Genomic DNA, 144,179 nt, shown 5'->3' with positions numbered 1-144,179 from the left:
CATATTTGTAGATTTCATATAAATTGAGATGAAATTTATAGAATATAAAGAAATTTTAGAATTCTAGGCAGTTCAAATGCCTAAGTTTTTTTGTTTGTAAATATCTTGATAAAGCTATATTTTTTCTTTATAATGTTATATTTGAATGAAAGGATCATTAATAATCTCAATTAATTAAAAAGATTTATGGATAAATGCAATAGAGGTCCCAATCTTTTTATTCCTTAAACATTTACATTGGGGTTATGTTATATGAATTTAGCAAATATGGTTCATTTCAGTTAGATTGAGGGGGGTTATAAATTTTCTTAATATTTAGTGCACATGCAAAAATAATCCAACCAGCCAGTATTTTAAATCAGGGACTGGGAAATGTTATCATAAACTAGGTAGCTTTTATTTTAACTTAAAATAAATGTTTTGCAAAATTTAAAATATTTTATTTTTATGGCAAAATTAAAATGAATATGCATTTTTTATATTATAAAAATCTATCTTATTTTGTAGATATCATACATATATATTTAATAACACAATAATTATTTCTACGGGGTTTGATTTTGTTTGGTCATTTATTATTTACATTTCCGTACATTCCCATCAAATATTTATATATGTTAGCGGCAATGTGTTTTTTTCTGATAATATATTATTTTTACAACTTAACTTTAAATCATATTTTGAGGGCATTTACTTAAATTTAAAGATATGATATATTCCATCATGTTTGGAATACCTACCCTATGTATTTCAGAAAATTTTATCATGAACTTTTGGACTTAATATAATTTATATTAGTTTTTCCATCGATTTTCTATATAAATTCTAAATGATTCGAAGGTTAACGGCAAATTGTATAAAGATTCATAATATAGGTATTCTAAACATGTCGGAAATTATTTCCTTTCCTATAAAATCAGATTAAATTTTAAAAAACGCGCTCAAAAAATTATTCTAAATTGAAAAAATAACACATTGCCGGAAAGAACACATTGCCCATATACATATAATAAATTTTCTATATATAAACTATAAATATTGCATGCATATGTTACCGGCAATGTTTTTTTTCCTGTAATATGTTATTTTTACATTTTAAATCCTTGTTTTTACCAGAATACTCAAGCAGGTTTAGAATACCCATCTTATGAGTTGCAGATGATTTTATCGTTAACTTTAGAGTCATTTAAAATTTTTATGAAAAATCTATGTAAAAACTAATATAAATTATATTAAGTCAAAACTTCATGGGATAGGTATTCCAAACTTGATAGAATTTATTTCCGGTATAATCAAATTATTAAATTTAACAAGTACGGGCTCAAAAGCTGATAAAGTTGAAAAAATAACTCATTGCCGTGCCGCTATCATATATATATATTTATATAAATTAATTAAATATTTACTTGAGACTATATTTTGAAACAATAATAATGAATAAAACTCTTCCCTACTTAAATTCTATTTGATCCACATTTAAGAACTAATGAAAATAGGGAAATAGTTTGATTTTCGACTGCTGTGGAGTAAACATTTAAAACTAATTTCTTTATAGCGCATATAATTTCACCAAAAAATTAAATTAATATTTAATAAATTTTTAAATTTATAATATTAAAAATTATTCTGTCTTAATACATATTTAGATTTTATACCAATTTTTTTAAAAAAATTATCTTTTTTCTTTCTAAGGCCCCTCAATTTTTGAAATCTCGAGACCCCGTGAGACATTTTTCCACTAGGCTTACTGGCCAGTCCGCCCCTGAATTAAATACTTGGAATATTTATTTTTCAAATTTAAGATATTAAAATGTATAACAATAAATATATTCTATATATTTATAATAGGAAATGCTTGAATAATATTTTTAAAAATATCTTCTTTAAATAAATATATGTTGCTATGTAATCTTCCATAAACTGGGACATCCCAGATTTAACATGTCTATGAACTCGGGTCCACAAAATATATTATTATAAATAATTTAAACATTTATTCTCACTATTAAAACAATTATTAAAATTTAAAATATTTACTTAAAAAAAATATTAAAATTTGAAAAAAATATGTGTAAAAATTAACAATTAATGGTTTTCGTTAATAAAAATATCACTCAACAAAAAAATATTTTTTAAAAAAAATAAAAAAAATTCAACCAATCATATGACAGATAAATAAATAACAGATAACCAGGTAGTTATGGCTCACAAACCATAATCTTACCAAATAAATATAGATATAAAGAAAATATTTGTTTCAGTTTAAAAAGAATAATTTAAAACATTAAGATTTGATTTTAAATTTTATTCAATATTTTATTAATTTTTATATAAAAAATTTTGGATGCCATAAATATAAGTGTTAAATTTTAATCAGCTACAAATATGATTAAAAATATAATTATATATGCATCTCAATTTTAAGATAAGCCAACAGGAAATGATTGAAACACAATTAGATTGATATTAATAGAGATCCTCTGTGATTAAGCTTTTGTCCTATAAAAATTTTAAGGCCTGAGATCCGAATAATACGATGGTAAATTTTAATTTAAAATTTTCTGCCCTCATGATGGAAAACAGCATAATTTTAACCACAAGGAGAAAATTATCATAATTATGAGTTTTCATTATATAGGATTGTAAATCGCAGGGGTGGCTTAATGGGTTATGATGTATGCTTGGAAACAGAAGGACGCAGAGGACGCAGGTATAATCCTGGTAAGGAGCATAAAAACTTTTAGGTTTTTCTTCGATGACTGATGTGTAAAGACATATGGTAAGATGAATTTCGGAGCTTAGAGATGACACCCCGGTCACCAAATGGCCTGGACAGCCGGGTGCTAAGGATACTTGTCCAATAAACATAATGAAGGAAACAAACGAAAATATGAATATTAAAGCTTTGGCGTTCCCTCCAAGCGACGCGCAGGGTGTAGACCTCTATCCTGTGAAAAGTAAAATAAAGGTCAAAGCAAGGAATACAAGGTTAGCAAGTTTGAATATTGGGACACTCAAAGGTAAAAGGAGAGAATTGGCATCAATGTTGAACAAGAGAAAAGTTGACTAGCGTGCATACAAGAGACGAAATGGAAAGGTCAGAAAACTTTGATGATTGGAGATGGGTATAAATTGTACTATAATGGAATTCTTAGTAATAGGAAAGGTGTCAGTATCATCCTCAGTCAAGATCTAACCTCTTCAATAGTAGAAATCAACAGGATCTCTGATAGACTAATGAAAATAAAACTCTGCATTGGTCAATCAATACTACACATCCTTTCAGTATATGCTTCTCAAACGGGTTGCAAGGAAGAAGAGAAAGATGACTTTAGAGCTATCCTTGATGAAGCTGTAATGGAAATCCCTAAGGATGACCTAGTCATAATAGATGGTGACTTAAATGCGCATGTGGGAAAAGCAAGAGATAGCTACAAAAGGCATCATGGTGGTTTTGGATATGGAGAAATAAATGATGAAGGAGAGAATATACAAAAATTTGCGCAAGTCTTCGACCTTGCCTTAACCAACACCTACTATAGGAAAAAAGAGAGTCATCTAATAACATATGAAAGTGGTACAAGGAAAACAGAGATAGATAACATGCTAATCTCTCGTAGAAGATTAAAAGATGTAATAAACTGCAAAGTCATCCCAGGAGAAGATATAACCGCTCAATACAAGCTACTAGTCATGGATTTGCACATCAAATCCACTCAAAACAAGATAAAACTGGAACCATGTATCAAATGGGGTAAATTAAAAATAATGACAGATGCCTTTGCAATCAATGCAAACATTGAAACAATAGATTCCTCCCAAGTCAGTAAAAAAATGTGGACAGACCATTCATCCAGATTTATAGACACTGCCAAATTAACACTAGGCTTGGCAAGGGGAGATAACAAATCATACAAAGAACTATGGTGGTGGAATGAAGAGGTATAAACCACTATACAGGAGAAAAAAACCCTTTATAAAATATGGTAGAAATCCAAAAACCCAGATGACAAGACAAGATACAAATCCAAGCAAAGGCGGTGGCTAGGGCCAAATCTATGGCATATGATGACATGTATGAAGAACTACATACAAAAGAAGGGCAATGTAAAATATACAGATTAGTCAAACAGCGAGAAAGGAATTCTAGGAATATAAACGGAGCTCCAAAAGTAATCAAAAATAAAGATGGGAAATTGATAATAAAGGAAAAAGAAATAATGAATAGATGGGAAATATTTTCAAGAGCTTCTCAACTTAATCCCCACATACTATATTTAGATGAACACTCCCCATGTCAAAACCTTATACCATCAATAACAGAACAAGAGTTAATCATATGCCTCAAGCATATGAAAAATAACAAAGATAGGAGTCCAGATGATATTCCAATAGAAAGCCTTAAAGCACTAGGAGATGATGGAATACATCTCCTCACGAATCTGTACAATAAAATACTTGGAAATGAAGAGGTTCCCCAAAAATGGAGGCAGAGCTATCTAGTTCCTATCTTCAAAAATAAAGGGGATCCACAGAATTATCAAAATTAGAGGGGCATAAAACTAATGTCGCACTCTCTAAAACTATACGAAAAAATAATAGAAAAAAAATTAAGAGACATAATCGAAATAGGAGAGACTCAGTTTAGCTTTATTCCTGGAAGATCAACAACTGATGCTATCTACGCAATTTGGAAAGTAAGTGAAAAATACAGGGAAAAGAACAAAAAGCTACACATGGTCTTTCTCGATCTAGAAAATGCCTTTGATAGAATTACAAGAAAACTTATCTGGTGGGCGCTATGCCACAAAAGGGTTCCCGAAAAATATATAAGAATAATACAGGATATGTATATGGGCCATACAACAATGGTCCGTAGCACAACAGGTACTTCAGCAGACTTCACAGTAGCCAAAGGAGTTCATCAAGGGTCGGCTCTCAGCCAACTTATCTTCATTACAGTAATAGATGTATTAGCACAGTCTATACCTCAAACAGTCCCGTGGAATATGGTATTTGCAGATGATATTTTGATACTTGCCGAATCCAAGGATGAAATGAAAGAAAGATTAGTGAGTTGGATAAATATCCTAGAAAAGCACGGACTAAAGGTAAATAGAGAAAAGAAGGAGTATATGGTGATAGGAGGAGATGAAACAGAGAGTATTGATATAAATGAATGGCAGATATCGGCAATTGAAAGCTGCAAATATTTGGGCTCCACTATACAAACATACAGCACAATAGAAAAAGAAATAAAGAGTAAAATTAATCAAGGGTGGTTAAAGTGGAGATCTTTATCTGGAGTGCTATTTGAAAATAGAATCCCACACAAATGAAAGGGGAAAATTTACAGTTCCATAGTACAACCAACTATTTTATATAGTTCGGAAACATGGCTAACCAAGGAATCAGACGAGAGAAGTCTACAAACTATGGAGATGAGAATGCTGAGGATGATTGCTGGGGTAACAAAAAAGGATAAAGTGCGCAGTACAAGAATACTACTAAATTTAAAGGTAGTGCTCATTAAAATAAGTTAATGATAAACAGACTTAGGTGGTATGGGCACACAATGAGAAGGTCTATGAACTACATAGGAAATAAGGTTGAGAGTTTGGAAGTTATGGGCAAACGTAAAAGAGGAAGACCAAAACTTTAATGAGGCCATAAAGTTAAAGCCAATATAAAGTAGTATAAATTAGATAAAGGATATAGTTGAATAACATAAAGTGGAGAGAAATATTGAAAGAGCTTACCACCAGAAAAGGTGAAAGCTAAATAGAAAAAAAAAATTATATAGGATTGTAAAATAAATAAATTCCCTATATATAGGATTGTAAAATAAATAAATTCCTTAAAAAAATTTTATAAAATCATTTTTATAATCATTCAAATATAATTAAAGATATTAAATCTAGTGATCTGCATCTGGCCTAATTTTTCAAGTCCGGCCCGAAATTTTTTAAAAAATATTTGCCGTCCTGGCCCAAACCCTAAGAAATTTATTTAAATATAGAAATTAATTCTTTTAAAATATTATAATTACTCAAAATAAAATATATATGTCATATGGTGTCTAGTTTCTATAAATAAAATCACGGGTCAATCAAAAGTTATCTTTTATAACTTTAAAAAAAAAATACCTCAAAAAATAACTTTAAAAAATTTCTAAAAAATACATATTTAAATTTCCTTATTATAAAATATAAACATAAATAAAATAACATAAAATAAATAAAAACAAAAAATATATAGCGAATAAATATTTTACAACTTTCTTTCTTTCTTTCTTTCTTTCTTTCTTTCTTTCTTTCTTTCTTTCTTTCTTTCTTTCTTTCTTTCTTTCTTTCTTTCTTTCTTTCTTTCTTTCTTTCTTTCTTTCTTTCTTTCTTTCTTTCTTTCTTTCTTTCTTTCTTTCTTTCTTTATTTCTTTCTTTCTTTCATTCTATGTCGCCAATATATTTGAAGCGATGAGAAAATAAATATTTTATAATTTTAATGACCTCCAAATATTTGAATGAAAACATCTCTTAAAAATCACTATTGTATTGATTCTAGAATAGCAAAATATCACTACGGTATTGAAGCACAATGTGTATTGATTTTACAATCCTACATCGGGTCTATTTATTAATAAAATTTCACGGAGCCTTTGTTTTGGCCTGTAGATAGATGTCGTGTAGAGTATGTTAAGTATATTAAAATCAGTATTACCAGTGTTATTATAATGATGTATTATAAAGAACATTTATAATTTTTAAAAATAAGAGAACTTAAAATACGTGTTAAAATGATAAAATTTACAGATTAAAATGATTACACTTCAATTTTAGAATGATACTTTACAAAATATATTTTATAAATTATAATCATCATTTTTGACTTGGATTCACCCATTGTTTCAAAAAGTATTTCTAGGAGTTGTTATTTGTAGCAGCCACCCATATTTTTTTAATGGTTGAAGAATTGGAGGAGATAACTCTAAGATGTAGCTTGAGAATAAATTTTACCCCCTGAGCATAAAGATGTATTCTTATATATAATTCTTACCTATGTTCATCTTGTAGATGTTCACGGTTTGAGATTTTTATCAGGGCATTGGCAGTCCACAAAAAATAAGCAACAGTATTTATTATTTTGAAAAAAATTGATTTAAATCAGTAGCTGATTTCTATCATTAAGTATTAACCAAAAAAGATTACACTAAAACTTGTTTAATTTGGCTTGATAATTAGGACAAATCACTAATTTGAGCAAAATTTTGAGTCCAAACAAATTCCACCTATTATTAATCTTAATAAATTAGACAACTGTCTAAGTTGGGCAAAGATCTTAATTCCAATTTTACTAAATCAGACATGTTTTACTGCATTTTTAAATTATGAAATGTATTAAAATGATATTAAATTAAAGCTCAATATATCACTCTGGATATTGGATGTTATGACAAAATTAAATAACCAAATTACAAATAAAAAATTTTAATTTAATTGTTAAAAATCGTGTCCCAGTATTTTTAACAAATTAAAAAATTTTTTAGTCTATTAAATTTCCTTTATTCAGGAGGTTTTTTTATCCGACCAATAAAGATCTTAGCCAAAATAATATTATGTAAGTCTAGTGCTCATGGCATAAAGGTTTGGACATCTATTTGCCAAATTTCGAGGCTAACATAAAATTATTTTGCTTGAAATCTTAACTGGGCAGTTTTTAAAACGACCCAAATCTAGCTTTACACTATTTGCAACAGTATGCATATTTCCTGGTTGATAATAAGAATATTAATATTTTATTGGATATATTTTTTTCACAATTATTTAAATAAATTTTAAAATACAATTAATGATATATATTTTTTAATTATATTAATTATGAAATAAGAAAAAATTATTTTATAAAATAATTATATCAAGTATATAAAAAAAATATATAAAATATTTAATAAAATAAATTACAAAATGTAGAAATTTTATATAGATTATATTAAAAATTTATTGTAAATAACTATATTTGATGAACTAGGAGGGAAATGGGAGTGTTTCGAAGAAACATTTGTATTCCCCTTTAAGATTTCAAATTGGATTTTTTGTTTAAGAGATAGGGACTCGTTTTTGACCCCTGTCCTTAATGAAATTCTTCTACCCAATTGATTTAAGAACTTTAGGGATTGGGGACCGGGGTTTCCAATGACGCTAAAAATTAGGGAAATAAATATAAAAGAATTAGAGAGGAATCTTTATTTATTAAACTTATTGGTTTCTTGTAATTCCAAAAGGTCGGTATTTCCGTTAGCCGGAAAAGAGGTAACACAAGAGACGTCCCAGACAAGTCTTTTGCCCCGTGCCAAGACGTTAAAGACATGCCGTCGGGACGCTTACCGTCCGAATTTAGGAGACCTAATGGCTCCAAACTATTGAAGAAACCGATCGAAATTAAGGCTTTGCCGATTAATCTATTAAGGTTGTTGTGCCTCAGGAAACGGCCACTGACTTTGAGACACGAAAAACAATGTCTAGAGAAAGGATCAACCTGTTTGTGACAGGCAGCACAGGTGTCCACAGAAGGGATAAGGCAATCAAGCCTATGGCCAATGGCAGTTTGAAACTCATCGTCTGTGAATAACGTTTCCTTTTTACCACTCGGAATCGCGTCTAGCCATTCATGGCCGTTAGAGTTTTTTTTTGCGATTCTGAGCAGTTGAAGGTTAGTTAGATCGGGACACATACAAAGTTTTTCAAACGCGCATTGAAGCATAGGGACCAGGAAGCTCTTTAGATGACTGGAAACTGTCCACCCCGGTATGCGGGCATAGAGGCGAGGGACCAATTGAAATCGGAAAAATTTAAGCAAAAGGGATTCGATAAAATGTTTAAATTTTAATTCGAAGGCCTTAAGGAGGGTATTGTACTGGAAAGCGGGGGAAGATTTAAATAAATGTAAGAATTTCGGTAGAAAAAGACATTTTTTGGTGAGAAAGAAGAATTGATGCTTGGGGAGATGAGGAAGATTCTTGAGTGAATTGGAAAGGGACTGGATCAAATTGTCAAAAGTTTTTTGACAAAAGGAAGTTGAAAAACCGATAGGGGAACCTAAAAGATAGAGTTCCTCTTGCGGAATGATTGTAAAATCTAAGGGATGGATAAAATCCTTATTGTTGAGAGAGGAAATTTCACACTTTTTCCTATTTAAGGAAAGACCAATTTTAGAAGCTTCCATTTCAACATACTCTATGGCCGATATAACATTGAAAGAACCGCCAAAAGAGCCATCGTCGAGATACCATAAATTAAGGTCTAATTTGAAATCAGACTTTAAATTTTTGATCAAATCCTGAATCACTATAGTAAAGAGCAAGGGACCTAGTGGATCATATTGCTGAATTCACTTTCCAGATGGTATGGGAAATTCCCCGAATTTGAGTAACGAAGGTACCCATAACAGGAATTAAGGAAATTCCAGTATTTTGGGAAATGAGGTAAAAGATGGTAAAAATGCCTTCCTTTGAATGGTGTTGAAGGTATTTCTAAAGTCTAACTTGCAGAAAACCTTATAGACCTCAGTATTTATAAAAATACGCGCAACATGTGAGGCCACTTCACACCCACCTCTCAGTCCAAATCCTAACTGTGAGGGAAATAAGAGGGAACTGGCCTTAGGCCGGATCCTATTTACAATAGTCTTGGCGACTAAATGGCGAAAGAACGACCCTATGGCTATGGGTCTAATGCCACCATCCGGTTTGGTTAAAGAAAAGGACGAATACAAAGAGGAAAATCGCATAAGAGGATATTATTGCAAACTTCAGTTAATGATTTCAGCAAAGGGTCAATAAAATCACTATCAGAGCATTGAATTAAATCCACAAAAAACCAGGTCTGAAACCGTCCAACTCACCTGTCGTCCCTTTTTTAAAGGACTTTAAGCACTTAAGTACTTCATCACAGGTAAAAGGAATAGGGGAAGAGGCATGCGGGTGAATGTTAAAAGGGGAAGCTAGTGGATGTTTCTAAAGGAGTTGTTGAAAGATAGTAATGATGATAGGTGAAATAGTATCATTGGAATTTAATATTCGGGCAGCACCGCTAATATCTCCAAGATCTAATTTTTCAGAGATCAATTTACAACGGAAAGAGTTGGGATTTAAAGAGTTAGATGGAGAAAATTCATCGATAATCGTATTTCCAAAATTGGACACTTTCTCTTTGATTGAGGCAGATAAGTTATTTATTCTATTCTTGGGCTTAACTAAAACTCGAAACCAGAAACTAATTAATTCCAACCGCAAGGGAATTGAGGAGAAATCTGAGTTTAAATTATTCATAAGAGACATAAGGAACCTTGAGATAGACTCTCAAGCGGCTATAGGGATCCTAGAAAGAACTGGGAGCTAACACGAATTAAGGAATAAATCAACAGAGCTTGAAGAACAACAAGCCGGACTGGGGTCATACGAGTGAGGAGCGTTAATAAAAGGATCTGGGCCGGAGGAGAGGGGAAATTTTCCAGAATTGGGGCAAGCGGGTGAACAATGTTTCCTAAACACACCATTTAAATTAAGCGAAATTATTTTTAAGCATACTTGACAACAAGAGTTTACCATGGGATGGCTTTGAAAGGGGGAAAACAAAAAAATAATTAACGGATATAACTTTGAAAAAAGTAACCAAAAAGATATTAACAAGGGAAATGGGGAATCAAAATTGAAAAAAAAAGAAAGATACATGAGCTATCCTATCAGAAGTTAATCGAAATTAGAGGGGTTGGTAAATTTAAAAAAAAAAAATTTATAAAATAAGGCTAGATACATAAAGTATAAAAAGTATTATTATTAACAAAAAAAAGGAAGGTATAAACAAGAAAAATGGGGGAAAGAAAAAATCAAAAATTGAAAAAAAAGAAAGATTCAAGAAATAATAAAAGGAACCTATATTTATTAGACTTTTTGAGTTTTTGGAGTTTCAAGAGGTCAGAATAATTGAGGAAAAGAGATAGCCCATAAAACATTCCAGACTAGCCTTTTAACACCAAGCCTAGTCTTTAAAGATAATCTCTCAGGACGCTTGCCATTCCTATTTAAAAGGTTGAGGAGCTCCAAACTATTTGGAAAACTGGCGGAAATAGAAGATTTGCCAATTAACCTACTGATTTTGGTACGGCAAAAAGGAATCTTTGACTTTAAGGCATGGGAAACATTAACTACCAACTGCTTCTACCTGCTGCTTGTTACAGACCGCACCAGTGTCAGCTGAAGGAATGGGCAACGTAAAAAAAACGAAAAAAGCAATGACACCATCACGATGTAACAATGAAACATTTTTAGAAAATTTTTGAATCACAAGGGATAATTCCCCAATGAACAATCGAAATAAGGGGGTTGGTAAATTTTAAATATTAAAAATTAGATGCATAAAGTATAAGGGGTATTATTAAGAACAAGAAAACAAGATTAAAGAGGGGGGGGTTTAAAAATTTAAGAAAAATAATAATAAAATAAAGATTTAGTTGATGGAGTATAACAAATGATATTATTGCACTACATGAGAACAAAAGAATTAAGTGGGCGGGTCGGCATAAAATAAAGATTAAGTTAATGGAGTATAACTATAAATGATATTATTGCATAACATGGGAACAAAAGAATTAAGTGGACGGGTAGGCGAAAAAATGCAACAATAAAAAATGGAAGTAAACAAAGAAAAATATTTCGGGAAATATTAGGGTGTAGTGGGAAGATTTGGCAAATAAAATGGGACATTTATAAATGACCGTAATAAAAAATAAGAGGTTTAATGTTTAACTTCATAGGGAAATTTTTCAGGGTGTGGTGTTATAGGGGGGGGGGGGAGTTAGGAATAAAAGGAATAATCGTAAAGAAAAAATTAACTTCGCCGGGAGAATTTTTAGTGTGGAGTGAGAAGGTTTGGTTAATAAAATGGATCATAAGATCATCAATAGAATTTAACTTCGTTGGGGTTTTCAGGGTGTGGGGATAATAAGAGGTTTGGCAAATAAAATGTAAAATTAAGTAATAATCGGATTGAACTTTGTCGGGAAAATTATTAGGGTGTGGAGACGTGGGAAGGTTTGGCAAATAAAAGAATAATCGAAAATAAAGGGAAAACAAGAAATACAAAAAAAAATTAAACTTTGTCGGGAGAATCTTTAGGGTGTGGTGATGTAAAAAGAATTCAAACTTAAGGAAATTTTTCTACGGCTGCCAAATAGGGAAATCTTAAGGTTGTCTTAGCACTATTCGTGTCACGACTGAAGTTAAGCGCTTCTTCGATTTGATAATGAAAGTTTTGATAGGACGAGCCTCCCTCTAAAGGTGGAGAATTTACGAATTGAATTCAAAAAAAATCGATGGTGCTTTCCGCGAATGTTGATATGTAGTAAATTTCTAAATCTTGTGTAGAATAATATCTAATTCCAAAATTTGATTGTATAAATAAACCACCATTTACCGAGCAGTTTGGAAATTTTACAATAAATTTTAATGAAAAAAAAATTAATTTTATAGAAAAAAAAACAATTCAGTATAAATTAATAATTAAGAATTCATTAACATTTTTTTCATTGAAATATAAATTGGTTGTTTTGAAATTTGTGAATAAGATGGTATGGGGTCGTTGCGAATGATGTATATGTAAGATGTAAATCATCAATTTTTTAAAATCCTTACACAGTTTAAATTATGACCATTTAGTCTACTACTACTTGAAGAAGAAATGGATTTTGAGCAAAAATTTATATTCATAAATTCCATTTGTATCGCGGCCAATTTAAATCTAAAGAGTAAAATAAATTAATAAAATCTTAGTTATAAAAGTAATTGCTAATCAGAAAATAATTTCCATTGTTTATTGGTAAGCGAAAGATAATTCCCAGGGGAAAAATTCCCCCAAATTTTATTTTCTATAAAGTGAGAAGGTTATTTTTGAAAATTAAAAAAAAATTATTAGGAGAATTTTTTTCTGGGGAATTATCCCCTGTGATTCAAAAATTTTCTAAAAATGTTCCATTGTTACATCGTGATGGTGTCATTGCTTTTTTCGTTTTTTTTACGTTGCCCATTCCTTCAGCTGACACTGGTGCGGTCCAAGCAGCAGGTAGAACCAGTTGGTAGTTAATGTTTCCCATGCCTTAAAGTCAAAGATTCCTTTTTGCCGTACCAAAATCAGTAGGTTAATTGGCAAATCTTCTATTTCCGCCAGTTTTCCAAATAGTTTGGAGCTCCTCAACCTTTTAAATAGGAATGGCAAGCGTCCTGAGAGATTATATTTAAAGACTAGGCTTGGTGTTAAAAGGCTAGTCTGGAATGTTTTTAGGTTATCTCTTTTCTCAATTTTTCTGACCTCTTGAAACTCCAAAAACTCAAAAAGTCTAATAAATATAGGTTCCTTTTATTATTTTATCTTTATTATCCTAATATTTAGTGTTTTGGGATCTCGCCAATCCCTAATTTTTTTAAAATCTATTGGGCAAGGAAATATCAAATAGTAATTTATGCTCTTAAATGTTGGATATTGAACCGAAAATCATTAATTTAGAATAGGGCGAAAAATGAATTTTGATTCGAGTAGCATAGGTGACAGATTAATATTATACCCATGTTTTTAACAAACAATTAAATATTGATACTAAATATAATAAACTAACTCATAAAACATTTTATTAGATAATTAATGATACATATTATAGACTTTTAAAGTGGCTAACGTTAAGATTACTAAAAAACGAGTCTTTCTAAGAAGGATTCAAATACTCCATTAATATTCTTAATATTAAAGACTGTAAGTTGTAAATCATAACATGTATATTCTTTTACAATACTTAATTTGCAATATTTCTGAAATCTATTACATAAATGTAAAATAGGTTTTATAAATGTTATGTGAGTTTTGCTTGAATCATGATGAGTTGTTATTAAAAATATAAAAAAAAATATTTTTTATCAGGAGTTGATAAGTTAAATCTAGAAACTAGCAAAGTTTATTTAACCTTTATTAACTTATATAAGAATTATATAATTACGAATCGAATCGAAAACGGTATTTTCAAATCGAATATATCGCACGATTGCGATAATTGTATTATTCTTTACGATTGTAATATTTCTTATTCGTATTTGTACAAATTAAATTTCAAAAAGTGATATGGAAGAAAATAAAAATGAACATGTTAAACATAAGAATAATTTGAAATATTTATGGATAATTTCGAATATTTTTAAATAATTTTGTATATTTACAAATTATTTCAATTAATATATAATTTTAAATTACGAATAATTCGATCGAATAATAGATAAAAAATCATTCGACAAAGATATTTACCTTATCGATTCGAAAATTCAAATCGAATAATTTATTATTCCTAGTGAAACGAGTGTTAAAAATCAACTAACAATAAAAGGAGGTAAAAATAATAAGATTTTATTTTAATTTAATACATATTGAAATTAAATATGGACAAGAATTAATTAAGATTAATCGTTTTTAACAGAGTTGTTAAAAGATACTTTTTAAATAGATCTAGATACAGATACAGATCATAGTCTAAAAATTTATCTAGATACAGATACAGCTTCTAAAAAGTTATCCTGATACAGATACAATTAAGAATGTATCATGATACGGATACAATTTAAATGTATCTAGGTACGGATACATTTTTATTATACTCTTAGATAAGGTTTGAATAAACCTAAATTAGGATTCTTTTGTGAAAATTCATGAAATGATCTAAAAAATTTATTGACTCGATATCACATTTATCAAAATATAAATAAAATAATGATTTTTAGATATTAATATAATATATGATTATTATAAATATTTATTATATATCATTAATAAAATAATATAATATCTGATTAAATGATTATAAATAATTATTAGATTTCAGTAATAAAATATTTTCAAAATTTTGGTCATTAAGACATCCTCGTTTATCTGTAAAGACATTTTTAGCTATACTAAAAAGTCTTTCAACAGGAGCGCTGGAAGGGATTGTGGTGTTATATTTAATGAAAAACATTTTTATATCAGGATATTGTTTAAAATACTAAAATCTCGGCATTCATTTTTGAAAAAACTATTTAAAATTTGTTGATTATCAGAATTTAAATCATTAACAATCATATCTCCTGCTGTGGGATACTGAAAAAAAATCGGATATTAAATTATTGGTTTTTTTTTCACAGGTTAATTTGCACTCATTTGAAGACTTTGATAATTCCTAAACTAATTTTTGTATTAATTGTTTTTTTTATTAAAATTTTCATCTATTTGCAACCATGTCCAATCTAGTTTAAAAAAAGGATGAAGCATAGTTGCCAAAATATTTTAATCTTCAAAAATTGTCCCAATAAAGCTTGAATTATTAAATATTGTTTAATTTATTATTAATTTACCTATCTACAATCCCTTTAAGTAAGGCATTTAAGAGTGGTAAACAAAATTTCAGGTTCATTTGTTTAAAATTTTTCAATTTAATAATGAGCTGGGAGTTGCACAGTAATAAGCTGTGAACTGACTCCTATGTATGAACTAAAAATTAACATTTCTTAAGATAGCTCAAATAATTTGTTAGTAATTAAATTATTATTCAAATTTAAATGTTAGCTATACCGGCGATAGGCACTCCAACAATCTGCTGTTGTGCATATTAACGATGGTTCTATTAGATTTTTAATGATTTCTTTCTTTTCATTCTCCCATCTTTGGGAAATTCTAGCAACCACTGTCTGTCTGCAAATTATATTTTTTTGTGGAGCTAATGTTTTGATCATTTTTATAAATGATGGATTTTTAACAACTGAAAATGACTGAATGCTATCTATAATAAAATCAGTTATTAAATCATCTAAAGTGGTTTGGGTTAAAGTCTGAGGTCTCTTGAAAAAAAAATCAATGGACGGAGCCTAGTCCAATATTTTCTTTAATAGATTTTTTCTCCTTCCCCTTTTTAAGAGTGTTTGATGTTTTCTCTTAAAATTTAAAATTGTAAACATTTATTTAGTATCTATACCCTTAAATGTTTTACAATGTTGCAAGTTGAGGTAATGCTAACTGAAATTTGTATATTTTTTGGTAGACATGTCAAACATTTTACTAACAGAGATTTGTTTTCTTTATTTTGAGATATTATTTTAAAATATTGTCTATAAATTGTCTATGGAATGTCGTCATTTTCGTCATCAATATTAATCTTAAAAATTAATATAATAATTAATATAATAGAATAAAATAAAATACCAATTCCAATGCAATTAAAAATGGCAAATTTAATATTTTACATATATATATTAATATTAAGTTATATGCTCATATGAAATAAAATAAATTTTACATTCAAGTATTTTTATTTATAATATAAAAAAGCGTTAAATAAAAGTATATCAAAATGTATCTTAAAAAGTATCTTAAAACAGATACATATACCTCTAAAATAATATCTAAATACAGATACTTTAATAAAAATCTATCTAGATACAGATACCATATTTTTATATCTAGATATTTGAACAACTCTGGTTTTTAAATAATAAAAAGAAATTATGTTGTAAATATATAATTTGTGTTAAAAAATGAAATTTTTTTTTTGATCTTCTTTGAGAATTTTCAAGTAAGATTTTTGATTAAATTTTATCTAAAGTTCTAATTCATTTTTTGTAAAAAGTCCTTTTGATATTTAAAAATATTTTAGAATTTCTTAAATGTAATTTATTTTGAAATTTTGTATCCATTTATTTCGATAAAAATTTGATAATACTATAAATTTTTATAATAACTTCGATAAAATAATTAATACATAAAAAACATAATTATAATTTATCAAAATATTCCATTGTTCTACGAATTTGATGATGATACCTTTTTAGAAATTAAAAGAGTTAATATTATAATTATTAATACAAACCAATTAAAAGGATTACCTAATTAATCAGTTGCCCACGATAACCCAACTTCAAATAGCTTTGCATGTGATAGTAAGAGTTAGTAAAAAGAATAAATCTGTGTAATAGCATAATATTCCCAATGTTACATCTCTTGAATTGCGGGGATTGATTGCTCGATATTTATTTCAAAACTCCAAAAAATTTTCGATGGTATTTAGCTGAGGTGAATATGGTGGTAGGTATTTAATCCTATCTTTATAAGCATCGATAAGATGGCTTCTATGGATAGATTTATTATCCATTATAATTTGCATCTGGTGGTAAGACACTGATAAGCTCTGTCATAAAATCACCGAATAATAACCCATTATAAGCTCCTTTGATTATTTTATATTAGATTACCCCTCCAATTCTTGTACAAAGGATGCTTACATTTTTACCCTTAGAGGATGGGATTTTTATTATTGGACGGACATTGTATGGCGACCAGGCGTAAATTGGTACAACATGCAAGTTTATTCCAGTTTCATCTAAGAAATATAATTTTTCTCTTGGGATATTTAAGATCTTAACACATAGATTCGACCAATATTAATTGCCTCAGGAGTATTTCTTTTATCAGGCTCCTTGCCACTTTTTTTCGACCAACCTATATTCTTGATATATTTGCTAATTGTAGTTTTCGTTTTTGGACTACCAGGGGATAAATTCTCTATTATCTCCTGGATAGTAAGATTATTATTTTCCATCAATAAGCTTATGATGTATCATTCAATTGAAGAATCTTTTTTATTACTTCCTTTTTTTAAATACTGTATTCTTTTAAAGAATCTCCATTTATATCTGGGAATATGTCTCGTCCTATGCTGTAGACATTTAGACGTATTTTGCGATGTCTTTAATTTTCATCGGTTGTTTTTCAGGCATTGATTAACTATATCTATTTTTTCTTTATTCCAATATTAGTGTATTCTTTTTGGTTTTTGAATTCTCGATGAAGATTGGGAGTTTTCATTTAAATTGGAAAAAATTAATAATACTTGGATAATAAAGATTCTATATTAAACATTTTTTTTATATTAATTTAAGAAAAATTAAAAAAAAATATATAAATATTTTACTATAACACATTTTTTTTATTTTAAATTAAATTTCCAACACATTTCTTTGGCAGCGATTAATCTTGTTAATTAATTGCTTGTCCATATTTAATTTCAATATGTAAATTAAAATAAAATCTTATTATGTTTACCCCCTTTTATTGTTAGTTTATTTTAACACTTGTTTTACTGTAGTAAAAAAAATAAATAAAATTATTGAATAACTTATAATTTGCTTTAGGTATAAGCTAAACTCATGTGTCAATCTTTCTTGATGCCATCTAGCCTAAATATGAATAAAAAAATATTACTTTAATTAATATGCAAAAAACTATATTAAAAATCATATTGATATTTTTAATTAGAATATTTGTTTCTTAGATCTTCAAATAAATTATATTTATTTTATGATTGTATTAAGGTATATGAGTTCAGAATCTAATCAAATTATATATGACGATTTATTAGAAGAAATTGATATCTCCATAACAACTCCTTCATGTTGTATTATAAAACGAGTGTTAAATAAAAATGTGGTATATCGCTTCAACATGGAAAAAACTTTTTATTTCTTTTCACCCACTAACACAATCAGACATTCATGCATGAAAATTTACACTTCTGTTTATTTCGACGTGGTTCGTCTATTCATCCTGTGTCTACATTTGTGCATATTCAATTTTAAATATCCTTTGTATTTGGAGCTTATATTTAACACTACATATTTTATAGAAATACTTATCATCATAATTTCTAGAGGGTTAGTCATTGGTTCCTACACCTATTTAAGAAATTTCCTCAACATCATCGATACTTTGTATACTTTAATCGCTTTTTTTATTTATTACAAAGGAATAAACAAATCTTTCGTTTACATACGAATGTTTAGGATGTTAAAAATATCTTGTTATCTATCATCCAGATTTCGTATCGTCCTTCTAACCCTTGTTAGAGCAGTTCAAAATATTATTATCGTTGTGGGGTGTATAGCTTTTTTAATTTTCATATGTGCAAACATTGGTTTAAAATCTTTCAAAGGCGTCCTTTCCAAGTATTGTCGCTTAAATGCAGAAATAGACATTTTACCCTCTCATTTGGTTCCAACGAGACGCGACTACTTTATATATCACAACAAGCCAGTCTCATGCCAACAAACAAACCAATGTCCTCCCAATTATATGTGCCTAAGAGAAATAGAACGCGATATGTTGTATTTTACGTTTGATAACATATTCTATTCCAGTCTCAACGTATTGCGAGTCATTATTTTGGACGATTTTGAAGATGTGTATGAGAAATTACTGGATAAAAATTCTTCAGTCGTTATTATATCATTCTTCTTGCCGATAATATTTTTTGGGAGCTTAATCCTTTACAGCACCTTATTAAACGTTGTAATTACGACAAGTTATGATCTGGAATTGAAAATAGAAACCGATATCATTAACAAGACAGGTCTTTACGCCAAAGCCATCAAATTGAACTTAAATAGATGCAGTCAAAAATTTGTATTTGTGTTCCTAATCGGTGGCAAGGTAACATTTGCCAGATTTGCCCAGGAGACCGATGAGCATATGATAGATATGTGGAAGAAAATTTACTGGAAAACTCAAGGTGATGTAAATGCAAATAAAAGGCGAACTAGTAATAGGCTAGTTGAGCGAATCAGAAAATCTATAGGAATATCCCTACTTACAGAGGACAAGGAAAGTAATATATCTCTAAAATTACCTGAAGATGTATACAAAAATGAGAAATCAACAAAATCTAAAATATCGGAAGAAATAAGGAATTTGATTGGGATTGAACAAGGTGGGAGACTATTTGATTGCGATCGAAGGGGTAGTTTTTTTACTCATTACTGGGTACCCCCTTTAAGCATGCTTAATATTAATAAAGAAGATGAAATTGTAAGTGTTGACCATTTTTGGGATAAATACAGGAATAGAAAATCGTCATTGACTTATCGTGATAGTTTTAAACGACTAGTTAACCATGAATTATTTAATATTTTCATAAATATAAGCATTTTATTAAACGTGGTCATAATATGCACCAATCACTACCCGGAATCATCGTGGGTCGAAAATATTCAGATGTATTCGGATTGGGTATTCAATCTCATATTTACTGCTGAATATGTTTTTAAAAAATTAGCTGGTCAAAGAGCTGTCGGACTATTGGATGTTACTGAATTGTTGTTAAATATACTAGGGTGGATCAAATTTTTTACATATTTTCAGTTCAAAGATCAACATTTTGGATTAGAAATTACAAGCATTTTAAATGTTATTATGTCTTTGAAAATGTTACGTGTCGTTAGATTACCCATCATCAAAAAGCTTACAATGAAATTAGGAGATTTTATGATCACAATATTAGTATATTTCGTGATTTTGTTTTTGCTTCTCTACATTTGGTCAATAATCGGTTATCAAATATTCGCAGAATATTATAAAATTTTGGATCATCTACAAAATCCGTTTTTAGACAATACTCGGGCTATCATGATTAATATCATGATCTTGTGTGGGCAGATTTATAGGCCTATACAACAATGTTTAGCTGAAACTGAAGCACCAGCTTCCTTATGCATGGCCTATTTTCTCGGTGGTGTACCTATATTCTCCGTCATGATATTTCTCTTTGAAGGAGTTTTATTTCATTCTATGGCTACAACTATAAAGATAAATCAACCTCTAATTCCGTACAAGAAGTTATTGGTCTATTTTAATAAATACAAATTATTAATAACGCGATGGATAAAAAACAAGTCTTTTGGTACTATGCAAATTAATATTTTTGTTGAGAATTTGCCTTATGAATTCTTAATCATATGTATTACACTATCTTCTTCAGCCATATTGTTATATGACGACATGTATCTTATAAATTCTAGATACAGATATATTATATTACAGATATCTGAAATTCTCGTTTTTATTCAAATATTTTGTGAAATATATATGCTAATCAATATGAATGGATGGAATAATTTATCACTAAATTTTACCTTAAAAATGTTTTTAATCTTAACTATGATCATTACGAATATAAATATAACAAAATCCTTTCACCGGCAGAAATTTATGCGATTCGTAATGTTCTTGAGAATTCTGACACTGTTAAAATATTACAATCAAACTAACATCATTGTCATTACATTTGTTAAAACAATGAACGCCTTGTTCAATAGTTTCATTTTATGTTTCATAATTTGGCTTATATTTGCATCGGTTGGAGTTTCCTTGTTAAAAGGAATGAGTTATGAGTGCTTAAAAAATGGAAGGGAAGTAAATCTCAATAGAACCATATGCATCTCCAAAGGTTTTGTTTGGAAAAGACGTTATACTAATTTTGATAACATTTTTCTATCTCTCGACTCCTTGAAATACTTGACCTTATATCAAGATATAGAAGGGATCGTGCTGGCAGGAATAAGATCTAAAGGAGTGGAAATGGGTATTAAAGGGGAACCACGATTAACAGTTACCATTTATTTTATGCTATTCATCATTGGGGGATCATATTTTTTGTTTTCTTTGTTTATTGGTGTCATATTCGACACGTTGAAGGAAATGGAAAACGAAAAGCAACAAAACATCAGTCAGATTCTTAATCCGCATTTCAATATTAATTGGTTGGTAAAACTATATACCGTATTTAATAAATCTCTGGTACAGTTAATTACTAAACCAGCAGACGATATATTAAAAGTCTTTTATCAAATTAATCTTTCACAAGAATACACTAATTACTGCTATATCGTTGTCATTTTAAATGCCGTGGTTATGTCCTTTGATTCCTTTGAACTAACAGAACAAGGCGAGGATATATTGAAAGGAGCCGATTTGATATTTTTCACACTATTTTTTATGGAATTTATAGTCAAAATATTAGGACAAAGACTTAGTTATTTTTATCAAATGTCAAACATATTAAATTTTTTGGCCATTTTATTAATGTTTATTGAGTTGATAACTTCCAATAAATTGACTAGCCCATATATATATCATTTGTTATTGATAGGTAGGTTGATACAGGCCATTCGAGTTTTCGAAATGTTTCCTAAAGTTTATAGAATTTTGAACGTAATTCTCTTAGCTCTTCCTTCAATGTTTACCATTATAATAATACACTTCCTTTTAATAATGCTCTACGCTTGTATAGGCATGTTTTACTTTCATGATGATCTCTCTCAAACTATTATCTACAACCATCATTTAAACTTTAAGACTATCACTCATAGTATATCTGTCTTGATCATATTAACCACGCGAACTAGAGTTCACGATATAGAAAATTCTTTAATTGACAAAGGCAACGAGGATAAGGAACTAAACTTAATTGCTCCTTTAATAACAGAAAAACCTGTGAAACACGGATATTCTTTTTACTTAAACAGACATCACAATCTATCCCCCAAGGCTATTTCTTTGTTTATCAACACCTTTATGCTTTTCAATCTGATAGCTAGCATGCTGTATCAAGCCATAATGGCAGAACATTTTGGCTATGCTAACGAGGAAAACGAAGAAACATTTGAGATCAAAGACGATATATTAGACCAGTTTTTAATTATCTGGGGTAACCTAAGCGACGGAAGTCCTTATCTGAGCATTAGTTACCTTTCAGAATTTTTATCGATCCTACCAAACCCAGTAAAAATTGTCAAACCCAACGAAAGGATTATATCCGCCTTAAATATAGACATTTATGAAGGAAATGTAGTTGCCTGCGATGATATATTTTTAGCTGTGCTTCAGTACTACTTAATAGGATTAGACGATATGGACGACCAATCATGCATTTATCTAAGGAAGATGAATACTAAGTTTTTAGGTAAATTTGAAGAATTTTATATGATAAAAATACCTAAATCTAAAATATATTCAAGTTCAGCCCTTTTATGTGCTGTTTTAACTATTCAACGTAATTGGCGGAATCATATGAAGCGAAAAGTATTGCTATGAAAATATTACGTTATATATTTATATATTTCAATGCCTATAATAATTATTTTCATATAAATGGAAACTTATTCATAAATATTGAATTTTTATTTTAATAAAAGACAAGAAGTTTAAAACTTATTAAGTAATTTAAAAGGCGTGTCCAGCTCTTTTAATCATATACTAAAAATGTCGCTATTTATTTAAAAAGGACCTGTTTTTAAACAAAACACTATGTGATTAAATAAATTTTATATATAAATTACTAGAATATACCATTTAAATAATTTTACTAATATTTTCAAAGAATAAAATGCTTTAATACCCCTTTTCATTTAGAGTCATCAGGTTTAGGCGTCATTAGAATCTTAGTTTAATTATTCTTCTTTCTATCTTAAATCATTATGCCCCTTTTACAAATCTTCTATTTTGCTAATAACTATCTAGTATTCTATAAACGGATTAAAACACTACTAACTTAGCCTTTCACATTGACAAGTTTTATAATTTATGCTTTCAAAATTTTTGTAAACTTCAGGCTTAAGACTGTGTCTTAATGAGATTCATCATATCACATTTTTGAAATATAACTCGATTCAAAATATAATTAGATTTTAATTATTTTATTTACACATCTATTAAATAAACAGAAGAATAAGTAATATAGGTTCGTCAATCACAAGTTTCAAAAATATTTCGATTCCGGGAGGAAACACCTTAATTAATTAAGATGTAATTAATTTTTAAGCTCCATTCAAAGTTCGATATTAAAATACCACTTAAGGCGCTACGTTATGGTTTTTATTTCTCTTATAATTCGGTTTAAATTTATTAACTGGCAAAACTGTTGGATTCTTAATACTAATTAGGCATTAAATATTGGCTCAACCCAGATATTCAGTGTTTCTATAATTTTTGTTCTGGCATGATGTCAATTGGTAATTCTTTTTTATTATGTCAAATATGTTTTTTCTTATTAAGCTATTTACCAAACAGGTTGAAATACTTAAATGTACTAAATACTAATAAGTTATAGATATAAGTTAGATTTCAGAATGCTAGCTTAGCTGACTTTAGTTTTATATTGCTACTATTTCATTACTTTTTGTGATAACAAATCTGATTAAAGAATTAATAAGTAATACACAATATTAGCGCACACCAAATATTTAGAACTATTATATTTTCTGTTCTGGCATGATGGAAATTTTTTTCTTATCTACAAATCATCTTTTTCTGCTTTAATAAAATATAAATTCTAGCAGTTTCTTTCAAAAATCTCGGCTCACTTTATGCATAGAGTGTGAAACGGAACGGATTAAGGAACTAATCGTTAAATATTGTCGCAAACCAGATTTCTCTATATTTTTAAATCTGGCATTGTGTCAATTCTTTTATTTCGTTAAAAACGTATTTCCTTTGTACCAAACAGATCAAATAATATTAAGCACTATAAACATGATAAAACTCACAAAATAAATATCTGTCCATTTTTAATCGCACGGTTAGCCAAATTTTGTTGATTTCTTGCATTCTATTATACTGGTTAAAATACTCATAGGTACTAATAAAGCACATAATATTGGTACAGATTTAGGATTAGTGCCTCCAATTATTCGTTCATTTTCCAGAAGATGACAATAAAAATATTATAAATTTTAAAAAAGTAAAAAAAATAACCATAAGTAAGTAAGAAAGGGTCTGGGGACACAACCCTCAAAAGAAAGGAAGGGAGGAAGGAAGGAAGGAAGGAAGGAAGGAAGGAAGGAAGGAAGGAAGGAAGGAAGGAAGGAAGGAAGGAAGGAAGGAAGGAAGGAAGGAAGGAAGGAAGGAAGGAAGGAAGGAAGGAAGGAAGGAAGGAAGGAAGGAAGGAAGGAAGGAAGGAAAGAAAGAAAGAAAGAAAGAAAGAAAGAAAGAAAGAAAGAAAGAAAGAAAGAAAGAAAGAAAGAAAGAAAGAAAGAAAGAAAGAAAGAAAGAAAGAAAGAAAGAAAGAAAGAAAGAAAAAAGACTAATAAATTTCCGGAAAAATTTTAATTTAAAATTTTTAAGGACCTGCTAAAATTTTGATATTTCTTGAACATGTTCTTTGCGTTTTAAAGTGATTTTGCAAAATGCATTCCAATGTATATGTAGAATAGCTATCCTATAAATTTCAGACATTTTATAAATTTAGAGTCATTTTTAATTTATTTACTGGCAATACGCCAATTAACCTGAGATATTAATCAGTCTACATACTTGTATTGATGTATAAAATAAATATTTCTAACTTGAGCTCTTTCTCATAATATTGCTAAACTTTCCTAATTAGGGCATTAATTTTTTTGTCTCAAATTGATTATATGTAAAGAGTCAAAATTAGAATAACTTCATTCTATAAATTCATAATTTATTAATAAATGTAAATCTTGATATACTGTGATGTTTGAAACCGCAGGGAACAATTATCCTAGATTTACTGGCTAATGACTCTGCGATGCTCATTTGGTATAATTATAGAAATTTCAATTTTGGTTTGCACCAAAATATGCATTCAGGGGTGCTTTTTATGTGCAATTGTGTCAAAAAAGAACTTATTTTATTGAACTATTTATTTTTTAAATAAAACAAATCAAAGATTTTTTTCTTAAATGGAATAATTTAAAATGACTAAATGTAGGCAATTATAATGGTTAAAATTTAATTCTAATGAATTAGGAATCATTAAGCTATCCCTAATAATTTAATTAGTATTTTAAATTTTTATAAAAGACCTTTATCTTTATTTATGACTTAAAATATTCAAAGGCATTTGCAATAGGGTTACTCTGTATTATGTATTTATATTAAATTTGATACAAAGTTTTGATAGTATTATATTCTAGTCATAATGAATATTAATTGTTGAATTATTTTTTTTGATTAAATTATTTACTTATATAATCTATCTAATCAAATTTATACAATTTAAAATAAAGGCTTCTACATTTTTTGGTTCAAATTTTAAATCACAAAATACAAAGTCAATTATAATAGTAAAGGAAATTTTAAACTCCTAAAATGAATTTCAATGTATATTTAACTATAAAAATGATTGTCTGTTCCATATTGATCGCGTCTCTAAATTTTATAAACAGAAAATATAACGATTTTAATTACAAATTATTTTTATAAATTTTAGTGAAAGAGCCTAAAATTTATTAAGATATTTCTTTTTGATATTTTATTCACTTTTGATAAGGAAAATAAATTTTGAAAAATAATTTAAAAATCAGGATATTATAAGCCTAACCACAAAATAACGACTAATAAAATTTTATTTTTATATCCCACTAAATTGAATAAAATTATCTATAAGCTCTAATTAAATTCACAAACTTACGCATTAAATATATATTTTATTACAAAAATATTTAATCGGCACTATCTTCTGGAGCGAGCAACATGTGCTGAATATAAGTTTTCTAATAAAATTGAGGATAGTGCCAAAAAATTTCTTAATTTGATAAACTGGACTCATGAAAATAGTTTATTATTTGGAACTAGAGAAGAAATGAAAAACTAACCAAATACAAAATCTATATTATATTATGTTTTCCTGAATACAAAATACACCTTATTTATCATAGTTCTGCTAACTAATTTTATAACCCATATTTTCTTACTTCATTCAATCCCGCTTAATGATATCTCAAACTTCTCAAACCCCTTCTAATCGTTAATTATTCAGTGGTCCATTTTATAGACAAACTAAAAAAATTAATTTCCATTCTTTATTCGTTTTAAACGAATGTAATTAGATTAAGAATGTATTGTTTGATTCAATTTTAGAATTAGTTAATTTGAATACTAAAAATCGGATATATCAAAATCGAATTGAATAATATATTCTTTATCTGATAATATTTCGTTTTAAATAAATTTATTATTGATATTATATTCGATTTTCTGAATTATACCACATTATCCCTCATAGTATCTCCTTTTCCTCCATGCAATTTTAAAATAAACTATTTTCCACGATTTATTCATGGAAAATTATATTTTATTACAAAATTATTAGAATGAAAAGGACAGAATTATTGTTTCTCTTTTTTTCAATTCAGGGAAATATTACTTATTGTTAATAATCATTGACAAAATATGAGGGGGGGGGGGGTGTGCAAGCATAATTTTATCAATATTTTATAACTAATATACTTTGAGATTTGAGATTTAAACAAAAATATATTCTAATAAAGTGATTAAAAAAATGCTTTGTAAAAATTATTGAAAATCTTTAATGGAAAATTTAAATTTTATAACCTAAAAATTATATTTTAAATTTTTATATTTTTACTACTAAATTTTTTTATAAAGATAACCAGGCTATTAAATATCAATTCTAAACGATAAACTAATTTTAATTTATCAGGTATAAGAATATTTGTAATATCTATGCTAATTTAATATAATTAAATTTTAATAAATGTGAAGATTTTCAGGTCTTGAGCATTATTCTTTTTTAGATAGGCACTAATTTTTAATAAAAACTAAACTTTATTTCACAAAACCCAAAGGCCACGAGTTTCTCTAGGTTACTAAAGACAATATAAAGATTATCATAATATGGATGAAAACCTGGTTCATTTAACATGTTTAACTTTGTATTTTCACTTATTTACATATTGGCATTTTTTAAAATAAAATTTGAAAATAAAGAGACACTATAAACTCGAAATGCTAAACCCTGGTGTTTTTAATATTTCTTAATATTTCATTTTTAAAATTACAAAAAAATATATTGTCAACTACATTAATATTTATAATGTCATTATTATAAATTATATTGATGTGCAGATATAATCAGCACAATTTAAATCATAGACCCTTCTTTCTTATTTATAACCATCGCCTGTTCCATTCTCACCCCCCTTCGATAGCAAAACTCAATGTTTTTTTAAAGAATTAGGCAAACGGACTCGTGAAAAAACCAGCCTAAGGAATCCCTTTTCTTATGACAAAGACTTGCTATCGCCATCATTCGCTCTAACTATCTAAGTTTTATCTCTTCCATTAAATAATCTTTCATCTATATGCTTTCCTTCTTATCTTCTCTTTCATAGTTTTCATTTTTTTTCCCCTTATCCTTTTCGTAAATTTTATTTTTATATTTTTCACCTTTATTAATTTTATCTTAAACACTAATTATATGCTATCACCTTTTGATAACATATTATATCAGCTACTATTCAAATAATTACCAATGACCGGAAAAAAAAATTTAAATTACATAATATATTTTATATTATAATGTCTAAGTCCAATGGGGTAACCAGGATTTACGAGGAAAGGAGATAAGATGGGGTTCCCATGATTATTTTATTGCTTTATTAAATTATGTAATAACTTTATATCATCTCCATTAAAGTTAGTTGTACAATATGAATCTCAAATTATAAAATCTATACCTGCTTAATAAGTGTTGCCGATGAGTGCAATAATCACCATAGTGGTTAGTATAAAGGAAAAATTTTTAGCAACAAAATTTTGATAAACTTTACGATTAAAAAAGAGACTGAAAGGATCCAAACTTGACATATCGGTCGGTTTAGGTTTAAACAAAAAGATTCATCAAGTTTGGTTCGTAAAAAATAATTATATTCGTTCGGTTTAAAAACCGGTTTAATTTATTTTATAAACAACTTTATTATAATTTTGTAAATTGAAACACATCTTTTAAAATTTTGTTCCTATTCCCCAAAAAATAATATTAAGTCATACATATGCAATTAAAATATTTTAAATATTCACTTCTGATAGATTATATTTATAAGGAGAAGGAATAAATTATATGATTGGGAACACTTCTTTATGCTAACTTGGTGGATGAAATGGTCAAATATGAATATACAAAAATTGAAAATACTTACTGATCCTATCATTAGAAAACGATTATTAGTAAACTTTGGATATCAAAAGATTTATACAGGTTCATAGACCTTTTTAGAGGTTTGAGTCGGGTTCGGGTGACAAAATTTTTATCGGTTCAAGATTTAGGTTCTGTAAATAATAACACAGGTTTAAAAGTTCGGTTCAGGATCGATTTGGATTCCTGACTGAAAAAATTTATTCTAAAAATTTTATTAATTTTAATGCTTAAAATTGTATATACTTTTAATCCGTTTGGTTGACAGTACTTAGAATAAAAGTTATTAGCAAAAAAATTAAATATTTTATTGTAAATTTTCAATCTTCCGATACTTTATTATTAATTTAGTTCATTTAAAAAACTAATATTCCTATTCTTTTTAAAACAAAATCAGAAAATCAATTTTACAATTTAATTTTTGAGTGTTTCGTAATTTCCTTAAATTGATTTTTAGCATTTATTTTTGGTTGAATATTTTTACTGGTTTTTATTTGAAAAAACAGTTTTTCTTGTTTTATTTTTTTAAATTTTTTTATAGATAAACTACAACTATGAATATTTGTGCCCAAGTTATTGAATTTATAAAAATATCACGATTTATCAATCTAGGATTGTCTTAATATTGCGGTAATAAATTCGCCATATATGAATTGTGAAATAATTATTTTTGAGATTTTGATTTCGCGATAATTACTTTGTTATAAAATCCTTACGATATCGCTTTTCCCTCTATAAAGCTCGCATAAGATATTAGCTTTAAAAATTCATAGTACATGAATCGAGATATTGCCTTCACAAATTCATGGGCATTCGCAATAAAATTCTCTCGTTATAATAAACATTCTCGATAATTATTGATGAAAAAGTGTTCTGCATTTTCTACTGTATTGACATGCAACCCCTCTATAAAATTACCATTTAAATTTAGTAGATAATTTAAATTTCGCAAACTCTTAGACTTTCTAGAAAATAGTAACCTTACAAAAATAAATATTTGTAATCAATTTTTTATAAGTTTGATTATAATTGTATATGGTTCATATAGTTGTAGCTAATTTTTCACTCTTAGATCAAATTTGCGTTTCTTAAATATAAATTTTATAGCTAAAAAGTTATCCTCGCCCTCCGTCCTCTCCCTAAAAATAAATACATTTTGTTTATGTCATTACAAACAATCATTTTTTTAAAAAAATAAGTATAAGTTAATACATTTTAAAAATATTATAAGGACTATAACTAGAAAAATCAGAAAACTAACATTTTTAATAAATAAACGGATATGAATTTATGTATAGAGAAATCATTCAGAAGTACTACCCCCTTCTTCACCTTTAGAAATATCCTTACCGCATCTATAATATCGTTTGTAATCTATTTAAATAGCATTCAGATTCACAATATCGAAATAAATATTTAACATTTTTTTAAAATTGTTCTTTTTGAGTAAAATTTTAATCAATTAATTCATTTATTTATTATTAATTACACAAATATCTCACACTTATCAATTAACCCTGTTATTTTTAATTTATTAAACGAATCTTTTAGCTGAAAATAGAATTTTATATTATATATAAAAAAAATTCATTGCTGTAGATTGATTAAAAATTGGTTTGAAGAAAAATTGAAGAATGGAATAATTTAACAGCAGCATAATATAAATTTATTAATATTATAGTCTTAGTCTAAAAGGAAACCCTTGCTTATAAAAATTATATATATCTAAGTACACTCTAATAAAATGCGTTTTCATAGCGTGTTTTTAAAAAAATTCCCCATTTTCTACTATTTTTTTTAGTTTTTTTCTGGCGTGACATTTTAAAAGGTTATTTTTTAATAGTTTTGAGAGCAATTGAATGTAAATAATCCATTATATGATTTTATAACTGGGTTATGATTGAAAAAATTGAACCCTCTCTGGGTTTAGTATTTTTTTATTTTTAAATACTCTCTAAAAATTATTAAAGCAGATATTTCAAATTTTTATTAAATAATTTCTCCTAGAAATAAAACTTTGTTTTGTGAAGACAAAGATTACATCACATTAAATGGTTTCATATTATATCTTTTAAATATTTATTTTATTCAGGCAAAAATATCAATTGATTTTCCTAGTCACTAAACTGAAATCAAGTTATAAGTGAAATAAAAACTATAACGTCATGTCTTAGGCAGCATTTTAAATATCGTATTCAGGCGCGTACGCAGGAATTTGGTCTGGGGGGGGGATAATAAAATTTTTTAAGAAATAATATTGTTAATTAAAAATACTAAGCATAAATTTATTAGGATTAATAACTTTTCTAATACACAATTTTAAACTAATGTGAATTAAAAAAATTATATATATAAACCGGCATTGAAAAACTATAAAATAAATGTGAATTATAAAATATAAAGTGAATATAACCCACGATATGAATCACTTAAATGACCCAAAATTGAAATTTGAATTTTTTGAGCTTTTAAAATATATAAAGTATAAAAAATTTAAATGTTGGAAATATAAATTAATACACAAAAAGTTTCTTAGGAATAATTGTATTTTGTATGTTTTGAGCTAATTTTTCAATTATCAATCCTTGCTTGGCGTTAAATGTCTATGAATATTCAAAAGATCCAAATCATTCAATCTACTTTCAGATGTTGTATTTCATAGGTATGTTTTTCACAGACTTGCAGGCCCGGCCCCCGAGCCGGACCGTATTTTAATTTTTTTTAAATATACCCGGGCCGGGCCCATAATTTTTTTTAAAAAAACACCCGGGCTGGGCCTGAAAATTTTTTTAGAAAAAATATCCGGGTTGAGCTGTATATTTTAAAACCAAATATTTGAAATCGCCATTATTAGCTATAAAATCAAAAATAAATATAATTTTTTTAAAAAAATCTGGGCCGTGTCCTGCAAATGGTACCTCTGCAAAGCTCTGTTATTCTTCTTAAAAAAGTGAATGTTCTTTCATTAGTTTACTAAAGAGCTGCTAATATATATAACCATTTTAATAATTGGGAGTATAATCTAAAATATGTTTGAAATAAAAAGCATCCATAGCATTTTTTGGGACTGTATCAACCATAGTTAATCTTTTAATCATAGTTATTCAGCTAATAAGGCATCATAAGATATTTTAACATCTTCATGATAAAAATCTACATAATATTTATATTTTTTTTCTATCACCATATGAAAAAGGTTGGGAGAGGGGACATTTGTTTTATAATACTCTTCTACTGATCCTATATTAATGTTTTGACGATAAGCTTGCTTGCTGCAAATCGAGGGGGACAAATATTAAACACGTATAGCTCTGCTTTTGACTCAACAATAACATATAAAATATGAAATTCTTCATCAACAATAGCTCTAATTTCCTTGAGTTCTAATAAAATGCTCTCCGCTATTCTCATCTCTTAATCAAGTCAATGTTATGTTTTTGAAAAGTATTACATAAAATAGTTGTATAATTAAATAATACATTCTAATGAGAAAAAAAATTTGGAATAAGTATTGAATCCAATAATTTTCTTGCTTCTGAGGAAATATATCTTTCAAGCCATTGTGATATTTCAGTAATAACATTAATAATCGGCTTTTCTAACTCCATAATAGCTGTTACTGTGGCGGAGACTCGATCTCGTTGGACAAGCTTGCAATTTCTTTCTCCCTGTTGGACAAGGAGTTTCAGAGATAATTATTATTTGACTAGAAATTTAGATAAATATTACGCCACTAAAATTTGAAAATAATAGGTAAATTACGCCAAGGAAAACTTGAAATCGAAATTGACTGATAAAATAACTTAATAGATGAATGTGATAAATAAATGTAATTAAATATATATATATGAGATAGGATTAAATATTAACAAATATAAATTAATATTAACAATAATATTTTTGAAAAATATAATCCGGCATCTGCATTTTTTGGCTTTAGGGGGGGGGGGGTTTGTCCCTCTGCTCTCCCCCCCCCCGCTGCGTACGCCAGTGATCGTATTTATAATAACGATTCAAAGATCAATTATATTTAAATACATTAAGATATTATTTTCTCGGATTCAAAATATCTTTGCATCTTATATTTTTACTAATTTAAAATATTTGTTCTTTTATATTTATATATATATAAGTAAAATAGTCAAATTTCTATATATTTTGAATCGAGTTCTATTTTCAAAATTTTTCTATGAATCTGAGTACCATATTCAGTCTTAATCTTAAAGTTTTCAAAACTTGGATAAAGACCTATCCTAGAAAAACTATAATATCACTTCAGAAATATGCGGGATACGCCGTGACAATCAGGTTATGGATAGAAATATTTCAATCCTATAAATTTCAAGATGAAAAGCAAGATATTCTCTCCATTTTCTTTTTATTAAATGCAGATACATAAAGCATAAAATAATTAATGAAATTATTCAGAAAGTACTCTATGGATCTAATATTCCATCACAGCTCGAACCGAGTAATACTTCTGCCATTAACAACACTCGACAAGTGTATATCCTTAGTATCGATATTTTTTGTCTCATCTCATAGCAATTATGATCCATGGAATGGATAAGAGAAGGAAAAGCCTAAAATATTACCACATTTCTGTTAATAATATATTCATTTCATTAGTAGTATCAACTTCCTGTTCTATTAAAAATGAGGCCAAATCTCTTTTCAATATAAGTCAAAGAAGTTCTAAATCCACAATCTCAAAATCATTCCAAATTATATAAAAAAACAAGCTTTGAGGTAATCGCTTAATTCAAAATTATTTAAAGATTCATTGCCACTACTATTGATAATGAAACCTTGTAGTAATACATCTTATTTCTTTAGATATTTTAATTTTTATATTTGTTTTAAATATTTTACATGTTTTTATATTCTATATTAATATAGTATCATTATATTATTTTTTATTATAATTTTATTGCAATTTTTAATTTTAACTATTTTGAAAAAATATACATATCTAAAAAATTGAGAAAATTTGTTATTTTATTAAAACGGGGATTCCAAACCGAACCTGTATCAAACCGATATTAACTGTAACTATTTACCAAAACCGAACCTAAATCCTTAAAGTTTTTTACCCGAACCTCTAAAAATGCCTTTGAATAGATTATATCTGTCAGAAGAGAACCTTGAAAATATCTAATTGCATACGACTCAATATAATTTTTTAGAGAATGGTAATGAAATTTAAAAGATGTTCTTTTCTTTAGATAATTCTAATACCCTTGCAAATGAAAAAGTTTGAACCGGTTTTAAAAGGTTCAATCTCACGATATTATTATTATTCTATACGAACAGAACCTGAACTGTTATTTTTATTCGAACCTAAACCTGGACCGAATTGATATTCGTTATGGTTTGGATCCCTGGATTAAATAAATTGAATTCCGTTATATCTTTTTAGTCACATTGTGTCCTTTTTTAAATATATTGCCACTTTCTTTGCAACTTTCTTCAAAAGAAAGTGGCATCTTAAACAGGCTAGCTCGATTGAAAAGGATCAATATATAGTTAAAAAAAACTATTTGCTTGAAAGGGATACTGTGTAAGTAAAAATGCCATATATAAAAAATTACTAGCAGTAATATAAAAATATACCTTTTACCGTATTTTAGAATCACAATTTATTTGTATGTAGCTTTGATACTTTTAAATTTAGAAGCTGCAGTCTAAATAAGTAATCAAATAGACTTGTAGCAACTTTGAATAATTTAACACCAAAATTAAATTGGTTAAAATAAAAGTGAAAACGCTATCAATGGATAGTTTTTACTGGAATTGGGTAATTAAATATTTATATAATTGGGATAAAAATTACAATTACTTTTTTATAATTAGTAATGTAATAATTCATACAAAAGAAAAAGTACTTAGTGGTTGTAATAAATTACAAAAAAATAAAAATAATTTGTAATTGATAATTATAAAATTTTATTGAATTACAAAAAATAATTATAATTTTTGCTATATAAATTTAATTTTAAGTAAATAATATATTAAATATAATATATCCACTCAATTTACTGATCTTCATTTATTAATCAATTCATTTCCTTATCTTTCTAATGTCGCAATCGTCGGAATTTGAATTATTTGTTTTGCTTCTTATTGAAGATGTTGATTCCTGTCTTAATGTTTAATAAAAAATAAAATTACCAAACTAAACTAAACTTGCGTGATGCACATAATATAACCAAATTTTAAGGAATATTGAAGAGTTTTTAATATTTTTTAAAACATATAGGTAAATTTGTTTGTGTATTTAATTAACATAAGCATTAATTTTCTTTTGCATTTAATAGTTTCACCTCTTTTTCTAATCCAATAAATGAATAGAATAGGATTTTAACATATTTAATGGATGAAAGTGAAGAGTTAAATGGGAAAAATTTTACTATCGTAAAAAAAATAGTTTTGAAGCATAGGACTTTGGCTTTATTCGCACTGGTGGAGAGATAGGCTTATCATTATTTTACACAAAGACAACCGATCTAGGTTAAATAGTGAGTTATGATTAATCAATACAATATGATTGATTTAAAAGCAAAATTAATTAATTCTTAACATTTATTTATTATTTTAAAGGTTTATATTTTTAAATGAATAAATAGGTTTATTTTTTCTCAAAACGCTAAATAATATTAAAATCTATTATTTTCAATTTTACAACATAATTATTTTCTGAATTAATAGTGCGGTTATAATTTACTCAAGGGAGTCTCTATTAAGAGGCAGCCTTCCCCTGTCCCAATTACAATTAAATATAAATATGGCAGTAGGTTTCGGGTATGTGCTGTTTATTTTTGGTCCATTCCCTCTTAATCAGCCCACAGACGGCTCTGTTGTACCCAACGTTTAGAGGGCGAATGCCCTTTATCATGTATCACGTATTTTTTTAAAAAATATTTAAATTAATTTTTTATTAATGTTTTTATTTATAAAGAACAGAAAATAGAAAGATTTATCAAACAACATAATTAATATAAATGAAACAATAGATCATATCTGTCGATGAGAGCTTATTAAACAATTTATATAAATTAAAATAGGATTTTTGATTAAATCAGTTATATTTTAGAACTTTCATAAGCGCAATAATGCAAGGTAAAAGTTGTGCGCTAGATTCGGTTTAATTACAATATAGGAAGAATCTAATAAATATTTTTTAATACCACATAGTTCATTATATTAATATTTTGAATTATAATTTAATTATAAAATTATAAGCTTTTACAATATCTAGGGTGGTTTATATTGTAATAAAGTCCTACAAAATCGATTTTTTTCGAAATGAAATTTATAATACATATATAATTAGGAAATATTATCCGAAACTAAATAATTTTTTGGCGTATGTGCTTAATGGAACTAATTTAATATTTACGGATTTAATAATTTATTTTTAAACTACGGACCAGGGAAATAGTCATCGATGATATTTCGCCAGTCCTGCTGGGCTCTATTATTGTGACCAATAGATTCTTAAATTTCTGTAGAATTAATGGTTAAAAAAGGTTACCACTTTATATGAAAAAAGATTTAAGCTTTTCAACCGTTCCAATCTTTTAGGAAATATTTATGAGTGCCTGAATGAAAATGTCTCTTTTTACTAATTATTTTTTACATAATTTTAAGTAACCGCAATAATTCCCCCGAAAAGTTGTGAGCATTTTTTTCTATAATATAATCATACATAAAAATATATATAAAATTATGTTATAGCTTTAGATTTTGAAATCGATAAACCCCCCCCCCCCCTTACCTCCCATGGAATGGAAAATATTTGGTAAAAATTTTGTGTTTAAGAAGGGTGATGTAATATATACAATAAATTAAATCAGCTGAGAACAGGGTTTAACATTTGCTCAAAAATCTTATTGAGATAAAATCTTTTAATGTTTATTGTAGTTTGTTTATTAAATACATATTTCGGCTCAAAAATCGGCTTGATCCAACCGACTCAGCCAGCTCAATGAGCCAGCTTGAGCCTGAGCCGAATTTTCTGCCAAAAATCGATATTTTCTCGCGGCCAGGTTTTAGGCTATATATTTTGTTTATCATTGTTAATATATTTAAATATTGGCAAAATTTTTTATTTAATAAATGTTTAAAATTTGTACCGTTTGTAAAAGTGTTTAATTTTGTGACCACAAAATAATATATAATTTGCTACTTTAGACCAAAGGGGTCAAATTACCACGGCCATTAAATCTATATCATAGGGCAGGCATTACTAAAAACAATTGCTTTCCAATTTTTTAAAAGTTAAATTCAATTTCAAAAAATTCTTATTTGTAGGGCGGTCTAAAAATTTTTTAAAACTGCTGGTAATATTCAGCAGATAGAATAATTTATGAATTTTCTTCTAAAAATTAAAAATACGTGTTTTTTAAAATCAGGGAACTGTATTTCTTTCTAATTTTTGACGAATCTGTTTTTTAACTTTATACCATTAAATTATTTTTCTGGCATCTCCTTCCTCAAATAATTATTTTAAAAAAGGTAACAATACTTATTCCTAGAAATTCTATTAAATCTATTAGAATTTCAAGCATATATCTCTATATTTCGAGTAGATATCTTATTATATATTTCTAAATATTTATATAAAATAAAATACTGTTTCCCGGTTGTGACTTGTGAGGGTTGTTTTACTAACAAAGTTACATAAAGCATTAATCGACCCATTATTTAATGATTTAGCCTAATATTATTTTACGAAAACAAGCGTAATATTTAAAAATCAATTTGTTTTTTAAATATCAATATAGACAAGATATAAACAATCCAATTATCAAGTAATATTTCAAACCATTTTAGGAATGTTTTTATGAAAAGTAATTAATACGACTTTATTCAGGATTTAAAAACGAATATGAGTTTAATATAGATTTTATTGATTAAAAAATTAAATCTCCTTAAATAGTCATATCAGTATTGGCAATAGATAAAATAATTATTTATATCTATAAACATGAATTTATTATTATTACCCTTAAATATATGATAGCTAATTAATATAATTCAGGGTTAGAAATTTTTTCTTCATTTCATATAAGTTGAAAATAATAGTATTCGGTTTATTTATAATAAAGTTATTTATCTAAATAATTGACCAGATTAATTTTTTCGATATGAATATTAATTTCCCAAAATAAATGTGAGAATATTGCCTATTTTATGAAAAATTTATAATTTACTATTCTTCATATAGGGCCGTAAATATGGTGGGTATGGAAGAGTGAGGGGGGGGGGAGGAAGAATTCTGGTCAAACAAAAGTAAAGGCTTTTCATGCAATTTATATTTAGTTAAAAGTAAATTGGTATTGATTATATTAAATTAAACTAGAATACTATGTTTTAATAAAAAGTAATTATTTTGCCTTTAATTATGTTCTATATCAAATATTTAGAATAATTGCCCCTCGTAGCGCTCTCCTCCGTTTCTCAAGTGAAAATTATTGGTTACGGCCTTGTAGATATTCATATTATTTATGATATTGATTAAATTATTAAATTTATTAACTATAGACAATTATATATTGTAACAAAAAAAAGTATACTCATTCTTCTTTCCAATATTATACTATTTTTTATATATGAATAGTTAGAAAGATAATTAAACATTCCCCAAGATAAATTTTCCTAATTGTATACTAACACTAAAATAACGTCAATAAAAATTTGTCAGTGTGCCCACTAGATTAATTTTTTTGACACGGCGAAATTGTTTGTTCCGGCATGCCAAAATTAATAATTTCGAACAAGCCTAAATAATTTTTTTCAGAAAACCTAAATTTTTTATCACGCTTGAGGATGTGCCCTAGTTTGATTTATTTTTTGGAAATAGGTATTTATTTTTCAAGGAGGAGGAGCTTAACCAAAGTACATAGCTCTAATGACGCGCATGTGAGGAGCTACAAATAAATAATGCAAATTTGCTAGATGATTATATAGAATTCTTTATTATGTAATTCTCTACTAAGAATTATAGCTGAATTATGAATAAGATTCTGTAAGGAAAAATATATTAAAAACAGTTGATACCTTATCACCATCATCTAATTTCAATTAAAAATTCTAAAATATATACAAACCATAAATATATATAAAGATGGTGAAATAATTTTTTTTAAAAAAGTGACATCATTCAAGATTTATTAATTGAGATATCTTTCTAAATTTAATTACTTTACTAAAAATTTATCTTAAAACTTCGTGTGGTTCTTGCTCATGTGAGCGTACATTCTTTGCTTTTAAATAAAAACTTATTTACGCAATAAAGGTCAAGAAAGACTTAATTCTTTGACCTTGATTAAAATTGAGGACAATATTTCAAATAAAATGATGATGCTATAGTGATTTATTTTATTTTGAAATGATGCAGTCAACTATATTTTATTATAATAAAGAATTTTTATTTGGTTAAGTTTTTTTTTAAAGTTTGAATACATATAATTTTAAATTAGTCCAAATAAAATTATAATTTTTTCTTGCCCACCCCTTAATTGCCCGATTTTAAAGTTCCCGTGATTAAATTCAATTGCCCTCACACCCCCTAAATTTTTTTGACCCTCCTCTTTCAAAATAAATGAATAAATATTACCCACACGCTATGGGTCCCTCTATGTGATAGAGGGAGGCTTGCAACGCTAATGCTAACACATCTGACTCTAGTGATAAAGAGCATGTTACTTCTGGTAAACTAACAATCCTATTTAGCATTTTATATTTGGTATTTTTTTATAATTTGTCAGGCCATTTTTAATTAAATTTTATGACCAGAGGATGGGAACCTAAGGGGGATCGGAGTCAACGACTACGAAGGGAGAAAATTAATCTATTTTAGATTGCAAATTTTAGTTCCTGTGTATTGATTTGATTATTACTATTTAAATCAATTACATTTTTATGCTAATTTTGATATGTTTATTTTTTTCCTAATTTTAATTCTTTTTTTGTTAATTATTAATAGTTGATTGAATTTCTATACGTTAACTTGAGTATGACACCGTCAAATATCAATATACAATTTCTATATTGTTACTATACTTATCAATCAAAATTGATAATGTAATCTAATCTTTAAAATAATTAGGATATCAAAACGTCAAACCATTTCTCAGATCTCTTTAGTGATTAGATTAGGGGAACAACATTTTTACCAATTCAGGGTTGGTTTAGGCTCTGTAAATAATATAGGCTAATACCTGTTTCAGAGTTCGATTTTGATCCCTAAAGAAGTGATAAAATTTTGCACATAATTTATCCTTATTTCACGATATATAACATAGAAGTTGTTATCGTAGGGCTATATCTAAAGAAAAAAAATTACTATGAGGATATTTACTAGCTTCGTTACCTGTGACATAACCTGGGTACATACTCAAAAATGTGGTTAAGAGGGGGGGACTTTAGAATTATTTTTATAAATATTCTTTTAAGCTGATGAAAAATTTTCCCTAATATCTCCAATAATGTATATGTGTCAATTTAAACAATTTATTAGAATAGTAAGTACCAATAATTTTTTTTAAATATAATGAATTCAAAATTTTAGAAAAAAGTATTTTAATTATAAAAAAAGTGATATATATAATACTAAAATTCTGAAATACCTTCCCCCCTCTCACTTCCCCTTACCCTCCATTGGCAAAAATTCTGGCTACTCATACACCTATGGTTTATTTTATAATTAAAAAATATTACACTAAAGCATGTTGCATCTAATAAACAAAATATTTAAAATGATGTTAGACATTTTCAACAAATTTGATTTGGTTAATTTATTAAATTAATAATGGAATATTTAATTATTTTTTAATTCAAATCAATAAATTTTAATACAAATTATCATATAAAAATTATTAAATTACATCTATCATAATAAGTTAGATTAAAGGCATATAAAATAATGACTACAAGCTTTGTGTTAATTTAAAATTTTTCAAAGTTATCTGACTTCCATTTCATACTCCGAGTTGCTTGGACTTGGCCCACTGTTTTGTAACCCTAAACTTGTTATGTTTGTATTAAATAGAAAAGACACTATAATAGGGTGTGGAATAGGAAGTATCACTCGATTATTTTAATTAAAATTCTAATTTTTATGAACCTATTTACAAAAACCTTCCGATATGCTCCTGTCTAACCTAAATTTTTTGAAATGTAGTAAGATTAAGTTTATTATTTTTTGTGTGATCCTCAAATACAAAATAGATTTTGATATAAACGATTATTTGCAAAAATAAACTTGGAAACAATACCTACACTAAAATACCGCTCCCAAAACCCAGATGTAATTAGAAATAGGCACAAAAAACACTATTTTTATGTATAGTAACATTATTATGACTGGCAAATATTGTTTTAAGAATTACATTTTTTTAAGGTTTTTTATTATTATATTTTAAATTTATATATTTATTTTCAATTTAGCATAAATATTATATTTAATATGAAAATGAAAAAAAATATATAATTGAAAAAATCTGTGATTATAAAAATTATTTTTTTTGTTTCCAATTATAATTCTATAATATAAATGTTTTCATAACATTGTTTTAATTATAAACAAAATAATCTATATTAATATTATACATAGAAATACACTAAAAAATTTAAAAGATTTATTTAACTTGTATTATTATTTATGGTAAATAGCAGTTAATGTTATTTAGTCCTCATTTCTTAAAAATTAGGTTTAGTTACGGGTTTTCTTAATTCAAATAAAAAAACATGGTTCAAAAAAAGCCTTTTAAAAATATGAATATGAGCTGTAGCATAGTTATAATATTTTTACAGAAAGGGGGTTATAATTTATTTTATTTCTTCTTTGGGCCTCTGAGTAAGACATGCCGGTAAAAGATTTAAATTAGATATTTTTATTTTAATATTTTTTATTTTATTTTTCCTATGTTATTTTTTCGCTTTTATAGCGGTTTGATCTCATTATTTCAAAAAAAGCGATTTGAGAAAAATGTAGCTTTCAAAATGGGAAACGATAGGAATTTACTTGATATCAATAATAAGTATAGACAAAATATTTTTAGTACGAGATATTTTATGAAATTTCTTTTAAGTTTTTTTAAAAATATAATTATTAAATATTAAAAAAATACACACTTAACCGGAGCAAGGAGCACAAGGCACGTCAGAACTTTTTATTTATTTTAAAAACAATCATAGTTTGAAGAGTGAGATTCAGTTAAAATATAGATCATGATGATCTGAGTGTATGATAAAAAGAATATCTATCAGAGTTTTTTAATTTAATAGAAAAACGGCCACCTTAATTTGTTCTAGCATCATTATTTAAATTAAAAGTATATTAAGGTGTTAATATTTTTAACTGTGTTTAGGAAATTATTACAATCCTTTACACATCAGAATTATGAATAGATTAAAGTGAGACGTGATTTAATAAAAAAAACAACAACATAAAATTTAATCGAGTATATATTTCTAACATATCTATCTTTATTTTGAATCCCGGAAAAAAACTCCTGGAAAAAAAACCCCAAAATTTTTTTTCGAATTACTTAACATCTAATAATATCGGTATATTTTTATTTAGATTTATATAAGGTATAGACAAATTAGTATTTTAGAAAAAAATATTATAAAAATATAATTTAATAATAAATTATATACATACTAATGATTTATCAATAAAATAAACAGATCTTATTGCAAATTTTGTCAAATTTAGTCTACTTAATATAGTAATTAAGGATGGATTTTGTATTTATTACTATAGCAAAAATTTTTACGAAAATAAGTAATACATGGGTTATTTTACTGGGTTTTTTTTCCCAGTACCAATTTGAATATCAGCATTTTTTCTTGTTTAAGCACTGCGATTTTGTTTTCAGTGTCCAACTACCTACACGCCATCGTTCAAGTTTGGTTTCATCAGCAGCCACCTTGCATTTCATTTTTTTTAATCAATACCCAGATTGATGGGTGTTTATTCCCAACAGATTAGAAAACGATGATTCGAACCTTCGCATTGATAATTTATGAGTTATTAGTTGGATAGAGTGCTCTGATTCAAGTTTCTGGAGGAAATCGAGGCCCAATTCGACCTTTCTGGGATTGAGAATTGCTTCTTGTGACCTCCCTTGATAGTCCATTGATGTAATTTTTATCGAAATATTTAAGAATATCCTTACCATTGCTCGGAGTAACCGATCTAAGGAATGCAATTGCATTGCCCATATCACATAAAGGAACAAATGCCTAAGCTGTCCATCTTGCCACATTAGAAGCTTAGGGCTTCATCGATTCTGTATTGGCTTTCCAGATCTAGCTTTTAAATTTTTCTATGGGTACTTTGACACAAATGGTAAAAGCATCCTTTGATTATGATGTGATCTCCTAATTGAAAAAATAAATATAAATAATTTAACATATTAATAATCACACCAATGACAGTTTTAACCGCGCTCATAGCAGACTTTTCGAAATCCATGTATATATATAATGGATCATGAAATAAATCCCGTTCTTGATATTTAGACATATTTTGTGTTTTTTTTGGAGTCTAATAGCTGTTATGGCATTCGCTTATAAAATTATTTATCAATATTAATTATAGATAGGTTATACTAAAAAATTAAGTGAAAATTGAGAAGAAAAAAATTGAAAAAAGGTTAGAAAAATAAAGATTAACAATGACTTAAAGCAAAAATTGGAAGAAAATAATAAATTGAGAAAAAAATTTAAGAAAAATTGACAAGAAAAATTTTTTAAAAAATAACGATTTTCTTTTTTTTTAAAATTTTTTTTCCTTGGGGTTTTTTTTCCGGGGGTTTTTTTCCAGGAGTTTTTTTTCCGGGGTTTTTTTTCCCTATTACCAAATTTATCATGTTTGTTAGGTAAGTGATATAACTACTGTAGATTTTTTAAAATTATATAGACATTTTAACAAATAGTATAAGTTAAGTATACTGATCATTGCATATGGGACCAACGCTTTTATTAAAAATTAAAACAATATTATTAAAGGGCATAATTTGATTATAAATATATATTTCATATCATATTTTAAAAAAATATTTGTAGTAAATGACTAAATAAATTATTATATAAATTTTGTATAAAATTCAATATGAAACAAAATAATTTTGTGCTGGTTCCACGTCAATTCGGCGCACGACAATTTGGCGTGGCGACAATTCAGCGTACGAAAATTCAGCGCAGCTTCAATTCGGCGTGGCGAAAATTCGGCGCGTATCTCTTACAGTTGCAATTTATTATAAATTACTTAGTATAAAAATATAAGGATGATTAAATAGATGTCATTTTGAATGTTGGTATTATTAATTATTTCTTCATATTTATTTTTACAAAAATCAATTTTATTTACTAAATGAGTAATATCGAAAAAAATTAACTAATATTTATACCTATTTCTTTAATGGACCAATTTACCACATTCTAAGGTATGTTGATTAGTAGCCAATATTATATAAGCCTGGAGATTTTGCGCATAGAGGGAAGAAAGAAAGAGAAAGATTTGACCTCTATCTCTAATCTTATATATTATTGGCTACAATCTTAATCAACCGTTTTTAAAAATAAACCTAAAATACCCCCTGATAAGTACTATAATGGTAAATCTTAAATCCCCTTTTCACGCCTAATTTTAAGTTTAAAAAAATAATATACCCCCCTGATAAGTAATATGCCCAAAATCTCGGCTTACATAACATTGGCTACTAATTAACATAACTATGTAGTAAATTGGTCAACCATAGAAATAGGTATAAATATTGGTTGTTAATTTTTTTTGATATTACACATTTAATTTTTGATTTATATAATAGAAAAAATTAGCCTATGCATAATTTTTTTTAAAAAAGAATTAATAGAATTTAAGGATTTTTAATAAATCTAAAAATGAGTCAGTCTTAATTTGATTTTTATGGATAATGGTTGGGTCTATTTTTAAAAACGATTTGAATTCTAGCAAAAATAATATGTAAGATTCGAGATAGAGGTCCAAACCTTTCTTTTTCTTTCTTTCTTCTATGCCCAAAATCTCGGCTTACATAACATTGGCTACTAATCAACATACCTTATGTGGTAAATTGGTCAATCAAAGAAATAGGTATAAATATTAGTTAATTTTTTTCGATATTATACATTTGGTAAATAAAATTGAGATTCTTGTAAAAATAAATATGAAGAAATAATTAATAATACTAACATTCAAAATGACTTCTATTTAATCATCCTTATATTTTTATACTAAGTAATATATAATAAATTGCAACTGTAATAGATACGCGCTGAATTGCCGCCGCGCTGAATTTTTTGCGCCGAATTGACGTGATACCGAAGGTGCTAATAATAAATAAGGTGGCAAAAATAAAGATTAATTTTTTCTATATTAGGTAATGAATCTAAGTAATCATGTGCATAAAGAGCTTGCAATAATTCATTGATCTTGAATAATGTTTGATTCTGTCTATATTTATATACTAAAATTTGAAATCTTAATATAATTTATCATAGGTTCCTTCAAAATTTTATAGTAAAATTGGGAGACTTTCTTAATACCTTAATTAATTTTCTGTGGGTATAATTAACACTTTTGATTGCTGTGATAAACAAAAATATACAATGAAAAAAATCAATAAGTGGAATAAAATATTTTATATGTTAATCTTCAACCGAATGTGCCTATATTGGCACAATTCAATTTCCTGTTGTTTAGCTAAATCTTGTTCGATAAATCGTTTTATAAATATTTTATAGGAGGGTTTATTTTTTATAAACTTTCATAAACCTGGAAGAATATATTCTTTTAGGATGTTATAAAAACGCGTAAACATATAATTAAAACAATATTTGTAAAAAAATTTTTGCGGATTTTACCAATAAAACAATATGAAAATAAATATTTTAACAAATTTTTCAATGGGGAGGCGAAAAGGTTAATCCTAAAACATTGAATATGCTACCAATTATAAGTATACCAGATATCTAATATGATAATTAACGCGGTCAATGATTTAATGATGAGATTTTTACATTAAAAAATCTAGATTGATTTCATCTCTTTCTTTACTTCCCATTGTATCCTTTATGTGTGAATTATGAAGTAGGAAAATGTTAATTTACCATGTTCATGGACTGATTTTTTTAAATATAAATTTTTATTTTAAAATATACTGATAAAATTTAAATATTTTATCATTCAAGATTTTATCAATATAAGTTATCTTTGTTTTAAAATGTTTAAAATTTAACTGTTGCATCATGCAATGTTATTTTTAAATTTGAAAACTGTTTAATGAGACACATATGGTGTATTTTTAGCTATAATTTTTTGTTTTTAAATAAAATTTAAAAATAAAGACCATTAAAGTATAAGAACTCACATTTTTTTACTTAGGTTATTATAATAATATATTTTAGCAAATAATGAAGCTCTTCACAACTATCCCAGTATTGTGAAAACATTTCTACCAAATATTTTTTTATGAAGAATTCCTCAAGGTTTTCCAAAAGGGTATTAATAACCGGAATTAGGATATGGTTTGAATGAATTGGATTTAAAAGTTTCTAAAATTTGTGTAAAACGGTTCTTATTATATGCGTAAAGATTCTACTGAATAATCACAAGCGGCTGGTCCAATTGCCAAAGAATGAGATATATTCTATCACAGCGTTTATAGTCTCGTGGTTCATCCCTGTAGGTTCGAGAGTTAATGATATGTTAACCTCTCTTAAGGCTCTTCATTAAATTAATAAATATTCTTTAGATCTTTATAACTTTAAGGTTCTATAATTATTTAATTTAAATTTGATTAAGGATATAATTAGAAGTGATGGTCAAGTTAAAGTTCAAATGAACCAATTTAACAAAAAAAATTTTTAAAAAGGGCGTATTTTTAAGAAAAATAAAATAGGATTTACTATTAATGAGAATCCTTGATACCCTCTAATGTAAAATGGATTTTTTTATAAAAAAAGTACATACTTAGGCAATTTCCAGATAGAACGTTTTTTTCAGAATTTTTTATAGTTTCCAACCAAATGACAATTATTTTTCTAAATACATTTTTAGGTGCAATATAAAAAATTTTGCAATTGATGACTCACAGGCGTCATTTAAACGTTAATAGAATTAAAATCTTCACTAACTTCTAAAAAAATTCAAAATATTATTTGCAAAAAATTTACCACAAATTATTTTCCTATGCTTGGAAATAAACTGTAAACATGCCTAGTAAACCTCTTAGAAAAAAATTCTGTCTGAAAATAGCTTTATAGGCATATTTGCCTGATTTTTTTCCTGATTTTTTTCCTGTGGATTTTTTTTCTAGAATGTTTTTCATAGTATATTTTTTATTACTTTCTAAGGGCTTTTATTTGAGGTACTTTTTGCTAAGGTTATTTTTCTAGTATTCACATTAAATATAAAATTAAAGATAATATGATTTTGAAAATAATCGGTTAAAAATAATTTTAATACATAATAAATATTTATAAACACAAAAAGGTATTTATTTTATAATGATTAAGTTTATAAACAAATTATAAAAATTTTATTTTAAATTAAAAAAAGGTATGTATTTTCAAAATTTTTTCCAAATATATTTATTTTAAAACAAATTAGGAAGAGAGTTACACCACCTATAGAATACTTAAATATCAATTGTAGCTACTGTATAAGTGGTATATATAAGTTAGTAGATTTCTATACAATATGACTATAGAAACACAGTAAGAGGCATAAAATTAAATTATAGCAGAATAGCGATATTTGACATAAGTGTTTCTTGTCATATTCAATGTATACCTTTACTTTTCATTTATACAAAAGTTGCGTCATTACTTATTGATAATATATTATATCAGCCCAAAACGATGTCCAAAATAAAATATATTAAGAAGTAAAAGTTTAATTAATACAAATATTTTATATTTTTAATTTTGTTTCGTGGATAGTGTGAATAATATTTCTTTATGTATCCACCAATGGTATATTTTTGTTTTGAACTCACGGCAATATATTTGTGCATTTATTGGTGCAATAATCAATACAATTCATAAATGTTAAATAATATCTCGATCACTTAGTTTTGTTAAAAAGCCCCGATTATGGTCGATTTTTAGAAAGCCCGATTAGGATAATAACCAAAATAATCTTATGTAAATCTAGAGATTTTACTAGTAGATGGCAGAAAGGTTTGGAGATCTATTTTTTAAATCTCGAGGCTTACATAAAATTGTTTTGGTTAAAATCTTAATAGGCCCGTTTTCAAAAATCGACCCAAAGCTTTTAAAAATCTCTTAATTACATTTATTATAAGTTTAATATTTGAGCAATAATATTCATATCAACTGCTTATTTAAGAATAATAATTGAAGTCAAAGATGAGATCAAATTCAATGATGCTGATTCTGAAAACTGTTTTTATGAAAAGGATAGTAAACCAACTTACACTCTTTTGAACATGATGTTGTTTTTAAAGAATAGTCGTGTTTTTATAATAAAGAACTAGTTTTATTCTTCTCTAAATTTATGGATAATAATTATAATCAATACAAAGCTAAATAATTTTAGATGGCAGCTAAAATATTTTTATATTTTTTAAAAATATTATTATTAATTTATATTTTATAATAATCATTTCTATATTGCACATATATTCTAATTTACAGCTATTTATCATATTCACAGCAGAAATAAATAGGCAACTAATTTATTCTAATTCATGTCGATTTCAAATTATCCTTGGTTTATATTCATCTACTATTTTAAAATTTCCCAACAAATCTTGAAACTTTTTAACTGCAAAACTAAAGTAAAATAATCCAAAAAAGAAGATATCGATTTGATTGATATTATGAGATCTAAAAATATATATTTGAACTTAAGGAAATTAGGGCAGACCAATTTCACAAATTATATGTCATTGTTGAATCATGCTCTATGAATTACGCTGATTATATATATATCCTTAATTTAAATTTGTATATAAAAAATTGCCAATTTTATAATCACTAGTCCAAATAAATTTCTGAGATCTAAGAGATTGATTAATAACTCCTAAAACAATCCTAAAAACAAATTAATTATGGCTCCCCTCCTCCCTTAACGAAATCATGCGTTCACGCCTGTCAATACAATATAAATTGTATTGTAATTGCAGCCACACTAGTATCGTATAATTGTCTTAGAAGTTAGGCTTCCTCTCTAAGCTTTGATATTTCTCAAATGAAACGAGGTCTTCTGACATGCTGCATGTTCTGTTTCACCTCAGTCTCTTTTAAATAATTATTTGTATTAAATTTCATTTTAATATTATTTAGTGAAGGTCTAGTCCGGTCTTTGGTCCGGACTTGACCGATACCCTCGGTCCGGACCGGACCATGGTCCTTAAGAAAAAGATCGATCCAGACCGTGGTCCTAAACCTGTCTTTTTATTTTTTTAAAAAACATATTTTTTTAACCTAATTTGGTTTGTTTTATCATTTTATTAAATATAAGAGTATTATATAAATAAAATTTGTCCAATGGTATTGAAGAAAATGATTTTGTGCTTGTGGAGGGCATATTAAAATTAAGAGTAGATTGTGTTTTTATTTTCATATTCATCATTAGAAGTATATATTTTATGTTTTATCAGATGTCTGCTTAAGGTACCTAATTATTTTATTAAGAATAAGGTTAAGTAATTTTTTCAATAAATTATACAGACAGTTTCTTAAGAACAAAATATTTTAATAATATTACTGCTTATTTTGATTAATTTATTGCTTAAAAAATTATAAACAATTATTTTGTTACTAATTGCTGACGATACATTAAATTTGGTACTGCAGTGAACACATACTCTATGTTTTTTATTGGTACTATAAGTAAAATGTTTCTTGAACAAACTTTTGGTTTTCATATTGTAAAATAAAAATTAACAAAATCTAAAATAACTCCTCTAGAAAAATATCATAAAATAAAATATACAAAAAAATTATATTTATTGAATAGTAAAGCAAACTTAAACAATAATAAAAGACCAGTCCGGACCGCGGTCGGGACCGTAAAAAATAAAAAAAACCAGTTCGGACCACGGTCCTCAAAAAAATATCGGTCCGACAATCGGTCCGGTCCGATCCCGGTCTAAGACGGATAGGACCGGACCACTTCACTAATATTATTTACATTTTTTAAATATTTAAAATAAAATAACGAATTAATAAACAGCTAGATAAAAATTTAATATGTTCTTTCTAGTATGGCAGAGTAGAAGGTTAACAATATTATTATTATAATTAGAACTATTGATTTGAAATAATATATTCAGTTTTAGAGTAATTATTTCTACTTGTAAAAAAAGTCTAATTAACTTTCTATTGTTTAGTAAAAAAAATAGATGGTATTTTTTCTAATTTTATTTTTTGAAAAGAATTAAATTTTAAAAAATAACCTTATCCAAAAACATAAAAAATAATAAATTATATTCTTACTTTAAAAAATATCAAACTTTTTAAATTTTAAAATATAAAAATATTTACTAAAATATTCTAATTGGAAATTAATAACCAAAATAATTTTGACGATAAATAATTTTCTAACTTAAAAAAAATATTGATCAATTTTTATGATATAATTCCTCTCCCCCCTCCCTCAACCCCCTTGCTATAAAATTTTAAAATATAAATTTATATATTCCAATATTATTTACACAGTTGGATAATTTTTCATCACAATTATATAGTATCCTTACTTTTTATTATTAATCAATAAATCGTCTATTAATTATTGTTCTTTTTTATTATTATCTATTTTCAGAAAAATATAAAATCTTGTTAAAAATTTTGAATTTTAATTAACCCAAAAAGTATTAAGAGTCAAATGAATAAAAATATTTGCAGAAAAGGGAGAAAAGAAATGATTTTTTTGTAAAGTAAATTTAAAGTGTTAGCCAAAAAATCCTTTTATTATAATTCTTTTTTTAAAATGTTTTTTTTTTAAATATTTTTCTTTTTTTATAGATATTATAAAAATTTAGATTTAATATAATTCTCACAAAATAATATCATCATTAACATGATTTATCTATAAATTAAATTTTTTTAAGAAAGAACATAAAAATTTACAATAATTAGATTTTAGTAAATAATATTTCATTGTGAAAAAAATTTACAACTCTAAAAATAAATTGATCTCTTGCGAATGTGCTCGACGTTCAGTTAATATCGTATGTCGTTTAAGAAGAATATAGCCATTTTCTTTATATACATCTCGTCGTTTTGCATATTAATATCTTTGGACTTACATCAGTCGTCAAGTTCGGTTAATAAATCGGCTAACCGCACTTTTAAATTTAATAATTATGATACAAAAAGGAAAGACTTAAAAGAGATTGAGATGACAAATTTCAATATGTTCAATCGGTGTCTAAAATCGGAAAGGGGCAACAGGGAATATAATATCAACATAGAACTATGCAATCTCAGGAACTTAAGTAACTTCAGTTATTATGAGCCTTTTTTATTTTATAGTTCGCCAGAACGACATCACCAATTTTTTCGAGATAATAAAACAACATCATCCGGCCTTTATCATAAACAACCGACATCTAAGAACGTTAAAAGAATGCTTTTAGATTCCAACTTTACCAAGACTTCCAATTCTTCTATAGCAACTAAATTCCTCATTCGGGTATTCAAAAACAAAACTTCACGGCGTAACTATGCTTGGGAGTATTACCATCAAAACGCATCTGACCCTAGAATCAAATTAGCTATAGGAGTCATATTGCCAGAAATGTACAAATGCCCATTTTATTTGGACGATCATTATCCTGATACGCAGGTTAATTTGAATGAAAAACTCAGAAATGGCTTAGCAGAATATCCAACAAAGCAGATAAAAATAACTCAAGCAAAAGGTTTGGGTATAAATCTTGACTTCTTAAATAATGATATCTTAATTGGAGATTTTCCATTAAAGCATAAAAGCGTTTTTATGAAGGCGGACTACAAAAGAAAGTCACCATTGGTCAAAAAAGATAAACGTTACTCTCACTCAGATTATCATTCCATTCATTTAGCTCTGTATCACATATCCAACTATAAAACAATATTAAAGGGTTATCGATTAACTATCGTCTCCAATATATCAAAAGTTTTATTTTATCTTTCTAACCATAGTTTTTACTATTATATTATACTTGGATGAAATATTTTATAAATAAAATGATCCCCTTACCTTGAAATATTTAATGTTAAACACCTCTTTAAATTAAATATATTTTAAAAAAAAAAAATTTTGGGAGGGGGGGGGGCGGGGTGCCCGGAATAATAATGATTTTTTAAAAAAACTTAATATTTGAATTTACCTGATAAGTTAAGTTAAATATGATCGTTTTAAAACAATTTGAGTCCTTAATAAATACTTGAATTTGCCTAAACTAGGTATAATAGCCTAGATAAGGCAAATCTGTATGAGATAGCTAGGGTTTGATTTTGAGAAAAAAAATAGTAAAATTAGCGAAGAATAGAATAAAAAACATGCTTGAAAATAATTTAAGGAATTTTTGAAATCGAAAATTAAGTTTATAAATGACTTTAAAATAAAAATAAAATAATTTTTTAACAAAATTTGCTAGTAATAAATTGATTTTGAAAGAAAAATTTCCAACAAAATATTGTAAGATTATGTTTAAGATGCTTATGATATTGAAAAACTGTAAACATTTCTAAAAAAATCGAACGCGTTCGCGTTCAACGTTCATCGACAAAAATCGAACGTATTCACGTTCAAGTTCATGTTCAAAAAAAAGGAACGCGTTCACTAAATTTTTTTAAAATTTAATTTAATATAAATAAACTTATATTTTTTAATACAATATATTTTAGCCATGTTAAAAAATAATATAGTTTTATTTTGATAATATAATTATAAATAAAATATAATATAGCGAATAAAAAGATATTTTTATTCATAAAAAATTTTTCTTATTAAATTATAATAACAATTGTTTTCAAAATATTTATCTGATAGAGAGGAACACATGGCAGTTAATACGGCATTAGCCTAAAAACGCGCTCTACAGGGGCAGATGAGAGGATTGCGGTATTATACTTAATAAACAGCTCTTTTAACGTGGAGAATTAATTAAAAACATATTGTTTTGTTACTTGCAAAAAATTGAAAGTTATCCTCCTCCAATCCATTCTCTACTCTCGACAAAAAAAAAGGATATCTAGAAATTAACAGTTCTCTAGGGTTTTCAAAGCATTTTTTTTAATAACGCTATAAGTTTATTTTTAATAGGTTTGTTCTGTGGAAGTTTTATCTATGGCCATTGAAGTTTGAATGCTGGATGTATAATTGCAGAAAGAACATATTGATCCTTATATATATGTTCAAATCTTTAAAAAAATAAAATATATATAATTAATTGAGAGTGATAGGTTTAATACCTTTTTTTAATCCCATTTAATACGGCGTTTATCAATGGTTGACCATATTTGAGGCCACAATTTTTTTTAATTTTAAAATAACTATCGTTATTGTTAGGGTCAAATATCCCAAATGCATTATTTCTTCAAATTTAATGATTTAACTTAGTTATATCATATAAAATCAAATAATTAATATTAAAATCAAATATCGTTTTAAATTGTTGGCCACATTTTACACTTGGTAAGCATTGGATTAGTTCCTTTAATATAGGATGTTAATGTAAAACATTTATCATATTTGGCCATAGTAATGATAATTCAACTGATTTTGGATTTTCAGAATCAGATGATGAGGATTAAATAATAATAAATATCCATGCTTATGCTAATCTATTAAATTAAAATATAAACAATAATATTCAAATTAATAAACTATGTGTTAAAAAAATTGAAATGTGAAAAGGAAATACACAGCCGATTAAAAAATATAAATAATACATTTTTTAAAAGAATTTGGAAATATTAAATTTTTCAAATAAATAAAAATATTTTTAAAATTGAACGAACGATAAATTCGAACGCGTTCGTCATAAAAAAGGAACGCGTTCACGTTCAAAGTTCGTCAAAAATAAAAAGAACGCCATTCATCATTTTTTTCAAAAAACGAACTTCGTTCACGAACGCGTTCATTTAGAACACGTTCGTTTACAACACTAAAAATTTGTAATAAAATATTGGTGGATTACATTTTCGATAAGGATTGTAAATTTGATCTTACTGATACTAGGTATGAGAAAAGTTCTGATGCGGGCTACATATATGCGGGATTAATATATATTAAAAATAAAAGGATTAAATTTTATAATTAGAAGTAGTTATTAAAATCAAATGGATATCTCAGGGTTACCAAGTAACCATATGTATCTTATTAATTTAAGTGAAACTAGGCAGGGGCAGGAGTGAGAGAAGATAGGAATTTAGATTTCCTTTCTTTGCGAATTTTGATTTTGATTTTCTTTTTTCTTGCAGATTTTGATTTTTGTAGGGGGGTAATGCCTTAGCTGGGGGGGAGGGGGGGGTCGAAGTTCCTCAAATTAGGTTTAGGTTAAGACCTGATGTGTGCTAGAATTAGGTCGTGCCTTTTTTCCTAGGATAATTTAAGCTGAAATTTAAAATATTTCATAATTTCGATTTTTATTGCATAAAATTTAAGATTAACTTGTATTAATAAAATTTTTTGTTCACTCCTTTCCATAATTTTCTAAATTAAAATTTTCTCCAGGATAAACTGAAGTTCGCTAAAATGCCTTTAACTTTTAAGGTCATTCATCTTATTCTAACATTCATCAGTTATAAAAACATAATAATTGAAATTATTTTATGATTAATCAAATAAAGTTTTTTAAATACTATTATTCCTAATGAATTTTAGAAATCTTTTTTCATATTTTTAATAAATCCTTGATATTTAAATATGATTTGTTTCGGGTTATATTGGTTATATCATAAAATCAATCAAGATATATGTCAATTATATTTAAATAATAGTATTAAATAAAATAATAGATGAATTATTATTAAATTTGTTTCTTTAAATAATTTTAACGTAACCCTTTTATTTTAGAATTTCAATCCGTGCATTATAAATTATGTAAAGAGGGGAGGAGGGGTGGGAGATCTTTTTCGATTTCTTGAAAAAGGGAATTGGGTTTTGTTTCCGTTATTAAGTTGGCTTGGCCAATAATTTTATTTTGTATTTATTATTAATAGTGTTAATAAATTTTTCTAACATCTCCTTAAAAAGGATGAAACCGAATTATTTGATGCCCATTTAAAGCTAGAACTAAATGTTTTTAACTTATGCATTATTTCGAAATTTTAATATATTTTCTTAATTTTATCTAATCTTATCATAAGAATTTCAACAAAATACAGTAATTATATAAAGTGTATAACGTCCGAATACAGATCCATCAGTCTAATGCAAACAGCTCCTACGTTGTAGAATATATAGAATAGGGCACTTCCAGGTTACCTGAATTAATCAAGTAGGCTTTAGATGGGGTGGAAGTTTAATCTATCAAATATTTATAATTTGTCAATTGTTGATGGAGGCCCAAGCGAAACTATTTACTCAAAACATCATATCTGCAATCCCAAAGAATTTTTTTCCCAATGAAAAAAAACACCTGGACTTTTATTTCATCTCTTATCTCCTTTATTGAATATTGATTTTTGGTTTTTAGAAGAAATCCACTGAACTGGCCCCTGCGCTAACTAGTCTAGGTCTCCTTTAATATCTATTTGTGTTCTAGCGGTTTATCTCAAAAATTATTTAGGGTTACCAGCTCCGATGGCGGCACAAAACTCTCTACAATAAATTTCATACAATTTAAATCTCCCTCAATTTTAAAATTTATATCACATTATAAATTAAAACTATTAAATGATAAATAATCATTTTTAGAAACAGAGTTTTGTTTAATTTTTATATTATAATTAAATTTAGAAAGGAATTGTTAAAATAAACATTTTTAGTTTAAAAATTTATCAATGCATCCTCAAATAAATAAAATTTCAGCATCCTCCCTCTTCCTATTGGAAGGTAGTTTTTAAATTATAAAAATAAATGAATATATGGTATTTTTCATTTATTCTGGGGTAAAACGAAAAATTACCTTATAAAATTTTAAATTCAAATAAATTTTATAATCACTCTTTATTAAAATATTTAAAATTTCAATTGCCAATTTATAAAACTTTCACATTTTATATAGAAGACAATAAATTTTTCCAATATTGCTGATTTTTAATGTAGCATAATTAAGAAATAAATTATTCCAATTTACTTTTCTATAATAAATAAAACAAATTTAAACAATAAGATTTTAATGTTTTTTTATAAAAATATTATTAAAACGCAAATTTCCCAATTTTCGCGATACATACGATTTGAAATACATTATTTAAAATAAAGCGCAAAACCACAATTTAAAAGCAAGGAATAAATGCTACTGATTTTGTAAAATATAATAAAGTAAAGACTATGTGAATAAAAAATGGAGTCAAATAAGCACCAACTTTTTTCCTGGCTGATAGCTGGGCATATGTGGGCTCTTTCCGTAAAAATATTTTCCAGCAATTTGAAGAATTTCTTCCACAATTTTAAAATGTTGACTTAGCCACCCTCCTCATATAATTAATTAAATTTATTTCTTATTAGGATATGGAATACGTTGGGATTTGTCGAGATCTTGTATCCCTACGTTTTATTGAATATTTTATTTTAGTGATATGCATCGGGCCTAATTTTTTAAGCCCTGCCCGGCCCGAATAAAACATTTTTTTATTTGTTCCAAAAAGTCTGACCCAAAATAAAAATAAAAATTTTTGTCCAGAAAAATTACTCTTTTTTTGATTGTAAAAGAAATATTATGCAAAATAAAAACTATTAGCGCCTTGTTTCTTGCAAGAATTTTACAATATATCAATTTATTTGACAAATTGATATTTTAAATTATTTTTTTAATATAAATATTTATTCTAATCTATTATTATATTTAGTCCTAGCACAACCAAATAATAATTTTCTCACCAATTTAATTCTTTTGTTCGGGCATTTCAAACTAATTTAATACATATTTTTAGGTCTATCAAATTATACAAGTAGAAGATTTCAAAAAATAATACAATTTTAAATACAATTCAGATTATAATTTTATACTTTATTGTTTTTTTTTAATTTTAAAATTCGATGCGTATTTTTATCCCCATATTTCAATTGAATATAAAGATCTAATTTAGTAAGGCATTTTGGACATGTATATTTATTTGATAAAAATAATTAACAAATTCGTAGCTGATTTGAGAATGATAGGAAAGTATATATGATTTATCAGGTGATTTGAAGAGGGAAGATTTTTTTAAATGTCTATAATAAATTCTAAAATGGTATATAAAATTTCGTAATTATTAAGACTCGTGACTAAAATCAATTTCGAATACTTAAATATTTTATAAAATTATTATAAGTTATAGATATAAATTTATGAGCAAAGATGTTATAAAATATAAAATATATACAACTGGTATAATTCCAAGTTTTACGCTGAAAACTTCTTTGACCATTTTCGGAATCGGGCGAAAAATATTAATGTGGGCTGAATTTTTTTTTCCAAAATATGGAATTATTTGAGCATTTTAAATTAGATAAGTTTATAAGAATTATTGATTAGAAAAAGTGTTCAAATTTCTAAATATAAATTATATTTATACATCTCAAATGTTGCCCCATTGTATAGAAGAGTTAACCCATTCTATTTGTTTTCTTGTATTCCTTCCTATATATGTGTTTTCTTAAAGAAAAATATATTATATATTTGTAATAGTGCTAATGGATTTATATTAATGGTATAATAATTTTAATATATTGGAAAACAACTCTTAGATTTGTAGGGATAGCATGATAAATCAATATAATAACATCATACTAGAAAAAATTATTTTATCGTGCATAAATATACCGAAGGAAACCGCGGTACGTTGAATACAGGGGAACATTCGTCTATTCCATTTTTAATCTAAACTATTATAGTATGAGTTAAAATTTATACCTAATATAAATACATTCATCATTAGCTAAAATTTATAAAATAGTTAACAATTTTATTTTTACAAAGAAAAATGTGTTTTAGCATACCAAAAGTAATAAAATATAATTGTAAACTTTATCGTTTAGATTTATAAATAAAGCTTTAAAAATCTTAATAAATAAATTTTAAGAAAGAATAAACTTTATTTTTGATCTGGTAATTTTTCAGAATTTTTAAACATGAATTAATTGAATTTTAAACGGCATTTATAAAATAAGTGGGCATAGTGATGGTTGGTGAGTAAATTTAACAAGTGAAAATATTAATTTTATATTATTATATATTTTGCTATAATTTTTGTTTTACAAGAATTCTATAAAATATCTAAATTCAATTTAATTTACTTGATTTTCACTTTATCCCAATAGTTATTTTTTAATGACCTCAAATATCCGTGTTCCGAGTTAACTATCTTCCCTCTCTTATGTTTTTTTAAATATAATTTTATATTTATCTTATTTTTTATATGATTTTTTTTTACATGATTTTTTTTTACATGATTTTTTTTTACATGATTTTTTTTTACATGTTGATTTAACGGTTTGACTAAACTAAAAACTGCAAATGCTAAGGGAAAAATTTTTGATATATTCTCTATCAATTGAAGCAAAATTCATTTTATATTTTATTGCCATAAAATAATAATATGCCAACTTGCGGATTAAATATTATGAAATTTAAAATGTAATTATAATTATTTTTAATTTAATTATATTAAAGGATTTAAACTATTTATTATGAGATAAAAGGAAATAAAACTATTAATGTATATTCATTTATTATTGATTATATCTAATAATTTAACTTTTATAAGTTATTCATAACATAAGAATATGAATCTCACCTCAATTAATAGAATATATATTAAAAATTTTTACATATTTGCAGTTTAACTAAGCATTTGCAGTTTAATAAATAAAATAATTGTTTATATTATGATATTATCAATAAATTAGTATACTTCAAAGCCTAGTAATAACAATTTCAAAAAAAAATTATATTTAGACCCTTTTTTATTTGGTGGACCAACAATCACATATTGTTTGACCAACGTAAAGTACAGTAACGCACTGCTAAAAAAAATATTTTTCAAATTAAATTTTCTAAAATATTTTGGCGTCTATAAAATATATATTAACTATTTCAAATAGCTTATTGAGGATTCAGAATATGTTTTATTTATTTAGATTAGTTTAATGATATTGAATATATTGAGATTTGAACAAAAGTGGCCTAACCTGACCCACTCTTATTTATCCAATCAGTTTTTTATGCTTGGACAAAACAATTAAATCGACAAAATAATGTAACTAATTTGGTTCGGATAAGGTAAGAGCATAACAGGTTAGAATAAAAATTATATATATAAAACATGGGGATTCAGGATATAAAAAAATTTAAGAAAATATATTTAAAAAAGATAATTCCGAATAAAAATGTAGGGACTTGAATCTCATCTCCAGGTTAAGATTCAAAATCCCAAAAAAATTCCATATACAAATACCACATATACATTATCTTATGCTATTTATTAAATAGCATAGAACATCAGTTAGAAAAATATTATTGTTTAATTTTAAATAGATTTACATTTACTCATCTTATCATATTATTTTTATCGAAGACTCATTTCAATATGTATTTGGTACCCACTGCTATCTTAAAATATGATCCATTCTATAATAGATTTAAAATATCACATCGTTTAAAATTCTATTTTATTTTCTCAATTTTTAAGAATAACATTTGCAGTAATAATGCTATAATAGAATTTAATGTTTGTTTTTTACATCCAAATGACTAAGCTCTAATGTAGTCAATGTGCCCCGGTTTCCCATATCTTGTTGTAAATAATGCTATAACCAATTATTGAAATCAAAAAATAATTGATGTTCTAAAATTTGAAAACTAATCAAAAAATAATTAAAATTTTAGTATTTATATTAAAATTTTAGTATTTATATTCTAATTTTACATTATTACTTTTGTTTGTTAATAAAAGAAATATCTTTAGGCATTTCCAGACAGAAAGTTTTTTCAAACCGGTTTTTGGGTCATGTTACCAGCAATTTTTTTTTATTTCCAAAAAAATGCCAAATTCTAGAATTAATTTTTTTTTATATAATATATCCGGAGTCACATTTCAAAACGCCATTTAATCGTTATTAAAATCAAACCAGTTTGTTTTCTATTTACGATAAAAAAATGGGAATGTAGATTGTTTTTTTTTAAATATTATATATATAAAAAAAATTAATACGAGAAGTTAACATTTTTTTTGGAAATTAAAAATTGATCGCTGCTAACATTACCCAAAAACCGCTTGAAAAAACGTTCTGTCTGGATATGGCCTTAGAGGGTGATGCATAACAAACTAATTATAGCTTGCTATCGCTCAAATTTTTATCCTATGCTAATAATAAGTATAATATGCATAATATGTTACAAATAACAAACTAATTTTGACAATTTGACAATTTAAACAAAATGAAAATACATGATTCATTAACATTACAAAAAATATTCAATTTATTTATTATACGTTCTTTTTTTATATTTATTATAAATAGAAAATTGTGATCCATTATGTGTGAAGAATTTATGTAAATTATTTTCAGTTTTATTTTGCAAAAATAAAAAAAATCAGAACACAAAGGGGATCATATTTTAAATAAATCTAAAATCAGAGTTTATATTATAATACAGAATATAAATATGCATAATTTATACACACGGTTTAAATATTTGCTAGTTTAAATTAAAAACATTTATTTTTGATAAAAATATAAAATAATGTTTATATATATTTTATTTAGAAATTACTTATGCACTTTCTTTTTTTATTTAGCCCATTAAGATAATTTTAAATATATTCATCTAAAAAATTCCATAAAAAAGGGATATTCTTAAAAAAATTATGATATTCTAAATTTTTAATTTAATGTCTAGTGGCAGTGATTTAACAAACCCCCTCCTTTATTAATTACAAAAGATTTTTAAATCAGCCTAATTAATCATAGCAACACAAAGGCTTATGAAAAATGTGACTCTTGATAAATTTTTAACTTTTATTAAATCAAAATTAAGAATAATTGCTAATTTTTAATTTTCGGGAAACCCCAAATACTGACTAATTTTATTTTAAATACTACTGTAAACGCGCCTAAGGTATGGAGAACAAGGAAACCGTGAAATTGGGGTATTGGATCCTTTATGGGGAAATTTTGTCTATACCTATATAGCATTTGACTATTATTTTGATCTTAAAAAGTTTCTTAAAATCTTTTCTGAATATTTACTATTATTTTGACATCGGAGAGTAGGGGTCGTGTTGTCTTTAGGAATAGCTAACAACATTTTGCTTTGTTCAGATAATTTAAAGATTTGTATCTTCTATTTTCATATTTAATGTTATCGTCTCCTATTGTTTTGTTTGAAATGTTTTTTGAGGTTATACATTCTCCTATTGTTTTGTTTGAAGTATTTTTTGAGATTACATTCTGATTAAATAATGCGTGATTACCCAATTACTTTGAATAAAAAAAAAACTCAAATTTAAGATAGGATTTTATTACGGTAATTTATGAAATTGGTGATTAGTCGTGAAACTATTTGTGATATATATAGATTCAAAAATGCTCAATCCAAAAGTTTTAGTTAAAGGGATAGATAAAGTGTTACCCAACAAGATTTGAAAATCAATTGGTAGATGTTTGATGTTTCAGTTAAATTACTTCTGAATGGAATTCATTGTTTAAAAAAAATAATTCTATTAGTAGTGCAATAGTAATATTTATTTTTATGGGTTTATTATTTTATAAGGTATACATATAATCTTAAAAATCTCTATCGAATTAGCCATTTTTAAGACAAAGAGAAAACTTTTGTCCATATGCAAGTAAAATATAAAAAAAGACTCAATTAAAAGAAAGAAATAGATAATTTTCAAATAGATCTGCCCTTGAGTACTCAATCGTAAAGAATTTTGGTGTGCGAAAACCCAATGAAGCCTAAACCATATTGTCTGTCTTAAATAGACCCTCAAATCTTCCATAAATGTTATGTTATAAGGTTGCATGACTGAAAAAAGTTTAGGTAACATGTGATTTATTGAAGGAATTATTTATTTAGTCAATCAAGATATTTGATTGAAGATGCTCATTTATTTTCCGAATGCATGGTTTCCGCAAGAGGATTTTATTTTTCGACAAAACAATGCGCCATGTCGTATACAAACCCACCAAATTATTTCTATCAGATAGAGGTTTGACTTTACTAAAAAATAATCCCGATTTAAATTTAATAAGAAATGTCTGGGCTTATAAAAAAAAGGCATGAACAAATATCGATCTAAAAGCAAATGCGATTTTATTGAATAAGGTTAAGTATTTGTGAATATTTTTTAAAATAAAGGTGAAAAGCCTTTATTGGAACTCTGCCTAAAAAAAATTAAGGCAGTCACTAGCGATAAACATGAAACTAAATAGAGATTAAATAGTAACTAATTTGATTTCTAGAAGGTTATTGAAGTTCATTTTGATTTAACTAGTAATTTTTTTACTGTATCATATCATATTTTATCTATTATGATCAATATTAATAAAATTAACAATTTTTAATAATCAATTATACCACAGAAATATTAAATAAATTTAAGTATTTTAATGCGGTAAATTTTTCCTAAAAAATCTATTTGCCGACTTTTTTTAATCCAGCGTTCTAATATAATTCAGGGTCACTTTGAAAAATAATGCTAGCATTGTACTACTTTTTTGACTTTCTTATATTATTGGGGGGAGGAGAGGATACTAATAATTGAAAAAACAAAGGATACCTACATCAGTAGAGATATTAATCTCTCGTGTAAAACTAACGAGGATTGAATATTATTTTATTATACATTTAGCTTTAAAAATTCGGTAAAATTTAATGATCATTTACTAGGCAAAATACAATAATGATATCGACATCCATAGTTAACATCATTAGGGGGCGCATAGGGGCCCAGCTCCCTAAAAAAAATATTTCTATATTTTTGTCGGACATAAAAAAAATTTTTAATATTAATTTATACTTATTTTTAATATATTCTTTGGAATAAACATATTGTTTTCATTTTGGAGGAAAGGGGGAGAGGGGGATTTATTTTCGGTTTAATGGCAATCACCTTTCTACTTATTATCATCCCTACCTATTTATTTCTTAGACGTTTTTTAAGCAATATAAGCCAATTATTATATATTTATATAAATATATATATAATAATATATTATTTTAATTAGGAAAAATATTCTTTTTTACTTTGATTTCTTCTAATATAAAATCATAATGAGGTTATAAAAATTGATTTTATGATTTTAAGCCTTTATTATTTAATATCATGTATGAATAATCAAAGTCCAATAATATAAAATAACAATTTTTTTTTCCTTAATAATAAAAATCAAAAGTTTTAGAAGCTTTGGTTTAATTATACTTATATTTATATTATTTTATAAGACATAGGGACATTTATAAATTATTACAAAAAATTAAATATTAATGTGAATTTTATTTTGTTATATTATACGACAAGGATTATAGAATATTACAGTTATAATAATAATTGCTTTTATAAAAAAAATTATATTTTACAAAATTTTATTAGGTTTAGGTGGCTATAATTTTTCTCAATTATTTACGATTTCATTAACTATACTGTAATATCGTATTTTATAATATCAAAATTTATTTTATTATATTTGCAATTTTATTTATAACCAATATAAATCTTAATAAAACAAAAAATATGGCACAAAATAATATTATACGACAACTAATAAAATCTAAAAAAAATCATATCATTAGGATCACCACAAAATTTTCGAATAAATACCAAAAAAGATAGTCAAATAAATTTTCACTTTAAATTTATAAAATGAAAGTGTTATAATAATAAAAATGTTAATGTTTAGGGCCGTATAACAGAGCTGTTGCCAGAATCAAGTTCGTGTTAAGACTTTTGGCGGACCTCTGCAAAAATATTTGCAAGCATAATTTAATTGATCTGACTAGCCCTGATTCTACTAGCCACTATTTACTAATATAATTAATACCTTCTAAAATATATTTAAACCAGAGACCTCATGGGTCTAAATTTTTTGACCAAGCTCGGCCCAGGCCTGTAGTAAAAAATTTTTTTGGACCAAGCCCTGCCCGGCCCATATCTAATGTTTAAAAAAATTCCCAAGCTTGGCCCAAGCCCATAATAAGTTTCACAAAAATTTCCCATGCCCGGCCCAAGCTCATATACAAAAATTTAATTTTTTTTTTATTTTTTATTTAATGGAAATAAACAATATTTAAATATATTTAGGTGATCATTTTTCTTACAATACTGAAATTTATTATTATTAGATGAAAAAAGGCAATATTTCATTAAATTAGCAACTGTTTTAAATAATCTAAATTTAAATTTAATAATTTTAGGCCCAAGCCTATTAAAATTTTTTTTTTAAAACCCAGGTCCGGCCCAGACCCGCTAGAAAATATTAGACCCATACCCCATGAAGGTCTGATTTAAACATGATATATGTATGAAATTTTTTGAAATTCGAAAAGAGGATTTCAAATTTCATAAACAGGGTTACCAGGTCAAAATTTTTAAATTGCCGGAGATACTTGATATGCGGGTGATAAAAATTGCGGTAGAAATTGATAAAATTGTTTGCAGGCATACCGGGCTTCGGCCGGAATTGTGAATTGGCTTAGTTACTATATTAATTCTTATAATTACTTTATATAAATATTAACAAAGTCGGTAACGTTTTATAATTTCAAAATAGGTCACATGAAAATGATAAAATATGAATGAATGATGTTGATTTATTATTGAAAAATAAAACATATGATTAAGGGAAGGATAGAAAGGAAAGAAATTAAACTAGACATGTTTTTTGAATAAATATTTAAAATTTATCTTAAAAATAAATGTCAATTTTTTTTTTTTTTAAAATTCTTCATATTTTAATGCCATTTAAAATTGTGGTATAAAAACATTTTGATTTTTTTCCTAAAAAAACAACAAATTTTATCATAAAAATATTTAAATAGCTGAGGGGGTTATAAAATATTTTTCGCCTCAAATATACATAGTATACAATATTATAAAATTAAATTTGAATTTCTAAACATATCTGGTTTTTAGATAAAATCCGTGTCCCCTATTTGATTTTGTTAAATTATCCATAATTTTTAAAACAATTATTCACATAATCCATAATTTAAATTATAGATAAACTTTTAAAATAGTGATTGTAAGCAGAGTCATTACGATAAATTATTGTTTGAGGGCGCTGGGGGGGGTGCAAGTTTTTTGTTTTAGGGGATCAGAAATTTTGTGGGAAGGTGGCTAACTATCAAATTATCCCCTCCCCCATCTACTTAGGCCTTGAATTTGAGTAATTTAAAAAATGTAGCAATTATAAAACTTAGAAAATGATATGCGTTATATTGATCATTTAACAAATCATTTAGTGAAATCAGTTTAAATAAAAGATTAATTTTATTCTTTCTTTTTATCTGCGTAGTTAATAATCAAAATATCATATATTTTATAAACATTTTAAATTGCAAAACAACCTATAAAAAATTTTTTTTCTAGCCATAATTAATCCCAGGAGTTTTTTAAAGTGCTTGTAGGTACTGGTGTATCCATTAATCATTTTATATTCTTAATTTATACAGTATATTCTTTAATAAAATACCAATATTCTATAATATATGTTATGCCCCGTATAATTTTATAAGATAAAAAAAAATATTGTATTTTTTTTGACCGTTAATTGAATCTTTAAGATTTGTAAAAAAAAATATACAATTATATTATAATTTTCAATTCATTCTCTTTATCTGTTTCATTCTTTCCTTTTAATTTGTTTAATGAATTATTCATTCCATGTTCTTTTATTTTTTTAATCTGAGTCAACTACAAATGTACATGAAAGGCATATATATACATATATCTCTAAACTCAGACTCATGTAAACGAGTAAGCTGGAAGGGCAGAGTCACTGGCCGACAAAATTGGACTCTTTTTGGGGTCGCCAAATTTTAGTTCTTGTGCTTTGATTTACTATTTTTCCTATAATTCTTGTGTTTTTTTCTAATTATTTCTTTTTTTCTGCTAATTTTGATTTTGTTGTTTTTTGCTTATTTTAATTTGGATTTCCTTTCTTTTTACTAATTTTAGTTTCCTTTTATTTTAAATTTCTTTTTATTTGAGTAGAACAGCTTTTTTTTAAAGGAAATCCGAAATAATTTTCACTCCGACGCTGAAATGGTATAGAATAGTAGTGATTTTAAACGGCTCGATTTGAGCCGATTTTTAAAAACAGCTAACTTAAAATTTTATCTAGAAAATTGTCACGCAAGTCTAAAGATTTTGTTCATACTCTACTCCAGCATTTATATAATAATTGTTAAGAGTTACAATTAGATTATTGGAGATGTACAAAATAGGGGTCATTAAAATCTATATTCTGGGGCGCTCATAAAAATTCTATTTAAAACATGCTAAAATGTTTTTTTTTCTTTTATTTAATAATTGCTAATTTATATTTTAACAACTTTAAATTCATCTAGATTTTTTTTTTAAATTGGGTGTTATAAAATCATAAAAATTAGGGGGTGTAAATTTTTATTTTAGAATAGCTACATCGTTCTGATGATGCCCATCTCAAATGAAGACCTTTTTGGAAGTTGATTCTTATAATTTAATTATAATTTCGTTTTGAAATTAATTTACTTCCGTAATCTATATATAATAATTATCATTGTTATATCTTTAATCATACTATTATATAAGTTTTTATTTTAAATTCTTACTAAATTTATGTTAATTTCTGATTAATGTTAGTTACTTACTACCAAAGGCAGTGTTGAACCAATCTGTATTTTTTATTAGGATCGAGACTGCCACAATTGCTTATAATAGATATTTAAAAAATTATAATTTTTCCCTGTGTAGTCGATGAGAGCATGGTTTTCAATCCAATATTTCCTGGTTAGAATCCAGCAAAATTTTTCTGAAGCCAACTTGGTTTTAACGTCCTTGTGGGGATAATATATATATAAATAGTAAATAGGACTTGATTACGTGAATCCGTTAATATATTAAAAAAGTGGGTCTTATTACATTTTAAGATATTTTGATCATTGTTTAACACATAAGGTTCTTATTGGAAAGTTCACCTATGTTGACTTGGTAGTATTTAATATTAATCTTCATTTTTGATTCCAAAATTTTAGGTTACTATTTTTTTAAATTTGATCCATCTAAGTCAGAAGGGAGCTCTGCCTGCTCCACGTGTTTCGGTCAGGCTCTAGCCTTGATAATTTTTAAGACTGGGCTTAAAAATTTGAAAATAAAATCTAAAGTTTTCCTAATTCGAGTCTCTCTGAGATTAAGCAAATAATTAGTGATTTTGTTTTTCAACTTTATGAACATGCGTTTTGTTTATATTTTTCAAAATTCCAGGCCACTAAAAATAGATAAAATTTTTATATCGAGCACGGACTTAGAAGGAGATTAAAAATTTGAACCTGACTCAGGCTGAAATAACTTTGCAGGGTTCTAGTCATCATTTGATTTCTTTGTTATAAATACTTTTTAAGCATTGCATTATATATCAATTTCAATCTATATGCATATTAACTAGATTATAATTAGTATTAACAAGAATATTAGTCATAATATCCTCCTTTGATCAAAAAGAATCACAAATTTGAAATAAATTATTTTATTGAATCGCCAAATAACGTTATAAAAAATATCATATATTTATTAAATTTTTTAAATTTTTCGTGTAGATGAATATTTCAAAAAATAATTTTTTTTATTCAGATTTGATGCATAGAAAACCAAATGTGTATATAAAAAAATTTTAATGCTCAAAAAACATGATATTTTTTTAAATATATTATTTCAAAATTCGGTAAACCATGAATAATATTTCAAAAAAATAATTTGTATTAACATAATTTATAGGGAAAAAATTTAAATATTAAAAAAAATAAGATAAAATTTATTATTATACAAGTTTATATTATTACCACTTAATAAATAATGTTTATCCATTTGATCTATAAATTATATTCTAATTCTTTTTGTTTAAAAACTAATGATTTGTCAAAAAAATTTGTTACAATGTGTAAAAACTCTATTATACAATCTACCTCCTCCCCGTTTAATTTCTAATTTTTTTTAATAATTATTTTAGTTATTTTACGAGGTCAGTCGGTGCTGGTTTGTTGGGTCTAAGCAGTTATAGATATTTAACTAAGAATTCACAATTTTATTTATAAAACCTTTGAACAATCATTTTAAACAAGATTTGAATTTTCAATTTTTTCATAATTTAGCTAAAGTTTTAACATAGAATGAAATAATCTGATTTAAATTAATTTAACATACTAGTAGGCAAAATTTTTCAACTTTTGAATCGGATTTTAATCTTTTTATTATATCTAAATATTTAGCTAAAATAAAAATTTCGTTTTTGTTTGAGAAATTCTAAACTTCAATAAAACTACATGGTTTAAAATAGTATGCAATTGAAACATTTGCTTCTGATGCATAAAATATTTTTATTTAATTTGTTCTCTTTAACTTTTATTTATATCTTTCAATATCACTTATCAATGCTTTTTTTTCTATTCACATAAGAAATTAATTATCCGCACTTATTCTCAAAAGTTAATAGTTTCAGTAAAAATATATTGGTTGCGGGCTCAATTATCAATCATTTAGGTAGAATTTATAAAAAGAAAAATTTATAATAAAAAGAAAAATTTATAATAAAAAGAAAAATAATGAGATGTTAATTTAATTTGCTAATCTTAAATAACCTTGTTTTTATATTAAATATATTTCCAATGATTCTGAAGTTGTTATGATAACATTGTACAATTTTAAAATTTAAATATTGAATATTTTCAAAAGATATGTAAATATTATGATAAAATCTCTAAAAAAGATGTTTTCTTATTTGCCCTTAAATTTTATATCAGAATTTATCAAAACCCCAAGGTTATCTTTGTTATCTAACTACTGACTTCTTTCTTTTAATAATAACCGTTAAATCATTTTTAGCACATTAATTTTAATAGCATTTAAAACCTATATTAAATATTTTAAAAAGGTCACGGGTGGATTTACCGCCAAAATATTATTTTTTCACTATTGGTTTATCACTAGGATTAAGTAATATAATTTAAAAATTTTACACCAATTTTATGTAAATTAAAACCGAAAAGGATAGAAATTATCCATTTTAAATACCTTATAATTAAAAATTATTGCGATTTCTCATCAAAATATTAATATACAATAAAGTAAATATTTTAGTAAAAATAATATATAATAATACTTTTTCTAATAAAATCAAAACTATAATTCCAAATTTAAAAAAAGTGATTTTAAAATCAGGTTTTGAGCTCAATTATTTTAAATTGTCATTTTAGGATGAACAATATTTTATTTCAAAATATATGAACGTATAATTTTTTAAACATATATATATATAATTTTGCAAAAAAAGACTAAATATATAATATTTTATTGTTGAAAACAAATATATTAGATTATAACTTATAAAACCTATTTTTAATATTTTTTAACTAGTTATTTTTTAAATATTTTTTTAATCAATCATTTTAGGTGTTATATTTCTAGTTGATCATAAAATTTTAGTGTATATCATATTTTTGTTTTAAGGAATTTCTACAAGTTTAATATTATAGAATATTACCTTGTAAAATATCATTTCAGTGAGTATTATTTCATACTTGTAAAGTAACATTTTTTATACTTGTAAATCATTTCATATTTTTAAAATATCATTTAATATTTGAAGTATCATATCATACATGTGAAGTTTATTTCCTATTTGCAAAGCATGATTTTAATATTATGTCAAAAAATCTGCCACCCCCTTCTCGGATTTTACAATAGTGCCCTATAAATAAAAAATTACAAGCCGAGTCCTTGTTAAATTTATTTAAATATATTTGAATTATATAAATTAACCAGTTAAAAAGTCACAACATTTATTTACCTCTCATATTTATTTTCTTTAAAACTATTATCAAGATACAGCCAAAATTATATTAAAAAAAATGCCAAAATTTAAAAAATCTAGGTCCAACGGTTAAAAATTAATTTTCAAAATCAGGGCCAAGCCAGACAGGCAAACGGCATTTTTATAAATCCCTGACTAGGCTCGGCAAATATTAGCCATTGACCCTTATTATCTAAAAACTTGCGAAATTCATTTAAATTAGGGCGAAAGCCTGATATACGTCAAAGATTATTAGGGGAAATCAGGGCAGGACTATACATCAGTGGAGCAAAAGACAAACGTTTACAACTTTTTTGCCTTTGGTTAAATGTTTAAAATTTGGTCAAATGATACATTTCTAATAGTGGAACTCCTCATTCAAAATAATTGATCAAAAAAAATTTCAGTCCTTTTTTTATCAACTTTTTAATTGATATTTTTTGTCTTGGGGCAAATATATTTGGATTATATAATATATTTCTTAATGTCTATGACCAAATAAAATTTTAGCTTATCTATAATAATATCAAAAAATTTATGCAATCGCACTACACCTATGGCTATACGGCAGGTGGTAAAATGATAAATGTATGAAGCAAGAATTTTCCAGGGCAATGACTCCACAATATATTTTAAGTGCTACCTGTAGAATTTACCCACTTAAGCCTAATATTTTTACCGATAATATTTGTAATGATCGTGATAAAAACATTTTGGGCTTTATTCCTCCTGAACGCTAATGTAAATCTAGGAACAGCTAATGAGTCTTATACTGATTCATTATATAATCAAGATATCGGGGGGTTATCAAGTAATATTATTATTATAATATAACAAAAGTGTAAGACAGTAAATAGAGATGAAAAGAGAGTAAATATGGTTTTTCTAATTTTTATGGTTTTGATTTTTATTTTTGCGAAAAAATTTAGAGTAAAAAACAAAGGATTTTACTATGTATTTTAGGTAGGTGGGAGATGTAAAATATATAAGTATGTAATACTGTCATTCAGTAAAAATTAGGAAAAATGGATATACTGCACTAATTATGTCAGAAATTTTTAATTTTTTATACAACTTTATTGTGAAGACTTAAAATTTTTAAATATTCATAATTTGCTTTAATTATCTATTAGTTATAACAATTTTTTAAAAAAATATATTTTTATGAAATTTGTTATGTGCTATTTCACCCCGAAGGACCTGTCATTAATAATGGGTAAAAACGCGACCTTTATATATCCCAAACATCATTTACAATATGAAGGGTAGAAAGCTCTTTATTTTTAGTTATTGATGAAGCTATCCAATGTTGCAATTAGGTTTTTTTTCTTTCTATTTTTTAAAAAATAGTATCAAATTAAAAATATATTTGAAAAATAAACAAATAACAATATATTTATAATTAGAAAGATATAATTTTTATATAGGAAAACTTTAAAAAGAACTAAAAAAGATATTAAAAAGGGTATATATTACCCTAGAGAGAAGTGAATGCTTAAAAATTTGGACCAGCAGATTTTAAGAGAAAACTGCTGGCGAATGTAGAATCCTTTGTTGTGGTCCCCTGTGATCTGTCTCATTTCTTTCCTATGGTTTTAATAAAATTGAGAGCCACACTTCCGAACATGTCTAGGGTATTGGTAACGACAGTATGAAGATGAACACTGTGTTGGTGAAGCCAGCATATTTGTTTTTTTATGGACTCTGCCTTTTTGATGGCAGAAAATGAAAGTATACTTTGCTGCAAAATTGACACAAGTATAGTCCCAGGTTAGCGGGACACCGTTAGTCCAGGGAATGAGGGATATAATCAAGGCATATGACCTTCTTGCACAGCAATCTTTATTTTTAATCAAAAACTATTTTAATAATCCAAAAATCCTCTACGCTTTGAAATCCGCACCGATTTACAATTTCAATGATTTTCTTGTTTGTCAATCCAAATCAAGAGTCTTTTCGAAAATATATTAAACATAAAACATCCTGGATCCAGGCCACTCTTCCCAGCAAGTCAGGTAATATTGATATCCGATCGCGGCTACAACCTTCTCTTTCAGCCTTAATTTTATCCCGTCTAGCTGCTCAAATGATCATCAATAACGTATATACTTCTATAGATGCTGACCTATCTAAGACCCTTGACTTTTGGAACAACAACTTGTCCACCCTCCCCTCTGACGTCCAGCTTCCAGCATTCAAAAAGACTGGGATGCTCCTTTGATTGCCCGTTCCGTTGAATACCTCTTGAACACCCTTTTAGGAAAATCCCAATAACATAATGTTATATGTTAACTCAGGCTATAAATGGTTGAAGGTCATCCCCAGTTTTAATCTTGGCCTCCGGATGACTGGCGAACAACTATATATATCCATAGCCCTTCGCCTTGGCTGTTATACTGTAGTACCCTCCATTTGCATCGATTGTTCCCAGCACATCAAATCAAATGCCTATTATCCCTTGCACTACAAATTCTCTCGCGGACGATAACCCTCATAAATCTATCAGCAGCATTCTCCTAGCTGCACTCAAAAAAGTTAATAACCCATTCGCCCTTTTACCAGTGGGGGGGCTCTCACATGAAAACGCTATTAGTTTAATTTATAAAATAAAAAAATTAAAAACCGGCCATATAACCTGGTCTCACCTATATACTAAATATAGGCTTAGGGTCGATTTGGGTTAAATATTGTTTTGCTAGTCACATGGAGTCATTTTCAAAAATATAGTCACCGTTATATAGCGCGCTACTGTAGTATGCTATCTGTTTTGGTAGCGACAGTTAATAGCGCGCTACTTTTTTTCCAATTATTAATTTTTTAGCGCATTACTTTAAAAATATAATGAATATAACTATAAACATGAAAATTTAAATATAAGATCATAAATATTTATAATTTTTATGATTTAATATTTAATTTTAAAATTAAAATTTATATATTTAATTTTAAAATTGAAATTATATTTTCAATTTGTATTATAAACCTAAATCATATGGTGTAAATTATTTAAAATGACATCGCAAATGGATATCCAAATTTATATAAGTCACTCAGACATTGATGATATTAATGAAATGGAAAGTACCCTGGAAGAAAATGTTCTTGATACAATAATACACATTTTACATTTTCAAATTTGGAAAATATTTTCTAATTAATGTAAAAACAAATGTGGCCACTAATTTATTTGTTTAAAATGTAAAAAAAATATATCCTCAAATAAATCCAGTTGCTATAACTTCAAAAAACACCTAAAGATAATTGTCATTTTAAATTCTAATAGTATTTATTTTATAAGAATGTTCATATCAACAGTTTTAAAGAGATAGAAAAACATTGTAATAATTAGACTACACCCAAAAAGACTAATTCAATTCAAGCTAAATTATTAATAATATATAATATTGCACATGCCATTATTTCTCAGATACTGGCTGATAAAATCATTGTCGATTTTATAATTGATACAGCTCAGCAAATGTCCTTGATTGATAATCCATCATTTATCATGTTGATTTAAGCTCTATCCCCTGGCACAACAATTTTATTACACCAGACATTAATGATTAAGAAGATAACTTTAAAGTGATGACAACTAATAGCAGAGTTATAAGAGATATCCCATATATGTACCACGTCAGATATTTGAACCCATAACAGAAGGTAAAAACTTATTAAATTGATATGATATTAATATTTTTAGAGCTTATTTGGGAATCACAGACCATTGACTAGACCCTAAGACTTAAAAAGAAGATCTGTAACATTAGCCCTTAAAAGAATAATAGGATGCCAGACATACGATGTATTTGCAAATAACATTAATGATTCATTCCAATTATAAACTAAACTGGCCATATATTAATTCCGATGATGCTAAAGATCAACGTGGCTCATGTTAAAACTGAATCTCATGTCAAACAAAGAGACCCTTGTTATAACCACAAAAACGACTTTCACTGATAATTTTTTTTGAAATAAAGGATACTAATATAATAGAAAATCCTCTATACACGATTTTTAAATCTAATCATTTTCTTTTATTAAAAATATGTATATAAAATTAAATACTGCCTTGCCCTCTAGTGCTAGTGTTGAAAGATTATTTAGTTAATCTTATACTTTCTGATCGTCGCTCTAGACTTGGGAATGATAGTATAGAAATAATATTAAAATGCAACAAAATAAATAAAAATGAATATTACCATAAATATATTTTTATTACATAAATTATAGTCTTTTTACATAAATTTTATAATCAAAACTAACTATATTTAAATATTTATAAATGTTGATTTTTATATATACTATACAATTACATTATAAGCAAAAAATAAAACAAATTTATTTCTATTTTTTTACAAAGCCTAAAAAATAGTAGCTAAGTTCGCGCTACTTTTTTTTAACAAATAGAGATAGAGGTAGCGCGCTACTTTTAAAACTAGGGTTTAATAACTCTGTTATATTGTGAATAAAAATGAGAATGAAAACATTAATATTTACAAAAAAAATTTCTTCAAAATATTTAAACGGATATCAATTTTTGGCAAAAAAAATATTTATATAAATGAAATCTTATACCTATATTAGAATGATGATTCATTTATTAAAATGCATTTTGATCGTTGAATACAAATTAGGTGGTGACGCGCTATTTTGGTTTCTTGTATTATTTTTCTTGTTATAAATAAACTTTGATTTTTATTTTTAAAAACTCCATAGATAAGGGAAACAAAAATGGCTAGCTACAAGCTGATTTGCATTGACGACACGCATTTAAATTAATGAATAGTAAGTCTAGAAATTGTTATATGTCATTATTTTATATATTAACATTCAAGTTTTTTTACATTAGTAGCTTAAAAGATATTTATATTACAACAATCATCCTATTTTTATTTTTAACAAAATGATATCTAAATTTTTAATTATCTTACTTTAATTTTTTTTAAAGTTTTATAGGTATTTTTGTATAATTGATTTATTAATATAAAATTAAATTCTTAAACATTTATCTATTAGTGTTTCCCACTTTTGTAATGTTATGTTGACCAATTAATATTGAATATAAATTGACGTACACATGATTTATCTAATTATTAGATTATTACTTAACAAAGTCATCAATGGTAATGGGAAAAGAAAAAAACTCTGGACAAAAAACCCCTAGAAAAATACCCAAAAATAAATTCTAAAAATCCCCTAAATTTTTAGATCAGACTGATTACCTTTAAAGCAATATTAATTAAAAAATTTATTAGCCGAAATTTGGAAAAGAATAAGGTTTGACAAATAACTGTAGGTTAAGGGTAGAGTAGTATTTTTTATAAAACCAGCCTCTTGTATTCTAAGAAAAAGAAATAAGATTTAAAGATAAGATAAAAGTAATATGGATAGGATTTAACATTAGTATAGAGGCTAATGATATTCCTTGCTATGCTATTTTTAAATTACAAGTCAAACCATTTTTTAAGTGCAGATGTGTTAGCAGGTTAGAGATAGAGATATAAACTGAGCATCCAAAGACAAATTAAATCCTCTGGGGGGATCAGCTTCTTTCTGAAATTAACCTCTTGGGCCAGGTTAAGATTAAGATCAGTATAATTTGATCAATATCCGGCGTGATAAGTTTTTCGGAAAAAACCTTGAGCAAGATTAGGGTTAAATTAATGGATCAACTTTTAAAAAAATTAATTTTTTTATTTGAATCTAATATTTATTGCCTTTTAAATTAAAATATTTGTTACCATTTGTAAATATAATAGCCTGATAGAGAAGTTATAATACATTTTTAATTTTTATTATTATTAGTGATTTATTTAAAAAATAGATGATAGTTAATATTTTCGCATCAGAAATTAAATTCGCAAATAGATAATATAGAACTAATGCAATATTTTTTAACTTATGGCGCAAGCCGTTCTATTAAATCAAAATATTAAACTTGACTGCCGTTTTTCTATATAAAATGTTTTTTCCCCATTTTTACGGAGATATTTTTTTCGATTCTGGGGGCGATTCTTTCAGTGATTAATAATAATATAAAGAACATTATTCACAGCTATTATATAACTTATTTTTTATCCTGGATAAAGAAGAAGAAAAAAATTTAAATTAAAAATAATTAGCGAATTGACACAACGTGACTCTGAGATAATATGAGAAATAACAGAATAAGACATATCAGAGGATATTAATTTTGCTCTGTAAATGCAAATTAAATGTTTATGATGAAAATGTAAACATTTTGTAAAATCAAATAATATACATTGTTAGCTTTTCTCATGATATTTTTATTAAATGTTGATTATTGTTTACCAAATAAAATACCTCACTTCTCTGCTTAAGAATCTTTATTTAGTCTTGGGAATCTCATTTTTGTAGAAATGGGGGAACGCCTTTTTGGTTATTAATTTTAATAATATTTTATTAAAATCAAAAATTTTTATGAAAAATAAATATATTCTTTTATTTTATGTATGTTGGGCGTCCATTCCAAACTTAAAAAATTTTTGAGTAAAAAAAATTTATCCATATATTTTAGCATTATATTTATAAACTAATAATGGCGGGATCTTTCTTCATTAAAACTTTGCAAAGGATGTAAATAACATTCGGTCCCCTCTCCAAAAAATAATATAAGTAATTACAAACAATAATTCTTAATATAATATATAAATTTTTCTATAATTTAAATTTTCAGATTAACTATGATAAACTTCAACTCGGTCAAAGTTCGGCTAAAAAATTGATCCACCCTTTATTTTATTTCGAATATTTTCCTTTAAAATAATTTGAAAATAAGATAATTTTTTATAATTTAGAAAGTAACTGTAAATGCAAAGAGTTACTTTTTACATTTTAATTAATAAAATATAATAGTATAAGCTACTAATTTTTTTAAATAATTTCAATTGTTAAAAGTTTTGAGAAAAAAGGCAATCACAACAACAATAAAAAATTTGTTTTTAATATATATGAATCATTATTATATAATAAGTAATAACCTGTAATATTAAAATTCTAGAGAAATGTTAAAAAATAATAACATGTTTATCATACGATGATTATAGTTAAACCACATTATATTTTTTAGCAGCTCGAAAAAAATTGGGTATTTGTTTAACAATTAATTAGATTAATGAGTTCAAGTTTTTTATAATATATAATACACACATGATATTAAATTAAAAATATTAGTCTGTCATGGGGGGCTTAGTATTTTGCAAATTTTTTGCATGTTCTTACCAATAATTAGCAAATCGAGAGACATTAAAAGCCTTCAACAAAAAATGGGAATTTAAAAAAACTCATTTTCATTATATAATATAATGTTATTTATTATTTATTAGTGTTGTTAAAATAACTAATTACCCTGTAACTATTTTGCTAAAAAATAACTATAAATTTTAAAAATTGTAACTGTAACTAGTTATATTTTTTGGAATGTAAAAAGTAATTAGTTACTTTTAAAAATATATATGTATAAATCGAAATAATTATATTCTAGTAATTAATTTATTTTTAATATGTTTTTTTAAAATTATAATACTATATCTATATTCTATATAAAAATATATAATTAAAAGAAGAGAAATAAAATAATGTATTTAGGTTTGGTCGGCGGGGCTTAATGACCCATGTATAATATACATTTGGATCGACAAATTTTGATTGCTATTCTTTGTCATAGGTAGTAGCCTTTTTTGGATCATTTTGAATAATTTTAAGGCTTGGGGTCCAAATAATCCACAGGTGTCTGAGACTATCAGAACAAACAAAAGATTATTAAGGTGGCTATATTTATTTGTTTTTGTATTTTCAGCTTTCGTGATAAAGTTGAAATTAAAGATCTGGTAAAACGATCTACACATGTATAATTCCAAGCGAGGGGTATACCTTGGTTCCAAGGGACTAGCTTTGTGCTAAATTAATTTTAATTAAATTTAAAATTTTGTTTAAATGTCTGATTGTGTTCGCAAAGGATATGTCCATATAGATTTTCTTTTCTCAAATTTTTATATTGGTGGGTTTTATAATTTTGTAACTAAATTCAAGTAATAAACCTATTTTTTAATAATAGCACTATATTTTCTATATTTTTTGCTCTCAGGTTGCTGGCAATATTTATACTCTGGAATTTCATAAGTTATAAATGTATTTTTTATAAATTTTACTAAATTAGAGCATAAAACTTAGTATAAGGAAAGACAAAGGTTTAGATTACTTTGGAATTAAATAATTTTTGTATAAAATGCTAAATTAGTCATCATTATTTACTAATAAGAAAAGACAAAGACTATGAAAGAAAAACAAAATATTATAATGCAGATATCAAATATCATTTCCTTCAACAAAAGATTAATCAAATAACCTTAAGTCTATAAGATAATTTAATTTTTTTGAAAATTGGGGAATTAAGGGTATTTTTGTCATGATCCTCTTGTTCAGGATTTTTTTGCCTTCTAAAAAAATAGGTTAATTCTATGATCTAAAGTAATGCATATATAATTAAATAAAATATAAATTATCTAATACCCTTCCCTTATTATTCTTATTATAACAATTTTCTTGACAAAAAAACTCCAATATACAGTTCTATTTGAATTAACATTTTAAAAAATATATATTTTCAATAAGTTTAAAATAAATATTTGCAACAATTTATATCTTCTTCTTTATCATGCATATGGTACCACAATCGTGGGGTTTGTTTTGATAAGTTTCTTCCATCTTAATCGAGTAAGGGCCATGACCGGATTTATTTTCTATATATAAATAACATATTTGCAAATATTTGAGTTAAAAAATTAATTTCTTAATACATAACCTGAAACCCATTTTTAAAATTAATAGACCATTTTAAAATTTATAAGAACCAGAAAGTAACTTATAATGTAACTGTAACTAAAAACTAGTTACATTTATAAAAATGTAACTAATAACTGTAACTAGTTATATTTTTAGCAATGTAACTAGTGACTATAACTAGTTATGTTTGAAAATTAACTCAACACTATTATTTATTACTTATTGTTATAACCAGACCAGAGAGATATGGACGTTTTAACCTAAAAAAGATATATTAATTTGAAAAAAAATTTACACTGTCACATTATATAATTTTCTTGATAACAATGTACATTATATATAGCGTGCTAAAGTAATAGCATGTTTTAAAGTTTATTTTAGGTACATCAGCACTTTATTTTTATAAAATAATCCATAATTTATCATGATTATATAATTACATTAAAATTTAAATATTGGTTATACAAATATAGTTTTATTAAATGCTTTCTATTAGTTCCAAAAAAATATTAATACTTACGTAATATTTAATCATTATGCTTATTCAATTTTTGGAGAAGGGAAGGGGTGTAGGGTTATTAAATTTTATTTATTAAAATGATTAGTAAAATTGTAAATTTGATGACAACTTATTATTCAACAAAAAAATTGATATTCATAACTATTTTCTACCACTAAACACATTAATACTACCATTATAATTTAAGCCTCCTCTATATTATTATGAATATAAAGTCATGATAGTGAATCAGAGTGGAATGCTTCCTCATTTCTTATCATACGACTTTAGATATTTCTACCAAACACTTTGAATGTTATACATTCTTCCAAATGGCATTCCGCCATTGTTCTATTGGTAATATTTGTATATTGTTCTTTGCAAATTGTTATTTTTTCTTTTAACAACGTGGTTTAATTGATTTAGATTAGAAGTCTACATGGGCGGGCGATTAGCTTGCCCTATGGGTTTTATAAAATATTATTAACATTAGGCGTGACGAGTGGGTGCAAAAATATTTTTTAAACAAGACCGGTGAGGAGTCAAACCATCTTTTAAAATAATTTTTGGGAGGGTAAACAAAATTTATAGATAAATGAGCTGGTGAGCGGTAATTCTTTAAATAAACATGGGTGGCGGGTGGGGGGGGGGGTTAAAAATTTAAATTAATGAGTAGGCAGGTTTGTTGGCTAAAAAAAGCCTAGTGCAGACCTCTAATGTAGATATTATGGAATTTTGAATATTTCATATATTTTAATGCTTTGTATTCCTTTAATTAATTATAAAATTTTGCTATGTATTAGGAAAGTCATCTAACTAAAAATAATAGAAAATTAAATTTGACACCTTAATATTTTGCATAATTTCATAAAATAAGTTGTATTATAAATTATTCTATACACTTTTGATAATTTAGATGAGATAAAAAAAAATAAGTTTTCTAAGTTTAAACATTTTAAAAAGATTATATAAGATTAGTTTAATTAAATAAGTCATTAGGATTTATATTTACTTAAGTTTAGAATTAACATTTTAATCAAATTATATATGATAAAATAAATTGTCACGAGCAAAATGTTTTTCAAACATTTCATATAAATTTTTTAAATTTGCATAAGAAATTCTTTGTGAGCTAATTTTTTTTAACTGACGATCCAATATATTAAATTTATATTGTATCAATTAGGCAATGAAAACTAAAATTGACTATTTTTTAAAATATTTTGGGTATTAAAATTAATTTATTTGTCGTAAAATTCAAATTTATATAATTTTTATTAAAATTTATTGATTAAAAAGTGCAAAGCTGCCGAAGGCACGAAAGTATTTTTCGATATGATGTTCAATCCACCCCCTAAACTGATGTTGTTCGGTGGTGCCTGCACTTCAGTAACAGCTCCAATAGCAGAAGCTTCCCCCTTTTGGAATTTGATTCAGGTTTTTTGTGGTCTATTTTTTTTTAATATTTATATCTAGCATCCGCTATAACTTAAAAATTTGAACGTTTAAAAAAACTCCTATTTAAGAACTTTTATTTTATATGGTAAAATAAAAAACCATCACAAAAGCGTAAAGAATATTTTTTATTATACAAATTATAAAATTAACTAATCAATTTGTTTATTTTTTATTCTAAAATAAGAATTTGAGTTGTCCTCTAAGATTAATATTTGGCAAAATTAATTAATTTAAAATTCTATCCTCTTTTATTTATTTCAATTAAATCTCATTTATACCAAAGGGATTATTAAATTACTTTATATAGATATATGTATATATTAAATAATTAAAAATTAAATCAATTATATATCAAATAAAATTCTTAATTTTCAAAAAGTCCATTAGTATAAAAATGACTATTTATTGATTGAATTAATCAATTATTTCAAATCTTATAATGAAGAGTAACTAAAAGGCAGATTTTCACTTTCAATTTGGGAAATTAATCGATAAATTTAAAAAAAATGAAAATCTTCTAATTAAATTTTGAAATCAAATATATAGAGATAATGTCGCAGTGGCTTAGTTAGCTCTTATTTATTATTTAGCCCTTCTAAAGAGTTAATTTGTTGATTTAGGCGTGCTATCATAGGCGTAATCAGAACTATTTCCAGGGAGAGGTCATAAAAAGTTTTAATTTTTTTAACGTTATTTTAATTATTTTTTAAAACTGATGCATAAATATAATATAGAATATTCCAGATTTTTTTAGGTCAGTTTACTTTATATAAATTAGTGATCTGCATCGGACCTAATTTTTCAAGCCCGGCCCAGCCCGAATTTTTTAAATGAAATTAAGTCTTTAGAAATATTATAATTACTCAAAATAAAAGATATATGTCATATAGTGTCTAGTTCTATAAATAAAATCAAATACTTTTATTTTGTTTAAAAAATTCAAGATAAAATTGTTAAATTTAGATGTATTTTAAAAAAATTCCAAAACCCATCCCGATCTGACCAAAATTTTTTAAAAAAATATTCCTAACCCAGCCCGAACCCAATTTTTTTTTAAAATAGGCCCGGCAGATCTCTAATATAAATTATATAATATTGCAACAAACTATAGCATTTGGTTTATATGATATATTTATAAAATATTATAAAAATCAACTCAACGTATAAATGTAAATATTTGTGAGTTGTTAATGATAGCAGAAAGTAATTAAAGAATATTTATTGTCTCATATGCCATATAATAGTGCTGAATATTAACAATCAAATTAGTAGAGATTATCATAAAATATGATTTTTATTGCACTATTAGATAATTTTTGTGCATTAATTTGCAATTTTTATTATGGTAGCAGAAATTATATAATTTTTATACTCTAAATTTAGTATTGTCCTTTGTTTTTGTTGTAAAAATCAGTTTCAACAAACATATATAATTTATTTTATATTATCTTTTTGTATTTGATTTTCGGTAGTTTTAATTTTTTATTTACAAATAAACATCTAAAGATCATTTAAGATTGGTTGTTGGATAATTTAGATAGAATACTATAATTATAAAGGGTATATTACATAGACGATTGAAATAATGAGTTTGTAAAGAATTCAATAACAATAAGTATATACAAATTCAAATTGATAATATAGTTTTCAAAAGTAATAATGTTCTAATATCATACCGCTAAACCAAATTAACAAAATGTTCAATTCATTAATAGATATACTTATATATCGGGTTATAGGTGATTTATAAACAAAGACCATTAAGTGGTATATGTGCTTAAAAAATAAAAATACCTTATTTATATAATAGAAGAAAAATATTTTAATTGAAATTTTTTCATATTTTTCTCAAAAATTGTATTAATATAAAAAATATTTTATTCAAATTTGGAAACTATTTTTTATTTTAATAATCAAAACATTCACAATTTCTTCTCAATATTTGATTATTTTTATTCTAATATTCCCACAAATTTATCATCAATATTTGATAATGCTTTTTTATCTAACTATTCTTTATCCATCCCAGCATTTTCGTACTCTGCCATAAGTGCTAATTCTACAATAATTGACCTTGAAAACTAATTAAATCAAGAATAAAATATAAAAATTAAAAATAATATAAATTTATACCTACTAATGTTTTAAATATATTTTTATCTTTTCTCTATTTATATAAAAAATATAAGATGCCAATTTCAGAAAATAAAAATGAGATTACAATTTTAAAATATAATATTTTCTTACAAAATTAAATTACTACGTAAATTATTATTTCTATTATATTTTAAAATATGTATTGTAGTTGAACATGTATAGATTATCAACATTAGATATACAAAATATATTATTCAATTATTTGAAGAAAAATTTTGAAATTTATATTTTCTGAATTTTAATAACTTGATGTTTATATTAACGGGGTTGGGGTTCTTAAATTAAAAATTTTCATAAGGAATTATTTTAATAAATAATTTTTATTATTATATTTTATTCTTCTGATTGGGGTCTTTTTAGAAAAAATAAATAAAAGAATCGTAAACCAAAAAGACTAAAATAATTTTTATATAAAAAAATTATTTGGATTTTTAATTTTTTAAAGATTAAAATAAAGTTTAAAAAAAATTTGAAAAAAATATTCAATTAAATTTTTCTTCCATAACATATAATTGAGATATTTTTATTTTTAGGTACTTCAAACTTACTTAATATACCATTTAATGGACTTTGAATACCCCTAACCCTGTATAAACGATGGATTATTTAAGATAATATTATAAATTAATATAATAATATTATCATTATAGCTTGGTTGGTAAGAAATATGAGCTTTTTTGACAGGGGTTTTTAGTAAATATTCAAATTTAGGACTGCTAGGAACACTTTTTTATATGCCATTTATATATTCTGCCACTTTTAACCTATATGCAATTAATGTATAATCAAATCAAATATATAAAAAGGTATCATATGCTGAAATGCATCCAAAATTCAGTTCTCGTCAAACCTATCCAAACTTCTACCGAACAGTTCCCAGCTTAAATTATTTTAACTTTGCCGGAGTACAACTACTTAATACCTTTAACTGGACAAAAGTGGGTACACTTTTCCAGGATGACCCTCAATACTCTTTAGTATATATATTTTATAATATTGTTCTACATTTTAATAATAATTGAATAAATTGTTCATTTTAAGTTTCGTTAAAATAGGCATTATAAATATATATAGCGGAGACCCAAAATAAGGAAGAATAATAAGGATTAGATTGTTTGGAAGGAATTTAGTCGAACACATTTTACTTGCTATCCTTATAGATTTTTCTTTTAAATTGATGAATTATGAACAATATAACATATACTAATCCTTTCAGGCAGGGTAATATGATTGGAAACCATTTACAAAATATTTATTTTATACTTAATATACTTAGATCATCTTTATTGAAACCCCAAAAATATTAGAATTGATTTACTTTATATAATTATATTTGAAACCGGAATTAACCAAATATGACTTTTATTATTTCTAAATTTACTAATTAATAAAGATAAGATTTTATGTTTTTAAAGCTATTAAATGATTGATTGTGATAGTTAAAACAGATTTACTAAGATGAAGGTGCAATAAATGCAATGTCTCTTAATGTAAAATTTTTTTAAAAAAATCATGCCTCTAGATCTGGCTGGAACAGGTGGTATCTATATGATACCACTAATTTTTTAAATATTTTTGAAAAATTTAAAGTATATTCTATTCATATAGATAAAAAATAAACCTTATTATAACAAAAAGATAAAATCATCAACATATCCATCACTGATCATTATTTTGCTTCTTTAGAAAAAAGGGCTAAAAATTCCGCTTAATTGAACAAATTTATTATCAATTCTGTATTATTAACTATAGTTTCTCATGCAATGTAGAATATGCGTATTAAGAATTATAAGTTTTCTTGATTTTTAAATATTTAAAAACTAATTACAAGGGATTTCTGTTCATCCACTTTTTGTTCAAACACAATAAATTCAATAATATCAAATTAATCTTATAGATAAACATATTCTGAATCATTAGAAAAGTTTATATATATTTTATAGAAAATATTCTTCGTTAGAAAATTTAATTTGAATTTTTTTTAACTTTGAACCAACGTTGCTGTACTTTAATATTAGTCCATCAAAAAACAGGGGTCAAAATATCAAAATTAAATTAAATTAACTTTTGGGGGCTTTAAAGTGTATTAATTTGCAGATAATATCATAATACACAATCTAAATTAAATTTAGGGATTTTTAAGAATTTTATTAATTTTTTTATAAGTATATTATATAGCATTTATTTTAATCAAAATAAAATATAAATATGCAATAATTAGTAGGAAGTACCTCAAACCAACCAACAACTTGCCCACTAATTTTATAAATGTCATTATATGTTTATTTATTTTTAAAAATTGTTAGATTAAAAAAAGGGCTTATTCAGATTAAGAATTTATTATATAAGATGCAAAAGATAAAGTTTGAAATTATATTTTGTTACATTTGAGCTCAAACAAATTTTCCTCTTGTATTAATTAAAATGTTGAATATTTTTAAAATCCCTTTTAGCCAATGAATGACATAATTCTCTGTATTAAGTTCAAATTTATTAATTTGTACAATAATAGTTTTGATTATATATGGAGTAAATAACGTTCTCCTGTATCCAACGAGCCTCTTTCTCAATTTAATTAATAAATATTTCAATTTATCATCAGACTTATCTATTTAATGATAATCGTTTATAAATTAATAACTTAACTATATATATGATCTTTTATTAAATAGCCACACGACGACTTACTCAACAAACTGGATATTAATAACCTAAAAATTGCCATGTCCAGAAGTTTTAACACCCCTGAAAAATTGCGAGAAATTATTATTGAACTTAAGGTAAATAAATAATTATTTATTAATTTATTTAAAATTTGTGTATCTCTTTCAAAAAAAAAACAGAACGAAGATATAAGAATATTCGTAGCTTACTTCAACGAAACCATGGCTCACTATGCATTTTGCTACGTAAAATTCAAAACTATACATTTATTAATCGCACTTTCATTATACGCAAGATAAATTTTAACTAAATAAGCAGATCCAGAAGAATAAAATTCTCGTCTGAGATCTCTAAACTTAAGTGGGAGAGTGAATCTGGTAAATAATTAGTAAAACTAACGCTATTTCACCATTTTCTTGATTCACAAAAAGATTAGCAAAAATTATTTTTTAAAATAATAACAAAAATATTCAAATCCGGGAATTAGAGCCCATCTCACTTCTTTGTAGGTCTCTAGAATTAAACGATCAATTTGATAATTATGCTTCTTACCACTAATAAAAATCTCAGCTTTTTTTTAAATTTATCCACACAAAAATAAAAATAGCTCAAAATTTATTCAAATTAATTTAAAAAGAGATATATTGAAGGAGGGTGAGGCTTCTCCTGGCATTTTAAACCTGAGAAGGCATTTAAAAAATATTTTGCCATTTCATTGTCATCATACGCAAATATAATTTAGTGTATATACATTTTAATATTATATTGATTGTAAAATATTTATAATATATCTTTTGAAAGATCTTTTTATTAAAAGATAATTTCCTAACCAAAAAAATTTATATTTAAATTTAAAATTTAAATCTAATTAATTTTCTAATATTTTAAAATCCGAATCATTAAGATATACATGGAATCTCTTTACGGAGCCAAATATCAATGGGTACTTTTAGGTGGCATGGTCGATATATGGCTGAAAGTTGATATTAGCCCCTTGCCATGTTCTCGCGATCAAATGTTTGAAGCGTTGGAACATATGCTGAGGGTAGATATTTTACCGATCAGTACATCGGAGACGAAAACGATATCTGGATATGTTAAATATATTTATATATTATTTCCCCATTTTAAAAATAAAACTTCTAATTGTATTCGTAAAGGTCACGCTACATAAAAACGAGTTTTGAAATTTTTAAATTAAATCATATCTGCCGTGTATGAGTTATTATATGATGAAATTGTGTTGTAAATCCTAAATATCTTAATAATTTTATTTAACAAATAATTGATACCAAGCTTGGACCATTAACTCAAACATCTATTTCTATGCCATAAGAATAAATTTATAATAAATAAACTAGATTTTATCATATATTTAAAAAAAAAAATTAGACTGCCAGCGAATATTTAATTCAATACAATAAAATGAAGGGGAACTCCTACAGCAGATTCCATGGCTATGCCTATGATGGGATTTGGGCAATAGCTTTAGCATTAGAATATGTTAATGCTAAGCTTAAAAGGCAAAACAAAGAGATTACCTTGCTTAATTTCAATTATGATTCCCAAATGTGGACAGAATTATTTAAAGAAGCTCTAAACGCTACCAATTTTATTGGAGTGACGGTAAAAAAGAATTTTTTTTGGAATGAAATAGGTAAAGAAATAGTTTTTAGAAATTTTTAAAATGCTGTAATCATTATTTTTAAAATAACGCATTACCCTTGTATACCATAGCGTTCTAGCGTTTGATTGAGAAATTGACCATTTAATAAAATATATTATATACAACTATTACATTTAAATATGAAAATAATTTGGAATTAATATAAATGATAAAAATTTTAATGTGCAAACGCTCGAAATGTATAAAATTTGGAATTCATTTTACATTCGATTTTTGATTTGCTATCTTTTACCACTATGCGCTCAAACGCTAGAACACTCTTGGCTTTAGCCTTATTAAAATGATCATAAATAGATAGTTTTTGTATTATTATCTTTATTATACTTTATAATTTTGAAAATAATTTCATAAATAAATATATATTTTATATCAAACATATATGCCGCCAATAAATATTTCCCTGAAAACATTTTTGCCTGTATAAATGCTATGGTAAAATTTTTGGAATTTACTTCGTAATTTATTTTATATCATTAATATAAAGGAATACATAAGTATTAAATAATATAAAAGTGTTTAAAATTAATTAATATTTGATTGAGATATGGTCAATGAGACAAAATATTATCTCAATAATAAATAAATAAATTTAATTTAATTTATAAATATTTACTTCTAAATTTATAAAACATCTGCTTATTTAATTCTATAAAATATTGAATTTAATGTGACTATTTCCAACTTATTTATAAATCATATGACACGCAGAGTCCTATCAGAGTTTAGAACCGGAGCCATTATTCCTTCTAACAGGGTCAAATCCATAAATTTTACTATTCCTCAAATTTCTAACTCCATATTTATTAGTCCTCATTAATTATTGATGATATTGTAAAAATATTTTACAAATCAGCAACATAAATGGGTTGATGAGAAGCCTTTCACTCAGATTGTAATGCAAGAACTATTAATGTTCCAAAAATGTGATGATCTGAGGCTATATATAGGTTTAGGACAATTGGGTTCAAAACAATGCTACATGATATAGATTGAGTCAATATCTATTTTAAAAAATATAAAATATTATGGCTTTTGTGTGAATTTTGGCAAAACTCTCATTTTTTTCATCATAAATAAAATGAAAGGAAAATCAAAGATATATGGGATTCATATGTGAAGGGCCAAGACCTGATTTAAATTTGGCCATGCAGAATTTATCATTAAACAAAAGGAAGTTACACAGCGATAACCATTCGCTAATTTCTATTTTAAATATTGCCACTTAACAAAATTTTTGACTATATTTCATCCAAGCTAATATAAATAACTTTTAAAAATCCAAATAAATTCAATTGATAAATTTTCATAGCAGGTAAAAATAGTTTGAGCGAAATTTTTTGGACTCGTGGTACTACTATTTAGTTAATATATTTTTTAAAATAATGATTTAATTAAAATTATTGCACTCTTATAGGGATTAGTGAAATTTTATAACGGAAATAGGATTGGATTTCTGCAAATCAATCAAGTTCAAGGTTTTAAATAAAAATTTCAGATATTTATAATAATCTATATCATTATAAAAGAAATTTTTAAAACTTATCATAAGCAATAGCAAGCATCACTCGATTTTAGTAAGTACTCAGATTTTATTATAAATCAATTTATTCTTTAAATTGAATTTTACACTTATGAATGGATAAAAAATTATTGATTTAAATAAAAAACAGATAAAAAGGAGATGAAGATAGCTGAATATGACGGTATCAAGGGTGGTATATCTTTTACCAAAGGATTCAATTTATCATGGGCAGGTCAGTTTTATATTTTAAGAGAATATAGTTTATAAAACAAATATACATACTACGCATACAATTTAAAATATATAAATACTCGGTTTTAAATATATCATATAAACATTTATCTTAATTATACCTATGGGGGGAGACAGCTCCCCAAATAGATAAATCCCCCCCCCCTCCAACTCCCTCAGTAATTTTGTAAATTAAAAATGTTGGGTATATATTGAGAGTTTTAACCTTTTGCTATGTAGGTTTGGTTTAATTAAGGTTCCAGATTTCAATTTTGAAAATGTTCTCCCATCTGAAACCTATATAAATGAAACATACATGGCTATTGTTGTTAAAGGTAGATTCTGGGTTGCTCTAATTTCTTCCCAATATGCAAGAATATCAGTGTTTTATTAATCCGCTTGATGCCGTTAAAGATTTATAATATCTATTTATCACTCTTATTTTGTATTATGTGATATATTTTGAATATTACCATATTTTTTCAATTTCTTTAAGAATTTTAAATCGTTTTCAGCGTCAATAGAATTATCTTGGCTTAAACTATTAGAAGAAAGTGAATTGCCTATCATTCTAAATCATTACATGTTAAGTTTTCATAGGTTCTTTACTAGCCCTGTTATCATGACAGTTTAAGATATTGAGATGCACAGAATGAGTCATTTTTTAGCTTTATCTATCTTTATGATATGGAGAAGATTGGCAAATGTGGTATTAAATTTTTTTTATTTCAATAGTAAATTTTAAAAGAGATGAGTTGAAATTTCCTAATTTAAACAATTGATATACCAGTGACGATGCGTCCATACAAGCAAGGGAAGCATTGTTTCCCTTAAAATTTCTCCTAAAAAATTCAATAAACTTAATATAAAAACTAAACTCACTTCGTTAAAAAAAATTTATATAATTTTTATTACGTTAAGGAAAATTATTATTATTTTTACTACGTTAAAAAATTTACTATTATTTTTACTATGTTAAAAAATTTACTATTACTCTTACTACCTTAAAAAATTTTCTATTATTTTTACTATGTTAAAAAAATATACATGATGGAAGCAAATTTAATATTGCTTATTTTTTTAAATAAATGTTTTAAAAAATCATGTTCATACGATATATTTTTGGTGTAATTTTTTTATTACGTTAAAAAAATATACCTAAGGAAAGCAAATTTAAAATATATTAATTTTTAATAAATAAATAGAATATCATATGGTAATATAATTTTACTTAAAAAATAAACATTGAGGAAGCAAATAAATAAATGAGTATAATATTAATAAATCACAATTATATAAAGTCATTAATTTTTGCTATTTTTTATTGATTGAGATCCAAGTTCCCTTTTTTTACTCAACGTTATAATTGAGAGCAAAATAGCCTAAGTCTATCCTATGCATAAAGTGTTTAATTAGGGGGTTTCGGTGATTGAGAGTGTAAAGCTGAGATAGTTGCATTTTATCATGTTTAGGGCTAACCTTTGCCGTAGATAGTATCCCTCATTGAGATCCTCAGTTCTAGCAGAGATCCGTTTTTCCAACTCTTTAAAGAAGGCCAGGGCATGAGAGTCGAATGATGTTAGAATCATGGCGATTAGTGGTAGGAATGTGTAGTTGGCAAGAAGCGATGGCGAATATTTAGCGAGTTTATTTGTCTCGGTGTCTAGTAGAGCGTCTCTATTTATATTGGTAGGGGAAAGAGGATCGATGCAGGAGAAATTCCAGGTTAGTAATTCCTCTCCTCTTCCAAAGAATCATCGTAGAACCATCCCGTTTACTATCAGAGTTGTAGAGGTTTGAAGGTTGATGGAATGCCGGCAGATTTTAAGGCCCTGGCAATAGTATCATTGCATTTTGAATGCCTAATGAATCTGCCTCTGCAGCGCTTTGCAGTGCAAAGTGTGACCGCCTTTGGAGTTGATAGATATCTGACAGAGGATACAGTGATAGGGTATCATATCACAATTAAGTCTAAGACCGATCGCGTGACGTAGGCTTAGGAGCTGGTCAAGGTTTCGCGATGGGAAAGCCTCGAGAAATTTGTATCCGGAGTCTGCGGAAATGGAGAAGTAGCGAATGATCCTGAGGTTGGCTCCTCTTTAAGGAATGCAACGGAGTTGCTAATTAGAGGTTACTCCCAGTCCTTCTATAGTGCCGATGAGGAAGGATCGACTAATGAGAGAGGCTTGCATTGATCAATTGTCTGCAGAAGCAAGGGGTCAGGATGTGAGTGTGTTTATAATGATCTCGCAAGACAAGCGAGGATATGAACGCACTAACGGAAAGTAGGGAAGGCGACCTTATGCCAACCGCCAGCCTTGGTTGTTAAAATAGCCTGTAACCAAGATAGGTTTCCAAATTTAAGAAAGAGTATATCTGCTGTGAGGCGTTTAATCACGAGCTCTTGCGCAGCGAGGTTGATATCGTATTGAAAGATTCGTTACGATCGGAGTGTATATAAAGTTCTTGGGATTAGAAGGTAGTTCTTCAATAGGAAGAAAGCTTGGTAGTCTGGGTGGCGGGATCTAATATATCTTTGATTTCGATTGAAAAAATATTATTAAAAATTAGATCAAACAATATTATATCAGTACTTGATCATTTTACTCAAAAACAAAGACGGATTCCATTTTTTTATAAATCTTATTTTTCTATTGTTTGTAATAAATAAAAATAATTAATTTTTTGCTTGCTTCTCTAATAGTAAATTAGACGCTTCGTCACTGTGATATATATTTTATATTTTTATAACTATATTAGCAATATAATATATAGTAGATAACATAATAGTTCAAAAAGATAACTCCTAGAGTTAAATATTTTAAAGAGATACAATTACAAATATTATGAAATTTACATTATTTAATATTTTCAAAATATAGTGTATGCAATATACTATATCTTTTTTAAACTTATCAAAGAAATCTTGAATCCAACATACAAATTATTTAAAATTATCTGTATCTCAATCAACTTTGCATTAAAATAGTTACATATACTGTCAAGTTGGACAGGATTTGATAAAACAAGACTTTTCTCTATTATAACAAATTTATTTTATTATTACATAATCATCATTCTATATAAATATTATGCCATTATATAACATTATATAAGGAAAATAATAGTTAGATTTGAATGTTATAATAATATAAAATGAAATAAGTAAAGTGGAAATATAAATTGCCAACGGTCTTGATTTTATATAATAAAAAATTATTTTTATAGAAACAATTTGAATAATTAGAATGAATGTTTATCAATAAATAAATGTCAAATGGTATAAAATTATTCTAAAAATTAACTAAACAATATTTTATATTAAATAAATTAATGTATCGGATATGATAACAGCTACTTAAAAAAAAAACTATTTTAGAGATTTAAAATAATATTAAAATGATATTATTTAAGCTATTTAATAGTATTAAAATGATATTATTTTTGCTATTTAAAATAGTATTAAAATTATTATTTTAAAATTTAAATAAACAATTTAATCCAATTTAGATATTTAAAGATAGGGTAATATATGACTAATCGTCATATTGCCAAAAATATACTATATTCTATTAAAATCACCATACATCCATCATTACCCCCATAATTATGAACCAGGTTATGAAGATATAATTATATAATAGGAAAGTGAAGACATAGATGCCACACAAGGAGAATACGATTACAAATATAAATTAAGCATATTAATATTTTTTGAAGTCATAGTAAAGAATACCAGAAGAGTTATCTAAATTAAATTTTATAGAAATCACAATTATTATGATATTAATTTTATATGCAGTATATCATTTATTTGATAAGTTTATTATAATAAATTTCTATATTAATATTGATAATGAAATGGAAATAATACATAAAAAATTATCTAGAAATTATGATGTTGATTTATTTATATTTACTAATTATATTTTTATTCTGATATTGTTTTTATTATTCTAGTATACAGTTTAAAAAAATATATATTTATATTGCATCACCTTATAAAAAATTTGTCAATTTAATACAGCTACAATTTATTTGATATTTTTTATAAATTTATAATAGAGCATATTTTATTTAAAAAATAAACTTGTTTCATTTTAATTTTGACTATTTTAAAGTTTTAAAAAATGTAACTTGGACTTCGATACACTAAATAAGATATTAATATCTTATATCTTATTGCTAAATATCAAGTATCTTGTGTCTTAAATACAATGTTTTAATCAGCATCTGTATCTTTGCTAAATCTTGATTATAATATATTATTATTATATTTGATATATTTTCAGAGACGGTGGGAGAAGGAGGGAGGTGAAATTCCGATGTTAGCTAAAATACTCTCAATGATACTATTCACATCAAAAATAAAAAGCTAATCTTCCTTGGTGTTAAATTTATCTACCATTTTACGTGATATATAGCTCTTTTGCCCACCATTTTAAAATATCCTATCAAATTTTTAAAACCTTTTTCACTCCAAAAGTAAAGTAAAATATTTCAAAAAAATGATATCGATTTGATTGATACTATGAGAATAGTTGAAAGCATTATATTGGAACTTAGGGGCATTAGGGAAAATATAGAATGCGAATCTCATAAATTATAAAAGGTTCTTTATTAATAAGGCAGCACTTGCAAATCTACAAATATTATTGCGCAGAATCCTTCCGAATCTATTTCAAATCTAGATATAAAAAAAATTAAATATTATACAGATTTTTATTATGGGTATGGTAAAGTGTCCATGATGCATTACTAGCTATACGGAATACGGTTGATAATGTTCTAAAAAATGCCATAGGTGCACCGCATAATTTCAGACACATTTTAAACTATTCTAATATATTAAAATTATCATATATTTTGGCAACTCTAATCATTAGTAATTCTACCAGAACATTTTCTTCTTTAACATGAGTAAATAAAAAACCTGAGAAGTAATGTTATCAATTGGCTCTTTCGCAATTTTAAAGGTAGCTAATTTAATATTTTAACCAGAAAAATATTGCCTTAGCCTCAAGATTTAGAAAATAGATGCCATTTATGAGCATAATCTACAGGTTTGCTTAATATTTTTTTGAATAAAATATTGAATAAGCCGTTTTTAAAAATCAGTTTAAATCACATCGTTTAATAACACTACTGAGAAGTACTACCTTGCAAAATAAATTGAATAGGTTAGCCATTCTTAATATACATAGGGTGTGACACAAGCACTGATGAAATCTTTGAAAAATCTGCTACATTATAAAATTTTCCCTATTTATTAATACACCATATTATTTTCTATGAATATTATTTATATTATACGTAATAATCTTACGAATATTTTTGTGCATTAATCTATATTTTCGACATTTATTCTTTTTAATATACTTTAAATTTATATAATTTATATATCAATTTCATATTAAAAAATTTTAATTTTTTTACAATGTTTTTTTTGAGAAATTTTTTTTATAGAGACTCAAATTCACATGTCTATTTTGATATTTTATTAATTTATACTTGAATTTGCATATTATAAATTGTCTATTTTATAGTGACTAATTCTAATAAATTTCTGAAACATGAAATGTTCTTAAATAACTCTTAGAATAATTTTTAATATAATAGTATGTGATTATATAGTGCGTTAAACGTTATTTTAGAAGTTTAACATCGTTATTTTTTTCTTTACTGTTCAGGAATGTTTTTACTTTATATAAACGCGTTAATACTTTTTTTAAAGTAAAATAGTTCGTTCCTTTCAAAGGAAAATATAATCATAGATTTTGCAATATTTTTATTTTTTCGCCGATATTATTATGATTGAATAATAGTTGTCAATTAAAATTTACTAAATATAATTTATAATTATTATTTACATTATTTTCTAACTTTTTATATATATATAATAATATTTTTTTACATTTTGATTAGATAAAATTTACTATAATATTTCTTTGTAGAATTTTGATCAGATAAACAAGAACTTTTAGCACAACAGCTTTTGCTGTGCTAAAGATTAGTTCAACTGATATATAGATATAATATTTTTTAATTTATTCAAGATTAAATCCATATTGGCCTTAAAAGTAACTTTGCAAAAATGTTAGATATAACTACCCTACATCTTTGCCTAAATTAGCTTCAAAAAACCTTTGCCCCTTAAATATTTGCCCAGGTAAATGAAGAATCAAGCGTAGCTTTGTTTTTTACAACACAAAAAAAAGTAGTGCGCTTAAAGAATGACCAATATTATAATAATATAATTTGATCTGAAAACTCGGTTAAAATCACATAGTTAATTGAATTTTAAAAAAATATTTAATAAAATATGATGTAATTTAATTTTGGATAGTAATCTCAAAACTGGCATCTGCACTGTGGTAATGATGATTTTCTTCAATTGAACTTATATCATAATCTTGCACTTATATTTAAGTTCTACCATATTTTAGTAAGTAATAAGTAACGTTGCTAAAAATAATTTACTCATTGCTTTCCATAATACGAATGACATTACTATTTTCATAAAAAATAACGATAGTATTTAGTAGCATTGAGTTTATGTAATTAAAATTATATTTTAATTAAATATATATTACATCTAAATTGATTAATTAAAAAGCGGCTATTAGCTTTAAGAGTTTGTATAAAATTATTTTTGCTGGATTTAGACTACATATGCGAATTTTCTACCCCCCCCCCCCTCCCTCCCCCAGTTAAAATATCCTGTTTATGGTTATGTATATTTGTCTCAATTTAGAAAAAAATGTAATGGGAAAGCTTCAAATCTTATTAAATTACATACCGCCTAAGCATTGTTACAAAGAAAAATTGATATAACTATAATTTAGAGTTTGATTAAATTTGCTAACCTATAATTAATACAATCGTATTTAAGAAAACTTGTAACATATATTATACATCAATCTATTTCTAATTTATTAAGGTAAAGGACCTCCTATAGCCTCTCCAAAAATCATATACACCACAGTTCATATAAACAACATTATGTATATTGTGATATCCAGTTTAGCTTGCATTGGTATCACATTGGCTATTTTATTTTTAGCCATCAATATTCGTTACAGAAAGCAAAGGTTAAACATAATGATGCACCATCTACTCTATTTGATCTTCAAAACTTTTATATATTTTACACTATTTTTTTTTTCATTTTTCAAAATACTATATACGGAATCTAATCGTTTCCATAATCTTATTGCTATTATATAATCGATAGATTTTTTGAATGAACGATTATAATAAACCTTTTATTTTAAAGGTCATTTAAAATATTTTGGTTGGAAAAAATTGAGACAATTTGATTAGGACTTTATTTATAGTTAATACTTTTATTGTTCTGAATCTGAATTAAACATTTAAACTATTATTGATTAATTATTTCAATGCAAAATTTTAACTTATGTTTTTAAAATAGGCATATCAAAATGTCCAGCCCACTATTAAACAATGTGATAATCTTTGGCGGAGTATTAGCTTACATCTCGATCATTCTATTAGGGATGGATTCTTTAAACGCCCATAAAAATTCGTTTTCGCATCTTTGTATGGTATAAACCAATATTTAACATGTGAAATTGTTTAAGGTGTATTGTAAATGTTGGTTGAGATCGTAATATAAATTGAGCCTAAGGTAAATCATAGATTTTTGTCCTAATTAATATTGTTTTTGGGAAAAATATTAGTAGTAAACATTATCTTATCAAAATGAATGACAAATATTCTTTTATTAAAATTTTATCAATTGTCAAAAATAATTTAGGCTAGGGTTTGGATATTGTCACTAGCATTTACATTAGCTTTTGGGGCGATGTTTAGCAAGACGTGGAGAGTGCATGCAATATTTACCAATGTAAAATTAAATAAAAAGGTGAAATTAATAAAAATTTTAATAATAAATTATTTTTAATGGTTTATTAATAAACACCAATATAAATTTTAGATTACTTTTATTATAAATTTCAGTTTTTAAAGAATATGATAATTATAAAAATAAGATTATCAATATAATATATTACAATAATAATTATCTATGTATTTTGACTTTTTGTTTTTATTAAAATATATGTTAAAAAATTAAATAGATCAGGTATATATATTACATACTGTGATTTATTTGATGAAGTATATGTAGACCTGTGTGTCAGCGATCGGTGGCAAGCTCAAGTTTTAAAAAGTCCTAACGGTGGCCAGCGGCGTGCCTCCTTTTAGCTGCCAACAATGTAGGCAGCGTAAATCGGCACACCGACATAATTTTTTATAATATATATTTTTTAAATTGATAAATTTTTAAGAAAAGCTAAATTAAAAATGTACAGTAAAGGATATCGGTATATTTTTACATCTCTATTGAAAAGAAAACTAATTATAAATTCAAACTCAATTTTCTATAGCTTTAATGTATAAAAATAATTTTATTTAAATTTTCCAGATATAAGGATAATTTCATTGTTCAACGTCAGCGCAGCTGTAAAGAAAAATCTTTGATACTAGGTGCTAGTTGCCGGAACATAAGGAATCAATTTTTTTTGGTTAGTGTGAAGATTGGGAAATTTGATTCTCTTTTCTCTCCAAAAATTTAGAAAATCCATATCCTTTGAATGGCCATTTTATGGCATTCCTGTTCTTAGTCATTTAAAGTGAAATCCTAATTTGTGTTGTCATAGAATGTTTATTGCTAATCTTGTCAAATAATTTGTCTTTGATATTTTCTCTTGGTTTTCAATCTCTATGTTGACTAATCTAATATCATCATATACTCTTTAAAGTTTAAGGTGGTTAATCTGAATTCGGACGATGTGAAATTTTGCTAGATTAGATATTTTGCCATAATTTGAAATCTTAGGTTTAGAAGAGACCAACAAAGATAAATAAAAAAAATTAAATATTATTACTTGCAGATCGCAAACCGAACATATTAAATAAAATATTCCCTGCTATCATTATCATTTACTACTAAATGATTTCTATTACACTTCTTAAAAGTAATGCCAAGTTCAATGAGATCCGTTTTGTGTAAAATTAAACTTTTTTAAATTTGGAAATAAAATGAATAGTTCCTCTACGAGATCCGATTAATAGGTTTGCAATAATGTTTACCAATTCTTTTCAAAATATTATTAATAAGATTTATATTAGCTCCAGATATGCTTTCGAGCACAATTAATAAACTATGCGATCTGGTTGTGACATATGATTTTAATGTTTTCATTTAAGTGGGTGATATTATTGTTATTATTATTATTGGGGTCACCAAGTTGTTATATTGACCAATCAGTAAAATAAAAATGTATAAAATATGAGTTATTTTTTAAAATTTATGCCACGGCCTGATTTTCATAATCAGCGTCGTTTTCGGCGTGACCATAACCAGTTTACGCACAGGTCTAAGTATATATAAGTCAAACACAGACCGGCAGGGTAAACAGCAAAATAGTGAATGGTTAGGTCCATTTAGGTTTGAAGCCAATTTTCAAAGGTCAAACTGTGGCGCGAAATCTATTCTGAAGATGTGCCAAATCTTGTAGATTATATAAAAAAACCGAACCGAATGGTGATGGACGGATTTTTATTTGGTTTGCAATGCCTATACGAACAATATACAGAACTGCATTTATTTGAAAACATAGATTTGATAAAATATGCTAAATAACAACGGTGACAATATCTATTTTAATATAGAAAATATTATCTTCAATAAAATTTAATATAAAAAAAATCAAATAAATATTTCATTTTGGAGCCATCAAATTCACATGCTAGATTTTATAATTTTGCTTGTGAATATATTTCCCTCTTTGTTAACAAGTCATCTGAGCAAATATTTTTATGCTTGCTATATGTAGTAATACAAGTACTAATTTATAAACAATACGACTACTAATTTATATTTCAATTTATTTCAAACTCAAATTTATATTAATTAATTTTCGAATATTCTATTCTATTTTTATATATAATATCTATAAATAATATTTTATTAATTTATTACATTTACTTCAAACATTTTAAAGTTAGATTTCTTCAATAAACCTCTTTGTAGGTTTACGGTTTCTTGATGAACAACGTAATGTGGTATTTGTATTTGTGTTGCTTCATTCACTGGCACAACCATTTTTGTAACTTCCAAAGAACTTTCATGATTTGGGATAACTAAGCGATTTCTTAACTGATCTGCATGCCTCCGTAATGTTTTCCCGGAAGATTCAACAATATAAGAATAAAGTCCTATTCTTTCTTTAATTACTCCCTCTCTCCATTGGTATTTTCATTATTTAACCCTACAGGTTGTGAGATTTCAAATTCTCTTTCCTTTGAATGTAAATCATGAGGCTTTGTCTATCATTGGCCTTTACTATTTCGTGTTCGGCATTTGATCGGATCCAATCCAGACTTGTTTTCAATTGCCTCCCAAGCATAATTTTAGCAGGAGATCTCCCTGTGGAGTTATGCTCTTCCAATCGGTAGGTTGTTAAAACCTGTGTCATAGCTTCTTCAGGATCGCTAATTGAATCTTTCGTCGCATAATACCGACCTTTCAAAGTTACGTTCAGCTAATCCATTAGTTTTTGGATGATAGGGTGCCGAACGTATTTGACGTATGTTATTTAAATCACAATACCTACGGAATTCCCCAGATAAGAATTGTGGTCCATTGTCTGACACAATGTACTTGGGTATTCCAAACCTAGCAAATCATTTTTTAGTCGTTTTATCATAGCATCAGCAGAAGTATTCTGCATTAAATCAACTTCTAACCATTTAAAGTAGGAATCGATACCAATTAGCCAATATCGCGAATCTACTGGTCCAGCAAAATCAATATGGATGCGCTCTCAAGATTCCTTACCAACAGTCCAAGAATATAGAGGTACTTCTTCAATACTAGGTCGATTTTTCTGGCATCCAGAACATATTTTGATAAAATATTCTATATCAACATCACATCTGGGCCACCAACAATACAATCTAAAAATAGATTTCATTACATTTTCCCCAGGATGTCCCCGGTGAAAGAATATAGAGGTACTTCTTCAATACTAGGTCGATTTTTCTGGCATCCAGAACATATTTTGATAAAATTTTCTATATCAACATCACATCTGGGCCACCAACAATACAATCTAAAAATAGATTTCATTACATTTTCCCCAGGATGTCCCCGGTGATTCATTCCTAACACTGCATTTCTTAATTTATTAGGAATAACCAATCTCCCATTCCATTCTATAATATCACGATCGACAGAAAGCTCTTCCCGTCGATTATAAAAATTAACTATTTCTTTTTATGATGATCAAAGTTTCGCGAACTTTGCTGAATATGTATTGCTATTTTTTTTAATATTAAATCTTGCTTCGACTCTTTTCGTAGAATATTTTCTGACAATTGCATATCATCCAAATTAACACTTCGAATATCCTAAGCATGTTTAGAATCTTGATTCTCTTCCGTGTCTAATATCGGAAGCCTAATGCGTCGGCGATTACATTTTTATTACCAGGTCTATATTCTATTGTAAAATCATAAGAGGCCATCTTCCAGGCCCAACGTGTCAAACGATTATTATAAATTTTAGGTAAATCGCGTTTCTCCCCAAATAATCACTCTAATGGTTTATGATCAGTTCGAAGTAAAAATTTTCTACCATAAATAAATGAATGAAATTTTTCAATACCAAATAAAAGTCCTCGAGCTTCTTTATGAGGGTAGTGTTTCTCTGATTCTAATAAAGTACGTGACGCAAACGAAATAGGTTTTGTCCTTCCGTCTACTAATTGATGTAACAACATAGCCCCTAATCCTGAATTAGATGCATCGCATTCCAAAATTATAGGCAATTGCGCATAATAAGGAATTTACGTTTCCTCGGATGATAAAAATTTCTTAACCTCATCGAAGGAATTTTGTTCATCTTTCGACCACCGCCAAGGTACTTTCACGCTCGTTAATCTATGTAATAGCGCCGTTTTACAATGTAGATTACGAATAAAACGTTCATGATAATTCACGAGTCCTAGAAATGATCTAAGTTGTTGTATATTTTTAGGTTTTGATGCATTTCGGATAGCCTTCACCTTTTCTGGGTTAGGCCGAATTTATCAATTATCACCCCTAAAAATGAAACCGATTTTTGTAAAAATCTCACTTTTGTCAATTTCGCCTTAAGACCTGCTGCATGTAATCTGTCTAACACTATTCACAAATTATTTAAGTGCTCCTCATCATATCGACCAGAAATAATTATGTCATAGAGACACCAGTCATTTGGCAATCTTTTAGTAACTCATCCATATATATTTGGAATATTTAGTGCACTTGCCAATCCAAAAGGCAATCGTCAATAACGGAAATAGCCCTTATAAGTCACTATCATTAGTAGTTCCTGAGATTCCGATTCTACTTCCATCTGTAAATACGCATCTTTCAGATCTATCACGGTAAATTTATCACCACCTTGGATTTTCTCTAACAAATCGTCTAAGGTAGGAATAACATGATGGTCATACAATAAACAGGGATTGAGTGTAACTTTGAAATCAGCACAAATTCGAATATCGCCATTACTCTTGCGTACATTTGAGGTTGGCGTTGACCACTGTACCCTGGTTATAGTAGAATCAATCTTTTCGATAATTCCTGCAGCCACTAATCGGTCTAATTTCATTTCAATTGCTTTGCGAAGTGGAAATGGTACCCTACGGGCTGGAAACGATCCTGGTACAACGGTATCCTTTAAATGTATTCGCACTGCAAAATCACCTATATGTCCTATCTTATCATCAAAAATTTCTTGATGTTTATTAATCAAATCTCGAATTCTAGAATCTAGTGTTATGCAACATTTTTCTTTTTCAATATTGTTAACCAAATTGCGTACTTGTTTAACCATAACCTGACGAGGCATTTCTAAATTGAATGCTATAATCCATGGTATCCGAAATGAGACACCCCAGTTGTATTCATTATTATCACTGATAGGGTCCTTGTCTGTGATCCAATCCTAACATTGACTTGGGTCTCGCCCTTAACGTCTAGCGGATGATCACCACATGCAGTCAATGGACTGGTTGACCTAATTTTTGGTCGTCCAATACTTGTCCATATATCCATTCCTATCAATGACGCTTGTGCACCAGTGTCAAAATCTCAACATCTAACCCATTTATCTCTGCATTTAGTTTTGCTCGATTTTGTTGAATCTTCCAAATATTATGAATAGAATCACTTGACACTCTTATATAATTTAAATTCTTTGATTTACAGCAAACTGCAAAATGACCTTTTTTTTAAAATTTATTACATGCTGCATTTGTAGCTGGACATCTCACTTCTCGGTTATGAATCAAACCACATTTGTAACATTTAAGTTTATTATAATCTTTATCATTATTATATTTGTATTTATTATTCTCTTTATCAAATGTACTATTATACTTGACTTTATTATAGCATTTATCAAATGTAGTCATCGTTTTAATTGGATGTTTATAATTATTATCATTATCATTTCTTTTGTTATTATCATTTATCTTATTAACAACAGGCATATTTTTATTATTTCTTTATCTGCTCGCTCTGAAGCTAATGCCAGATCAAGAATAAATTGGAAAGTCAGTACATTATTATCTCTATCAAGACCGTCGGGATATAGAGCTCTAAGATCTCTTTCCAATCCCGTTATTCCCATGCTAACCATAAACTAATCACGAAAACGCTCGTCAATATCATTAAGATAATGACAACGTTTGCCAATTGTTCTAATTTTATTCTAAAATTCAGTTATGGTTTCAGTTGTTCTCCGTAATCCAGCGTCTACATGAGCGGGAAGGGTAGGAACAGTTTGCATCCTATTTGAGGGGGTAGGGGTAGGCAGCTTTAATGGGGGTAGGATAAATTTTTTTAGGGAATTGTCTATTGAATTTTGAGATGAAATAGGACAAAATTTTTTGCTGTAAAAATTAATACTTTTATTATAGAACTATTATAATACAATTCATCGACCAAATCTATATATTGCAAACAATCATACATATTGTTTTCCAAATAAAACTTTCTGCTATCCTTTTAAATTACATTTAAAAGGTTTAAATATTTCAGCAAGCTCATAAAGTTATAATAATGAATTCATTGTAAATAATGGAGGATTTAATTGAATTTATTATCTAAAAAATATATCCTTTATTTTCCCAAAATATCGATAGTTGGTAGTAGAGATAGATTAATTTAAGTTATCCTTTATAAATTCTTTGAAAAGAGTATCATTATATTTAAAAAGGTGAAAATAATAATGGGGAAATATCGTTGCCGAAGGTAGCAATTTTTTAGGGGGTTAGGCAAAGGTTTTTCAAGGGGGTTTGCATCCAGTGAAAATCCTGTCATGTAGACGCTGCCGTAATCTAACGAAATCAAATCTAGAAGCAAAAGCTGTTGATGTCGGTTTAAATAATTTAAAACATATTGAATTAATTTCCTTAAAAGATAAATTTTCGATCGAATCAGGATAACAAAAACGATCCATCAACTCAATATTCCTATTGCCAAAAAATGTTAAAAATATATCTTTATATTGACATTCAGATGGACTTACGTTTTTTAACCGAAAACTGGCTTCCCATAGAAAAAAGTATCTTGAAATCGATGTATAACTGTCGATTATCAAATTTAATCGTAGATAAATCTGCCAATTTTTTTGAATCTTCATTTAAGGAATTATTTTCCCCATTTAAGGAATTATTTTCTCCATTTATCTTCGCCATTTGTAGTAATACAACTATTAAATTATATTTCAATTTATTTCTAACATCAAATTTATATTAATTAATTTTCGAATATTCTATCCTATTTTTATATATAATATCTATAAATAATATTTTATTAATTTATTACACTATACACAATAGAAGTAGGGATAGTATTTGAATTATATTTTTGAATATAACATTATACAATAATGCTAGGAATACATTAAAGTTAAAATAAAGATAAAATGTAGTAAGATGTACGAATTAAACTACAAAATAATAGGGATGTCATTATTTCACTACTTACCTTATATAATTTGATTCTATTAATTATTTTATTTAGATTATAATTAAAAATTACAAATATTATATATATATTTACTTATATTTCATTAGATTATAGTTCATTTATTTTATATATATACAGATTGTATATCAAAGTAATCAAAAATAAAAAATTATTATCATAGATTCAAATACATGTGCATGTATAAATCTACTTGATTCAATATTACACTTATACTTGATCTAATAGATAACAAAATATTTAAATATATATAATATATAGTCATTACAAAGATTATATATATTTAATTATATTTCAATTCATATATTTTATAATAAAAAATTATACTGATTGTATATCTAAGTAATCAAGCAAAATAAAAAATTATTAATAGAATCAAATACATGTACATGTATAAATCTACTTGATTCATTACATTGATACCTGATCAAATAGATTATAAAATATTTAAAATTATGTTTATGTAATATATACAAGTCTATATATACATAAGCTGATTGTATTAAATATTTATTTTAAAAGGTCAGAAAATTAATAAATAGAATATAACTTTACCTGTTTGACACAGTTATCTAATTAAATATAACTGGGATTTTCTAATATTACATGTATAAACTTTGAATATGAACACAAAATCTAAAATAATAATGATATATTATGTGATTGTAATTTAAGTATCTCTGTTTAATTTTGAGTAAGTTATAAAATAAAAGTTTCTGATAACCAGTATTTTATAAAATCATTACAATAAATCAACATACCCATCAGCAGTACTAATAGACTCGTTAGGGTTAATAGTGTTTGATTATCATAGCATCCAAACTAATACTAAAACAAGTGAAAATTTATAAATTATTTGACCAGTCTCGAATGAGCTAGATAGAAGGAACTGAAGTTGCAACTCGAATTACCAAGTAATCGCTAGCTAGTAAAGATAGACAGGGCGACCTACTAATATGTATAAATAGAAAAAAACAACATAAGATGAAGAAAAACCTTCATAAATAAAATAAATTTCAAGAGTGAATCAATCACAATATAGATAATTATGATACGAATATGCGACAAAAATATTTTATCTCTATATCAAAAACTTTTATTTTATTACACATTAGTAGGTCCCCCTGTCTATCTTTACTAGTTAGCAATTACTTGGCAATTCGAGTTGCAACTTTAGTTCCTTGTATCTGGCTCATTCGAGACTGGTCAAATAATTTATAAATTTTCATTTGTTTTAGTATTAGCTTGGATGCTATGATGGTCAAACACTATTAACCCTAATGAGTCTATTAGTACTGCTAATGAGTATGTTGATTAAATTGTAATGATTTTATAAAATAGTTCCTGGTTTATTTGGCTAATTCTAAACTGATCAAAAATTTGTAAATTTTCCTATGTCTTACATCTTGGTTATATAATGGTTAAATTATTATCAATCTTAACACTCCGATTAGTAGAGCTCACTAATTTTATTGATTTAATAGCAATATAGAAATATCTTTTATTAATAAAATGATTACAATAATTAAACCAGATATTTTGTTATCATAACTATATTAATAAAAATATTCTTTACCTTTCATTCTAATAATGCCTTCCATAACTTTCCCCAAATAGTGGTTATCTTGACAAAATTTCATCAAGCATTCTAAGATGTGACGCATCTAGTTTTATACATATGTCAACTATATATGCTCCCTCATGTATTTATTTTGATAATTATAAAAGAATAATAAATTTTCTTTCAATCGGTCCAAGTCGAACTAAACCATCGACTGATTGTAAAAACTGAATTGTGGAACCAATTAAGCTAAGAAAACCGGATCGTTGATCTTCACTTTAGAACATAATTCTAATAAATGACTCAATTAAAATAATAAAATGGTCAAATGCGTTTAATAAATATGGATATCGATTGCTAGATAAAATACCTATTCACTGATATTGGGTAGCAATTTTAATCAAATACAATGAAATCGAAACGTGTTAATAAAATAATCCTTACTATGAATAGTCGATATCTATAGTCATAAATTCTTTTATGTAAAAATTTATGTTGTATATATAGATAATTCAAGATTACAAGCTTTTCATAATAATAGGGGTGCTTTTATCAATTGATATATTCATACTTACCCTGTGGAGTATTATAGATCCTTTTTTCAAAAAGTCAGATACTTTACCGAACAAAGTAATATCATAATAGATATTTATAATGATTTTCCAATAATAATTTCTTTTCATAATAAGGTTGTTAATGAAACTTGTTCTTTTATAAATGATTTAAAAATAATTATATTCCCATTAACAGAACTATATTTCCTTTAGGGAAAAACTTGTCTGGGATAATTTTAGGAATTTTTAAAGCGAGATTCAAAAAAAATTCAAATCTAACAATTTTTTTATGAGACTTAAAAATTAATTGAAAGGAATAAAGTATTTTATTAAAAATAAGAAACTTTGAAGAGAAATATAATTTTTTTAGAGAGATTAATAAAGAATAGCTTCTTAAATAAATTAATATTTTTGGTTGATCCCCAAATGACCCTTAAAAAAATTTAATTAATAAACGCCCACTGGAAATCATAAAAGGCTCAGTTTTAAAATATGTGTATATAATTTTTAATATAACCTCATAAAGTATCATGATTAGGAGAATCTACCTAAGAAAATTTAATCCGCTTTTTAAAGTTATTTTTTTGAATCTGGTCTACCCCATTTATGCTTGAAAATTCAAAAATTATTATGGAGCTCGACCACCTTATTAAAAAATATTTCTTAAAAATATATTAAGGTGCCTTCTAGCTCAATTTAATTTTTGTTTTTAATTTTAAATTCTATTCAGAATAGTAGCCTGGACACCATTTTTGACTCTTTAAAATAGTTTTGACATAAGACGATGATATCTTTAAAATACTTTTAAAGGTGTACTTGTTCGTATTTTTTTAATTTAAAATTCACTATTCAGATCAGGTATTAGAAAATGACGATGTAGGGGGCTTATAACTTTTTTTGGCCGGTCTAAGATTAGGTTTTCTAGGAGGCTAAATGTATATAGTATTAATAATTTTTATTAATTATAATATTTTAATAAAATAAAGATGACCAGAATAAATTCAGATATCGAAGAATTATTCGTTATCGAGCACTGCACAAGTCATTACCTCAACATTTGGATGGCCATACTATGTGCTTACAAAGGGGTTTTAATGGTAAATTTGATAATATTTCATTATATGCAAACTAAAGAGCTATGATTTCACAAATTTATATTATTTCCTTGAAAACTGCAATTTTTTAAGAACCCTTTTATTATTATGCTATAATAGAAACTATTGTTAATATAAAACAGTTATTCGGTTGCTTTTTAGCTTGGGAGACCAGACATGTTACAATACCAGCGCTGAACGATTCCAAGTACATAGGCATTAGCGTTTATAATATCATGTTGCTATGCATAGTCGGTTCTGCAGTTTCTTTCGTACTTAAAAACGAGCAATCAACATCATTTCTCCTCTTGAGCATATTTATTATGTTAGGCACTACCATTACACTGTGCCTCGTATTTGTTCCTAAAGTATAATATAGATATTTCTATAATTATTTAGTGTCTCTATTTTAATGTTTCTCCTTCTTTTCATTTTTTTTTTTAGTTCTTAATCAAATTTTAATATTTAGATTACGACTATTTGAGTTAAGGTTTCATCGCGAAAGTTTTATGAGATCATATTTTTATAAAAAGTGAATTTCTTTTTTTATCAAAAAGTGAAAAAAATAATAACATTAAAAAACAATTAATCTCATTTTGAAAATAAAAAGCTAATTCAATTGAAAACCCTTTACAATTGTGGTGGATTGAACGAAAAGAATTCCTCAGATCGACCACACTTCAAAGAAAAGGACAAATATCACGATTTTCGCAAAAGAATTACAAAAATAGTTGAAGAAAAACATAAAAACAAAAGATTATTGGAAGAAGTAATATTTTCCTAATCAAAAAACTTTTAATGAAAGTATTGTTAAGAATCTCAGTGTAGTTTCTTAAATATCCTACTAGAAAATTATTTTAAGGTATTTTGTAAAATTCGACCAACTATTAAGAGAAAAACAAAATTTTGATTTTTTTTGAGGTTATTTTTATTCTTATTTGTGTGAGTTATTTTTAAAAAATCTTCTATCTATTTTTAACCTAATATTTCAAACCAATTTTAATCGCCGGGGTGGCTAGTGGGTTATGATTTAGGCTTGGAAACAGAAGTTTCCAGGTTCGATCATGATAAGGAACGTAAAAATTTTCGGGTTTTTCTTCAATGAATGATGTGTAAAGACATATAATTAGATGAATTTTGGAGCTTAGAGATGACACGCCGGTCACCGACAGACTTGGACAGCCGGGTGCTAAGGATACTTGTCCAATAAACAAAAATGAAGGACATAAATGAAAATACGAATATGAAAGCTAGAGCGTTCCCTCCAAGCGACGCACAGGATGTAGACCCATCCTGCGAAAAGTAAAATAAAGGTCAAAGCAAAGAAGACAAGGTTAGCAGGTTTGAATATTGGTACACTTAATTGCTATCAATGTTGAACAAGAGAAAAGTTGACATAGCGTGCATACAAGAGACGAAATGGAAAGGTCAGAAGACTTTAATGATTTAAGATGGGTATCAATTGTACTATAATGGAATTGTTAGCAATAAGAACGGTGTCGGCATGATCCTAAGTAGTGTTGTTAAACGGCTCGTTTTGAGCCGATTTTTAAAAACGGCTAACTCAATACTTCACCTGGAAAAATACTACGCAAGCCTAAAGATTTTGCTCATATAGAAGGAACAAAGGTCGATACATATATTAACGAAATCTCAAGGCTTAGGCTATATTTCTCTGGCTAAAATATTGAGTTAGCCATTTTGAAAAATCGGCTCAAAACGAGCCGTTTAACAACACTAATCATAAGTCAAGATCTAACCTCCTCAGTAGTAAAAGTCAACAGATCTCTGATAGACTATTGAAGATAAAATTCTACATTGGTCAATCTATACTACACATCTTTTCAGTATATGCTCCTCAAAAGGGTTGCAAAGGAGAAGAGAAAGATCACTTTAGAGCTATCCTTGAAGAAGCTGTAATGGAAATCCCTAAGGATGACCTAGTCATAATAGGTGGTGACATAAATGCGCATGTGGGAAAAGCAAGAGATAGCTACAAAAAATGCGGTTTTGGATATGGAGAAAGAAATAATGAAGGAGAGCATGTACTGAAATTTGCGCAAGCCTTCAACCTTGCCTTAACTATCACCTACTATAGGAAAAAGGACAATCATTTAATAACATATGAAAGTGGTGCAAGGAAACCCCAGTTAGATTATATGCTTATCACTTGCAGATAATTAAAAGATGTATAATAGACTGCAAACATCCCAGGAGAAGATATTGCCGCTCAACACAAGCTACTAGTCATAGATTTACACATCACAAATAAATCCACTCAAAACAAGATAAAACTTGAACTATGCATAATGAGGTAGATTAAAATCAATGACAGATGTTTTTGCAATCAATGCAAACATTGAAACAATAGATTCTTCACAAGTTAGTGAAAAAACGTAGACAGACCTCTCATCCAGATTAATAGACACTGCCAAATCAACACTGGGCTTGACAAGGGGAGGCAACAAATCATACAAATAACTATGGTGGTGGAATGAAGAAGGAAAAAAAGCCCTATATAAAATATGGTACAAATCCAAAAACCCAGATGAAAAGACAAAATACAAAAAATCCTAGAGAATAGCTACAAAGGCGGTGGCTAGGGCCAAGCATATGGCCTACGATGACATGTATGAAGAACTACATACCAAAGAAGGGCAAAATAAGCGAGAAAAGAATTCTAAGGATATAAACGGAGCTCCGAATGTAATCAAAAATAAAGATGGGAAAATGATAATAAAGGAAAAAAAAATAATGAATAAGATGGAAAGAATATTTTCAAGCTTCTCACTTTAATCCCCATATACTACATCTAGACGAACACTCCCCATGTCAAAACCTTATACAACCAATAACAGAACAAGAAATAACCACTCAAGCATATAAAAAACAACAAAGCTAGGGGTTCAGATGATATTCCTAGAAAGCCTTAAAGCCCTAGGAGATGAGGGAATATATCTACTCACAAATCTCTACAATAAAATACTGGGAAATGAAAGGATCACTCAAAAATGGAGGCAGAGCTATCTATTCATATCTTCATAAATAAAGGGGCTCCACACAATTCTAAAAATTAAAGGGGCATAAAACTAATGTCACACTGTTTAAAACTATACGAAAAAAGAATAGAAAAAGATTAAGAGATATAATCGAAATAGGAGAAACTCAGTTTGGCTTTATGCCTGGAAGATCAACAATTGATGCTATCCACGCAATTAAGCAAATGAGTGAAAAATACAGGGAAAAGAACAAAAAGCTACACATGGTCTTTCTCGATCTAGAAAAGGCCTTCGATAGAATCCCAATAAAACTTATCGGGCGGGGTGGGCGCTACACCACAAAAGGTTCCCGAAAAATATATAAGAATAATACAGGATATGTATATGGGCCATACAACAATGGTCCGTAGCACAACTGGTACTTCAATAGGCTTCACAATAGCTGAGGGAATTTATCAAGGGTCGGCTCTCAGCTCACTTCTCTGCATAACAGTAATAGATGTATTAGCACAGTCTATACCACAAGCAGTCCCGTAGAATATGATATTTGCAGATGATATTGTGATACTTTCTAATCCAAGGATGAAATGAAAGAAAGATTAGTGATTTGGATAAATATCCTAGAAAAGCACGGACTAAAAGTAAATAGAGAAAAGATGGAGTATATGGTGATAGGAGGAGATGAAACTGAGAGTATTGATATAAATGATTGGCAGATATCCGCAATTAAAAGCTGCAAATATTTGGGCTCCACTATACAAACAAACGGCACAATAGAAAAAGAGATAAAGAATAAGATTAATCAAGGGTGGTTGAAGTGGGGATCTTTATCTGGAGTGCTATTTGACAAAAGAATCTCACACAAATTAAAGGGAAAAATCTACAGTTCCATAGTACAACCAACTATTCTATATAGTTCGGAAACATGGCCAACCAAAGAATCAGACGAGAGAGTCTACAAACTATGGAGATGAAAATGCTTAGGATGATTGCTAGGGTAACAAGAAAGGATAAGGTGCGAAGTACAAGAATACTAGGAAGTTTAAAGGTAGTGCCCATTAACTAAGATAATGGTTAACAGACTTAGATGGTAATGGGCATACAATGAGAAGGCATATGAACTATATAGGAAATAAGGTTAAGAATGAAGTGATAAGGTCCAAACTTCAATGGAGCCATAAAGTTAGAGCCAATATATAATAATATTTCAAACCAATTTTAATATATATTTATTGTATTTAAATCATTTTTTTAACCTTATAAGAAAACAAAGAATCTAATCGAAATCATGACGCAACTAGGCATGGAAGTAACAGACAAAGAATCTCCCAAGCTCTCATCAGGTTGGGAAAAAACAATTCAAATCGTTAATAAATTATAAAAGCAGGGCACATACATGGCATATATCATCGCTGTATTATTATGATACTCTCTTCAATAATTCGATCTTATTATCATTTAAGTTAGATTAAATTGATATTGAGGACAATCATCAAACATAAAAATTATTAGTCTCCCTACCTAAAAATAGCTTATATGGTGTATATAGTGCATAGTTTACTAGGTTTATCAAACAATAAATATTACATTATCATCTATTCGGTAACTTAAAAATATGAAAAATGTTACTTCGAGCACCTCAATAAGGCAATTCGTTTTTTAAATTCGAAATAAATAAGCTCTTATGATCAATCTAATTACATACTTTTGAAATAAATTTTTTTTTTCTTTTTTCCTTCGCATTTTTGTTATTTACAAGAAAGAGTTTGTTTAGTTATAAAATCTTATCTTTTTACTGATATTTTAAAATATTGAGATATATAGTATAAACCAAAAATATAATTTTATTTAATATTATAGAAAATTTATCATATCTAAATATCTCTCTTACATATAACAATATTTTTTTAATTTCTTTATAAAATTCGATGCCAATCTTGTTAAAGTTCTCAATAAATTTAATAAAATACAATAGATTGGATAACTATATTATAAAAAAGAAAATGTAAAAAAATTACAGACATATCGTCACAAGAATGTTCTTCATTATCCAATATCTTGCAAGATGATCTCTGGCAGGTGCAAATAAACGGGAAAAAGATTTTTGTCCAAGCCAAACCATCAAAGCTTTCATCAATCACAGAATTTACAGAAGCCTTCGAGCTAACTGACTTAAAGTAAATAATTAATTTTCTCTTATAAACACATATTATATGTAAATGTTATCAAGTTATATTATAACATCCTTCCTTCTTGGGATGGGCAGGGGTGGAACCATTAGGTGATTTTTCATCGTATATTACTGCAAGGCTTTAGTTTCGTTTATTTGTAGGTCTTTTGAAGGGTTATATTTTTCAAAATTATTTTGGTTTTCTTATTAATTTATTTTTCCTATAAATTATTATTTATTATTTATAATACGATATACAAATTTTTGGGGTAGAGTGTATTTAATGTAGTAGAATAATTTATTAACTTTAAATTATATCAATGGGAACAGACAAATTTTGAAGGGAGCCCCCCCCCCCTCCTCTTTACTATTCCTATGATAAACAAATAAAATTATATGCCATTATAAATTATAGTCAATTGAGTGTTAGTTTGATCCATTCCCAACATATAATTAAAATGTATATTAATAAAAAAATAATAATTTTTTTCTGGTAATGGAGATATTAAAAAAAACTGCGGAATAAAATTATGGATTAAAATGCTATGGAAAATGAAAACTGAGAAAATAAATCAAGGAAAAGAACTAGTTTAAAAATTAAAATTGCGAAAAAAATGACTTTATAATTTCGTTAAAATAGAAACTGAAATGCTCAAATGTTTACTTAATTGCTCAGAAATTAAAAAATACTTAGCTAAGAATTTTTTTTACTAAATTTCACAAATATTTTTCTACAAATCTAAAACGATATTTTGAACGCTTTATATATTTTCTGAGCGATTTGAGAGTTTCAGTTTTATATTTGAGTAATTATTATTTTTTTCTGGGTAATTAAGATTTTAATATGAACATTTAGAAAATTCTAAGCATTCTATATTTTTTTCCTGGACATTGAGTATTTATTCTGAGCGCTTAATGATTTTTTTCTGACCATTTCATTTTAGTTCAGCGATAAAATAGGAGCGAAAAAAAATCTGTAGGACTATAACACTGAAATAAATCCGCATATATTTAAAAATAAAATAAAATGACTAAGGGCATATTAAAGGTCAAGAATGTTAAATTTTTAATTTTGCATGTACTCCAGGGCGTCAATAGGGTTAAAGGAGAATAAAGAATTTGCCACAACAAATCAATTGGGGCTTGGCATAGGTCCTAAAAATTTAATAAATTGGGCTAAGTTGAGGCCTAATATTTTTTTAAAATAGGGGCATTAAAAAATTTATATTAACAATGAGAAATGTGTGTCAAAAATCGAGTCCGGCAATGCTAAAAAAAGAAAAAATTTTGTGCCGAGCTTCTAGTAAGTCCAAATTCGGGGACATATTTTCGTATTCGCTTCCAACTATAAATGCTAGATATCTTGGATTTTTTTATTGTGTAGCTAGATGAATAGTTAACAAATATTCGGGCATGTTATTATTTTAATCCATGAAAAATAATATCGCAAAAATGCAAAATCCTTGTCATATATCCCCCCCCCCCCTTTTGATTCCCTCAATATAAAAAAATTTTGTGCCCGATAGATTATTTTTGCTAATAAAGCATTGACAAATGGCTAAACACCTTAGATAAAGGTATTCAACAAGCCTCAATTTAGAAGATGTAAAAAAAAATTAAAGGGAATTTTAATTAATTTAGATAAATGAATGTTGTAAAGCGGGGAAACCTGTTAAAAATATTTTTGGACTATTTTTTGAGTCGTACAATTTGTACAAAAAAAATTTTCAGGACTCGGATATAAATTTCCAAATTAAAATCTTCAAAATGAAAAAAAAATTATAAAAAACTAAACTTGAAATTAAAAATGAAGGGATTAAAAAAACAAACAAAAAAGAAAGAAAGCAATATTATTTTAAAAAAATGAACAAAGAAGAGCTTAAACAAAATAAAACAAATAAAAATAATTGACTTTATTTTAAGTATGAAAACTTATTTTTTGGGCAAATGACTATAATTGTAAATCTCAGTGATCTTAAGACAGATATGATATACAAAGAAGAAGAAATTTTTAGATTGGACGAATCAAAAAACTCAAAAGTTTGATTCAAAAAAAAAGGAGAAAAAAAAAAAAAATTAAGTAAAAAAAATAGCAGATTTATCGTGAAAATACAAAAGGTTTGAACCTTATTAAGGCGGTGTTTGAAAGCTTTGGCATACATGCTGTTTAGAATTCTTTATTGTGAAGTTCATTTTTTAAATATTATTACTAAGATCCATACAGAAAGTAACTACCGTTTATTTTATTAGTATACCCCATACATATATATCTATAAATTATGACAAATAAACAGTATTTATTATATATATGAATTAAAAACCAGTTAGTATATCAAAAAGTTCAATCGGTTTACAAGGATTTTTCAGAAATTAGATTCAAGTTGGAGTATTTTTTCAGCGGTTTAGGTGCGGTTCGGTAAATAATTATTACGGCATTCCTGGTATAACTTTTCGAATATTCAGATTATTCTTGGTTTAACATTTTCGTTCAAGTTCAATTTGAATCCAACAGGCCATTTAAAATTAGACGGAAAATGATACCCCTATAATATATCTTTTTAAAATAGATTTATTTGTTTCAAATATATAAAAAAAATTATCATTATAAGTTTTCGTCATCATATAGCTATGGCCATAAATCTTTAAATAATTTAAGATTAAAACGGATTACTTCATAATTTTTTTTAATTCAAATGCTTTTGAAATTGTGGGTTTAAAGTTCTTTTTAAGTTTGACACCAGATTTAGCCTCTTTTCTTAATAGAATATGAGGTTAAATACAACTAATATGGTGAATATGTTATTAACAGATATGTGGTAATGCTTAAGACTTTTCTTTCTCTTAGAAATTCCAAGTCGATCGTAACTATGAGAGGGGAAAATGTGTCAATATAGATAGAGTCTCAATGCATGTTTGTCTTTGTCTCATTCAATGTATAGCCATCCGGTCCAGTATTATATAATTGAAGAGACATATGTTACAATTAATGTTGTTAAAAAGCCCGATACGAGTTGTTTATAAAAAACGGCCCGATTAAGATTATAACTAAAATAACATTATGTAAAACCAAAGATTTTGCTCATAGCTGACAAAAATGCTTGGACATATATTTTCCAAATCTCGATGCTTACATCTATAATATATATAAAAGCCTTGTCACACTGTGACAGTCACACTTTCACAATATATATATATATATTTAAAAAATCTTTCGGCAAGAGCGTCGCTTACAAATATGATCGACTTAGGTTCGAATCGCAGCAAAGATTTTTTTTAATCTGGCAAAATAAATCAAATAGAAGATACGATTCAACGTTTGTAATTACTTTAAAATTAAATAAAAAGGTATTTCTTATATTTTTAAAATTCTTTTAAAAAATTCCAATTAGATTCCTGTAAAAGATAATTAAATGCACTGAATACACACTAATATTATACCTATTCCTGAATATTTAGGGATCAGTAGAACTTTAAATGCATCAAGTACTAATTCAAGAATAAGAGATTTATTTAAATACTATTTTAATTCTTGAATTTATGTATAATTTAAAATTTTATACCATTATATTGGGGAATCAAAATTTTCTCCTTTATTTGATGAGGGATGAATCAGAAATTTTCCTATCTTAAGTGTTATTTAAAAATTTATACTTATTTGAGGTTATTCTAAAATTTTCCATTATATTATAAAATATGTTAATGAAGTATATATTTAGTAATTTTTATTTATGTGCCTTCCAAATGATTTATTACTTAGTTACAAAATATAAATTAAGACTGTTGTTTACTGAAAGTTAATATAATATTTGAAGGAATAATAATAATCAGTTATATTTTTCAATGAATCCTATGATATATTTTAATAAATTGTTTGTTTAAAATTTAAATTAGGATGAACATATTTTCAGCATGTTACTTTAATATGTATTCATGAATTTCATATAAATACCAGGAGCTACTAGTAGAATGATGGGTAAATCAGATATTCATTTGATGATAATTTTGAAAAATTTTCCCAATATAAAATGTCAAAAAGAATTTATACACATTAGACAGATTTAATTCTTATTAGCACCTTACATCAGATCTATTTTTCTGGATCCAAGGAAAAAATAAATTATTCTAGTTTTTCCTGGGCTTGGGAAATATTTTTCACTATTAATATGATCTTGCACGTAGCTTGGGGAAACATTCTTTAACTTAATATAGTCTTAGATTCCTGAAATTTTTTTAATTTTAAATATGGGCTAGAAATTGGTCTGAAAATTTCTTTTGAAGACATGGTCAGGCCTGATTAAAAATCAAGGCCCATGCTTTCATATTCTGATTGTATTTTTAAATACATTGTGACTTTTTATATATTTTATTTCAGTTCTCAACTACTAAAATTATTATGGTCTCTGGCGGGTTTAAGAAAATTTTCCCAAGTACGTGGACCTGGTGGAAATTTTTTTTAATATTAGGCATAGGTGTAATATTTAACACAAAATATTTATATGGCCCTCAGGTAAAAGCTAATTTAAATATATTTTCACTCAAAAAAATAGTATTCACTCTTAGTCTTAATTGGTTGGCCTTGGTCTGAAGTAGGGGTGTTAAAATAGAATAAAAAATAGATATGGTTTTAGAGATTTACTTATCTCCAGGTTTGGGAAAAAATTTTGAAAATTTTTTTTTAGAAAATTATTATGGGTTGGGCTGGGTTTGGAAAATATTTTTATAAATTATATAGGGCTGGACTTATGGAAAATTTTTCAAAATTATTATGAGCTTGGACTCTTGAGAATTTTTTTATTTAACTTTAGGTCAGACATTGGCCCAAAACAAAATTTTTTGCAGGCATGGGCTCGGCCTGATCAAAAACCAAGGCCCATGAAAATCTGATTTTGATTGTATTTTTAAATTCATTATGATTATTTAAATATTTTATTTCAGTTCCAACTACCAAAATCTTGATCCTTCATTGGGCTTGGAAAAATTTTTCAAGTTTATTAAGGCTTTGTATTGCCTGGGAATTTTTATTAATATTAAATATTAGGTATAAGTGATCAGTAATATTTAACAAATAATATTGGTATTATCAAGTAAAAGCTTTAAATTTATTTTTACTCAAACCATAGTATTTACCCTTAGTTTTAATGGAGAACCTGGCCTGAAGGGGGAGGGGGTAAAAAGAATAAAAATTGGATATTATTTTCAAATTACAGAACAACTATCATAAAAGTAAGAAGAAAATTCTCTTTCCCCGTCATTTTTGACGGGCTATCTACTAGTAATATTATATTAGCCAAAACCTTAATAGGCCTGTTTTAAAAAATCGACCCAAATTGGACTTTTTAAAAACATTAGTTATAATAATAACTCCATATAGTGCTATCTAAATAATTTTATTAATTATTTCACACCTCATGTATTTGCAGCCATTTAAAAGACAGTGGGAAGAATATCTTGAATTTTGATCAACTTGTGCCTTACACTTTTGGCATTTATAGGATTATATTTCTATCCCAAGCCTGATTGCACCTGCCTATCAAAATAAATTTGGCGTCACAGTTTCCAACCCACAATAAAAAATTAACTCCTTCACGATGTTTAATATAAAGTAAATGGGTAACTTATGGGTTTTCTTTTTATAGGAAATAAGAGTAGGGTAGAGTTGAGGGCAGAATAGAATATAGGATGTAAGATATAATATTGTATAATGTCTAGTCAATACAATTACCTATTTAATTATATAAATTTCTCCCCAGGGTGGTATATATTATGTAACTCATAAGAATTATATAAACTATCAAAATCAATGTATGCAATTTCAAAATTACTCCTAAATCAAACTAACATTCAAATGACAATATTTTTTAAATATTTTAATATATATTTCTATTTCATTCAAATTTCTGTTTTGCATATTTATAAACTATCTTTTCAAAATAATTTTATTTGCGTGCTGTTTATATGTAACTGAAATTGTATGTAAATATTATGTAATACGATATACTTATTTGTCACATATACTTATAATAAATGTTTTTATCAAAGGCTTTCTGGATAATTCTTGAATTAATTTTTGCTAGCATGATCCTATATAAATAACTAATAAATGATACTCAGCATTACTAGCAGTAGCAACTTACGCATGTTACAAACCACAGAAAAAAGTTTTGTTGATTATCATTCTAAGACTTATATGTCTAGTTTGTAATCTGTATTCTAATTCTAAACATGATTTTGACTGTATGTGTGTGTATGTGGCATTTTATAAATCCTTTGAAAAGATATAAGAAGTATGTTTCTAGTAATAATGGTATAATTTCTTGAATAGGAACTATTTTTTTTTATCTACTATATATTTAAAAATTTCTCAGTCAAAAGAGCGATAACTTTATAATAAAAGACAAGAAATGTCGTCTAAATTCTATAAATTGTCCAAGGAAAAATGCGTGTTATTTTAATGGTGATATATCTAAAACGTCAAATTTGATTATCAATAATCATGAAACTATAACATCTAATCAAAAAAGTAAAAAAATACAAATTTTAACATTTAAATTTCTTAGCATACACGTGTCTATGATTATTTATATGTATTCTAACTAACAAAACTCTAAAAAAAATTTATTTAAATGTCATGTCTTTTATTTAGGAATGAACAAATTAAATGTAATATTTATTAAAATTATCTTCATGGTTATTTTGTGATTAAATATTTGGCATTTTCATCATTATTCTATCAATTTTTGCAATTGATTACAAGGTGGTCCCTAGTCATTATACTTTGACGGGGTTCAACCTTTTCATTTTTAAATTTGTGGGAAAATTTTAAAAATAGTCAAAAACTCATATTCCAAACTATAAAATTCTAACAATTTATTTAATATCAATGTCGTGATTGTAAATAAAAATAGTGAATATCGAAATGTTAATTTAAGACAACTTTATGAGCTGATTACTTCTGCAAGGCATTAGCATATTTATTAATTATAGACTAATCATTTTTTGTTTAAAATAGTATCTTAAGTCGTACAACCCACCTCCTTCAATTCTGTGCATAAATGTTATAAATATTGTAGTTAGGTTGAAAATAAAATTTTCTCCAATTAGCTTATATTACTCGAGAGAATAAAGGTGCAAACATCAGTCGTTTTTTTTACTTCTTTCGCATATTTTTTTATTCCGCATTTTTTTTCCACGGGATTTACTATAAACGAAGATTCGCTGAACTCTACGATATATAGATAATTTATTACTTACTTAGCTTACAAAAATTATTTTAGATTATTAGATCCAATGTAACATCAAATATAAAATAAATATGATATAATTAATAACATTAAATATTCGAAAATTTTTATATAGGGGGGGGGGGGGGTTACTATAAAATTCTCTACTTTTGTTTCGAACTGGGTGGAGGGTATGATTAAAATAGCTAAATTAAAAATAATTCATATTTAAAAAACGAAACACTAGACTTATTTGTGATATCTTTCTTAATTATTGTATTATTGATAAAAATTAAATAATAATGAAAATGCCAACTATATTAATATTAATGCGTAAAAAGTATTTTTTTTCAATATATAATCTTTTTAATAATGTTTTAGCGAAACAGATTAATATAGACTATTCGATGCCTAGCATTAAACTATGAATATGATACAATTAAAAGTAAAATAATATTAAACAAATTGGTATATTTATTTATATTTTACAGAATTTATTAAAAAATTTATCAAGTTTTTATATTCAACTAGAAACTCTGTCTGTGTTGAACTAATGTTCAGGTTAATATTATGATCTGTTATATTATAATTTCTCTTGGATATATTTATATAAATAATATAAGAAACATCTACTATTATTTTAACATTAATCTTAATGCAAATTTTATTTAATGAATTACATATTTAATTTAAATTATATATGTCTTTTATATTTATATATAGTTAAAAGCTAATGGTCATTTATTCCACCGAAATACAAAATTTGTTTGAAAATGATTTATAGCATTTTTTATAGACTATTTATAAGTATAATATATTATAATGTAATATTAAAATCGCGAATTGTATAAAATAAACAACTGTATATCTTTATCTGTTTAAATTATTTGTATATATGAAATACACAAATAGATTGTTCGAATTTAAGCAAAGAAATATATTCATAATGTTGTTTAGTATGGTTAGTATTGAAGTTAATTAAAAATAAACTTGAAATACATATTATTGTGCCCTTTTATAAAAAAAAAGGAGAAACGGGCATTTAATTAATCATATATATATAATTTAGAAAAATAAATAGTTTAAAATTATGAAATTATTATAAACATTAGTATTTCTCATGAATATTAAGGGTTGCCAATTAAAACTATTTTGTTATGTAGGAATTTTTTTAATTGATTTTTACATGGAGGGCGGCGCCTCATATACAACCCTCACCCTATTTTTTACCCTACCTTTGGCTGGATCTCATAGGTGACATATTACATTTTGGTAAATGTGATTCTCGATTATATAATTAATTTAAAACTATCAAACAAGGTAATAAATTATTTAAATGCAATAAATAGTATGGAGGGAAAATAAAATTAACAGACTCAAAAAATTAAATTGGATAAATAATGCAATAGGGGAGACCAGGGCTAGTCGGCGTAAGGGGCTTGTCGGTTCAAAGGATTTTATTTTAAAACCAATAAAAATTGAAATTTAGTTCTAAAATAGAATTCTATAATATCCATAATTGGGGAAGAAAATAATTTATAATATTTAGCTATTTAAATTTTTATCAGTTATGAGAGGTTTTTGACGTAAAAATTACAATATTTTTACTTAATATTATTAGGTTGTATTAAAAAATTAAAAGTTTAAACATGACAAAATGAACATTATATGAAATTTATATATCTATTTTAATATTTGGGAAAGATTCAGATTGATATATAATGCTTAAATATATGTTAAGATCAAATTAGTAATATTACCACCAGTGAGGTTAGTAGAATCGTGGTTAGTCGGCGCAATCAGTCAATTTTTATTATATTATTATGGCACCCAAATATATATGCAAACTTCAATATAGTAAAATTTTTACTAAAAAAATATTATGAAGAAACTATAAAACTGTATGAAAATGATATCTCATTAAGAAAAATACCATTTATTAAATGGATAAAATATTATATTTTATTACAAACCACTATAAAGGAGAAAAAAGCCCTATGGTACAAATCCAAAAACCCAGATGACAAAATAAATTACAAAAAATCCAAGATAATAGCTACAAAGGCGGTGGCTAGGGCCAAATCTATGGCATACGATGACATGTACGAAGATCTACATACCAAAGAAGGGCAAAATAAAATATACAGATTAGCCAAACAAAAAGAACTCTAGGGATATAAACGGAGCTCCGAAAGTAATCAAAAATAACGATGGGAAATTGATAATAAAGGAAAAAAAATGAATAGATGGAAAGAATATTTTCAGGAGCTTCTCAACTTTAATCACCACATACTACATCTAGATCAACACTCCCCATGTCAAAACCTTGTACAACCTATAACAGAACAAGAAATAATCACATGCCTCAAGCATATGAAAAACAACAAAGCAGGGGTCCAGATGATATTCCAATAGAAAGAATCACATGCCTCAAGCATATGAAAAACAAAGCTAGGGGTCCAAATGATATTCCAATAGAAAGCCTTAAAGCACTAGGAGATGATGGAATACATCTCCTCATGAATCTGTACAATAAAATAGTTGGAAATGAAGAGGTTCCCCAAAAATAGAGGCAGAGCTATCTAGTTCCTAGCTTCAAAAATAAAGAGGATACACAATTGTCAAAATTACGGGGGCATAACTAATGTCACACTGTTTAAAACTATACAAAAAAATAATAGAAAAAAGATTAAGGGATATAATAGAAATAGGAGAAACTCAGTTTGGCTTTATGCCTGGAAGATCAACAACCGATGCTATCCACGCAATTAGGCAAATGAGCGAAAAATACAGGGAAAAGAACAAAATGCTACACATGGTCTTTCTCGATCTAGAAAAGGCCTTCGATAGAATCCTAAGAAAACTTATCTGGTGGGCGCTACGCCACAAAAAGGTTCCCGAAAAATATCTAAGAATAATACAGGATATGTATATGGGCCATACAACAATGGTCCGTAGCACAACAGGTACTTCAGCAGGCTTTACAATAGCCGAAGGAGTTCATCAAGGGTCGGCTCTCAGCCCACATCTCTTCATAACAGTAATAGATTATTATCACAGTCTATAACGCAAACAGTTCCGTGGAATATAATATTTGCAGCAGATGATATTGTGATGCTTGCCTAATCTAAGGATAAAATGAAAGAAAGATTAGTGAGTTGGATAAATATCCTAGAAACGCACGGATTAAAAGTAAATAGGGAAAAGACGGAGTATATGGTGATAGGAGGAGATCAAACAGAGAGTATTGAAATAAATGAATGGCAGATATCGGCAATTGAAAGCTGCAAATATTTGGGCTCCACTATACAAACAAACGGCACAATAGAAAAAGAGATAAAGAGTAAGATTAATCAAGGGTGGTTAAAGTGGAGATCTTTATCTGGAGTGCTATTTGACAAAAGAATCCCACACAAATTAAAGGGAAAAATTTACAGTTCCATAGTACAACCAACTATTCTATATAGTTCGGAAACATGGCCAACCAAAGAATCAGACGAGAGAAGTCTACAAACTATGGAGATGAGAATGCTGAGGATGATTGCTGGGGTAACAAGAAAGGATAAAGTGCGCAGTACAAGAATATTAAATATTTTAAAGGTAGTGCCCATTAAGACTAAGTTAATGGTAAACAGACGTAGGTGGTATGGGCACACAATGAGAAGGCCTGTGAACTAAATAGGAAATAAAGTTAAGAAGTATAAATTAGATAAAAGAGATTGTATGAATAACATAAAGTGGAGAGAGATGTTAAAGGAGCTTACCACCAGAAAAGGTGAAAGCTAAAGAGAAAAAAAAAATATTATATTTTATAAATGTAATATATTAAATAATAATTTTATATAAATTTATTAATGTGATTGATTTTTCATAATACATTTCAATTTTAATATAATATCAGACCTAAATAAATATCTTGCAAACTAAAATCTTCATATACATATTTTTTAATTGACAATATAATATGATTCAAATTAAACATTTTATTGGATATGAACATTTTAGCTTATAAATTTTAACCTGATAATAATATCAATGTATTTAAAATGAATTATATCTAACATACAAATATTTATATATATCTATTTTAATTGACAATACAGTGGCGTATCCAGGATTTTCTTATAGGGGGGAAATTTTTTTTGGGGGCTTCGCCCCCAAACCCCTTTTAGGCCGGGTCTTATTTAGCTATTCTATTAAATTATGAATAATTTAATAATAATTATATTTCTATTTTTAACTATTATTTACTAATTCGTGCTTATGGATAGGATATTACAAGCCTCTTTTTTATTATTTCAAGTTAGGTATATTATATTTAATGAAGTTTTTTTAAATGTAAAGGTTTATTTATATGTAAAGTTGAAATAAAGTGTAATGTCATTTTTTTTATAAAATTTGCTTTAAAAACTAGCTTCAGCTTAAATTCTCGTACAATATAAGTAGAATATAATTTTTTTTATTGAAAATACTAATAGTAGTTTAAAATATTGACTAGAAAATAATTAAATTAACAAGTTTTTTTTAACTTCTTATCAAATACAAGATTTTTAATTATTTAGTTTGTCTTTGGAACCAAATCTCTGTGTATATTTAACAGAGCTAACCCATTTAGCCAAGATTCAGTACTTCGTAAATATGTTTTCAACCTTCTCAAGTTGGAAAAAGTCCTTTCATTCGTACATGTTGTAATAGGCAAACATGCAAGAATATAAAACAACTTCGAAATATTAGGAAATTGAGCCAAGGTTTCTTTACACCGATTGAGCGCATCAATAGCATGCTCAGGTAAAATAGCTAAACGTATAAATATTTATACCACAATTCGAATTCACTGATTAAATTTATTTCAGTATCAATCTCATAGGAATAAAATTTTTCTAAATATTTAATTTTACCAATAGTGGCATTAGAAAATGAAGAAGGATCTTTGGGTAATAAAACTTGAAGATTGCTAAAGACTTGTTTTTTATCTAAAACCCGTACTTTTATTTGCTATAAAAAAGTATCTAAGAATGGGATGAAAATGGATATTTTATAATATTCTTCAGTTGAGCCAATATTTATTTTCATCTCAATAATGGCCTAGGTGCTAGACGAGGTTTAATTAGTATTATATCATAAAATTTAGCCTTCGATTCAACGTCTAGATAAATATTATGAAAATATTTATCTACATTCATTCTTATTGTATCTACCTGTTCATGTATATTTTCCGCCAAATCAATAACTTGAACCAAATCTAAATTTGGTTTTTGTAAATTTCTACAAAGTAGTGAGCTAAAAATAATTTATTGATGCAACTAGCAGCACTGATAAACTCTGATTGATCAATTGAATTCAATAATGATATCGCTGCTAACGACACATTACTTTTTTTCATGCTCAGCCTTATTTATAAATTATCGTTTGATTTCAATCTCTTTGACTAAATATTTTTACATTTTATTAATATTTTTGAATAATATGTTGGAAAATTGATATTCAAATATTTGTAAAATTTTGATTGGTGGGGGGGGGGGGGGTGTGGGTCTGGGGGGTGGGGGTAAAATTTTTATTAGCTTAAAATGATATTTATGAAAATAGTCAAATTTGCGATGGGGGGGGGAATTTCCCCCTTTCCCTCCCATTGGTTACGCGCCTGTGACAATATAATATGATTAAAATTAATTCATTTTATTGGACATGAACATTTTAGTTATCAGATTATATTTAGCCAGATAACAAAATCAAATGATGTTATATATTTAAATATAGAATTAGATAAATTTTGAGTAAATTTATTATTAATAAAAAATAAACATTAATAAAAAATTAATAAAAGATGTGTGTATTATATGTAAACAGGATTATAAAAGTTTTCATAATTTTGAAGATTGGTTTCAATGTAGAGTGGTTCTCTGTCAAAAAAGATTGTTATTTTATTTGTTATAATTGTAAATAGAATATTATATAAATAAAGTATCATAGTTATATATTAAAATCTGAAAAAAAATTTTTTTGTCCCATAAGAAACCTAATAAACCACTTGATTTGACTAGCCCCATCGATGATCCGACTAGCCACGGGTTCGGGGCTACTAGGTTCAAAAAATGACTTTTACTAAAACCTTTCTAGAGAAATAATTATTAAATATTTAAAAAATATCACAGTATATATTTATAGGTAGATGTTTAAGGTATCTATTGGTATTTTGTAAGATCTTATATGATCATTATTTTCGAAGCTATGATGATTTTGACAAAAATTGCACCGACTAGCTCTGGTCTCCCCTAGTATACTTTAAAAAATTACAACTCCTTCCTATCAATAGTACTGTCTTTTCTTTTATAAATACTAGTGGAACAGGAAATATATTTGTTATCAAAGGATTAAGTACTGGAAGCTGTTGTCATGATCACTCCGATTGAATGGGCTCCTTATCCGTAAGCGTATCAAAGACAGTAGAGTCTGAGTTTGCGAAGATTTCGGTTGAAGACATATCTAATAAATTAGCAAACGGTTTAGAGAATATTTTATTATGGCATACGTATACATTCTATATCGTAGACTAATTTATATAAGTGCCAAATCTCCAGTGTATGAAGAAATTATTAAAAGACATAGCAAATGTAGGATGATGTTATTATTACAGAACACACAGACCATAAACATACACAATCATTGCTACAAGTATTAATTACCATGTTAAAATCTTGTATCGAAAAAATAAGGGGGAGGGGGTATATTTAAGGCATCACATATATAGCACAAACTACACCAGTATGAAAATAAAGTAGATGCAATTAAAAATTACAAAAGTTTCTCGATATAAATTATGATACTTTTAAGAACTTATTAGGAAAGACCGGGGTTATATTGCCCATAAAAAATTGAAGTATAAAAAATAGACAAAGCATTTTTTCTAAAATGTTAAAACGTATTTTTATTTTTTGCATATATTTCTACGTTAGAAATTAATATTTAAGAAAAAAATCATTTAGTTTTAAAATGAGAAATTTAAAAAAATGAAAATTTGTATTTTATGAAAAATACCTGGGGTACCTATTATCCTTTCACGTTACATGTCATAGCGCTTCTTTATTTTTAAATTTAAAAAAATATTTATATAAAAGTATTGATTCTAAGTAAATAAATAAAAATAAATTGTCAAATATGTTAAATTTATTAGGGATTTATATCACCCGTATACTTGCTGCCATATAAATCAAATCTGTCATATAATTACAAGAAATAAGTAAAACATCTTCATATGCTTCTAATGTTTTTATAAATTTAGTTGCATTTTTTTTTATTCAAAATAATCCCTGCTTGAAAATGGCTAATACGACCCCGCCAAAACCTGCCCCAGGTCTTCACAATTAATTAAATTATAATTTTAAGATAGAGTGCATCAAAATTTACTAAAAGACCATAAATTGTGTCAATATTTTTATATATGATAAAATATTTATCATTTAATATTAAGTCCAAACAACGTTTATAAAAAAGTTATTAGTGAAAATGTAAAAATTTAAAAAGTTACTTTAGGTATGTTAAAATTTAAATTTGCTTCTGAAATTTTTCATGAGCAATTTTGTCCCAAACTTTTTAGCTCTACTTAAGCACCTTATTAAAATACATGTTTGACATATTTTTAAATCTCAAAGTTTATTAGTTTTTAAATATTTTGAGAAGATACCTACCTCAGGATATTCCCGGTCTCCGGGACCCAAATAAAGAGTTTATTAGGCAACACATATCTATGGAGGTCTGCCGATAGAATTATGTCAGCATTCTCGGTGTATATTTTTTGTTGTTGTTCCTTTGTTTTTAAATATTTCTAAAGTTATATTATATTTTAGAAAAAAAAATATTAAAGTTAAAAAAAGATGAAAAGTTTTGAAAACAATATTGAATTTCACCAGCAGAATAATCTTAATCTGAATCGAGTCAAATCAGCACTCATTTGGAAGATTTAATAATAAAAATCTAACCCTACTTCGAATAATAAAATTTGAAAGATTTTTATAACATCCTCTAAATTTGACGATTTAGTTAATTAACAACAAAAAACCCTACTCTGTGAAATAGTTTTGGTCTATTTTGTTATATATCTATTTCATTAAAATTCTTACAATTTAAAAATATATAGATAGTTAAGCTTGTTGCTATAAAAAATTATGCATATAATAGTAATAGCGGTAAATTACTTAATAATTATTAATTATATTCCCTTTTTTTAGAAAAACTAAAAGAACGATAAAAAAAATACCCCGTTCCAAAACCAAATTTTAAGATTTGACATATATCGCCACATATGCTTTTTTTGACACAAAAATAACATTATTTTCTTGAAGGTTAAAAAGGAATCTTTTTTTCAAAAAATCTTATACAAAATAAAAATACTTTAAAAATAATAATCTTAGACTGTTCCTCACATTTAAAAGAACTTACTTAATTGGTCATTTTTAATTTTAATTTTTTAAAAAAATACAATTATTAAAGTTTTAAATATTTTTAATCTGTTAAATCTTAGCAATATCACGTTACAATATAAAAAATGTTTCTTATCTTGATAGTGAACGTGTTAATATTCTCAAATTTATGCCTTATCGTGGTAAGTAAGCATTAATTATTTTCTTCGTTTTTTTTAAAGATATATATAGAGTGGCGATTATTTAGTATATCATCATTCTTAAAATTTTACTAATAACATGTATTTCTATGATGTGTTATATGATAACAAATTTTTTAAATAATTGGTGTTCTTAAAATATAAAGAGTTCGGGGACTATTAATCCGCAACCAAACTTTAACGCGAGAGGTGATGCTGAAACATTGAAAAAAGCTTTGAAAAGAATCGGTAAGTTAATATATGATTCAATTATGAACTAATATCATATTCTAAATTATTTATAAAAAAGGAACCGACGATAAGACTGTTACTCGTATTATAGCTGGTAGGACTAACTTTGAAAGACAAAAGATAGCTCAGGAATATCAAAATGTGGCTAAAAGAGTATGATTACTTAATTTTAAATCATTTTTATTATGTAAAAATAAAAATTATTTAAACTATATATTGATACTATGATTGTAATAAATGTAAAAGAACCTTCTGGCCCATATAAAAAGTGATACCAGTGGTAAATACGAAGACATTTTAGTGGCCCTTATGACACCCGCTGCAGAATTCGATGCTCAGCTAGCGAATAAAGCACTAAAGGTATATATTTGATACCTTCGTTTTTTTCTATTTTTTAAACTTATAGGGTTTTGGCATGGGTTATGGATTGGATTTGAATCTCTTGGTAGAGATATTATTAACTAGAACACCCAGGCAAATTCAGGGAATGAAGGCCGCTTATCAACAACGTAGATTAATTTTCTATCAATACATTATTCAATTATATCACTTCAAATTTTTAGTATACAAAAAAGATCTAACTCAAGATATAACCAAAGCTGTGAGCCCTGATGTTCGAGATCTTTTAGTTCAACTTAGCAAAGTATATATTTTTGTGAAGATACTTTATTATAGTAATAATTATCAATATCCCTTTTGTCAAAATTTATTTTCTAAATAAAAAATATACTTCATACACAAGGGAACTAGGGATGATTCCAATACTGTAGATCGTATACAAGCCAAAAATGATGCCGAGGTGATTTAAATATACTTGATTTTATAAGCATATTTTATTCGAATGGACCTCTTTTAACATTTTATATAAAACCCTTAATGTTCAGATTATATATGAGAAAATTAATAAAGAATGCAATTAGAATATTAATGAAACTGAATTATACAGTAATATGATTTAAATTGAATTTCTGAGTATAATCTAAATCAGGCGCTATATCTAATTTTTATGATAATTTATTTATTTTTCATCGGTTAACATTTCTGAACTAGAACTTTTCATAACATTACAGGCACTATTCAAAGTTGGAGGCAGAAATGTGGGGACTAATTTACCGGTATTGAATGAAATCGTAAGCCAAAGAAATTACGACCAATTGAGACAAATATTTGAAGAATACAAACAGGTATCTCAGAGGCCCATAGAGGATACCATAAAAAAGGAAATTTCAGGAAAGCCTCAAAAAACTCTACTAACTATAAGTTTAAATAATCACTTTTATTTTCCCCTAACATTTGAAAATTTATTTAATTTAAAAAAAAAATAATAGTGCAGTGCATAAAAGATCCTGCTGGATATTTTGCTGAAAGGTTGAGACACTCCCTCAAGGTAATCTATATTAACCCATCGATATATATATATTTACAATTTTTATAAATAAATTTTTTTAAATTTTTATGGAAAGGGTATGGGCACCAGTGAAGATGAATTAATCAGAGTTTTAACGACACGATCTGAAGTGGATTTAGATAAAATAAGAAGTGTGTATCATCAAAAATACGGAAAAGACTTGGAAAAAGCTATAAGAGTAACTTCTAAATACCTTTGTTAATTTTTTTCTTCTTGTTTTAGGGAGATGTTCACGGAAAATTTCAAGATGTTTTGGTCGCCTTAGTTAGGGGCAATAAAACATAAAAAAAACATATTCAAAATCAAATATTATTTAAATTTCAGTTTATAATGAAATATACATCAATAATATGTAACTTATACTTTAAATTTAATATGATGTTAATGTAATGTAAAATACTAAATTTATGTGATATAATATATATTCATTATTATAATGCATCCAAATAAATTTTTCAATTTTTTTGATTCTATTTACCATTATTATCTAAATATGATTAGAATTTCGAAAGTTGATAATTAACTATTTGATATTAGCCAAGTTTATATTTAAAATTATAATATCACACTTGTCATATATTATTCGTGTTAAATAAATTGATAAAAAATATTGGATATCATTTTTTTTAAATCAATATTATATATATATAGTATAAATATAAATTTCAAGATCATGTTTGTACCACAAGCTCAATAAATATAATTAACATTTGTCTTTATAATTTTTGATTTTATAAATTATCATTCGTTGGAAATTTTGATCTTAAACTAAGATGATTTTGATATTGTCAATCTTGCTCTTATTAGTCGATTTATCGCAGGTAAAATGAAATTTTGAATTAAGGAATATGTTAATTAATATTTTTTACATATTCTTGTTTACATTTTTAATATACTATATAAATTAAATGATGCTATAAAAAGGAGATCTTTTATTGAGAAAATTATGTTATTTTAATGCGCATAAGAATAATAATAAATTTATGTTTTTATCAATCACCAGGAAACACTTTTACCATAATTGTTGCCCGAATAAATATGATTTTTCTGTTATGTTAATTACACAGGATTTATAAAATCTGCTCAATCTTCCACTAACTCTCCTCATCTAAATCCAATGAACGAATAAGACTTTTGTTAAAAATAGGCTATGACCTTTTGGACTTGGAAGATAATTAGTGAATGTGACCCATAATTTCTTAAGAAAGATCAAGTTAGCCTTTGATCAGAGATTGCCATCTATTTATAATTATGGATATTGGAAAAGGTTAGCATCCAACAATGAGACATCTAACCCTTTTTGGGGGAAAAGAATTTAAGAGATCTGAGTTATTTAAATTTTAGCACATTTTATCTCAATTTTTCTAAATTACGACTCGATCAAATTATAGATAATTGAGAAAAAAACGAGTAAAGTTTCAAGACGACAGGTTTTTTGAGCCACTATAAAATACCATATGCTCGAGTTAAAATTATAATCGACCATCTGATCAAAAATAATTAAAAACATTATACTAAAAGAAGGTGATTTTGTAATTGATAATAATGTTAAGAGTGTTTATTTCCTTTTCCAAAAATTTCAGATAAATATATATTTTATATTTTTAATATATTTATTCAGTAGTTTTAAAAATATAATTTAGTTTTTTTGTGTTTTTCCCAATAATATTTACATAATTTTTATTTAAAGTTGCCTAAAGGTAATTTTTTAATTACTAGTATCTATTAACGCGCTACTCCTTTTTTTAAAAGTAGCTTTAGGTAACTCACTACATTTGAAAATAGCTTTAAACGACTGGCTTTCAACTAAATTTTCTACGTAAGATATCTATTACGATCAGGTGCTTAATCAGATATTTTCTATGGGGAAGGGGGGAAGGAGATAATTTTTTTTTATAATGAATGATTTTTCTGGAACATTAAAAATTTATTAGAACTAATCATCATATCAAATTATTAGAACTAATTTTATTTTAAAATACAGGGATTTGAACCGAACCTGAACCCGGAGGAGTAAACCAGGGTTTTTGATAAAAAAATCTGAACCCGAACCGAACCTTAACCCCATTTATAAAATTTTTACAACCCCGAACCGAACCCAGGAATTTTTATGAACCCGGGTTCAAGCGGGTTCAGTGCATTTTTTAAAATCATATATTAAGATATTTGTATAATTGTAAATACAAATATTAATAATTTAATTGAGATTTTAAAAATTATCATAATACCTTTTAAGTGAAATGATAATAAATTTTAAACAACTTAATTCATTTATGCCATTTTTTATTTTTTTTAAAAATTTATCTTAAAAGATTCCTATTGGAGTGTTACATAAATTTAAAGCAATTAAATACATTCACGCCATTTATTTTTAATTTTTAAGTCTCAAAGATTACTAATTAATGGAATGAACAAGTCAAAGTAAAAATTATTATATTGATTTATTTTTTGTTCAGATTAATTTTTAATATATATTAATGAAGTGTATATTATAATTGAAATTAAATTTATATAACTGTTTTTTAATTCTATGAAATCATTGCTATTTAAAATTTATCCTCTTTAACTCTTTTATTTCAAGGTTTATGACTGTTTTGTATTTTTAAATGTATTTTGCCTATAAATAAAATAAAAAATTTATTTTTATAACAAATTTATGTCTGGTTTTTTAATATCAATTCGAAAATTCTTAAACCCGAGCTGAACCCGGAACCAAACTCGGGTTCAAAAATATTTCCATAAACCGAACCCGAACCCGAACCGAACCCACCTTTTATTTTTTACTTAAACCGAACCCAAACCGAACCCGGGGCTAAAATTTTGCAAGGTTCGCATCCCTGAAAATATGACAATTTCGAATACAAATATTAAAATATTGCAAAATACAAAATATTTAAGAGCGAGTATAATATTGTTCATTATTATTGCTTTATAGACCGGTCTATGATTGTGAAATCAATACCCATTATAGCTTCTATCCCGTATTGATATTATCATTGTAGAATCAATACCGTAGTTTTTGGTATTGTAGAATTAATACCGTATTGATTTTTAAGAGTTGTTTCCATAGCTTCAAATATATTGGCGGCCATTAAAATTGTAAAATATTTATTCATTATATATTTTTTCATCGTTTCAAATATATTGGTGGCCATTAATATTGTAAAAATTTATTATATAATTTTTCAAAATATTGGTGACCATTTCGATTTATGAAATTTTTTTAATAGATTTAATATTTTTAAATATATTTAAATGATTATAAAAATGATTTTCTATTTTTATTATGTGCTATCTATAATTGTCGATTCATCTATAAATATCGATTCAAAGATTTGTAAATTATATTTTAGATTTTATTCGTGAAAGGTGGGTTCGGTCATATATCAATATGGTATTGATTTTACAAAATTATAGAATCAATACCATAATGATTTTAGATGATATTGAATTTACAAAATTATAGAATCAATACCGTATTGATTTTAGATGGTATTGATATTACAATACTACACCGGTAAATCGAATAAAATATATTAAACATTATAAGATGATTTAAAAAGTTAATCAAAATATCGTTCATAAATGAAAATTTAATCATCTTTGCAAACCAATTTTTCAAAAAGTTGTTTTGCATTAGGGATTAAATCTCTATGTATATTAATTAAACTCACTGATTATTCACTTGGAGGTTTTGGGTCATATTATGTTTAAATTTTTGGAATAAAATGAATCTATTATATATTTAATTAAAAAGTAATTAAACATTTATTATGGAAGTTAAGGAGCAGGGATGTCTGACACCTGTTATGATTTATAAATCGAATTTAAAATTAAATTTTATTTTCTTAATCAAAATTATATTAATTAAGTTGTTAAGAAACTTGATATGGTTAGGGAACATTGTTTAAATCTAATAACTAGGGTAGTCAGGAGTTAGTTAAACTGGGGCGAATCAAACCAGTTTTAAATATAAACACTAGTAAGATATTTAAATTTTATTTTAGTTGTTTAAAATATATAATTTAACTTTTATAGCAAAATATGAACCTTATTTTGTAATTTGAAAAATCGAATTTAAATTAAATTTTATTTTCTTAATCAAAATTACATTAATTAAGTTGTTAGGAAACTTGATATGGTTAGGGAACATTGTTTAAATCTAATAACTAGGGTAGTCAGGAGTTAGTTAAACTGGGGCGAATCAAACCAGTTTTAAATATAAACACTAGTAAGATATTTAAATTTTATTTTAGTTGTTTAAAATATATAATTTAACTTTTATAGCAAAATGTGAACCTTATTTTGTAATTTGAAAAAGTTTAGAAAGATATTATTTATTATTTTAATTATGATTAATAAAGTAGTGCTAGTAGTGGTGGCTAACCCAGGGTACTTTGAGCTATCATTATAAAATATAATTTTAATTTATATTTTTTCTTTGGTTATTTTGTCAATTATACTCGTATCAATTATGAGATATTATTGAAAATGGAAAGAATCAAGTTTTTATACGTCCTAATATAAAATTATATTTCAATTTTTATGTATATTTTGATTTTGGCTAAACTTTATTTTATAGTAGATACAAATAATAAAATATTATAATTATTCAATAAATATTAATCCTAAGAAATAAAAATAATCCTTTTGTCATTTGGAAGCCCCATAAGATGATTTAAATAATCTATGGTTGGGGCTTGTTGGAAAAAATCAAAACTTTCACATAAAATAAAATTTTTAAAAAAAGATAGTTTACTAATAAATTTTAATAGTGCCCAATAATGGTATATAATCGTAGGTAATCTATTAATATATATTTAATTCCCAAAATATATGAATTACAATATTATAGATTATAAAAATGGTTTGTCCAGTCACGGTCTCCTTTACTGTTAAGATTAGTCAAATGGAATGTAAAATACCTAAAAAAAGGAATAAAAATTGTCTGTGTTTTTCACATTCTTTAATACATATGGGTTTAATATTTATCATATTTAGAATTTTGTTTCTACTTTTTATTTATTATTTATCTGATTTCTTTATTATTATAGCAAGCAGGTACAATTGAACCAACACCAAATTTCAATCCAATTGCCGATGCAAAAATTTTGGGTCAAGCTCTGATAGGATTAGGTTAATATATATATAATTTGATGTCACCTGGTGACACTGGATTACACGGCACTAGGTCCCACAACACTCGATTATGCAACTAACATTTTGAAGAGGTTGAAATAATAATCCCGAAGAAAATAAACTTGCGAAAAAGGGATTTCTTTATCTGAACTAGCCTTCCCCCTCATGTTTATTTCCCATAATATCTTAGGAGTCTTTAAGCTCTCTAGTTTTTATTTATATTTTGGCCATATTTTGAAAAAGTATATTTTCATTTATAAACATCATCAAAACTAAGTTATTATTATAATTACAAAATGTAATCAGGTGTCGCATAATCTAGTTACTTTGGATATATTATAATAATTAAAAATTATATCTGAACAAATATTATGTTAGAAGCATTAAGATTATACAGAGTTTCTCTAACATTAAAGGATTTTTTATAATTTAAAATTTGACTTAGACACATGGGTGCGAAAGATCTTGCTCATCTTCTTTTTACAGGCTTAAACATAAAACTCTTTACAGGAAATCCTTTAGGGTTTTATTACTTAAAACAAAGAGTCTAATTAAAATTCTCAATGATCATTAGTTTTCATAATAGCATGTCGGATGTATTTTCAAGTTATATTTAACGAATATTGATTAGAATAAGTTCGGAACCTTAAATATAATCTGTTGTAGTTTCCATTATGTTTCCAAGGTATTAACGTACCCCCCCATCACCCCCCCCCATCATTTTTCAAAATTAAAAATGGGATTAAATTTTTATCTAAACTTGATCTCTGCAATGGGCCAGTTTATAGTCCCAACTCTCACCTCCCTCCCCCCACCCCGCCGTGTCGAACTTTTAAACATTTAAAGGATCTGTGGGTAGGTTAAAAAATATTTTTAAAACAATGGGCTGACGATAGACTGGGAAATTTAAATATTTGGTTGGTGGGTGGGCAAGTTATTATAACAATGGGAGACCGATAGGCTAGGGAATTCGAAATATTTTTTCAGGCGAAATGAGCAGAACAGACTTCTATTTATTAAAAATTATTTATATCATAAAACATTATAATAGAGAGAATATAATAAAATATGTCATGTATTAGTTTAAGTTAAATAAAAAAGATTGATACTTATAAAAAGAAAAAAACATTTTTTAAAAAAAATAAATATCAAATGGTGAGGTTGGGCCATGATGTTTTAAATATTTGATAACACATAAAGTTTAAGTAAAAATACATTAAAATAAAATAAATAAAGAGCCAAACCAGCTAATACAATAATTTTCAACATTAAGTGGGCCGGCTTATTTAACAATTTTTTTAGATAAATAAAAACCATAAGTAGACGAACGATCGGGTTATATTTTTAAAAACAATGAGCCGTTCCCGTTAAAACCCGCTCATTGCATACCTCTAATATGAACCATAAAGCTTCGAATCAAAAGTTTAAAAAAATCAAGAACAAAATAAATATAATATTATAATCTTATTTTATAATGTAATAGCTTTTCCCCCATATTAATATTTTATTTTCTAAAATTATTTTAACTGAAAAAATATTTATTAAAATCTGTCACAAAGTTAAAATTACTATATATAGGTAAAATTTGATTTCAATTTTATAGAATTTAACCTCCCCCCCCCCTCCTATCCTTTGAAGTAAAACTCTAGACTAGATCACTGCTTAAGGATAACATTCGATTAACTTAAAGAAATTTTAACGAAATAAACAAATTTTAATAACTATACTACTTTCCTAATAATTTATTTATAATTTATTTTTTAAACGATTTGATTATAGGAACCGATTCAAATAAATTAATTAGCGTGGTAGGTGGAAGAACCAATGCTGAAAGACAAGAAATTGCAAAGGAATATAAAAATCTACATAAAAGAGTATGATATTTTTCCTTTTTAGAGAATTATGGGCAATTGAATATTATGAATATGAGTTATCAAAGTTTTTTTTTTCAATTTTAGGATTTAGTAGCTCATATCAAAAGTGATACTAATCGTAAATTCCAAGATGCGTTAGTTGGGCTGATGACTCCACCAGGTGATTACGATGCTCAAATAATAAGACAATCTATAAAAGTAATATCTTACTATATAAATCTTTCTACAAAATATATTATTTTATATTTAATAATTTATACTAGGGATTTGGAACTGATTTTGATATTTTGATCGAAGTTATGCTAACCCGCACCCCGCAGCAGATCAAGGCAATGAGGGATGCTTATAGAAGATGTAAACAAATTAATTAAACATGATAAATTCTTAACATTAATAATAAATTTTAAATAAGGATTTTCATCGGAGTTTAAATAGGTAAATTATTATGTTGAGGAGGTAAAAAATAAATTGAATATTAAATAATATATTTTATTTGAATTTCTAAATCTGTATTGGATATTTTAGAGGAGAACCTTTATTGAATTTTCTCAATAATAATAAAAATAATATCTTCTTTATCATTATGTTTTTTTAAATTAACCGTGTTTTTGTGAAGTGTACAAAAAGGACGTTACCAACTCGATTAAAGGCGATGTGAGAGGATATGTTGAAGATTTATTAGTCGCGCTTAGTAAAGTTTAATCTTTATTAAATCTCTTTTTCTATCATAAATTAATTTAATATAGGGTGACAGAGATGAATCTACAAATGTAGATCCTGCACAAGCTCTCGTTGACGCTAAAGTTTACACATATTTTTTATATTATTATAATTTTTTTTAAGTTACACAATAATTTATCATGTAAAATAAAAATTGTAACAAAATATTGAAGTTAGAGGTGATCTGTAAAATAATATAGTTTATTTTAGCATGATTATGAGTTCTATTTATTTTGATTTTTTTAACAAATATTTGATAATGGTTGAATAATTTAATATATTTATATATATATAACTTTAATAAAATGTTAAAATCAGTAACTTCTCCTTTTCATTTATACTCAATCATATTATCATAATATAGAGATTATATCAAGGCGGTGTTCAAAGATCCTTCGGGACAGATGTTAAATCATTTGTGGACGTTTTAACCAAGCGAAATTATGCCCAGTTAAGATTGATTTTTGATCAATACCAAAGAATTTCTCGTCACAGTATTGAAGAAGCTATCATTAAGGAAACATCCGGGAAAATCCAAAAAAGCTTATTGGTATTAGGTTATTTTTTTAAAAATTATATTTTTAAAGGATAATAATAATTAGTCGAAGCAATACGAAATCCTGCATCTTTTTTCGCAAAGAGACTACGACATGCGATGAAGGTAAATCATTATTACGATTTCTGAAATAAACTTTGGTAAACAATCTTTATAAAAAAATTTAACAAATATATGTTCATTTTAAAAAATAAATAATATTTCATATTATAAATTAGAGTGGATTTGGAACTAAAGACAAGGATCTGATTAGAATTTTGATTACTAGATCAGAAATAGATTTAGAAGACATTAAAAATGAATATTTTAAAATGTATAAAAGCCCGTTGGAAAAAGATATAAGAGTAAAATTATAATATATATTTATAATTTTAATAATATTTGTTTAGAATGATGTATCAGGAAAGTATCAAGATATATTAGTTGCATTAGTCAGAGGCAATAGGAAACCCTTAATGTTATAAAGTAAGATGAAAGGCTAAATTATATTTTGCTGAAAAATATTATCTGAAAATATTTAAATAATTGTACATATTCACTTATGAATGGTTTTTAAAAAAAGAGAATTATTAATCTTTTTTGTCATGACATTTAATTGAATAAAATATAGATTTATTTAGTTGATATAGATCATACATAATTTAATCTTAACATGTATAGCTAAAATATTATAGATTTGGAAGCTTTTATGTCTATTACATATTTATGGGTATATTGATATTTAAAATGGTTTGATATGATTTTGATACCATTCCCTGATTAATATTATATATTGATGTAATTAATAAAAGGTTAAGCGGATTTGTCATCTTCGATTTGATTTATTTAATGTACGATGTCATTCATAATTGCCTTTGTCACTTGGTGTCGAATCGCGGGGATGGTATCTTGATACGGATAGAATTGTCGATGAAGGGAATTGGTTTGTAGGTGACCCATTCGTCCGCAATTAAAGTATCTAGGAGGTAGATTTCGTGGCGGAGTATAAGTAGGCCAAAACTGGCATAGAATTAACGGATGGATATTGATACTCTGGGGCAGGTTACATTCGGGATGGCCGATAAAGTTGCGGATGAGTTATGTTTTGAACCTTCGCGTTTTTTTAATATCTAACCCCACGATTCTATCGGATTTTGTTATTTGTCTATATTCTTAAAAAGACATGCAATTCATGGAGTATAGCTTGCTTTTTAGGGTAGGGATATTATGCCCGACATAAATTTTGTAGAAATGAACAAATGGCCTTCTTTTAGATCACAATTTGGTACGATCGAGGGGGTGGGGCTACCGCATATTGGGTTGTGGTTTCCTTCGGATATTGAAGATGGTTTCTATACCTGTATCGAGCTTAATTTAGTAGCTCAGCCATTTCCGAAATAGAATCCTATATTTTTCCTTGAGTGCCTATATCATGTGAGGAGAATGTATTTTTTATATTCCAATAATATAAGTCTATTATAGGTGAGAAATACTATCCCCTTTTCAACGTCATCGTTTTTGTTTGCAGGCAGAAACGGTGTAAAAAGTTATACATGGTTTCCGCTGCCAAGTACTCTTTGAGATTGAGCTGTCGAATTCCCCAAGGCGCCAGTTGAGAAAGAGAACAGTTTTGTGAGTTGTGTATCCATAATAATCTCTGTTAAAACAAACACTTATTTAGATCATTCGGGGATAACCATACCCCAAGATTCCAAGTGCTTTCTTGGTTACGGTCATATAAATTATTACAAGAAAATGTTATTTTAGGAGTAGGCCAATTCAGTGGCCCCTACACTTTTTCAGCGAATGAAGCAGAATACCCCCATGAAAAGTATCCCCCCCCCCTCCAAAAAATGATAATTATGACACACATTCATAAATAATTTTTATTGCATCAATTTTTAATATATAATATAAATCTTTATAAATATTATTTTTAAATTAATAATTTAGATAAATTAGATAGAGAAGCGAAAGAAATTATAATTTCATCAGTATTTAATTTTTTAAATAAATTTTTTTCCATTGAGAATAGAATATGGTTAAATTATTGAGAAAAGAATCTTTCATGGTACTGCGAAGTCTTGTTTTAATTAATTTAATTTTACTCATGACTCTTTCGGCAGTACATGAGGTTGTGGTTAATAAATATTTATATAAAATTCTTAAATTAGGGGAAGCAGAAAAATTTAAAAGTAAACGATAAGGTAAAATAAATGAATAGTTTTTCCAATCTGAATTATCATCATCATCAGAAGAAGCTAAATAATGTATTGGTAAAAATATTTAAATTAAAAGAATCTGACAAATCTTTAGATTCTTGAACCTCTAGGTCATGAGTAATAATTACATTGCCCCTTTTGGCCATCTTATAAATATTTCTAAACTTCAACATTTCTTCGAAAATTTGACTTGTATTTAAATTGTAAAATTCACAAATATCCTCGATATCTTCTTTAATAATTGATTTTTTTGCCATTCCCTTCGGCGTAAAAAATGATATTTGATGTAAAAATTTCATGGAATCATCATTAAATCTTTCGTTAAACTGCATAATAATTAAATCGAGTGCAGCATAAAACACACCTATTTTAAAGCTAAAAAAATTTTCTATATTTAATGATGAAAGTATATATATCTCTTCTTTTTGGTTTGTAATGTTTGAAGTCTAGAACTTTCAAAATCAAAAGGTGATTTCTCTCCTTCATAAAATCTTGCGCCTTTGAAAAAACATCCAAAAATTCAGTGTTATTATCTATTAGATTAAAAAATAATTAAGACAATAATTTATATTATACTTCTCAAATTAATCAAGCAATCTTGTGCCAATTGAATTTGATTTATTGCATACCCTATATCCTTCGAAATGGTTTGCAATTTTGTACAAGCCAAACTTGTTATCAACAATATTTTATCCAAAACACTAAGTGATAAGATAAAATCAAATTTTTCTATTCTAAAGACTATAGCACTAGCCATAGTGGAAGTGGAAGGAACTTCAGAATTCTTTAAATTTGTTAAAGCTGCCCTCAAGGCATCAAAGTTGAAAAAAATTTACAATAGCTTTATATGACGATAGCCAGCTTCTAAATAAAAAAAAACATTTAAAATCTAAATAAATAAGGAACTATTACCGAGTGGTATTCTTAACGCGTAGAAATCGTTGCGATTTTTTCAGATCATTACACTGAAATTTTTTGAGTACCTCATATCTTTTTACACCATTAAAATAGACATAAATCTCATCTAGTATTCCTAGAACATTTCGAAGTTCTTTAATTGATTGGCATAATTGAACAACGATTAAATTTAATCGATGACAATAACACCAAATAAAAGCTGCCTTTGGCGCCTCTGCTCTAATCAAGGCTTGCACACCATTGATTCTTCCACTCATCTCCATCATAACTTTGCTCAACTAGATATTTAAGGAATATTTATTACCAGTAAAGAGATAATAGGAATTTCTTGTTCTACTTTATCAAATCTCTGCTCTGTGTCTTCCAATAAAAAATATAGTAGATAAAAAATATGAGTAACTAAATGACCTCAGGTTCACTAATTTCATATCATTATCAGAATCATCAGATACTATATTTTCTTCTAACACATTTTCTTTATTATTAGGACACTTTTAAAAGATAATTATATTAATTAAAAATATTTATTATACCAACAGCTTTGAATTCCCAATTTTTACTTCTTTCTTCTTAAATTGCTATTTAATACCCATTATAATAAGATAGGTATAAACAATTAAATATTTAATAGAAAAATTACTTTGCTATTTGTCCAATTTTGAGTAACATTCTTAAAAGCTACTATTTCATTTTCTTTATATCATTAATATTAAGCCCACCATGTCTTTTTCTAATGTGATCTATCCATTTATCATCTCTTATATTATGCGATTTGCAATTTTTTATTAGGCATTTGCATTTTTTTTGGTTAATATTTTGATTTGCCTAACTTTGATCGTAAAGTCATTTGATCGTAAATTTTGTCCATTTTTTTCTGATTGGTCTATTTAATCGCGGTAAATTAAAATCATTTATAACCCTAACCCTAACCTATAAATTGAAAAAATCGTCCATTTTGACCTAAAATGGACAAATGGACCATTTTAAGATCAAAGGAGACCCTCCCAATATTTTTAGGCATATTTTAAAATTGGAAAAATAATTTATGACAAGAAATCTCGGATAACAAATTTACTAAACATCGACCAAAATTTCCGTCAATATATTAAATTAAATATTAAGTGGGGGGGGGGGGATCTTATTATTACATTTATAAACCAGGAATCACATGATCATGATGGATGTTAAAAAAAAAAGTACCCCTACTCAAATTTACTGAAGCAGTTGCTTCGGACCCCCCCCCCCGTTGTAGGGGCCCCTGGGCTAATTATAAAAATAAAAGAAAATACAAAATAAAATATAATATAATTTACACATAAAATGATTGACATAAAAAACTGGACATACGATAAAATATAAAAAAAATAACCCTAAGGGCAAAAATGAATTAAACAGATGGTTGTAAACGAGTTGATTAAATATATATATATTTAATCTATACTAAAAATAGTAATTCATAAAATATAAGATTAAAAGTATATATTAAATAGTGTATATATGATGCAATGACATAATAATATTAATATGATGATACGGAGTCATTCTATCAATCTTTATTTGAATTTATCGCTCTAAATATTTAGACAAAGTTATTAATGATTACTAATCTTTTGTTTTATTATTTGCACCGCTATCCTCTTCAGTCGTGCTCTACCAGTTACACCTTATTCACAGTACTGAGGAAAATTATTAAATCTAATTCCTTTGATTAGAAATAAAGACATTATTAAGAATGTAAAAGATCCTCCCCTCTAAAAATTTAATTATTATATATCATATTTGTAAAGAAGCTTTTACTCTCAACCCTTCCTTTAATCTTGCTGTCATTTTTACATAACAAAAATATCAGACTTGTACCTTTAAAATTCTATATTTTTCATAAACGTTCATAATATAAATATTAACATTCATATGAAAACAAGTTAACGATAATTATCTAAATTACATTGTGAAATTTTCAAGATCAGTCCAAGTCATCCAATATATTCCGTGCATTCTTGATCTCTTTGTCCTCCCACACTGTCATCCCGTGATCTCCACATCACACTCTCCTTCCCCAAGGAAAATTAACTGTTCATTTCAGAAAAATTGACTGACATTTAGTATATTATATTAAATTTATTTCTTATTTTTTCTAACTGCTACAACAATATTTTTAATTATTTATAACCTATTGTACGTCAAGCCAATTTTAAAATATATTAGTTTTAACTAAATGCGATTAACATTAACAATGTAAATATTAAAATTTTGAAAAAGTTTATAACTTTCTAATGAAAAAATAACACTAGACTAGATATATAAATTGATCACTTTAATTCTTATATAATTAATTGTAGAATAGTTAAAATTCGATTGTAAAAGATAGTGAATTAGCGTCATTGTTGGGTACGGATCATAGTATGGAGGGGGGGGAATAAGGGCATAAACGTTCTGTCTGAGGTTCTAGGAGGGGCAAGAATAGACTACAACTGGAGTAGCAGGATCTGGGGAGGGGGGACCATTTTAGGTGAATAATTATCATTATGATCATTCTATAATAAAAACGAGAACTGGACCAAAAACTACAAGAATTTGTGTCTACTATCAACAATAAATTAAATCGACTGGGAGACTGTTGTTCACATGCACATTTATCTATTTGATAGCCAGTATTTAACATCAAATGTAATCACTTAAAAGAACCTATACTATAAATAAATGTAATCCGGAAATATAGCAATCAGTGGTCTACCTGGCATGAGGAGTAAGTTTGCTCACAAGCTGCTTACACGTCCTAT

At 26.4% G+C, this 144,179-nt stretch overlaps 3 protein-coding genes across 4 annotated transcripts; all 3 read left to right on the top strand.

Moving 5' to 3' along the window:
- The first annotated feature begins 4,058 nt into the window (after positions 1-4,058).
- Positions 4,059-5,940, top strand: LOC135924285 (uncharacterized). Its single transcript, XM_065459340.1, has 3 exons — positions 4,059-4,444; positions 4,616-4,887; positions 5,909-5,940. The coding sequence occupies exons 1-3, from the start codon at positions 4,059-4,061 to the stop codon at positions 5,938-5,940; spliced, it is 690 nt and encodes a 229-aa protein (XP_065315412.1).
- A 45,065-nt stretch (positions 5,941-51,005) lies between these two features.
- On the top strand, positions 51,006-120,144 carry LOC135923444 (gamma-aminobutyric acid type B receptor subunit 2-like). Of its 2 annotated transcripts, XM_065458185.1 has the most exons (19): positions 51,006-52,009; positions 80,652-80,789; positions 83,774-83,944; positions 85,640-85,747; positions 85,811-85,876; positions 86,536-86,727; positions 87,024-87,257; positions 88,733-88,793; positions 88,989-89,072; positions 96,012-96,162; positions 96,504-96,636; positions 96,849-96,956; positions 106,206-106,328; positions 107,239-107,349; positions 107,490-107,714; positions 107,957-108,115; positions 111,610-111,688; positions 112,366-112,522; positions 120,117-120,144. In XM_065458185.1, the coding sequence occupies exons 1-19, from the start codon at positions 51,083-51,085 to the stop codon at positions 120,127-120,129; spliced, it is 3,240 nt and encodes a 1,079-aa protein (XP_065314257.1). In that variant the 5' UTR covers positions 51,006-51,082; the 3' UTR covers positions 120,130-120,144. The 2 variants fall into 2 exon arrangements, with proteins under 2 accessions (XP_065314257.1, XP_065314258.1); XM_065458186.1 differs by lacking the exons at positions 107,957-108,115; positions 111,610-111,688; positions 112,366-112,522; positions 120,117-120,144 and having other exon boundaries at positions 107,509-107,671.
- An 8,031-nt stretch (positions 120,145-128,175) lies between these two features.
- On the top strand, positions 128,176-138,825 carry LOC135924284 (annexin A6-like). The gene is made up of 22 exons (XM_065459339.1): positions 128,176-128,334; positions 128,499-128,580; positions 128,642-128,736; positions 128,830-128,943; positions 128,990-129,092; positions 129,147-129,226; positions 129,326-129,382; positions 129,654-129,843; positions 129,912-129,970; positions 130,047-130,169; positions 130,214-130,255; positions 130,759-130,812; positions 135,046-135,127; positions 136,910-137,004; positions 137,089-137,202; positions 137,268-137,358; positions 137,621-137,700; positions 137,751-137,807; positions 138,089-138,281; positions 138,327-138,385; positions 138,499-138,624; positions 138,670-138,825. Exons 1-22 carry the CDS (start codon positions 128,278-128,280, stop codon positions 138,742-138,744), a joined length of 2,028 nt encoding a protein of 675 aa, XP_065315411.1. The 5' UTR covers positions 128,176-128,277; the 3' UTR covers positions 138,745-138,825.
- Positions 138,826-144,179: the final 5,354 nt, after the last annotated feature.

The sequence above is a fragment of the Gordionus sp. m RMFG-2023 genome, chromosome 2, assembly GCF_954871325.1.
Source record: "Gordionus sp. m RMFG-2023 chromosome 2, tfGorSpeb1-WG-v2, whole genome shotgun sequence".
Classification (NCBI taxonomy): domain Eukaryota; kingdom Metazoa; phylum Nematomorpha; class Gordioida; order Chordodea; family Parachordodidae; genus Gordionus; species Gordionus sp. m RMFG-2023.
This window is presented reverse-complemented; position numbering and strand designations above follow the sequence as displayed.

What these genes read in the sequence shown, in the direction of transcription:
- LOC135924285 (XM_065459340.1), top strand. Translation starts at nt 4,059, where the DNA reads ATGGCATATGATGACATGTATGAAGAACTACATACAAAAGAAGGGCAA. An exon ending in ATACATCTCCTCACGAATCT is followed by an intron (nt 4,445 to 4,615) that starts GTACAATAAAAT and finishes AAAAAAATTAAG; the next exon opens with AGACATAATCGAAATAGGAG. An exon ending in AATGGTCCGTAGCACAACAG is followed by an intron (nt 4,888 to 5,908) that starts GTACTTCAGCAG and finishes ATATAATTAAAG; the next exon opens with ATATTAAATCTAGTGATCTG.
- LOC135923444 (XM_065458185.1), top strand. Translation starts at nt 51,083, where the DNA reads ATGTCGTTTAAGAAGAATATAGCCATTTTCTTTATATACATCTCGTCG. An exon ending in CAGATACTTTACCGAACAAA is followed by an intron (nt 106,329 to 107,238) that starts GTAATATCATAA and finishes AATAAAATAAAG; the next exon opens with ATGACCAGAATAAATTCAGA. An exon ending in ATCTCCCAAGCTCTCATCAG is followed by an intron (nt 111,689 to 112,365) that starts GTTGGGAAAAAA and finishes AAAAAATTACAG; the next exon opens with ACATATCGTCACAAGAATGT.
- LOC135924284 (XM_065459339.1), top strand. Translation starts at nt 128,278, where the DNA reads ATGTTTCTTATCTTGATAGTGAACGTGTTAATATTCTCAAATTTATGC. An exon ending in TTTTAGTTCAACTTAGCAAA is followed by an intron (nt 129,227 to 129,325) that starts GTATATATTTTT and finishes TTCATACACAAG; the next exon opens with GGAACTAGGGATGATTCCAA. An exon ending in GGTTGAGACACTCCCTCAAG is followed by an intron (nt 129,971 to 130,046) that starts GTAATCTATATT and finishes TTTTATGGAAAG; the next exon opens with GGTATGGGCACCAGTGAAGA.